We start from the raw sequence: 144,179 nt of genomic DNA, 5'->3' as shown, positions 1-144,179 counted from the left end.
CTGGATGCTTGCAGGATTTTTTCTTTTTTTTCTGATAGTTCTGTAATTTGGCCACAACATTCCTTGGTGTTTTCACTTTAGGATCTCTTTCTAGAGGGGATCGATGTATTCTTTCAATAACTACTTTGCCCTCTGGTTCCATGATATCAGGGCAATTTTCCATCACGAGATGCTGTAATATTAAGTCCAGGCTTTTTTTTCTCTTCAATGTTTTCAGGAAGTCCAGTAATTCTCAGGCTGCCCTTCCTTGATCTATTCTCGAGGTCAGTGGTTTTGCTGATGAAGTATTTTACATTTTCTTCTATTTCTTCTATTTTTTTTTGGTTTTGTTTAACCAGCTCTTGCTGTCTCATGAAATCATTAGTTTCCTCAGACTCCATTCCTTTTTTTTAGTTAGGAGTTTTCTTCATTTACCTTTTGTAACTCCTTTTCCAATTAGTCAATTCTATTTTTTAAAGAGCTTTCCATTTGCCCAGTTGAGGATCTGAGAGAATTATTCTCATTTTTGTATTTGTTCAATTGTATTTTCCAATGATTTGTTTTCTTGTTGCAAGGTGTTAATTGATTCTCCCAAATTTTCCAATTGATTTTTAAACTCCTTCCTTATTTCTTCAAGGAAGTCTTTCTGTGCTGGAGACCAGATAATATTCTCCTCAGAGGTTCTAGGTCTCTATGAGTTAGGGTCTTTTCCTTCCAAGAATTTTTCTATGGATCCACCTTTCCGATGACCTTGCTAAGACCTTGAGTTGGGGAGGGAGGGGCTGGTTCACAGAGGTTTTGTGTTGGGATCCCTAGAGGCTTTACTCACTGCATGTAATATCTCCAGCTGGCCACCAGGGTGTGCTAGAGGATTCCCTCACTGAGTGCAATTTCTCCGGCTGGCCAGTAGGAGGTGCTGGTTGCTTTCTCTGGAGTGTCTGTGACCTTGATTGAGGCCTTCTCCCTTGTCCTGGAGGGAGTGGTTGAAGCTGTTAAATACTTTTGTCTTCAATCAATGGTGGGCTTTACCCTGGGGTGAGGTTATCACTCTCCCTATTGTCAGCTGAGTTGTGCTTCCTTCTTGAAAAGGTCCAAAATTACATCATTCTGTTAGAGTTAAGTTGCAATGTGTCTGACTGTGGTTGATCACCAATACTAGTTCAGAATACTCTACCACAGATCAAGCACAAATAGCCCATGTAAACATTTGTGGTGGATTTTCTACATTTGTTCATCTTGCATTTCTTTGAGCTTCTTTTGAGCTATTCCTGTCTCTCAAGTCACACAATCTATTCCAAAATTCTAAAGAAAGACCTTCAGAGTGTCCTTGTATCACTTCTTCTCACCATCATGTTAGCATTTTCCCTGCATGAGTGTTCCATAAAATTGTATTATTGGCAAATACACATTTGGCATTCAAACAAAATGGCCAGCACATTGGAGTTGTGCTCTCTGTTTAGTTGGCAGTTTAGTTCAAGAAAGTATACCTGAGTTCAAATGTGATCTCAGACACCTAATAATTACCTAACTTGTGTGACCTTGGGCAAGTCATTTAGCCACACTGCCTTACCCAAAAAGAAAGGATCTCAGTGTCTGAAATCTTGTCCTTCTAAGTGATCTTCAAAATCTTTCAGAGACAATTCAAATGGAAGCTATCCAGTTTCTTGACATGGTACTGGTAGACTGTCCCATTTTCACAGGCAATAACAATGAGGTCAGTGAAACAGCTCTGTAGAATTTCATTTTGGTAGTCAGTCTAACACCTTTTCTCTCCCACACTTTCTTTTGAACCATCCCAAACATTGAACTAGCTCTGGCAATCTGTGTGTTGACCTCATTATCAAGTTGTACATCCCTGGAAAGTATACTGCCAAAGTAATTGAACTTATCCACAGTATTCAAAACTTCTCCATTTGCTGTAATCAGTGGTTCCAGCTATGGATGGTATGTTACTATCGGCTGATGGAGTGCCTGTGCTTTCTTGGTGTTTTAGGTCAAATTCACACATTCAGCTGATCCATGCTTTGTTGCATATCAACTTCAGAAGGTGTACTGAATGCACAATTATCTGCAAATAAAAAATTATGTACCAACACTTCCTCCATTTTGGTCTTGGTTTTCTAGACTTTTTAAATTGAAGAATTTACCATTGGTGCAGTAACTGACCCTGAAGCCAAGTTCATTTTCATTGAAAGCTTTTGACAACATGGATGAAAAAATCATGCTAATATGCATGGGAGCAAGGACACAACCTTGTTTCACTCCACTGGTGAATGGGAAAGTGCAAGAGCATCATCCATTATCCAGAACCCAGGCAAGAATACTGTTGTGAAATTGTCAGATCTACAAAGGTCGTGTACAGATGATCTCCATTCTGTTCCTAACATCACTCCTAGATTGCTGGGCAGCAAACACCATGTTGACTGTTCCTTAGCCCTTTCTGAAGCCACCTGACTCTCAAGGGGACTGTCTTCCAGTTCTATTAAGGAGGACTCTGGCAAGAATTTGCCAGCAATGTCTAACAGAGAGAGACCCCCTTCTGTGATTGTCAAACTGTTCTTTTTACCTTTATTGAGCTAGACAATGGAGGCATCTTTGAACTCCTAGGGCAATACCCTTTTCTTGCCATATATCCTGGAAAATTTCAGTCAACGTTTGTATGAGAAATGGACCCCATCCCACCTTATAAGTTCCAATTGGAATAGAATCAGCATCAGATATTTTGCCACATAAAAGGAGCCTTAATGGCACTCAAAACCTTTTCTTATTTGGAATTTCAACTAGGGAGGAATTGACTTCAACCCAAGGTAAACAGTTAGTAGCTTCAATATTGATTGATCATGGTCTATGAAGAACATTACAGAAGTTCATCTCTCTAGGATCTTGTCCTAATCACTCATCAATATGGTTCCAACAGTACTGAGTAACTGAGATGCACTATTTATCTCTGGCCTGTAAATAGCCTTTAAAGCATCATAAAGGCACTTTGTAATGTTACTATTAGCATAAAACTGATTTTCATTTGCCTTCTTACTGAGCCTAGATTTCTGTATCTCTCTAAACTTGTACCTTACTTTTAATGGAATTAAATGCTGTCTTCTTAGAGATTGATAAACTATTCTACTGGTAAACCCTGTGGAGTTCTTCATTTTTATTTCAGTTTCTGAAGTTCAACATCATTTTTATCAAATCAGTCTTGATGTTTGCAAGTGTATTGATTCAGATAAGCAAATGCACTGCTGTACACCAAATTTCTGAAAGCTGCTCTCTCCTTTTCTGTTCTCTTGCTATCAACTGTGTGTTGCTTCAATTTTCCTTACAAGTTAGCAACAAACTGTTCCTGTTCAGAGAAGTGCTCTAATCTGTTGACATTAATTCTTCTGATAGTCATTTTGTTTTGCTTTTGTAGAATGAGAATATTTAGTTTAGCATGGATTAGTCTAGATTAGTCCAACACTCTACACTACACATTCTCTTTTTCTTATAATCACATAGTCTATTAAATACCAATGTTTGCATTGGATACATCCACAGTCTTATTTCTTTTAGGTAAATGGAAGACAGTGTTGATGATGAGATCATGAGATGCATAAGTCTTCAGTAATAAGTGAGCATGCTGTTGTTTCCAACTTCTTTCCTTCCAAGGACACCTTGCTTCATCTGGTAGTCTGAGCCTACTCCAGCATTAAAGTCACCCAAAATTACAGACTTGCCCTCTTTTAGCAAATTGATAATGAGAATCTCCAGGTCTTCATAAAATTTTTCTTTGACCTCATCAGGGTTTGTCATGTTGGGAACATAGGCACTAATGATGGTGATAGGACATTTTCCTTTAGGAGGCAATCACATTGTCATAAGCTTAATGTTCACTTATTTTGGTAGGCATAAATATTGGTGACTGAATTAGTTTTGGTTGCACCATCAGTTTCATGGAGCTTTCCTTCACTCTGTGCACTTCAGAAAAAGTGTGCATCCATCCTTGACTTCAGTAAGCTAGCCTTCATTTGCTAGGCTGTTATTTGGATATGATACCTGCTGAATTTTCTTGCAACAAGAATTGTTCATCTTCCAGGTCTACTGGATTTTGTGTGGTCTATAAGTGTGCACACATGTGTATGGTTCTGACTCCAGTTACCAATGTATCTGCACCTGCTGCTGCATCATTCGCCTATCACCACAGGTCTGAGAGATAGCTAATTGTAAACTGCTATGAGGCAGTGTAGCACTGTAGTTATTGACCACTCTCTCTTTTCCAGTGTCATCACAATCCCACAGCAGGACAGAGTCAAGACATCTGGAGGTTGGCTCAGTATGATGTATGACCTTGGTGTCTTCAATATCTAAATAAACTCTAAGTACTCCACAGCCCCTGCCTCTGTTGTCTTTGTGATTTTATAAGTCAATATGTAGCCTGTAGGAATCAGCTTCTATTTGAGTTGAATACTGCTTGTTTAAATATTTTCTGTATCATTTATTATCTCTTTTGTGTCTTACATACTCTCTATTTTTGTTTTGGGATAAAATAAAACCTGTCTTCTACCTGACATTTATTTGTTAAATTCAAGCAAGCAAGCAGCAATCATTTATCAAGTGCCTACTATTCCCTAACTAAACCAGGGATGTAAGACTTAGCTCCTCAAGCTTTCAATTTATTGGAGAAAGCAATAAGTACATAAGTAAATGTAGCTTATCTATCTATCTATCATCTATCTATCTATCTATCTATCTATCTATCTATCTATCTATCTATCTATCTGTATGTATGTATGTTGTTGTTTGTCTTTCATGCTTGAAGAAGACCTTGACCTCAGGGAGGTGATGCCATGACAAGCACAAGAATTGGATTTGAGTGGGGGGTGCTGTGCTAAGTCATCAGCCTCATTTTCATTTCCTGAGCCATCTGAGTCCAGTAGTCAGATATGGATTAAGGCAACTGGAAATGGTCCTAAATGCAAAGTAATCAGGGTTAAGTGACTTGCTCAGTGTTGCACAACTAGTAAATCTGGTCTGGATTTGATCTCGAGTCTTCTTGATGCCAGGGTAGGTGCTCTATCCATTACAACGCCTACCTGCCATATTAGTATATATATATATATATATATATATATATATATATATATATATATATATATATATATATATATACTAATATGTATGCATATGTTTGTATCAAACAAGATAATAAGATAATTTGGTGAGGGAGGGCACTAGAAGCTGAGAGGTGAAAAGAGGAGCCAGATTTTCATATGATTGGCCACCTTCTATCTCCTGCTGCTCATCTCCCCTAAGAGAAAATTACAAGGAGCTGAGCCCATTATTTAATCTCTATTCACCATTTTCTATCAGTCAATTGCTTTATTCCCATAGACATTAATCTTTCTACTCCAAAGTTCCAATTAAACACCACCTACCATTTTCACTGTGTCCTCTGAAATATCTATTCCATAGGCAACAAATTTCCTTTCATCCTAAACATTTTCCTCCCTGACTCCTTTCATCTTCAAGTTTTTCTTTCCTTACAGCCCAGTATTACCAAAGGGTTCTTGGAGAAGGGAAAGTCTTGCCTATCACATTAGCATTATGTTTTGTATGACAAAAGCTGTGACTTTCCTGCTCTTCACTCTTGTCATTTTATGCAAATATCTGATGGCTAATCTGGGAGAAGTTGCTCAGGGACTTACTTCCATTTGTGGTGTAGTAGTGATGGGAGAGTTGTGAACATAGCCCTCCAAAATGGCCCAGTGTGGACTTCAGATTCTTAGGGAAAAGATCGCTCAGTTTACCGAGGAAACACTGATCACAAGATAACAATTCCCAGAATTGTCAACAAGCATTGATTGAGTTTTTATTATGGGCCAGGGATAGTGAGGTCTCAATGAACTCCTGTGTCTCTCCTTCATCACAAAGACAACATAGGGGCAGCTGGGTGGCACAGTGGATACAGTACCGACCCAGGAGTCAGGAGGAGCTGAGTTCAAATTTGACCTCAAACACTTAACAATTGTGTAGCTGTGTGACCTGGGCAAGTCACTTAACCCTATTGCCCTGCAACCCCCTCAAAACCCCCAAACTTCCATTAAACATTCTAAGGTCTTCATAACTTAGCCTCAACCTTATCTTTTCAATTTTCTAATACCTTACACCTTTCCCTCTCTCATGAATTCTTTGATCCAGTAAGGTTGGTCCCTTTTCTTTGAAACACACACACACACACACACACACACACACACACACACACACACACTATCTCTGGCATTTTGACTGATTGTCACCATGTGTGAAAGGCCTTGGCTCCCTCCTCATCTCTACTTAACTTTTCTGACCCCCCCACAATGTCTCATCTAAAATTCCACCTTCTATAGGAAGTCTTTCAAAACCCTATTAATTCTTGTATCTTCTCTTTGGTAAATTAATGTGTGTGTGTGTGTGTGTGTGTGTGTGTGTGTGTGTGTGTGTGTGTGTGTGTATACAAGTATATGTAGATATATGTAGATATGGAAGGAGAGAGAAAACTTGTTTGTACATATGTTTGCATATTGTCTCCCCCCCCCCACCCCACCCCATTAGATTGTGAGCTCCTAGAGGGCTGGAAATGGTTTTTAACTTTCTTTATATCCCCAGGCTTGGCACATATATAACTAGTACTTAATAGGCATTTAATATTTTTGGTTGACTGGCTGACTGACCAAAGATAACCAGGAGGACAAAGACAGTGGGAGTATATGAGAGGCAGTCAACTGCCCAGGTAGGTTTATATGATATAGTATCATTTCTGAGTGAGCATGTGAAGTTTATTAAACTAGATCTTTCCTACATGGATTACTAACAAATGAGATCTTTTACATATTGCACTTTTTTCTTGATTTGATTTTTTTTACTAAAAAATTTAAATTTAAATTAATTTTAATTCTTAATATTTTATATCAACTACATTTCCAAGTTTATCTTTTTCTCCCCTGCTCCCCACTTCTGAAAGCTATTCCTGATAACTGATAATAAAAACGAAGGGGGGAGTAGTTTAGCAATAGTTTGGCAACAACTGATTTGATTTAGAAAAAAGATTGACACCTTTTGTTTTTATGCCATTTTTATTTCCTAATCTACCATTATCTTCTCCAGGATCAAATATAAAATTTTCTTCTTGATTTTCAAGCCCAGCATAACCTGTCCTTCTACCTCCAATCCCAATCCCACCCCTTTTCCAGTCTTCTTACAACTTATTCCCTTCCCCATTCTTTTGGATCCGGTGGAACTAGTCTTTTTTGCTGCTTCCTGAACATAATGCTCCATCTTTAGACACTCCCTCTCTAGACTCTGGGTAGTTTCTTTTTTTTTATTCATTAAAGATTTTATTTATTTTGAGTTTTACAGTTTTCCCCCAATCTTACTTCCCTCCCCCCACAGAAAGCAATTTGTCAGTCTTTACTTTGTTTCCACGTTGTGCATTGATCCAAATTGAGTGTGATGAGAGAGAAATCATATCCTTAAGGAAGAAACAAAAAGTATAAGAGATAAGATCAGACAAGATATCTGTTCTTTTTTTCTAAATTAAAGGAACTAGTCCTTGAACTTTGTTCAAACTCCACAGTTCTTTATCTGGATACAGATGGTATTCTCCACAGAAGATAGTCCCCCAATTATCCCTGATTGTTGCACTGATGGAATGAGCAAGTCCATCAAGGTTGAACATCACTCCCATGTTGCTGTTAGGGTGTACAGTGTTTTTCCGGTTCTGCTCATCTCACTCAGCATCAGTTCATGCAAATCCCTCCAGGCTTTCCTGAAATCCCGTCCCTCCTGGTTTCTAATAGAACAGTAGTGTTCCATGACATACATATACCACAGTTTGCTAAGCCATTCCCCAATTGAAGGACATTTACTTGATTTCCAATTCTTTGCCACCACAAACAGGGCTACTATGAATATTTTTGTACAAGTGATGTTTTTACCCTTTTTCATCATCTCTTCAGGGTACAGACCCAGTAGTGGTATTGCTGGATCAAAGGGTATACTCATTTTTGTTGCCCTTGCTCTCCAGAAAGGTTGGATGGGTTCACAGCTCCACCAACAGTGTAATAGTCCCGACTATGGGTAATTTCAAAGACTGAAATATCCCCTGCCTGAAATGCCCTCATCTCTGTTCTCTGGTTAATCTGGCTTTCTTCAAGTCCCAACTAACATCAAATCTTCTACAAGAATCCTTTTTTAGCCCTCATTAATCTTAATACCTTCCTTCTGAGACTATCTACAATTTATCCTGTATACATCTTGTTTGTCTCACCCCATTAAACAGGAAGCTGCATGAGAGCAAGAACTGTATTTTGTCATTCTTATATCCCTAGTGCTTAGCACAATCCCTCAAAAATAGTAGTTGCCTCAGAAAAGCTCAGTGACTCACTAAATAGTTTCAAAGAAAAACAGTCAAGCAACTCTATGTGATGTAACTCAGTGACTGACATAGAGAATAACATTCATATCATTTTACAATACCTTGACTTCCACTCCTTTACTGAAAAGGAGGAGGATGGGGGCAGCTAGGTAGCACAGTGGATAGAACACTAGCTCTGGAAACAGGAGGACTTGAGTTCAAATTCAACCTCAGATACCTAATAATTGCCTGGCTGTGTTACCTTGGGCAAGTCACTTAACCCCATTACCTTAAATAAATTTTAAAAAGGAAAAGAAAATCAATAACAAAAAGGAGGCGGCTGACTGAACAACAAAATCTTTCAGTGACATTTTTATTTACATTGTTATTGTTGTTGTATGTATTGTTTTTCTGTATCTACTTAGCATAGATATTCAACATGTCAACAAGAATTAATTAGATGCTTATTTTATCAGACATTGTACTAAGATCTGGGAATAAAATTACAAGCAAAATGAAAGACAGTTTTCCCTTTGCATAACTGAATTCATTATTTCTTGTGGTATTTCATTATGTAAAAGCATATAATTATATAAATAACTTGTAATTACTGTATAATTATGTTGTATTAATTATTAGTTATAATATCTATCAATTGTATCATATAACCATTACATAATTAGTATTCATTATATTCATTTATTACAATTAATTTAACCATTCCACAGTCAATGAGTATCTACTTTATTTCCAGATTTTTGCTACTTAGTGTTACTATGCATATTTTTTCATATGTGGACCTATTTTTCTTTTTTTTAACTTCCTTGTGGTATATGATTGGTTGTATGTTATTGGGTCAAAGGGTATAAGCTATTTGGAGTGATTTATCCTTTTATAATTGCAAATTGTTTTTCTAGGCCAGATAAACAAAATTACATCTCTAGCTAGCATATTAGAATCAGTGCTGGACTGGGAAACAGAAAGACCTGAATTCCAATGTGACCTCAGACAATTATGTGACTCTGAACAAATCACATGGAACCTTTCTCAGTCTCAGTTATCCTATTTCAAAGGCTGTTGTGATTTTTAAATAAAAATAATATATGCACAATGCTTTAGAAGTCTTATCAGCTATCATTTTTAATGTGACTGTTTTATGACTCTTCTGACTATATATAAGTCTTTTATCATCCTTGCCAATTTGATGTCATGGAAATTTTAATTTTAAATTGCATTGCTCTTATTAGTGATTTAAAGCATTTTAACCTGTAGTTATTGATTTTGGGTCTCTAAGGTTTAGATTTCACTTTTGTAAGTTGCTTTGTTTATATCCTAAAACCAATTTGTTTTTACTAGGGTATGGCTCTTGATCTTTAATATTAATGTGAGTTCTCCATATTTCTCTGATTTATCAATTACTTATCAATCAGTTAGCCATAGTCAGCAATTTATTAAGCAGTTACCATACCAGGCACTATGCAAAATGCTATGGATGAAAAGGAAAGCAAAATCCAGTCCCTGCTCCCAAGAAACTCAGTTTTCAACAGAAGACAACATTCAAAAAAGTCTATATTCAAAATAAATATAGTGAAAATTCAAGGTAATATCAAGGGCAATATCAGAGATATCTGTAGCAAAGTTTTCCCACTCTTTAGTTTCTCTTCTTATTCTAACAGTGCTGATTTTGCTTTTCCAAAATTTTGTTAATTTTATGTAGTTGAAGTAGATTAATTCCTCTCTTTTGATCATTTCTATTCTACTCTTGGTTAATAATTCTCTCCCCTCCCCCTGACTTCCACCTTGGCCACATTCCCTGCTTTTTATTGTCTTTCTATAAATGAGGGGATTCATTTAGACGATTTCAAATTCTAAGACTTGATTTAAGGTCTATGTGCTTCTACATTAGATAAGCCTAAATGCAATATTAAAAATACGCTTTAAATATAATCTTGCTTTATTTCCTTTTGTTGGTTTGCTTTTTTCATTTCTTGCATTAGCTATCCTGTCAACATTGTAACATTTGCAGTTGTCATAAGCATGTTTTCTTATGACTTTATCCATGCCATAATAAATTGTTGAAAAAAAAAGAGAAAAGAAATTCTACTAAAGAGCTCTCACCATATTAGTAAGACTTAATATGGGGGGGGGGGCAGAGCCAAGGTGGCAGCATGAATGTAGAAATTCCCGGAAACTCATTCCACAAAAAAAAAAAAACCTCAAAAGCCGTCAAATTGACTCTAGCCAAAATTCTAGAGGGGCAGAACCCACAGAAAGACTGAGTGATATAATTTCCCAGTCCAAGAAAAGTTTAAGATTTCTGGGACAGGTCTGTTCCACCAGGACTGGGGTTGGAAAAAGCCGCAGTGCAGCCACAGCTGCAACTCAACACAGCTGGGCTAGGAGCCTGGGTCTGTGGCACAGGGGGCAGTTTAATCATCAGGAACAGCTGGAAGGGGTGGTGAGAGAACTCTGCTGCACCAGGGTGAATGCAGCACTGGCCTCAGAGCAGCTCTGTGGTGACAATGTGCAGCGGGAGTCAGCAGAGTCCCCCAGTACATCCAGAGCTCTCAGCCTATAGATGGGAACATGGTCAAGGGAGACTGTTGAGGTCTCTCTGCTCTCCCTAGAGCAGGAATCTACTATGTGTCCACACTCAGATTCAGAGGGCAGTTTGAGCCTCCAATCACCATAACCGAGCAGGGACCATCCTCACAGCTCCAGGTCAGAGGGGAGGGTCTGTGGTTATCCACATACCAGAGATAGGCAAGAAAGGAGTCAGAGCCTCTCATAAGACATTGGAGAAATTAAGATCCTTGTGGGTTGTCCTAAAACCCCACCCCAAAGCCTTGGAAATGTGGTAAATCAGTCATAATCTGAGGAAATGAGCAAACAACAGAAAAAGAAGTTTTGACCGTGAAGACAGATCCAGAAGAGATAAATTAAAATTTTGGGGGCTACCTGAAAGTCACAACCAGGAAGAGACTAGACTTCATTTTTCAAGAAATAATGCAACAAAACTGCCCTGAGATCCTAGAAGCAGAGGGCAAAATAGAAATTGAAGATTTCTGGTCACCTCCTGAAAGAGATCCCAAAAGAAAAATTTCCAGGAATATTATAGCCAAACTCCAAAACCCCCAGGTCAAAGAGAAAATACTAAAAGCTGCCAGAAATAAGCAATTCAACTACCATGGCTACACAGTTAGGATTACACAGGATCTGGCAGCATCTACATTAAGGGCTCTTAGGGCTAGGAATATGATATTCCAGAAGGCAAAAGATCTTGGTTTACAACTAAGAATCAACTACCCAACAAAACTGAACATCCTCTTTCAGGGGAAAAGATGGACTCTCAATGAAACAGGGGGCTTTCAGACTTTCCTATTGAAACAACCAGAGCTGAACAGAAAGTTTGATCTCCAAGTACAGGACTCTGCTAAATCATGGAGGGGGGTGGATGAGAAGGACTAACTATGAGGAACTTAATGATATTGAACAGTTTGTATTCCTGCATGGGAAGAAGATAATGATAAGTCATATGAACTTTCTCATTTATAGGAGATGTTAGAAGGAGCATATATAGACAAGACACAGGAAAGAACCGAATATAATGGTATTATAGAGTAAAAAGATGGAGTCAATGGGTGATAAAGGGAAGTACTTGGAGGAAGAGAAAGGAGAGGAAGAAGGGGCTAAGATATTTTACATAAGAGTCAAGAAAAAGCTTTGACAATAGAGTGGAACAGGGGAAGGTGAGGGAGAATGAGTGAGCCTTCATTTTCATCAGAAATGGCTCAGAGAGGAAATAACATACACACTTAATAGGGTATAGAAATCTCTCTTACCCTAGAGAAAAATGAGAGGAAAGGGATGGGATAAGGGGGAACAGGGGGAGGGAAGGGGGTAGTAGGTGATAGAAGAGGAGGAAGATGATGGGAGATGGTTCTTAGATACAATACACTTCTGAACAGGGACAGGATGAAAGGAGAGAGAATGGAATGAGATTGAGAATGAATAGATGAGAGTGGGAAGGAATAGAATAGAGGGAAATACAGCTAGTGATAGCAACTGTGGGAAAAATATTGAAGAAACTTCTCTGATGGCTATGATAGGGAAGGCAACTCCCAGGGACAGAGCCATTGGAATCTGAACTCAAACTGAAGTACACTTTTTTTCTCTCATCTATTCTTGAGGTTTCTCATCTTTTTTTGGGGGGGGGTATGATTACTCTCACAACAAAATTATTGTAATAATATAAAATAAGTAAAAAACCAAAAACCAAAACAAAAAAAAAAGAGTTAACATAGCAGTTAAGCTCATATTTCACTATCTTCTCCCCATATATATTAAAGTATCAGATGCGTCACTCTGAAATAAAGGTATATTGGCATTCCTTGAATCTTCCAACCTAAGTTGTTGTTTAGTTACTTTTTGGATTTAATTTTTTTTAATTTTTTCATGATCCCATTTGAAGTTTTCTTAGCAAAAATACTGGAATGATTTCCCATTTCTTTCTGTAGCTCATTTTTACAAATGAAATTGAGGCAAACAGGGATAAGTGACTTGCCCACAGTCAAACAGCTAGGATAGCTAGGAGTTGCCCTGTATAGAGCACTGACTTTGCAATCAGGAGAACAGGAGTTTTAATCTAGTCTCAAACACTTGACACTTAACTGTGTGACCTTGAGCATGTCATTTAACCCTGATTGCCTTACATCCTAAGTCATCTCTAGTCGTCTTGATTCCTATCTGGTCACTGGACAGGAGAAAGTGAGACTGGTGACAGCACAGCACCCCCTGTGCAAATTCAATTCATGTGCTTGTCATAGCATCAGCTCCCTGAGCTAGGAAGTATCTGGGGCTAGATCAAATTCATGTCCTCCGGATTCTAGGACTGATTCTCTATACTGTACCCTCAATAACTATCCCCCTCAATCTAGTAATCCTATCCAAATATGAAATGAAATTAACTTGGCACAACTTATTCCTGGTGGATCTGTGTTGGATCCCTATGTGGTTTTCTAAATGCTTCCACACCATCTGTGTAATATTCATTTCTAGAATTTTCATGAAATGTGAGCCAAATGATAGTAGAATTAGGTAATGTGACTGGCTGATTAAGAGTACTGATTAGTGGATTGTTATAACATGGAGGGACTGTTCTAGTGGAGCATTTTAACCCTTTCCTCATCAACTTTAGCTATAGACACAAAATCATAGGTAGTTCTTTTGTTTTATTACATTTTTTACTTTAATAGTATTCTATTCCCCCCCAAATACATGTCAAGACAATTTTTGACCATTCATTTATATAAGATTTTAAGTTCTTACTTATTTTTCTCTCCCTTCTTTCCCTCTCCTTTAGGTTATATAGAATATGTTTCCATATTAGTCCCAGTTATGAAAGCAAAAAAGATCAAAAAGGGGGAAAAAACTCATGAATAAGAATAAAATAAGTAGAAAAAGTATGTTTCAATCTACATTCAAAGTCCATTTGTTCTTTAACTGGTTGTGGATAGCATTTTCCCTTGTGAGTCCTTTGTACTTTTCTTGATTACTGTATTGCTGAGAACTGAGTCATTCATGACTGATCATTATATAATGTTCCTGATATTTCTGTACAATGTTTTTCTGGTTCTTCTTATTTTATATTGTGTCACTTTGTACTAGTCTTTCCAATATTTTCTGAAATCTTCCTTTTAATCATTTTTTATTGCACAACAATATTCCATTATGTTCACACACCACAGCTTATTCAGCCATTCCTCAGTTGATGGGTATCCCTCGGTTTTCAATATCTTGTCACAACAAAAAGGGCTGCTATAAATATTTTGCACATTTAAGTCCTCTTCCCTTTTTTATAATCTTTTTGAGATATAGACCCAGAAGTGGTATTGCTGGATTAAAGGGTCTGCATAGTATTGTAGTCCTTTGGGCATTGTTTCAATTGCTTTCCAGAATGGTTGGATCAGTTCATAACTCAGTGTATCAGTGTCCCAATTTTCCCACATCCTCTTCAACATTTATCATTTTCCATTTTTGGCATATTAGACAATATGATATGTAAAAGGTAGAACTTCAGATTTGTTTTAATTTGTATTTCTCTAATCAAAAATGATTTAGAGTACTTCATATGACTATAGACAGTTTTTATTTCTTTATATGAAAAAACTGCCTTTGACCACTTATCATTTGAGGAATAGTTTCTATTCTTATAAATTTTACTCAATTCTCAGTGTATTTGAAAAATGAGAACTTTATCAGAGACACTAGCCATAAAGATTATTTCCCAGACTACTGTCTTCCTTCCAATCTTGATATTTAAGTTTATTAGGCTAAACAATTGTTTCACCTGTGTTTTTCCTGTTCCAGAATTTGTTTTCAGGCAACTGTTTTTATGGTTGCCTTATGATGATATAGGAGAGTTATGGTGATTTACTGTTTACTATCTTGGCTGCTGTACTCATGTGGCACTTTTGTTTAATGGAACCCCTTTTGACCCCAATTGTGGTGATAATATATAATGACCTACCAAAAGAATCTTTAAGGAGGTTGTCTATAATACCAGCAAGAAACGTCACAACATTTACTAAACATTCAGCAACATTTATTAAGTTTTTTCAAAACCATGTGACAGGTATTGTGCTAGGGACTAGAGAGGTAAACAAAGGTCAAACCCTATCTCTAGCAGTGACAAAGAGACTAAATATGTGAGCTCAGAATTAGTTTATGACTTTTTGAGGGATCTAATTTCTGTATAGGAATGGTAGAAGTATGATTTCTTTAATCAGTGGTGGCTGCCTTTAAGACTGAGTCACACAGCTGTGCATTACACTAACTAGACTAACTAGACATTATCTGTCCTTAGAAATGGCTACTCTCAGGAGGGCTTATTGCTTAGGATTTAGTCGATTTCTGATCAATTGTTGTTTCCAGCTTTTTATGTCTGTCTCTTCTGAGGTTTTCTTGGCAAAGATACTAGAGATCTTTTCCATCTCCTTCTCCAGGCCTTTTTACTGATGAGAAAACTGATTTCCTCCCTGAAACATGATAGTTGTTTAAAAAAACAAACAAAAAAACCCAAAGCATCCTTTTCTCACATCCTAGATCACATTTTGTGAAATCCTGGGATATTAGAAATTGTACCGAATTCCCAAGTTCTTTGGACTAAATCAATTTTAAATCACCATAGTCATTATACTCTCTCCTTAAGCAAGTTTTTCACAAGTGCTTTGAAAATGCTTGAAATTCCTTTTCTTCTTACTTCCACCTCCAAGAATCCCTAGAATCTCTTAATGTTCAGCCCATAAACCATCTCCCATAGGCAGCCTTTCCTAAACCCTCTTCCAATTTTCTTTTTTTATTCAATGAAGAAATTTTTTATTTTATTGTAAAGGTTCATTTTGTGTTTTTTATCTTTTTTTTCTTTTTAATAGTAGGTGGTATAGGTAGATGAGAGAAAATAAATGCTATTCAATCAAAAGAAAATAGAAACTGTTTCCTCTCTACATTCATTTTCTTGGTAACTTCATCACACCCCGAGGGTTTAATTAACTTCTTTGAAGTAGATTCACAGAAATACATACATATATATATATGTATTTATGTATATATGTATTTTTCTATGCAGGAATACATGCAGTTCATCATCATTAAGTCATATATATATATGTATATATATACATATATACATATATATATATGTATATATATATATATATATATATATATATATGTAGTCCTATCTTCTCCTTTGGGCTTTAGTACCAAAGTACCAATTACCAATTGCCTACTGGACATTTTAGGTTTTTTGGGTTTTTTTGCAAGGCAAATGGGGTTAAGTGGCTTGCTCAAGGCTACACAACTAGGTAATTATTAAGTGTCTGAGGCTGGATTTGAACTCAGGTACTCCTGACTCCAGGGCCAGTGCTCTATCCACTGCACCACCTAGCTGCCCACCTACTAGACATTTTAAATATGATGTTGCAGAGACATCTCAAGCTCAACATTTTAATTATTATCATTATCATTTTTTTATCTCTTCCCTCTTCAAAGTACTTAATAAATGCTTTTTGATATTTCTTTTTTTGGTTAATATGACTTTATTTATATATTAGTAAAATATTCTTGTTTAAGAGTAAACATTATGCCCCCTCCCCCACAAAAATATAGAACCACATGAGAAATAAAAGAAAGAAGAAAGAATGTGTTTCAGTCTGTGTTTTGATACCACCAGCTCTGTCTCAGGTGGATCACATTCTTTATCACAAGCCCATCATAGCTGTTACTTCCATATTTTCCACAGTTGCTGTTGCTGATTGTAATTCCCTCCATCCATTCCTCCCCACTACCATCTATTATATTTTCTCTCCCCTTTCACTCTGTCCCTCTTCTAAAATGTACTGTAAAGTAGCTGAGTAGCTCAGTGGACAGAGCAGTGGCCCTGGAGCCAAGAGGCCCCAAGCCCACATACCACCCCAGAGACATAGCAACCACCCAGCCCTGTGGTCTCGGACAGGTCACCCAATCCCAGCACCTTGCCAAAAGTAAAAAATAAAATGTGTTATATCTGACTGTTCTCTCCTATGATCTCCCCTATCCTCTATCACCCACATACCCCTCTTTCCCCCTTTCCCCCTTCTCTCCTTTTTACTCCAGATGTCTATACCCTATTGAGTGTGTATGCTGTTTCCTTTCTGAGCCATTTCTGATGAAAGTGAAGGTTCCATCATCCCCCCTCGCCTTCCACCCTCCCATATCAGCAAAAACTCATTGTAAAAAAATGTTTTATACGAAATATCTTAGCCTATTCCACCTCTCCCTTCTCTTACTCCTTGTACATTTCCCTTTTAGCCATTGACTCCATTATTTAATATATTATTTCTTCAAATTCAGCTCTCTCCTGTGCTTCAACTATAAAAGCTCCTTCTACCTGCTCTATTAAATGTGAAGGTTCATATGAGTATAATCAGTATCATTTTTCTATGCAGGAATACATGCAGTTCATCATCATTAAGTCCCTCATATTTTTCCCTTCTCCACTCTCTATGTTGCACCTGAGTCCTGTATTTGAAGATCAAACTTTTTTGTTCAGCTCTGGTCATTTTAACAGGAACATTTGAAATTCCCCTGGTTCATTGAAAGTCCATCCTTTCCCCTGGAAGTGGATATTCAGTTTTGCTAGGTAGTTGATTCATGGTTGCATTCCCAGCTCTTTTGCCTTCCAGAATATTATATTCCAAGGCCTACGGGCACTTAATGTAATTACTGCTAAGTACTGTGTTATACTGACTGTAGCTCTATGATATTGAATTGTGTCCTTCTGGCTGCTTGTAATATTTTCTCTTTGATTTGGGAGTTCTGGAACTTGGCTGTAATATTCCTGGGGGTTGTTTTTTTGGATCTCTTTCTGGGGGAGATCAGTGGATTCTCTCAATTTTTATTTTGCCCTCTGCTTCTAGGATATCAGGGCAATTTTCCTGTAGGAATTCTTTAAAAATAAGGTAAAGGCTCTTTTCCTGATCATGACTTTCAGGGATCCCAATAATTTTTAAATTATCTTTCCTGAATCTGTTTTCCAGATCAGTTGTTTTTTCAATGTTTCACATTTTCTTCTAATTTTTCATTTTTTTGGTTTTGAAGTATTGAGTCCTGGTTTCTTGTAAATTCATCCATCTCCCTGAGTTCTATTCTTTGTCTGAAGGATTTGTTTTCCTCAGAATGTTTTCTTATCTCTTTTTCCATCTGGCCAATTTTGCTTTTTAAAGCATTCTTCTCCTCAATAACTTTTTGAACTGTTTTATCCATTTGACCTAAGCTGGTTTTTAACATATTATTTTCTTCAGCATTTTTTGGATCTCTTTGACTAAGCTGCTGACTTTGTTTTCATGTTTTTCCTGAATCTCTTTCATTTCTTTTCCCAATTTTTCTTCTATCTCCCTTACTTGATTGTCAAAATCTTTTTTGAGCCTTGTCATAGCCTGAGTCCAACTTCTGTTTTTCTTGGAGTCTTTAGATGCAGAGGCTTGTATTTCCTCATCTTCAAATTGAGTATTTTGATCCTCCTTGGGATCATAGACAAAATATTTGTCAATGGTCAGGTTCCTTTTTTTCTGTTTAATCATTTCCCCAGTCTGTGCCTGGTTTTGGGGTGCTTCCTGGGACATCCCCACAAGGACCTCAGGGTGTGAGGCTCTGACTGCTCTCCTGGTCTATGAATGACCACAAGCACACCCCACTACCATGGGATTGAGGTGGGGAGGGACCCTGCTGTTCTATGGGGAAGCCTAGACTGTGATCAGGATCTGAATGTGGTCAGAGCCCCAGAGTCCTGTTCTAGGGACAGAGGACAGACATCGGAAGTCTCCTCCACTCCCTTACCTTTGGTGGGCTGAGAACTCAGGGTGAAGCTGCCTAGAGGGTCCTGCTTACTGGCTCTATGAGCCTGTTTCTGTTTCCTGGATCTGGGCATGCTGAGTGCCATGACTGTGCTGATGACCCAGGCTTTGGACTCACTCTGGCAAAGGTCTCCCATCTGATCTTCCAAGTTGTGTTTTGTGCTCCCTGGGGTGCAAGTCAGGAAATTGCTTCTGCTGCCAGGAGCCATGGCTCCCAGGCACCCTGGGGCTGTTCCTGGGAGGCTGAAGTTTCTTCACTCTGGCTGTAGGCCCCTTTAATCCTGTGGAAAAGAGTTTTCTCAGTATTTCCCAGGTTACCTTGGGCTAGAGAATTTCCTCACTGGATCTTTCTGTGGGTTCTGTCTCTCAAATATTTTGTTAGAGTCATAATTTTAAGATTTTTGAAATTTTTTGGAAAGAGCATCTAGGAGAGGCTCTTCTCCTGTGGCTAGCTTTGTTCTGCCCCTCCCCCTTCCAATTTTCAAGTACATTTTTATCTGTTTAATTTCAAATCCCTTCCTCCACTCTTGGATGCCAACCCTGAGTCTGGAACATGCTGGATGTTTCTTAACATTTGTCCTGCATGCCTGAAATTAAACTAGGGAATTAAATTCCTTTGCTCTATTTACAATACAAAAGAAAGTGTGGGTTCTAGACCACTGCAGTAAAGCAAATATCACAATAAAGCCAATCACACAAATCTCTTGGTTTCCCAGTACATATAAAAGTTATGTTATATACTTTATTGTAGTCAATTAAGTGTGCAATATATTATGTCTCAAAATGCACATACTATAATTTAAAAATATTTTATGGCTAAAAAATGCTAACCATCCATCATCTGAGCCTTCAGCAAGTCTTAAGCTTTTTACTTGTGGAGGGCCTTGACTCAATGTTGATGGCTACTGAATGATCAGGGAGGTGGTTGCTGAATGTTGGGGTGGTTGTGCCAATTTCTTAAAATAAGACAGCAATGAAGTTTGCTGTAATCAATTGTCTCTTCCTTTCATTTGAACACTTAGAGGCCAAAGTAAGGTTATTACTGGCTTAATTTCAATATTGTTGTGTCTCAGGGAATAGGGAAATCTGGAGAGAGGGAGAGAGAGACATAAAAAGGCAGAACAGTGGAGCAGTTGGAATACACCTAGCATTTATCTATTAAGTTTTTGGTCTCAAATGAGCATAATTTATGACATCCCAAAACAATTACTAGTAGTATCAAAAATCACTGATCATAAATCATCATAATAAACATAATAATAATGAAAAGTTTTGAAATATTGATCTAATTAGCAAAATTTGATACAGAGACACCAAAAAGATTTGCTCCAAACTTTCAATTTGCAAAAAACACAGTATCTGCAAAGCACAATAAAACAATGTGTGCCTGTAGATCGATACCAGGCTGTTTTGTAATTAGAAATCAGATTCCTCAGTTTCAGCTTTTTTTTTTCAATAAGGAAATAATCCTCTTGTTGATTCACATCTGATATAACAGAAGGAGGATTCCTGGGGGTTGAAGTCAAGGTTCAGAGGTCCTATGAGTGTGTTCTCCTCCAGACAGACAGTCATATAAAGAGCCCTGATCTCAGAGAGTTGAATTTGAATTGTGACTCTGCCACTTAGATGCTATGTGACCCTAGGCAAATCATTCATCTTTCTGAGTCTCAATTTCTTCATCTCTCCTTCTCCCTGAGAAACCCCTTTGAATCTTTCACATTCTCTTTGGTCTGAGAAAACAATGTTTTGTCTGTTGCTCTTTGAAATTAAGGAAGATTGGTGCTGTTTTCTATTTTCTAAGAAAATTAGAAGATTAGAGCACAGTGACAACTGCTGTAAGCCCAAGAGAAGATTTTTTAATTAAAGTCCCCCCCCCGCCAATGTTAAGACATGTTTTTTGTCATTCCTATAATGGAAGAGGAGGGAATAGGAAAAACAAAGCCAATTGCTCAGAGTTAAACAAAAATAATTTCCCATATTAGCCTGTCCCAGAAGAATATCTTATGTCCAAGTTTGAAATATTGAGAGAGCTACCAAAATGTGACACAGACATGATATGAATACACACTATTGGAAAAATGGTGCCCATAGACTTTGCTCCACAAAGGGTGGCCACAAACCTTCAACTTGTAAAATTCCAGATATCTTCGAAGTTCAATAAAGTAAAACACAAAACATGAAGAGACACAACTGTAGGTCTAACTGGACCTAAATATAAGAGGAGTCATACTTAGAGTAACATCCATGCATGGAGTACAGAACACATAATTGTGGGTTTGGAGTGAACCATTTTCCCTTTACTCTAAATGAAGCTATGGAGGGATATTGTTGTGTCTTAATAGGCCTCTTCTCCAAGCCAGAGGTCATAGGACTGGGATCATATTGAATAGAATTAGCAGAGGGGTTTAGAGTGAGTATTAGAAATTCTACACAACCAGTCTCTGAGGATTCAGGAGAATCACTGGGGAGATGATTGATAGGTTATTCTAGATTCAAAGTAAGCCTTTACACTAGCTCTAATTTCCCAATATTTTTGTTTTCTAAATATAAATAAACACTCAACCACATTCAACTATTGACAAAGAGGTGATGAACTTAAAATTTGGAAAGAGACTTAATGCTTTAAAGATATGGGATGATCAAATGGGACAATATAAAGTTCTTTGCCTGTTCTTTCCTTTCTACTTTGCTTCCTTTTCTTTCAATGATAGAATTTCCAGGGAGGCAGATTTTTTGGATCAAAATAAGGATACATTTTCTAAGAATTATTGCTATTTGAAATTTAAACATGATACATTCCCTGTCTTTGAATTCATCCACCAAACAATAGTAAAACAATAATAAAATCTAATAAAAGGTTGGTTAAAAATTACCATAATATGTAGTTGGAAAAACAAATAAATAAAATATTTAAAAAGTGGCAAAGAATTAGTCAAAGATGCTAAATGGGTACTTAAACTGGGTGGCATTTTAGTCCTTTCTGAAGAGTAGTCATATTTGGTTACTACTTTGATCAGAATTCTGAAGATCAGTGTGTTGATTTATTTGCTTGACTATTTTCTATTAGGACCCAACCAAGAGGGAAGGTTCCTTACCCAAGACGGACACAAAGTTCCTTGCCTGCCCTTGCTTTTCTCTCAAAACTCTGCTTGCCCACTCTAAGGTATTACTCAAATAGTCTCTGAGACAAATAGTACCAGCCTAGGTGACCTTAGTTTATTGCTTAAGTGGACCACAAATGGAATCCTCAAATGGGCCTGGACAAACAAGTCTGATTCTTTGGATACTCACTGAGAAGTATCATGCTGACAGCAAGCAAGAGGCAATACACTGCTCACACATTAATAAGGGACAGAGATTACAGAGGTAAACAGTACAAGGATGGCTCAGGGAATGGGGAGGGGAAGGGAAAGCAGACCCAGCAAGAAATGAAAGGGGAACAAGGGTCATATAAGAACTGAGTTGGGGCCCCCTAAGGCAAGAAGGATCTGTGACTGGTATTGGAGGGCTTGAGAATCAGTTTTGGGGTCCCACTCTGATGGTGGAGGATAGTCTAATTCTTATCTCCCCACTTTGGGGCTTGCACATTAACATATCAATATCATTTCAAAGTTATTATTGCCATTTTTTAGTGATCCTTTATCAACATAAAGTTTCTCTGGTTTATACTTATAGCAGCTCTTTTTTGTAGTGACAAAGAACTGGAAACTGAGGGGATGCCTGAATTGGGGAATGGCTGAACAAATTGTGGTATATGTATGTGATGGAACACTATTATTCCATAAAAAATCATGAAGAATAGATTTCAGAAAATTCTGGAAAGAACTACCTGAATTGATGTGAAGTGAAATGAGTAGAACCAGAAGACCATTATGCACACTAACAACATGGGGTGATAATGGACTTGTTCCTTTCAGCAGTACAATAATCAAAGACAATTTTAAAAACTTATGTTGGAAAATACCATCTATAGAGAAAGAACTGTAGAGTTTAAATGAAAATCAAAGCTTATTAACTTCAATTTTTAAAAGTTGTCTAATGTATTATGTCATTTTTTTCCTCTTTAATGTTTTCTTTCTTCCATTTGGATTTGATTCTTCTCTCACATGATCAGTATGAGTCTATTGTTTAGCAAGGATATAAATGTAGTTGGAAAAACAAATAAAATATTTTTTAAAAGTCTCTCTAAGGGTGGCTAGGTGGCACAGTGGATAAAGCACCGGCCCTGGAGTCAGGAGTACCTGGGTTCAAATCTGGTCTCAGACACTTAATAATTACCTAGCTGTGTGGCCTTGGGCAAGCCACTTAACCCCATTGCCTTGCAAAAACCTAAAAAAAAGTTTCTCTGGTTGATCTGTAGTATTTGGAATAAGGGACTTTTATTGGGACAGAGGCGCCATCATATGGGAAACTAGATCATTATTAGCACAATTTTAGAAGTTGGCCTTAATTAATTTAGGAGGCAGATTTTGCAAGTACTCTTAATTCTTATTTCCTATTTAGTATTATATTACTGGTAAACTAGTAAACTGGTTACTTATAAATATTATTATTATACTAACTAGAAGGGTGGTTTCAATTACTATATTAACTGGAGAGGAAACAATTTCAACATTACTATAAATTGCTGTTTTAAAAGAGGGACTCTATTTGGAGGAGAATGTGGTTTAGTAAATAGGGACAAATTTGAAAAAAGTATCAAAATTTTTTTCAAAGACCAAGAAAAACAGAAACAAACAAAAGGACCTAAATCAAAGAGTATGGTTATTATGTTATAATAATAATTATTATTAAGGTTATTACCTTAAAATATATAGCAGAAGTTTGTAGTTTCTAATACAATCTAATACAATCCTCTCATTTTTTGTATAGTGAAATTTTTGTTTATTAATAATTGTTATTGTGAATTTTCTATTCAAAGAGAAAAAAACATAAAAATGAATTATTCAGGTCACTTTTCCTGATCCTATCCTATCTCAGAATGAGGTTTCAAGATCTTTACCTGCTTGGGATAATCTTGAATAGAAGTCTTTTAATTGATAACAGGAGAAATTAGGCTAACAACACTTATTAAATGATTGTTATAGTACTAGCACTGTGCTAAGAGCTGGAATATGAAGACAGACAAAAATAACACTCTCTTCTCTCAAGGAACTCAGAGTTTAATGGGGCAACAACATGCAAACAACTGTTTACAAAACACATATAGGATAAATGTGGCAGATAGTGGAGATGGGGAGGATCTCAGAGGAAGGCATTAGGATCATGAAGAACCAGGAAAGTCTTTTTTGCAAAAGGTAGGACATTAACTGATACCTGAAGGAAGCCAGGTGAGTTAAGAGGAAGAGAGGGGAAGAACATTTCAGGAATGGAGTCAACTAGTGAAAATGTTCTGAATTGGGAGATGAGATTCATTCAAGAAAAAGTAAGGGGGATGGAATCACTGAATCATCAAGTACATGAAAATGAATAAGGTATAATAATACTTGAAAGGTATGAAGGGGTCAGGTTATAATGGACTATAAACATTAAATGGAGGTTTGATCTTGGAGGTGATAAACTGGAATATATTGCTAGGATATGAAATGATCAGACTTGTGCTTTAGGAAGATCACTAGAATATCATATTTTCCATGTATAAGACTCACCCTTTTTTGAAAAATTTGGGGTCTAAAAACTGGGAGCATCCTATACAGGAGTTATTGCATTAAAACAGGGGTTAATGCAAAGGCTTTACTTGCATTTCCTGCTTTTTTTACACTTGTCTTTGAGCTCATTGTTTCACATTTGTTACTGGTATATTAAGTCACATTTTGCCATGTACTGCCCACAAATGGCTCAGAAAAGATTTTCGTCCAGAGCTGAATTCAAGTTCAAAGTGATCCAGTTTGCGGAAGTGAATGGAAATCATACTACTGAACATCAGCTTGGTCCTCCTCCAACTGAGAAAACAGTCCAAACCTGGCCACAGGAAGAAGAAACCCTCCTGAAAACTCCCCAGCAGAAGAGGGCTATGAGAGGCAAGGCAGCCAAATGACCTGAGTTAGAAAGGTAATTGAAGATGTGGATTGAAGAGCAAAGGGCCAGTGGAATTCCTGTGTCCACAAAATGGTTCAGCATCAGGCAAGATGAATTCTGATGAAAAAGAAGTGATTGGTTTCTAAGGGAGACACAAGTGGTATTTCAGGTTCATGAAACAGAATGGACTAAGCATGTGTCCAAGCACTATACTTGCCCAGGCAGAGCTTGGGGTCAACCCCAGACCAGAGCCAGGCAGGAGAGCAAGCAGAGTCTCTCCTGAGACAGTGATTCATCATCAAACACAAATGAGGACAAGCTAATGGATGGTAGTTTTGACAGTGATGAGGAGTTGTATGAATTTTATGCTGAATAAAATTTGAATTCAATAACTTTGTGCAATGCATTTTTTTCAAGTTTTGGGCCCCCAAATTAAGGTGTATCTGATACAAGGGAGTGTCTTATACATGGGGAAATATGGCAGCTGAGTGGAGGAAGAGGAGTGGGGAAAGGCATGAAGCAGGGAAGCAACAGTTCAGGAGTAGATGCTAAGGTCCCATAAAAGGTGAGTAGCAATGTCAGTGTAGAGAAGGGTCATATGTGAGAGATGTTATAATGGTAAAATTGCCAGACCTTCGTAACAGATTGGCTATAAGGGATGGGAGAGAGAGAGAGAGAGTAGTTGAGATTGATGCTTAGTTTGAAAGTCTGAATAATTGGGAATAAGGTGCCTAAAACTCTATCTTAGAAAACAGGGAAGCTAGGAAGAGGGGAGAACTTGGGGTGGAAAAGATATTGGAGTAATTAATAATAAAAATAAGTATTTTTCTGAAACTTTAAGATTTGCAAAGAACTTTACAAATATTCAATTCATTTTATTCTTACAACAATTCTGGGATCTCAATTCTACAAATGAGGAAACTGAGCCTGTAAGAAATTAAATGACTTGCCCAGGTTAAGGCTACTGGATCATTCATTCATTCATTCAGCATTTAAGATACTACTAGGCTAATAATTGGACCAGTTGGTTTAGTGGCGGGGTGCTGGATGTAGGGTCAGGAAGAACTGAGTTCAAATCTGGCTTCAAGCTCTGTGAGCCTGGACAAGATTTTCAACCTCTCTCAGTCTGAGAATTCCCTTTTGTAAAATGAGGGTACTGGATTTGATGATCTGTAACATCTCATCTGACTTTAAATCTCTGATAGTTATTTATCAAAAGTCAATTGAATCTACTGGTTAAAGACATTTTTTTGTGAATCAGAAAGAATTGGAAAGGGAAGGCTATTCACTCCCTGTTGCTTCTGACAGCTCTAATTCTGTAGTCACAATGCTTATGGAAACCAGGAGCTTTTTCCAGAACTACTGAGACATCCAAAGCACTCTGAACCAATTGTCTTTAATCTGAATCAATGGAAGCTGTGTCCCTATTGATGCCTTTGAGGAACATCAATTAATCCCTTCCCTTCCCTTCCCTTCCCTTCCCTTCCCTTCCCTTCCCTTCCCTTCCCTTCCCTTCCCTTCCCTTCCCTTCCCTTCCCTTCCCTTCCCTTCCCTTCCCTTCCCTTCCCTTCCCTTCCCTTCCCTTCCCTTCCTTCCCTTCCCTTCCCTTCCCTTCCCTTCCCCTTCCCTTCCCTTCCCTTCCCTTCCCTTCCCTTCCCTTCCCTTCCCTTCCCTTCCCTTCCCTTCCCTTCCCTTCCCTTCCCCTTCCCTTCCCTTCCCTTCCCTTCCCTTCCCTTCCCTTCCCTCCCTTCCCTTCCCTTCCCTTCCCTTCCCTTCCCCTTCCCTTCCCTTCCCTTCCCTTCCCTTCCCTTCCCTTCCCTTCCCTTCCCTTCCCTTCCCTTCCCCTTCCCTTCCCTTCCCTTCCCTTCCCTTCCCTTCCCTTCCCTTCCCTTCCCTTCCCTTCCCTTCCCTTCCCTTCCCTTCCCTTCCCTTCCCTTCCCTTCCCTTCCCTTCCCTTCCCTTCCCTTCCCTTCCCTTCCCTTCCCTTCCCTTCCCTTCCCTTCCCTTCCCTTCCCTTCCCTTCCCTTCCCTTCCCTTCCCTTCCCTTCCCTTCCCTTCCCTTCCCTTCCCTTCCCTTCCCTTCCCTTCCCTTCCCTTCCCTTCCCTTCCCTTCCCTTCCCTTCCCTTCCCTTCCCTTCCCTTCCCTTCCCTTCCCTTCCCTTCCCTTCCCTTCCCTTCCCTTCCCTTCCCTTCCCTTCCCTTCCCTTCCCTTCCCCTTCCCTTCCCTTCCCTTCCCTTCCCTTCCCTTTCCTTTCTGATAGAAGGGCCACCTAACCATTTGTAGACCTTCCTTACTTGCTCCTGATATTGGGAGTGGACTGCTCAAAAATGAATTCTTATTCTTGCCAACTAGCCAATCTCATCAGTGAACTTTTATTTCTGTTCTCCTTTGGAATTCCTCTTTTCATTAGTTTTGAATTTGAATTTTGTATCCTTTTTATGTATACCATGCATTTCTCCATTGCCCAGTGTGGTACTTATTCTTAATTCTTTGGAGACAGTTGGAACACATGAGTTAAAGTAGACAAACTAAATGTTGGCATTTTTAAAATGTTAAACCCCAGGGCAAAGTCCCCCAAAACCCAGTTTAGTTATGAGTCTGACTGTGAGCAGTCATATTTTTTCCTTGATTTACAGATGAAGTAGAAAGTATTAATAGAGAAGTAGATTCTGTTGGTATTTGCTTTATCCATTTTTTTTTTGGTTCTGGGGTTAGAAAGGGAGGTTAGGGCAATTCTCTAAGATTATATTAGTGGTAGATTGTCAATCAGAATTATTGGAGGGAGTTTCCATACACCAAGTTCCCCATATTGATGTACAGGTCCAGACAAACCCTTCCTTTCCTATTTTTATTAATCCTATAGGTTATTAATATGTTGATCTTTTTACATTACTTATGGACAAAATCCCCTGCAGTAAAAATGTGCTACCTCTGGAAATTCAGTGTACAGTCCTTAAGTTTTATTACTGCAGCCAGTGAAATCTGGATTCATATCTAACTTCAGACACTTACCCTGGGCAAATCACTAAACTTTTATCTACTTCAGTTTTCTCATTTGTAAATGGGGATAATAACAGGGTTGTGGTGAGGATTATATCACATAATTGCAAAGCACTTTGCAAACCACTTTAAGGCATTGTAGAAATGCTTTTTATAATCATGTCAAGATTTCTTTTTTTTAGAGACAGGTTTTTCCTCCCATTTTGCTTTTAGAAAGGTGTTACTAATGCTCCCATTTACCTTCTTCCCACTTAGAATGCAGTATGGGGCTACAGATTCACTTTCTTCTCTGGAGAAGAAATTGGGAAGATATTGGTGTAGGAGGCTTTCCTCTACCCAGTTACTAAGTGGTTTATCACTATAAGAACAAAACCCCCTTGAGCTAGGAACTGCATCTGTCAAATATGCTTCTGATCAGCACTCAAGAAGAAAAATGCAGAAATTTCTTATTGAATCTCTTGCCTCCTACTTTCAGACAAACAGTATTGGTTTATTCCATTGCCCATAGTGGGCATGGTGGTATAGTCTATGATCTTGAACCTTGGTCACCTATGGGTTGTGTTCTTTAAAGCAGACTCACTGGAATAATATATTTTAATTGGCAAGTGATGCTCCCTTATTTTTCAATACACTAGCATTCTAGGAAATAATACTCACTTCCTGCCTTCTCCAATTTGTAATATGAATCAACTGACCTACATGATGACCTTTAAAAATAAATCCTTTGTTCTCTTGAATAGGTAGCTCAAGTCATGGGTTCATTGAAGTAATATTGTAAGACGAAGAACTGTGAATAACTTAGCTATTCTCAGCAACAAAATGATCTAAGACAATCCCAAAGCCTACCATCCACTTCCAGAGAAAGAGTTGATATTGTTTGAATATAGACTAAAGTACATCTTTTACATTCTTTTATTCAAGTCTTCTTATACAAAATAATTAGGTGTGGAAAATGTTTTAAATGATTGCATAGGTATTATCTATATCTGTTTGATTACTGCCTCAGGGAGAGGGGAGGGAGAAAAGAAGGAGAAAACAGATTTTTGAATTCAAAATTTTAAAAAATGGTAAAAATTATTTTAACATGCTATTGAGGAAAAAATAAAAAATATTAAAAAAAAAAACAAGTCAAGGGTCATTGGGTCTCCAGTCTGTTACTTTGCTGGGACACAATAAATTTCAGAATACTTCCTAGTTATTTTTTAGTTCTTTTCTATAGGGTTCTATTCCTTATTTATAAGCTGAGAAATAATGGAAAACAGTGCATTTTATCTAGACATGCTCCATTTATCACCTGGTTCCTTACCTGTCTTTTCTGCAGTATTCCAGGTCCCTAGTCTTGCTAGGGAGACACTCCTAGGAGACAACTCATCAAATGTTTTTGTTGTTATGGCGGTAGTGGTGGTGATGATGATGATGGTGTACAGTTATGTCTGACTCTTCATGATCCCCTATGGGGTTTTCTTGGCAAAGATTCTAGTGTAACTTGTCATCTTCTCCATCTCATTTTATAGTTGAGGAACTAAGGCAAACAGGGTTAAGGGATTTGTTCAAAGTCTGAGGCTGGATTTAAGCCTATGAAGATGAGTCTTTCTGATTCCTGGCCCAGCATTCTATCTACTGTGTCACTTAGCTATTCCTTTCTATGTATCTAGAGTTGGTAAAAAAATTATCTGTGTTTCCACAGCTCAGGATTGATTTATTTTTTTGTGGGGGTTAGTTAGTAAAGAATGCTTTCAAAAATGTGTTACTTTACAAATAAATCAACTCCCCTGTAAGTAAGAAATCCCTAAGGTATTTTTAAATTCACAAACTAATATTACACATGCAGGAATCAATTTGTGGGCAAATCTCTTTTTTCAGCCCATGACTCTCATCTGAATTGTTTAGTTGTATTTACAATACAATCCCCCCCAAAAAATCACTCAGTTGTAACTTAAGTACAATCTCATTAATAAATAGTACCTTCAGCAAAACAGTTTATTTTTCTATCTCCTTTTAAAAAAATCATGCTCTCTCTGAATTATCCCTGCACTTCACCCAAGTAAATGAAGCTTCACCAGAACAGAGACCTTCACTGTATTGCTGCAAGGCACTAGGTGCAATGCCTGAATGATATGAATGTTTGCATAGACTGTGACAGTTTATAAAGTACTTTGCCTCTCACAATAACCTTGTAAGCTACAAAGAAAAATATGGTATTAACCTCATTTGATGTTATTCAATCATTTCTTTTGGATCCAACTCTATGTAACCCCATTTGGTGATTTCTTGGGAGAGATACTAGAATGGTTTAACATTTCCTTTTCCAGATAGGGAAACTGAGGCAGAAAAAATTAAGTGACTTGTGCAGGGTCACAAAAATCTTCCTGACTCCAGGCCTAGAACTTTTTCCAGTGAGCCAGACATGTCTTTTTGTGTGTCTTTCTCACCTTAGGGATTCTTATAACTAGTAAATAGGATTGACCAAATACCTGTGGCTTCCATTTCTTTGGCATAATGATAAAGTGGCAAAGCACCAGCTAGTTGGGATCCCTAGAAGGTGTGATCAAATCTGGGTGCAGAATGCACAACCCATAGAAAATGACCTCCCTTCTGTTAAGTTTATTGGCTCTAGAGGCTTCCCAAGTTTGTTTGATGCTTGATGTGTAAACTTCCTCTGCAGGAATTTATATGCCACAATAACAGACATTTACATAGACCTTAGAGATTTACAAAGTGCTGTGCATAACAGGATATCATATGATTTTTCAGAACAACCCTTTGAGGTAAGCACTATAGATATTATCTGCATCTTACTGAGCCATAAAGACAAAGGCTCATAGATTTGGAACTAGAAGGACCTTTGAGTCCAAACCCCTTATTTTATGGATGAGAAACTAAGACTTAATGAAATTAAATTACCTGCCCAGGATCACACAACTAGTTAGTGTCATGACCCTTGCTTGCCCTCAAGAAGTTTGATATTATTTAATTAGGTCCTGAGCTCTTGTGGCGTGACTTTTATTTCTGTGGGCATTAATGAGGAACAAAATAATCAAGCAAGTCTTTGTGGTGGAATTGAGACTAAGCTGGATAAAATGCGATCCTGGACTTCTAAAACCTCAACTGCTTATGCCTAGGGTTGGGGGGAGGGATGGAGGGATATAAACATAAAAATCTCATATTTCAGATTCTTATAAAGAAATAAAAATTTAATAACACAACCACATTTTGAAGGCTACTATAAAATAAGAAATGCCAAAAGGCATTTGAACTCAGATTATAAACAATATAATGCATATTACCAATTATATATACTATACCTATATATAAATTATGTGCATATACTATATACAATTAATATTAATGCAATTTTAATAATATAATAATTATATTTCATGTGCATCTGTGATTATATCTACATGTACACATATCTACATTAATATATACACATACATACATGTACACATGTGTAGATATGCACACATACATAGTCATACACAATTATATCACCAATATTTGTCTGGGACCAGATTGTGAGACTTTTTTTCAATAGAAGGATAAAGAGGGAACTATGGGTGTAATCAGTTTTAAGTCTCATGACTCTACTTCTTAATCCCACTACAGCACTGAATATAGATATTTACATACCATTTAATGACTGACCACATGCTATAGAAGACAATTCATGGTTCCTTTCTCTTTCTTCTTTTCCATGGTCCTTTTTTAAAATTTACAAACCAGTTCAAATCTAGCCTCAGTCACTTACCACTGACTAGTTGTGTGACTTTGGAAAAGTCACTTAGCCCTGATTGCCTCTTATCCAGGGCCATCTCCAGTCTCCTGATTCATATCTGACCGCTGGACCCAGATGACCCTGGAGAAGAAAGCAAGGCTGGTGACTTAGCACAATATCCCCCATCAAATACAATTCATGAGCTTGCCATGGCATCATCTCCTCTAATGACAAGGTCTTCTTTGAAAACGAGGGACAAACATCACCCAGGTCTGATGGCTGGCTTGTCTCTCAGACTGATCTGCCTCCTCTTGGCCATATTACTCTTATTTAACAGTTTCTTCCCAATGAACTTATTTAATCTGCTTGTTAGTCTGATATTACTGATCTTGATTAGTTTCATGACAACAGAAATAATGTCTGAGATAGAATTTTAACTTGGATGTGACTGTTTTCAAATCTAGCCCTCTATTTACTATTCCATTCTGCCTCATGTATTTTGCTAGTATGTGGCTTACAAGCCTTTGTCTTGTAGCTATTATTTCTTCTGATGCATCTCTATTTGCCTGAGGCCTAAATATATGTTTCTCCTCTGATTTCCCAACTATACTTCTCTGTTCTAGGATATGAAGCCAGAACGAAACCAAACTGAGTGTAACTGTGAATGCAAGACCTGGTGGGAAAAAGATTTTCCTCTGTAAGTGTAGAACAGAAAATTAAAAGCTCAGTGCTATTAGTGATGATGGCTTACTTCTTTTTAAAATAAGAATAATTATTTTAATGATGAGAAAGTAGAATAAATGGCTATATTTTCCACACTTTCCTGAAGTTACAGATGAAAGAGGGGAACTCTTGTTCTACTAGATGAAGTTATAGCAAAAAGACCTAGAAAGAATGTTGTTATTCTTGCATTTATATTTATTATTATTATATTTGTATTTATTATATTTTGTATAAAGCATATAATTATATGCTGTATTGTATTTATATATAGTATTTATTATAACACAACATACATAGAAACCCATAGCACTAAGATCTTCATTAAAATGAAGATTTTTTTTTCCTTTCCAGAGAAAAACAGCTGGGTGGTTCAAGGGATAGTGCTGAATGTGGAATTTGGAAGACTCAAACTCAAGTCAGGTTTCAGACATTCACCAGCTCTAAGACCTTGGGCAGTTATGTAATTGGACTTTCTCAGTTTCTTTATCTGAAAAATAAGAATGATCATAGCATCTACTTGGAAAGGTTCTTGTGAGGATCATTCAGTTATTCATGAATGAACAATTTAGCAAAATGCCAGGCACATGAGAGGTGCTTTATGAATGCTTCCTCCCCTCCTTTCTTCCTTCGCTCCCTCCCTTCCCCTCCCCTTTCCCTCCCTCCCTCCCTCCTTCCCTCCTTTTCTTCTCTCCCTCTCTCCTTCCCTCTCTTCCCTCCCTCCCTTCCTTCCTCCCTCCCTCCCTCCCTCCCTCCTTCCTTCCTTCCCTTCCTTGCTTCTTGATCCATCAGCAATAACACATAGCTGTCCATGGTCCTACCCATCCATAAGGCCTTTCTCTCATCCCATTAATTTTTAATAATCCTGATCCCAACAGGAGGTGAGGTTTCATTCTAGTCAATCAATTCTCTGATCATGAGGATCTGTTCTGGAATCAGATAGTTTTTTTAGAGAATTTCTAGCTCTCATCTTTCCACATAAATAAAATTAAGTGATGAAATCAAAAAAGAAAGTAGATATCAGAGTGGGGAAACCTAGATATGATGGTAATTCAAAGCACTAAAAGAATGAAGGTGGAAAAGGGAGCAGATGGGCCAAGGGGAGAAAAGTAATCAGGAAAGGTAGAGAGAGAGCATGGTAGAGGAAGGCTCAGTCATGGGTAAGTGAGACTGGAAACAGTAGATATACACAGGGCCTCAATTTCTTTTATTGACTTTTCCTTTGAGTAGCATTGCCAAGATAGAGAAACATTAAATATATACAAAGAAAATCAGAAATCAATGAAGTATTTGACTTAAACACAGTGTCATATCTTTTGTCATTTCATTCCTAATCCTCCCACAATTAGGCAAAGCTTAGAGGCATACCATTCTTTAGTGAGGGAGAGTGAGGCAAATGCTTTATATGATTATCTTTTCTACATAGCAACTTTACCACTGTGGATCTGAGGTTTCAGTATATCGGGGCAATGGGAATCTCTTTGCAAAAGCCACAGATGACATGTAAATGGCAGCAGATTACAGAGCCTATTACCAAATACTTAACGCAAATTTTATAATAAAGTACTATAAACACCCCTTAAAAGAAAATGAAAAAATTCAGACTTCTTCTCAAATATAAGGAGAGGGCCAAATTTTGCATGGATTTTCCAGATCATGGGGGCGCTGCATCCCAAACCCCAATAATTTGGAATGGATAACTGTATTCCTTCACTACCATCGAGGCTGTCTTTTATAGGAATACTTTAGAGAGAAAATGTCCCAGGCAAGGAAGAAGGTTCAGAGTGTAATGTAGTGGAGACTGCAAAGGAGCAGATATTAAAAGTATGAAGTTATTGTTTTGCAGGGTCCAAAATATAAAACTCAACAGGAAAAGTGAATGAAAAGAAGTCAATGATGGCAATATATAAAACTATTTATTGGGAACAGATGACTCTGTGAAGAGAAAACATGCAAAACCCTACTTCTTGGGGAGTTCAAAAAATAAGATGAATTTTTACCTTGATTTTTTAGAGGTTTCATTTCCTCCTCAGTCATAGCCCAAATCAATATATCTTAACAACAACCATAAAGGTTTTCATTTGCTAGAGACATGAGAAATGGGATTTTCCATGACTTTAAAACAAATGGATACAGATCTAGTGAAACAGAAGGCTAAGCACTATGACTTGTAGAAAAGGTACAAAAGATGGTTCTGGGATTTAGGAGGTCATATCCATTTTAGGGAAAACTGAAATGAATTTAGAAAAACTGGAATTTTAAGACTCCTGGCTTTTTTGTGGCCTCATCCACAGATATGACTCTCTGGAAATATGCCTCTGGGATTTTGTTCTGGGAATGAGTGCTGTAGATAATAAAAGCTTTGAGCACCTTCCAGTGGATCAAAACAGGGTTAAAAAAAACAAACTATGTACTGAACACAGGTGTACTTCCCAAATTAAAATTGATCATCAGATTATTTTGAGGCTTGAAAAATATTGTTAGAATTCATAAATGTTAGACTAGTGTGTTAGTTTAAATGGGTATCTAAAATATCTCAGAAAAAGAAATTTTTCATATTGAAAAAACTACCACACAATATAAGCATTGACCTCTATATGCATAGGTCTAAAAACATTAATGCTTTAAATGAAAAAATACTGTTGTCACTGAAAATCTCTAAAAGACTTTCCAATTCTCTAACCCCACTCATTTTGTGTGAAATATTGTTTTAGAAATGCAAATCTATAAGTGGAAAATTCTAATTTTTGAATCTATGTAGTTTTCTTCTATTAAAAAAGATAGGCATAGATTGCTTATATTTTGTTGTTTTTTTGGTCATTTCAGTCATGTCAAATTCTTCATGACTTCATTTGGATTTTTCTTGGGAAAGATACTGGTTAATGATTTGCTATTTCCTTTTCCAGGTTTTTTTTACAGATGAGAGACTGAGGTAAACAGGGTTAAGTGACTTGCCCAGGATCACACAGTTAGTAAATGTATAAGGTTAGATTTGAATTCAGGTCTTCCTGAAGGTAGGGTAGCAGAACCCAATAAAGGAAAAAGTCAGGTGAAGCAGGGCAAGTGAGAAGAGCCAGATGAAGGAAAATGTAGAATGAGAAAAGTCCCAGAAAAGTGAGATGGAGATGGAAAGTCAGACATCTATTGGTTCTTCCCCATTGCTAACCCCTTCTTCAGCCTTAGATCAAAGAGATTCCTGAATGGCACCAACTCTTTTCCCAGCTACCTTGGCGCCTTCTTCTAATCCCACCAAATCTTGTCTATTCTTCTATTATTCATCTCTCATCCTCTCCTTAGCTCTTCCCCTGACTTCTTACAGGTTCATCTTTACATATTTCCCTTCACTCTGATTTCTCCAGATCACCCCACTTTCAGATGTCAACTCCCTCCCAGTTTTCAGAGCATTAGATAATAGTAAGATCCACAATATAATTTCAATACTCCTATACATCGATACTTCAATACTCCCTTCTGGCTGCTCTCACTCCTTGAATTGTATCTATAAGTGGTTCATTTTGTTCCACCCTTTAATCTGATTGGCTGAAGTTGACACTGAATCTATAGTTTGTATAGACTTTGCCTTTGAGAATGAAGAACCAAAACAACAGCAACAAGATTTTGTCAATATGTAAATGATTATACAAATACATATAGAATCATAAATTTAGAACAGAAGTCATTTCAACATTTCTCTTTTTATTGTCACAGATGAATAAAAGGAAGCTCAAAATGATAAAATCCCTGTCCAAAAATCCCACAGATTGAAATGGCAAGCTTTGAACCCATATTCTCTGATTCCCAAGTCTGTACAATTATTGTATTTGTGGCAGCTAACTGGTACAGTGGATAGAGTGTCAGGCCTGAAGCCAGAAAGACTGATTTTCCTGAGTTTGAATCTGGCCTCAGACACTTAGTCACTAATATAACTCAAAGCAAATCACTTAGATCTGTTTGTCTCAGTTTCCTCATCCACAGTTGGAGAAGGAAATGACAAATCACTCCAGTATCTTTGCTAAGAAAATTTCAAATCCCAAATGGACATGACTGAACAACAGATTTCTAATTTGGCTTTAATTGTATGCTACTTTGTGGTACTATAAATCTTTGCCTCCTAATTTTATTGCAAACCCTTATGGACAACTTATATTTATAATTCCTTACATTATGCAGTTCATTGAAAATATTCCAGTTTCTTAACTGTTAATCACCAAGTAATGATACAGCAAATGTCTTGTTTATAATGATTTTAGACAGCTAATTGACCTATCATGTCCCTTTCAATTCCAAAATTCATTGATACTATAATAGTCCTGTAAGTTGGAATAGTAGATAACTTCTGGTCTTATTTTCAATGAGGAGAAAGAGAGGCTAAATGGATTATTAACAACCACCTAGATAGTTTCTAATAATTTTGGCTTTGCAACTAGAACTCAAACAAATAAGTTCTTTCATGATTTATGCATTTCACACCTTATTGTTGTTACAAAATAAGTTATTTGGATCAGAGCTAAAATCAGATGAAAATTCTAGATCCCATTTTTGAAGGACTAAAAATGATAAGTCAAGATGATTAAGGATAGTGAAGAGAGTACTACAAGTCCCTTATTATAATGCTACACTCTATTATACTTTCACAAGTATATATTCTAATGCTACACTCTATTATACTTTCACAAAGCCTGGATTCCCTAAATAATGATACAGATCTCCAGTTTCAAGAACTGAAACATGTCTTGAGTCTTAAGTAGCAAAAGTTTTTTTTTCTTTCTTAGTATCCTGAGCAATTTAGTGTAGTACCTGATAAAAAGTAGGCTCTAAGTACTAATTGATTAAATTCAATTTGCTTTCTTCAGCCAGGTGAGAGGGCTCCAGATCCCATTGAAGGTTAAGGTGATTTTCAAGTGTGATATATCCTCACGTGGAAGTTAACAAGAATTTTGACATGTACCTTTTATGTAGTGTCCCAGTGTGCCAGGCACTTTACCAATCAACATTTGATCCACCATAACCCTAGGAGGAAGGTACTATTATTACAGTTGAGGAAACTGAGTCAAAAAGAGGTTAAGTGACCTGCCCAGGATGTCTTCCTGACTTCTAGGGCAGTTAAACTGTCTCAAATAAAGTAGAATGTGATTATCATCTTTGCTCAGTAGCAATGGGATATATCTCAGAAAAATAATCGTGAAGTGATCCTTGACTGAAGTATGAGGTGAGTGAATGATTTGAATAGGAGTTGAGGGAAGCAGTTACATAAGACAGCCCTGTGGGTATAAAGAACCCTTAAGAGGACAACATTCTTTCAAAGTATATGTCCAGATCCAAATGACCTTGCCCATAGGCCTTGTTACCTCTCCTTTTTCTTAGTCTCTAGCGACTTCTACCTCCATCTCAATCTGTCAGTGAGAACTCATGGGGGTCATCTCCAGTTGTCCTGACTCATTGTACTCCAGAGGAGGGAGAATTCTGCTGGTGACTTTACACAGCTCTCCCTTTCTTAAATCCAACTCACCAGCCAGTTCTCGCATCACCTTTCAGATGTCACGGCCCTCTTTGAGAATGAAAGACAAACAAGAGTAAGAACAAGTTTATAGTTTCCGAAATGAGTAAGGTTAAAGAGAAATAAATGAACCTCACCCATCTCCTTTTCGCAATCAAGGATACACCTGAGAGACGCCCTGGCTCTGTCTTGAAGCAAGCCACCTCACTTCTGAATATTTTTCTTCACCTGAAAATAAATGATCTCTTAATCCTACGGTCTACTTTTTGTTTTGGTGGTGATGGGAGTAGGGCGCGTAATTTTCGGGATGTAGATAAAAATAGAAAATGAAAGAAGCATTTGTAAACTACTCTGGGGAGTGGAAATTTTAAGGCGGAATTTGAAAGGAATCGCCACAGTCCCTTTGGGACGTTCCTGTTGGGGGGGGGGGGGTGTCAAGAAAAGATAGGATTGTGGAAAGGGGGAGGTGCACACAGGGGGCCTAGAGAATGGGGAGGGGCAGAGTCCCCCGACGTTTTCAAGGCGAAGGCCAAAGAGGTACGGACTGGACCGAGTCCAGAGACAACATTGTGGAGAACAGCAAGGAGGGCCTTGTCAGCCAAGTTTGGGCGGGGTAGGGGAGGATCACGAGTGTCAAAGGGGGTGGCACCCAGAAGTTGTTCCCGGGGCTATTTGAGTGACTGCAGAGGGTACTCTTGGACTCAGGAGCGGGCAGTCCGGGTGGGAACAGGAAAGCTGCCGGGGGGGCGAAGCCAGGGGGCTAGCCGGGACCCCAGCGGGAGCCAAAAGAGACGAGGGAAGAGCGGCAGAGATCAGGCTGAGAAGCCGGCTCCGGGCCGGCTCCGGGCCGAGTGGCCGGCTGAACTAGCGAGCTGCTCTCGGAGTGGAGCGCCAAGCTCCTGTTGCTCTCTGTTTTGGGGGCCGGGGCGGCCCTGGAAGCGCCGGGTCTTCCTCACCACAAAGGATCGCTGGGAGAGCGGGAGGCAGGGTGTGGGGGTGCACCTGAAGAGGGGGGAGGGAGGGATTAAAGGGGGCGCACTGTGCAGACATGGTGAGCGTGGCTCCCACCCCTGCCGAAGGGCAGTCCCAGTCAACCGACAAGGAATCGGCTACGGACATCCCGGAGGCTGTCACCGGAGAAGGCGTCCGGATCGAAGTCTCCTGGCTCCGCTGGGTGGTCGTCCTGCTGTTCAGCTCCTATTCCTTGTGCAATGCCTTCCAGTGGATCCAGTATGGGGCCGTTAACAACGTCTTTGTGCGCTTCTATGGGGTCAGCACCTTCTCCATCGACTGGTTGTCCATGTGCTTCATGGTGACCTATATCCCGTTGCTCTTCCCTGTGGCTTTTCTTCTGGAGAAATATGGATTACGTACAATCGCCCTCTTGGGGTCAGCCCTCAACTGCTTGGGGGCATGGGTGAAATTGGGTAGCTTGAAGCCAAATCTCTTTCCAGTCACCATGCTGGGGCAGTGTATCTGCGCTGTTGCCCAGGTCTTCATCCTTGGCATGCCCTCCCGCATTGCTGCCGTTTGGTTTAGTGAACGGGAAGTTTCAACAGCCTGCTCCCTGGCTGTCTTTGGAAACCAGGTAGGTGCAGGGATGAGTGTCTGGACAACTCTTGGCTTAGAATGTGTGTGTGTGTGTGTGTGTGTGTGTGTGTGTGTGTGTGTGTGTGTGTGTGTGTAAACTGTGGGGAGAATTGGGACCCTTCTCTATTTCACCTAAAGAGCAACATTGCTCTTGGACAGACAAAGTCTCTGGAGTGCTGTCCTGAATTTTGCTGGGTAAAGGCACGTCATTCTTTCTACCTTCTCTCTTCTTTCTACCTCCTTCCTAGTAAGTTCTAGCACCCTGTCACTCCTAGGCTTTTGACAGTATAGTAAAACTATATTATAAGATTTATACCTATATGCATGTATTATTAGTATTATGCACATATATTTGTTCTTATTTCTAATATATTCATCAATATGTTTATATTGATTCTCTATATATGTACGTGTATCTATATATAAATATCTATCTACCCATCTATACTATATATATCTATATATATATACTATATATCTATATATAGTATATATATCTATATATAAGCATATATATCTATATCTATAATATATATATATATATATATATATAAAGCTAAATAAAAAAGGACTTCTGATTTTTTCTGACCTAAAAAAATAGGTCAATTGTTCGCCTTAAGAGTTCTTAGCAATTAGTTTTAGAGTACTATATCTCATTAACTGGGGGGACATGGAGGATCGTGGATTGTAAAGGCTGAATTTTAAAATCTCTATACTGGTAATGATGATACTTTGTTCACAATTCACCTTTATACCAAGTTTTAAACAGTTTTTGACAGAATTAGTTCACATCTCACCTTTCTTACTACTATGGTTTTGTATAAATGACTACCAATTTCTTTACAATTCCAGGATGTATAGATGGATCTGCAGAAATGACATGGAGAATTGAAATGCTTATTCAGGTCCAAAAATTAAAAAAAAAAAAACAATAACAGAATAAAATGTTTGACTGACTTCTCCAGTTAGCTGAGGGGGAAAATTTCATTGATATTTTTAAGGTGGATCACTGCCTCAATACATCATTTCAACATGTTTAATAAGCCAGCCAGTAACACCCTGTTCTTGTAGGCTTTTCTCTTGCTGGAGATTGTCAGTATAAAATTATCATTTTGTTGGAAAATTTTCACACATTTTTACTGTCCAAAGGTGAATTCTCATTCTGACCAGTTCTACTGTAAGGTGGAAATTTTGAGCTAAATTTGAATCTTTGACTTTTTATAATTGAAAGAGACCTTTGAGATATTTTTATCCACTTTCCTCATTTTATAGTTGAGTAAACATGCTTGCTGTCACATAGTCGATTAGTAGTAGAACCAGAAGTAGTACTCGAAGGGATCTTCTGGATCCAAGTCTGCCCTTATCTACATCCAAGTTACTAATTCAGAAGTGTACTAGATCAAATCATTAAAGAAAACCGGAACTACTTTTATTATAAAAACAAAAATCATCCTGCACAATTTTTTCTTTATAACCCATGTTCTTGAAAAATTAAATTGAGGGTTTGTTATAAAGTCAATGGATTTTATATTAGAGATAATTTTAAAACAATTGGAGGTGTTGTGTTTATTCTTCATCTCCTCTTCCCCTACCCCTAAATTATATGAGTTAATTTTAATGACCCTAAAGCATGCTACATATTTTTTACCTGTTTTATATAGGAAGTGGATCTTTAAAGCTTCCAAATTGAATATGGGATAGGATAGATGGGGAACTTAGATTAGATTTAATCAATCAACAAGCATTTAGCAATAACCAACTCTTTGTCAAACACTGCACTAGAAGATGAGGATATTAATAAAAAAAATAAACTTACACTATTTAAAATTCAAGTCATTTTTTTTAGTTCTTGAAATTCAGAAACCATTACATAATTAGGGGTGTGAAGATATAGAAAGCTCAGTTTATGCCAACATGACTAGTAGTCATGATTCAAACATAATTAAGTCTATACCTGTTTTAGAAAGGTTGAAGGAATATCCAGATTTGGCCTTCTCAGTTGGCATAAGGAGAAGAGGGAGAATCTTGAATTTGTTTTTCTTTTATCAATAAAAGTCAGACTAACAGTTTGTTTTCTTAAAATCTATTAGGGGATGTAAATTTAAAAACATGTCTTTGAAACTTAAAATCATAGTGTTTATTCATGAAAGTCCTCAGAGTTAGGAAATGCCAAGATTCATATAAAAACAAACTTATTCATGCTCTGAACTTTTGGTATTTTTGCAGCCTAATGAAGTCTGTTTAGTGTTGTCTTTGGGAGTACATAATGTGCTGAGTTAAACATTATTAGGTATTTGAAGTTTTCCCTTAAGGTTTCTACTTCCATGTTTTCACCTTTTCTGAGAGTGTCCTAACTGAACAGGTGAGTGATACCTTGAGTTATATTTGAAAGAAAGATATTTGGGAGAGTTGTGCAGCCTTAAAAAATAAATCCCACAAAGCATTTGGATTAAAAGAAATTAATCTGGTTTGCAAAATTTTAGTGATCCTGCCCACATTCAACTGTGCAAATTTCTCTGCTCTCTACAATTCTTGCCTCTTTGCTGTTCTCTACCTGTTTATATTAAAATATTCAACACTGATCCTTGGAAGGTACTCAGAAAAATATGAAATGTCTCCTCACCTCTCTGCTTGATTTTCATTGTTTGATTATTTCTTTGTGTGTTTTTGATTTTTTTTTTTGCCCAAGGCAGTGGGGTTAAGAGTGACTTGCCCAAGGTCACACAGGTAGGTAATTATCAAGTATCTGAGGTCAAATTTGAACTTAGGTCCTCCTGACTCCAGGGCCAGTGCTCTATCAATTGCACCCCCTGATTATTTCTTAACCTTTAATTATGTTTACATAAAGTGTCTTACTAAACTTACTAAAGTTTTTGATAAACATTAATTATTATTATTATTATTGTATATAATTATTGTAATTGTATAATTGGGCCAATTTTTTCATGGCATGTAGATTACCCTCAAAAACTATGCCTGACAAGCCCAATAGGTTCTAAAAATTGGTAGAATCATAGATTTAGAAAAGAAAGACATTCCAGAAGGAAAGAGTTCCTTCCTTTTTAGCTTTACCTCCTCATATTATAGATAAAGAAGTTGAGTTTCAGAGAACTGGATGGACTTGTCTAAGGTCATTCAGGTAATAAGTGGCAGATATGGGATTTGATTTCATGTATTTTTTTTCCCCAAGGCACTGGGGTTAAGTGATTTGCTCAAGATCACAGAGCTAGGTATTTATTAAGTGTCTGAGGTGGTATTTGAACTTAGTTCCTCTTGACTCCAGGGTCAGTGCTTTATCCTCTTCCTCATCTAGCTGCCCTGATTTCATGTATTCTTGATTCCAGACTCACAAATTCTTTCCACTCAATCGCACTCCCTCTAAGATTCGGTTCTGTTCATTTAATATTTATTAAAGTGTTTTCTCTGTTCAAGAAGGACATCATACTGAAATAGTCCTTATCCTTAGGGAGTTTACATTAAAGATAAAATCTGCACACAGAGATGTCAATACAAAGTACAGAGAAGAATAGTGTGATAATAATATTTCTATATTTTTGCTGCTGCTCAGTCATTTCTGACCCTTTGTTTTGGGTTATTCTTTGGAAAGTTACAAGAGTGGTTTGCCATTTCCTTCTCCAGCTCCTTTTACAGATGAGGAGATCGAGGCAAACAGGATTAAGTTACTTGCCCAGCCTCACACAGCTCATAAGTATCTTAGACCAAATTTGAAGTCAGGAAGACAAGTCTTCCTAACTCCAGACTCTGTCCTCTTCCCATTGCACCACCTAGCTGCCCAATTCCTGTATCAGAGGTCTTGAAAAGTCACAGTTGCATATGAGAAAAGCACATGAATAGTTATAGTCTGATCATCATTGCAGTTCATATAATACAGTAATTTTGGAGGATCCCAAATTTGGGGTTTGGAATAACAATGAAAAAACTTGAAAGGATATTCATTGTCAATATTATCACCAGACAAATCAAGTGAGATACTGTATTTGTATATATATTATATATATGTATATATATATAATATACATATATATGTATATTTGTAAATAAAATGTTGCATGACTTAAAGCACTATGCAATTTTCATCTATTATTATTATTATTATTATCTTAAAATAACATTGTACTAAGTGGAGTGGTAGTGGAGGGGATCTAGAGTCCACAATTAAATAGTCCATGTGTTCATGGGTCTTATATGCTATCAGAGGAAATAATATACTTATAGAAATATAAATTAAAATAAGTAGAAGGTGTTTTCAGGGTATTGAGATGGGAAGGCAATATAATTGGGGAATCAGGAATAGTCTTGTGTGGGAATTGGTACAGAATCTGAACTTTAAAGGAAGCTGAAAATTCTAAAAAATGAGGTGAGAAGAGAGTACATTACAGGAGTAGGTCTGAGGCCAGTTCAGATAAGGTGCAATGTCATATTTGAGGAATACAAAAAGAACAGTTTGGATTGTTGAATGAATAAATCAGTATCATATCTTAACAAGCCTGGAAAGTTCACCTGTGAATGTCTTTAAGGACCATTGCTGGCTCAATGGTATGTATGGTCAGACCTGTGCTTTAGGAAAATCAGTTCTGCAACTATGTGAGAACTTTTCTGTACCCCAGTTAATAATTTGAGTGCTGACTATATGCTAGTTATTGTGCCACAAATACAAAAGGAAATGTCTGTCTTTTAAGGAGTTTTTATGTTCTATTAGAGGAGATATGTACAAATACATACAAAATTAAAATAAATATGAATTATTTGTGGAAAAAATATATATCACTATCCACATATTCAGACATGAAATGTGAAAAAAATATTAAATATTTCACTGAATAAATATCAATAAATATTAAAAGAACATATAAACATAGGGATGATGGGAATAGTGAAATGCAGCATGTAGAAGATGGTACTTAAATTGCTTTTTGAGAAGCGAGAACTATGAGGTAGAGCTGAGAGATAGGGATGGAGGCAGGAGATGCAATATTAAGGAATCTAGACTGGATCACAGATAAGGTTTAATGAGGCTGGAAAGATAGGTTTGGGAGTCAGGTGATAAGGGGGTTTACCAACTCAGCAGCATAGATTACATCATATTGCCTTAGAGGCAATGCATAATGACTACAGTATGTTGAGTATAGTGTAATAACATTGTATATTGAGTATTAGGATATGAGCTATGATTTAAGAAAATCTCTTTGGCAGCTCTGTGAAGGATGGATTAGAGTAGAACTAAGCTGGTCATTCCTTATCCTTGGGCTCTTTTGCCTATTTCCTCAAAGTGGAATAACACGGTTTTTGAGAACACTTGTTTCATATTTTCAACAATAAGTCTATATTTGATTTTAAGAGATGTTCATAAATAATTCTACATGTTATCCTCACACAAGAACATCTTGCAGTTGCAGAGTCATTGACAGTTCAAAATCGTAGAATGTTAGAGCTAAAAGGGATCCTAGAGGTAGTTTTAATTCAGTCAATTCATTTTCCTAACACAAAATCTGGGAACTCCAAGAGTCAGTTCAACAAGCATTTATTAAGCCTTTGCTATGCTCAAGACACTAACAGATCAGCTTAGCCAGACTGTGCTAAATGTTGAAAATGCAATTATAAGCACAAAGTAAAATGGTCCTTGGCCTCCAGGAGTTGATATTCTGTGTGTGTGTGTGTGTGTGTGTGTGTGTGTGTGTGTGTGTGTGTGTGTGTACATGTACACACACATACACACACAAGAGAAAGCTAAAAATTGGGGAGGGCAAGGGAAGGAGAGGGAGAAGACATTTATCTTGAGGCATAGTGAAGAAAGTAGAGAGATTCTGGACTGGAACTCCAAGAGAACACCACTGATACTTTTCTTAAAATGGAGGAAATATGAATTAGAGGAAGGAACCACAGGATAGGTGGGAAGAGTGAATTTCCTAGGTGAGAAGGTTTTGTGTCATGGTGAAGAAAGTCCAGAGAGACAGAAAGGGAAGAAGACATGGCTGGGCCAGGGAATTTTCCTTAAAATACATTCATCATTTTTTATCTTCTATTTGAGATAATTCCCTTTTGCATAATACAGGATTCTGATAATATGATGTCCATATAGAGACTAAAACTAATTTAATGTTAAATATATTATCATAATGCTTGGTTGTTATCAGTCATGTCTAACTCTTTGTGACCCTATTTGGAGTTTTCTTGACAGAGATACTAAAGTGGTTTGCCATTTCTTTCTTCACTTTATTTTACAGATGAGGAAACCGAGGCAAACAAGATTAAGTGACTTGTCTAGGTTCACATAGCTAATATCTGAGGCCAGATTTGAATTCAGGAAAATGAGTCTTCCTGACTTGAGGTACCACTTAGCTTCCTTATGAGAAATGATTCCTTGGCTGAACATAGATTATAGTTTTGGTACATGTACCAAAAGTTAAAAACTGGTTCTTGTGGACAAAGAAAGTCACTAGAAAGACATATGTGAAGTCCTTGGTCTTCTTAATGGACTCACTGATCATACAAGAAAATCAAGAGCTTCTGAGAGAATTTAATTGGCAAGGACTACTGTTTGAGGAGCCTAGTCTGAGGCTAACAAAAATGTCAACAAACATTTAAGTGCCTCCCATGTCCTAGGAACTAGGAATACAAAGAAAGGCAAAATACAGAACCCGAATCCAAGGATATCACAGTCTAATGGGAGAGACAACATACCAACTATTATATATAAACAAGATACACACACACACACACACACACACACACACACACACATATACACACACACCCCTTAAATTAGAGATAATTTCAGAAGGAAAGCACTAAGATTAAGGAGGAATGGGAAAGGCTCCTTGCCAAAGGTGAGAATTTAGCTAAAACTGTAAGTTAAAGAAATCAGAAACTTGTGATTGTTTTCCATTTCTTATCCAAGATTTTGTCATCTTTGGCAATGCTATCCCATACCTTTCCAATCCCACTGTTCTCTCATTTAGGACTTTACTCCTTCCTTAAGAAAATTGAAGCCATTTGTTGTGAATTCACTCTTCTCCCTTTCTCTTCAGTTCAAAACCCCTTAATAACATTCCTCACTTCCTGTTCTGTTCCCCTAGTCTCTGGAAAATAAGGTGACCCTCATCCTCAACTCTTTCAGAAGATCAACCTATGTACATATTCCCTTGATTCCCAATTCTTTCTGCTTTCTCCAGAGTTAACCCCTCAACAATCATCTCTCTCTCTCTCTCTCTCTCTCTCTCTCTCTCTGCCTCTTTTTCCCCTCCCCTTTCTCTAATTCTTCCCTACTTTTTTCAAATATGTTCCCCCCAACTTTTAAAAATCTTTAGATCCAACCATCCCTTAAGTTATCATTCTCTGTTTCTCCTGCCTTTCTCAGCCTAATTCTTAGATGAAACTGCATCGACTTATTTTCCTCTTGCATTTCAGCCCTTTGGTTTCTGACCTCATAACTTAAGTGATATTGCTTTATCTCAGTCCTCATCCTTCTCAGTCCCTATACTGCACTTGAGAGTATTGACTACTCTTGTCTTGAATATTCTTCCTCTATGGATTTTTGATATTCTCTTATGTCCTGGTTCTATTTGTACCATCTCCTTATCATTTGTAGGATACCTCTAGAGTGTTCCCTAAGAACAGATGTTCTCTAAGACCTTGTCATATACCTCTTCTCTTTCCATATTCTCTCTCTTTTTGAAGACCTCATCATCTATCCTGGGTTTACTTTATCTAAACAGGTGATTGACTCCCACATCTTTTCAGCCCTAGACTCTCTCTTGAGCTTCAGTGTCACATTACCAATTTCCTCTTGGACATTTCAAACTGGATGTACCAGAGGCATCTCAAACACATTTTCAGAACAGAACTCATTATCTTCTCCCACCCCTGAATTCACTCATCTTCTAAACTTCCTGTGGAAGGCAGGTATCACCATTCTTTCAGGTTCAAAGTCTTAGTGTGATTCTCAAATCCTTACTCTCCCACCCCACCCCACAACATGTCCATAAAGTTGCCAAATCTTGGCATTTCTTCCCCCCATGACTCCTTCTTTATGTTCCCACAGCCCCCACCATTATTCAGACCTTCATCACCTCTCACTTAGATAATTACAACAACCCTTTAACAGGACTTTCTGCCTCATGAGTCCATTCTTGACATTGTTATCAAATGATTTTCCTTAAGTAACTTCCGACCCCTACTCAATAACCTTCAGCATTTCCCTTTTGCCTGTAAGAAAAAATATAAATTTTTCTATTTTTCTTTTAATGTCCTTTATAAAATGATCCCAAACCAGGAAACTCTCTCCCTTTCTTGCAGTTGCTATGTATCCAAATGTCATTTTCACATGTGATACTCCACATTCACATCTTAATGTTGTTGCAGTGTTATTCCTTTGTGCCTCTCTATTCAGCTCTGCCTCACAGAATCCCTTCTATTTTCAATTACCTTCTTCTTTTTTGTTTTGTTTTTTGGCAAGGTAATGGGGATAAGTGACTTGCCCAAGGTCACACAGCTGGTATCAAGTGTGTGAGGTTGAACTTGAACTCAGGGAGGTTGAACTTGAACTCAGGTCCTCTTGATCCCAGGGCTAGTGCTTTAACCACAATGCCACTTAGCTGCCCCTTCAAACATTACCTACTAAATGAAGCCTTTCCTAAACCTTCCAACAGCTGATGCCTTTCTTCCCCATCTATCTAGTAATTAATGACTGTGCAATTTTTGTTATTATTTTTATATTTACATATAAACTTGTCAGCTGTTAGAATGTAAACTTATGCAACCAAGGTTTTCTGAAATTTGTTTATCCAGTACCCAGTCCAGTGCCAGACACATAGTAGACATTTTATAAATTCTTATAGACTAATCGAACCTGTTACTTCAGGTGTATATATACAAATGTCCTCAGTTTAAAAAGCAAAGAAGTGGTAGAGATTTTATTGTAAGGTCAATTTTACCTTATAGGTATCATTAATAGGTACAATAGGTTTAATTTGGTTGGATGGAATCTATGACTAGAATATGATTCTGAATGGATATTCCTAATTTAAAAGAAAAAGAATGAGTAAAAGAGTTTGGTGTTGAATTGCATTGTATATTGAGAAGGTACATTTATTTGAGGAAATTCAGAAACTAGTGGAGAAAAACTGAGAGAAAACCACAGGAGAGAATAAAATGATTTTGTCACTGAACTATACTACAATCCACCTAGTTTGAATGAGGACATAGATGAGTTTGACTGTTATTATAAGTCTGGCACAGAAACATGATTTAATCGTGATGGGGATTTAAGTTATCTAGTTATCATTCTGAGACCTCTCTCTCTCTCTCTCTCTCTCTCTATCTATCTATCTATCTCTCTGTCTCTTGTCTGTCTTTCTTTGCTTAGAGTGCCTAATAACTTCTTGATATGCCTAAAAGATTATTTCATTCTTATGTTTAATATGGTTATACATGGATGACCTAGATTAGATTACTCACTGTTAAGGGGAGGAAGGAGAGAAGGATGAGAGTGAGAAAAATGTGGAACTCAAAACCTTACAAAAAAGTGTTGAAAACTAAAAAAAAAATGATAATTTCATTCTTAAAAAGTAGAGGAACAAACAAAAGGCAATACTGAAAAGAATATCAAGAAGTTGGAAAAATGATGGTTATCAGAAGAAAGCAGTGTGGGTTATCAGAAAACGTACCATACAGATTTGTTTTTAAAAAGAAAAGAAGATGGAAGCAAGGACATTTAACAGAAATAAATATAAAAGCTTGGTGTCATCCTATAAGAGTATTTTTAGAAATCTTAAAACTCAGAATGAGATTAATTAAAAAATAGTACTGAAGAAGGGCTTGGACTGATTGTTACTTGGGGGCAGATAGAACACTGATAAATGACAACAAAGATAAGATGGTACTATTTAATTCCTTTTTCTTCTATTTTTTGTGGGGAGGGTAGTGAAGGAGATTGACTTTTGTACGGGATATAATAAAATAAAAGTGACTAATAGAATTGATGCCTGAGATAAATAAGGAAGTTATACTAATTATCCTTGATAATGTCTAAGTCATCTGGCTCAGCTAAAAAACTGAGGATATTGAATGAAGTGAAAGATATGACTTTGAATCCCGTATCAGAGACTTTTGCAAGATCATAGAAAATGAAAATGTGAAGAAATATGACACATGATTGAAGAAGGGCAAATGTTCACATGGTTTTCAAAAAGGAAGAAAACTACAGCAGTTACTTTGACCGATTCCTGGGACAATTCTAGAACAGATAATTAAAGAGATGATTAGTGAATATCTAGTAAAAGATCAGCATGACTTCAAAGTAGAAAAATCATGCTAATTCTTTCTTTTTTTGGGATAGGGGTAGTATAATTGAACTAGTAGATCAGAAGAATGCTGTAGACTTTAGCAAAACATTTGTTGGAGGATCTTATACCCTTCTTGTAGAGTATTTCAAGAGATACAGAATAGATTAATACAATTAAAAAGATTTGAAAATGATTAAGGGGAAAGATTAAAGGAGTAGTTTAGATAATATATTCATAAAATTTCCACATTGGATGACAGTATCAAGATCCAAAAGTCAGGGATTGTGCTGAATCTATAAGTTAAAAAAATCAGTTTCACAAGCACAAAAGATAGTTTGAAATCGATCTAGGAATTTTTATATTCAGTATTAATTTTCAGTATATTAGGGAAGTCAAAGAAACTGATATGCTCTCAAACTGCAATGAGTTGCAACTTTCAGGAATAATGAGATAATAGTTCTTTAAATTCTGCCCTGATCAGACCACATCTGGAGTACTGTGTTCTCTTGGGGATTCTCAAGTTCAATTTAAGCAAAACATTGATTAAACTACAGAGCAAGCAGGAAATGACATCTAGGATAGTTGAGTTTTGAGTGTATGTCATATGAAGATCATTTAAAAGAATTGGGTATATATGCAATATGGAGAAGAGAGAACTCAGGGAATAGGCAGCCATTTTAGAATTTGAGGAGTTTTCCTATTGTGTACATTTTATATTTATTCTCTCTGACTCTAGAAATAAGAGAAGAACCATGTTAGAGGCAGAAAAGGGATCAATTTAATCTTGTGAGCAGGAATCTTGTTTTTTTGTTTGTTTGTTTTGTTTTTTTAGTTTTTGCAAGGCAAATGGGGTTAAGTGGCTTGCCCAAGGCCACACAGCTAGGTAATTATTAAGTGTCTGAGACCGGATTTGAACTCAGGTACTCCTGACTCCAGGGCTGGTGCTCTATCCACTGTGCCACCTAGCTGCCCCATTAACAGGAATCTTAACAGTTAGAACTGTCCAAAAATGAAGGGGATTGCTTCAGGAGCTGGGGAGTGCCCTTCAGTGGAGGTCTTTAAGCTAAGGCTGAATAGTTACTACTTAGAGATATTATAGTAAGAATTTCTCTTGAGATGTACGTTATATTGATGTCTGCAGCAGACCTTTTTGACCCCCAAATTTTGTGATTCTATGGGTAATGGGGCAATAGATTTAAAAATCTACTAGAAACATATACTATATACTATGTGATTTTGACACATCTTGATGGAAACAATTTTATTCATCATTCAACTATATTTAAGCCATTTCTAGCTTTTAGTGAGAAACATCAAACCTGGAGGAATTCCCTATGCCCTCCAATAGGTTTGATGCTCCAAGATTTCAGGTGACATCTATTTTGTTGTTGTTTAATTGTTTCTCAGTCTTGTCCAACATTTTGTGATCCTTTTGGGAGTTTTCTTGACAAAAATACTGGAGTGGTTTGAATTTCCTTCTCCAGTTTATTATACTGATGAGGAAATTGTGGCAAGCAGGATTAAATGAATTGCCAAGGGTCACACAGACAATAAGTAATTGAGGCTGAATTTTAGCTCAGATGTTCCTGGAACCAGACCCAGCACTCTAACCATTGCACCATCTAGCTGCCCAAACTGTCATTTGTAGAAATCTTTAACAAAATAAAAATGAAGTCTGCATTAACATTCCATTCTTCCTAGAACACTCCCCTCAAGGAATCAATTGAGTAAATATCTAGATCAAGAATCTAAATGATTATGTAGTCATGTTCTTTGAGTTGGTCCTAGACCCAGTTGCTTCAGGAGTGGGAAAGGCAATGATCTTATCTTCTTAATTTTGGTTATTGCTATTTTGCTAAGAAAGACTTAAATTTTTTTTTTTGCAGGGGAATAGGGTTAAGTGACTTGCCCAAGGTCACACAGCTAGGTAATTATTAAGTGTCTGAGGTCGGATGTGAACTCAGGACCTCTTAACTCCAGGGGTGTGCTCTATCCACTATGTCACCTAGCTGCCCTGAAAGACTTTTTTGTTTAAACTTGATTTATCATCCACTTTCCCAGGGGATGTATCCATTGGAGTCTAGAATGAACTTTAAAAGAAAATATGGGTGGGAGGGAGGAAAAATATAGATCTCAAAATCTTAGAAAAAAAATGAATGTTGAAAACTATCTTTGCAAGTAGTTGGAATAATAAATAAATAAATAAATTTAAATCTTAAAAAATAAAATTGAATTAAAATCAAGTCAAAAATAGGAATTCTTAATTTTTTAGAGAAACTAAAAAGGAAGTTTTAGCTATGCTCCCATAATTCCATTTTTGTGCTGTTTCTACAACTTCCCAAATAAAGGTTATGAGGTTATAGGAATGGCAATCTAGCTATTCTCTTCTTATCTCCATAAACTTTAAAAAGCTTCTTTAAATTTTCTTGCTATTTTCTAAAAATAATAGTATTTTATTCTAAATTGGTAAGTTTTTAATCTAAGTTGATCTTTGCTGGAGATTCTGATACTTGACAAAGATGAGAATCATGTATGGTACTTATTTAAGTTAAAAAAAATACTCATTTTGTTTTCCTGCTATTAGAAAAACCAGAAATTGAAACCACTCAGGTAGGCTCTAGATGAGTTAATACTAATGTATGAAGTTGCATTTTTAGAATTTTTTACTTTTAAGAACACATTGATATTCTTATTCTCAATTCTACACTGTAACAAGATAGTGTAAATTGTCTTTGGATAATCAGACTTGAATGATTCTTCGGGACACCAGCTGGGATTTTCTTGTCAAAACAATGGAGTGGCTTATTATTTACTTCTGCAGCTCATTTTATATATGAAGAAAGTGTGACAAACAGGATTAAATGATTTGCTGAGGCTAACCCAGATATTATGTGTCTAAGACTAGATTTGAACTTAGTTCTACTGATTCAGGATACTGCTCTTTATCAGTTTTCCCTTTGGCCTGGGATTCAGGTCTCAGACTGAACTGGAAGTTGAAATCATGCTCTACCCATTCCTGGGGTCAGAGCCACATGGCTGTTGTTGATTTTTACACTTTTTCCTTTCCCAACACATAGACTAGGACCCACAACTACTTCTTACCCTAGAATGCCACCCTTAGGCAAGAGCTTCACCTAAGTTCACTGGATATGTGTCCTGGAACTTAATGATAAATGGAGTTGTCATTGACACCTGTTACTATGTCCTATACTAATTTGGGTCCCCACATTCTCCTCTTGTCCTGGTGCACAGCCACTTCCTATACTGGTATGCCTGCTGTGAACTCCTGGACAGATCCTATCAGAAGACTTTGCCATCTGTCTCCCTCTGCTGACCTGGACTTGAAAAATGACTCCCTTGGATCTTTTCCCCTCTTGGATTTCCTGATCAGAGTTTAGCTTGGTGTGTCTTCTAGATCTCTTTAGAGGACTTAAGAAAGGGTGTGGGGGAGTGTCAGGGCAGAAGAACTTGCTACCCTTCTAATTTCTCCACCATTTTGACTCTACCTCCCCAGAACACTACAAAACTTTTAATTTCATGTAACTGATCAGTCATTCATAGAATTTCCATGGAATAACTACCCTTCCTATAATGATATTTCTTTTAATGTTTTAGAAGAACTGTCTAATATTGTAACGTCTGTGCTTTGAATTCCTTCTAGAATTTGTGCAGGTTTAATCTATATTACTATGCAATTTATTTTAATTCTGGTTCTTTTCATGTGTGTGATTTATTCTCTCACTCCCTCACCCCCTGTAGTTAATAAGTTTTTCGGTAAAGGGAATTCTTCTTCTGATTCTTTTTAAATATATATATATATACATACATACATACATATTATGTCTATCAATATCACTCTATCTCTATCTATCTCATAGTGTCTAGCATACATGTTTTCACAGTAAGCCCTCAATGAATGCTTTTACTTGAATGTTGAAGTACCTCCAAGAAATTTAAAAGGATTTGGTGGGAGAAAAATTGGACAGATTTTGGCACTAAATTCTTTTTCTCAATTTGTTACAGAAACTTTAATGCTTAGAACTTCTAGGAGGGAGAGGAGGTAATATGACCATCTTTAGTGAGACTTTTTTTGAAGTTCTTTATGTTCCCAGGGTAACCTAGATATAGGTATCCTGCTGGTCAGGTCTTCACTCTCAAAAACATAAAGTCCTGCTGAAGGAAGTGGGGCAGTCCAGATCTATCAGGTAGGTATACACAGCTGTTTCCTCAATTGTCTTTCAGCAATGATGCAACAGGATGCCCTTCCCTCAGTCCCAATCCTTTGCCCATAGAATCAACATTTTCTGGCAGAAAGAATAAATACTGAATCCTAGTTTTGGCATTAGGCTTCTCTTTCTCTTTATACTCTTTTGTAATGTTTACATTTCCCCTATTTCTCTTTACTCTTAATATCTTAACACCTAGTAGCTTCCCTAAGTTCTTTTTGGTTCATAGTCAAATACTTTCTCTTTGACAACAGCAGTCCTGAGGTTCTTTTCTCTTTTTCTTTCATATATTAAGGGATAAGAAATCTACAACTTTCTAGCTCTGAATGCTTCATTGACTTTTTGTTTTAAATATTATTTTGGATCCTTTTTATGCAGAGTAAAATACAGTTCAAACATCATTTTCTTTCTTTATAGGTTTTTAATGATGTCTTGGTTTTTTTTACATCATCATAGTTATCCAAAGCATCCCCTTTTCTCTCCCTTCTAGAGAGTCATCCCCATATTAAAAATATATATTTTTAGAAAAGACTAGTAAATACAACGAAAAACTCAGAAACCATTTTCAATGTGATACCCATGTACCTCCCACCTCCACTAAAGAGTGGGTTGAGGGCTATCTTTTCATATTTCATTTAAGTTCTGGTTGAACTTTATAATTTTGTTACATTCATTTTTTTTGGTGTTTCCTTTTTCTTTCCATTTACATCATTATGGTTACTGTGCATATTGTTTGCTCTGCCTCAGTTCCATACAGTTCTCTCAGTGCTTCTCTATATTCATCACACATGTCATTTCTTACAATACAGTAATATTCCATTACATTCATGGGACATAATTGGGTTAGCCATTCCCCAAATGATGGGCATCTACTTTGCTTCCAGTTCTTTGCTATCACAAAAATTCAAGCATCATTTTCAACCCCAAAATATACTCTCATTAGGCAACTCAAGTTAGGCAGTCATCATACTTATGATATGAATTTCATAAGATCCTTTCCCCTGTAGATTTTGGAGGAGAAAGAAGCAGCTTTCAATCATTTTGTTAATTAATCAATCAAATCATTATAAAATATTAATGAGTTAATACTAAAGAGTTAATTAATCAACAATTATTTGCTATAAACACCCAAGATGTCTCAAACATTGCACTGGGTACTAGAAAGATAAAGACTAAAATAAAACAGTCTCTTCCTTCAAGGAGTTTATATTCTATTGAGGGAGAATAAATGTACAAATATGCAAAATAAATTCATGGTAATAGGAGAAACAATAGCAGCTGGACAATCAGGAAAACTTTCATGTAGGTTGAGACTTTGAAAGAAATTAGAGATACTAAGTGGCAGAGATAAGGAGGGTGGGCCTTCCAGTCATATTGGATGGCATATACAAGAACAAGATGATGAAAGATCAATTATTGTGTGTGAAAAGCAACAGATGACTGTTTTATCTAGTCCATAGGGTCCTTAAGGGGAGTAATATATAATTGTTTTGGAAAAATTAGTTGAAGTCAGATGTGATGGACTTTAAATGCCACATAGAGGAGCTTATGTTTCACCCTGGAGATAACAGACACTGAGTTTGTATACAGGAATGACATAGTTAGACCTGTGCTTTAGGAAAATCACTTTGGTAGTAGCAAAGAGGATGGATTAGAATGGGGAAGTGCTTGATCTGGGGAAACTAATTAGGAGTTGAATTGTATTAATTCAGGTGAGGAGTGATAAGGACCTGAACTAGGGAGATGGCTCTGAGCTAAAGAGAAGGGATTGAATGAAAGAAATATTGTGGAGGGAGAATAAACAGATCCTGGCACCTGATTAGTCTGGGAGAAGAAAGGAGCCAGAGGTCTTCTACAAGAAAGAGGAATGATTAGAAATAATGTGAAGAGAGGAAAAACAAGGTAGCCCTATTTGACCTGATTTTCCTCCTGCAGATGTATTTTTAAGATATTGGTGGAGATTATGAAAAAACATTTGTTTTTATGAAAAACAACATTGGTTCCTGTTCCAATACTCTGGAGAGGATAATGTCCTTTTGAATGTACAGAACACCTAGGAGGGAATGAGAGAAGGGAAGAGGATGCTAGAAACAGTGAGAATATGTGTCTATGTGACTATGTGGTAGTCTGTTTTTCTTCCCCTCAGTCTTCTCTTCTCCTTCTAAGAGAATCCCTGATTTCTACCTGAAATGACCCAGATTGACAATGCTATCTGGAATAGTTATTTTTTCATTGCTAGCTGGTGATTGCCACATACATGTATTATAGGTCTTCTGCTCTTAAGAAACTGAAAGTGGTGAGTGATTCAGACCAGTTGAACCACAGTCTATAGTCTTTCTTTTTTTCTTTTTTTAAATTTTTATTAAAGATATTATTTGAGTTTTACAGTTTTCCCCCAATCTTGCTTCCCTCCCCCCACCCCCACCCCACAGATAGCACTCCATCAATCTTTACTTTGTTTCCATGTTGTACCTCGATCCAAATTGGGTGTGATGAGAGAGAAATCATATCCTTAAAGAGAACAGAATTCTCAGAGGTAACCAGATCAAACCATAAGACATCTGGGTTTTTTTTTCTGAATTAAAGGGAATAGTCCTTGTACTTTGTTCAAACTCCACAGCTCCTTATCTGGATACAGATGGTACTCTCCTTTGCAGACAGCCAAAAATTGTTCCCAATTGTTGCGCTTATGGAAGTCTATAGTCTTTCTAGGCAGCAGTTCTTCCCTTAAAGAGAACTCTTCCCTTAGCCTAATGTGGTGTGGAAAACATATTTGCAAATATCCCTAAAGTAATGAGTTACCATAGGGAATTAGCCTATCTAGGAAGACACTTAGGGTCTTTTCAAAGGAAGCAAACTCACTCTGTTGAATGTTCTCTTCCTTTTCCAGTTAATTCTGGGCTTCATTTATTTACATTCAGCAAGTATCTGTGTAGTATCTGGTCTCTCTCTCTCTCTCTCTCTCTCTCTCTCTGTGTGTGTGTGTGTGTGTGTGTGTGTGTGTGTGTGTGTGTGTGTTAGGAGAAAAGTACTGGTACTGGGTACTGGACTTGGGTTTTCACTGGTATGTAGAACTCTCACTTGAGGAAATTCCATCTGCTAATGCAGATTGGCACCCATCTTTGCAATTTATAGTTTTAGGAAGTTGCTTAGAACATTATGACTAGGGTCACTCAAGACAGGTGTCAGAATTAAGATTTTACCTAAGTCCTGTGTTTGAGACCTGTACTCTATCAATTAGATCTTCTCAAATGCTAGGGATACAAAATCAAATAAAAGTTTTTGCCCTTAAGGAATGTAGCATTTAAAAAAATATTGTTTATTTTTTAAAATTTTTAAAAATTTTCTTTATTTAGATTTTTTTTAGATAATAATTTTTATTTCATATTTCATTTTCCCTAGTTTTGTATAAAATAATTAGGGATACAGGATTTAAAAAAATAAATTTTATTGCTTTCTTTTGTTAATGTGGCAACTCAATTTCTCTCTATATATTGTTGTCCCTCCCAGAGAGTCAGAAATTAAGCCTATCCAATATAAACTTGGAACTTTTCAAGGATAATATCATCTTTATGGCCTGTGTCTTCCCAGAATTTCAGTGATTGTCATCTTAGTGTTTTCATTTCTGTTCTGGAATTCTTGAGAATGAATTTCAGACAACCACTGAGGTAAGTAAGGAGAAATACATTTCAGTCAGTGATTGTCAGTCTTACGTTGAATGAGAATGACGGAAATTTTGACTGAAGAAACTGCATTTCGAAATTCTCTGGACTGAAAGGTGAAGAGTTTCAGGCTGAATCATTGGCAAGGACCTTCTTCAAGTTTATGCATGTCAAAAGAGGCAGTAGTAGGCTAATAAATGAGGTACTTTGGCTGTTTAAATTGTTTCTCCGTATCTTTTACCTTTGATAATTTGAGCAGCATTTCCCAGGCTAATTTGCCTTTAGAACTTTTGGGGACATAATATAAAAGCTAATTCAGGGAATCTAGGGACATGAAATGGCTCCAGAATTTTTAAAAATAAGGAAATTTGGGGCAAATAGAAAAAATTAAGCCTATTTGCATGCTGAAAATAGATGCACAAATGCCTTCATTAACATTTTAGAAAGTGAATTCACTAGTATCAAAATTTTTCCACAGAAATTCTATACAGATATCAGATTTCCAAGAGACAGTCTGAGAATTCTTACTATCAGAAAACCATCCTATTCCTTTTGGACTTTAACTTCATTTTCACCCTTATACGGATGGATTGTGGGGGTGGGGGAGGTGGAGAGGGTTTGTTTTTAGTAAAAAAAAATTATAAGAAATGTTCTATGATAATTATCTTGCAGAAAATCCAATTCTGGTTGTGTGAAGGCAGCCTAGAGGGTAGCCCTGGAGGGTGTTATCTTTTCAAAGGTACAAAGTTCCTTTCTAAGAAACATTCTCAAATGTTCCCTTACTAATCTGGACCTTGTAGGAGTGTCTCTTCACTCTCAATTCCATTCCACAAACATTTATTAAATGCCTACCATCTCAAGGACAAAGGACAAATTCCACTTCTGACGCTAACCTTGTGATCTTGGGCAAATTACGTTGCCTCTCTCTTTTTGTATAAAAGGATTTATTCTTCCCTACATAATTCATAACTGAGTAAGGGAATTTCCCTTATCTGGTCTTTCCCCACCCGAATTTCTTTACCATCATCATGATATTGGTGGCATCAGATTTGGATTCAGAGTCAAAAGACTTAAGTTTATACCAGGTTTTTCTACTTGATATGTAAAACAAGAACAAATAACCTTGTTTCCATGAGCCTATATCACTATTTTGATAAAATAAAGGCATTTGACTAGGTGATCTCAATTGTCAAGTTCTAGATCTGACAGTCCTATGTGCAAGGTGGCATTGCTTTAAGTTCTGAGGATAAAAAGACAAAACTAAAGGGTTATCATTCAGGAGCTCATATTATCCTTGAGTAGGGGGAGGATATGAAGTATCAGAACTAGGTAGAGTGTGAATAGAATGAAAGAGGACAGATGTAGTAATGAAGGAAAAATAGATTAAGAACTGAAGGCATCTCGGAAGGCTCCATAAAGAAGATCTCTCATCTGAGTTAAGCCTAAAAGGAAGAAGATTCTTTGAAGGGGGAAGAGGGAGTACTTTATAGTTTTTGTGATTTCATGAGGACCAGAGATGCTATGTTGAGTTCAGGGTAGAGCTAGTCCAACTTGATTGAAGTAAAAAAGACTACTTTTAGTAAAAACAAACCAAAGACTCTAATGAGACCAGTATAAATACTAGTTTCTCTTTCTTGTATTAAAAGTAATTCTTGCACTAAATTGCAACTTTCATATTTAGTTAGGTCTCTGAGAAGACTACAGTACCCTTCTATCTTTTAAAGCTAAATCCTCTTCCAGATTCTTGGATTAGCTCAGTTGCCTGGGTTAAGTCTGGTGGGCAGAACACAATCCCCAGAATCAAAAGCCTTGGCTTGTTTCCCTCAATTTGCTTCTGGCTCACTGTTTGATGTCCAACAGGACATTTCAGGAATCTCTCTTTCACATTCTCTACTTATAAAATAATGAAAGTCATTCATGTCATGTTAGCTATTCTCAAATTTATAAGGATAAATTAAAATATTCTTAGTCTCTAGGTCATTGCTGGGTTATAAGCAAGATTTGTATGGAGGTGTGTATATATATAAATATATATAATATATATTCTGGTTCATCATTGCTAAAATATGAATAAAATATGCAGAATAAATATGCTAATGTTTGCTATGCAATTGGTGGTGATAGCAATCTAATCTACTGAGATAACAGAGCAGCAAACTATATTTTTGTATATAAATCTATAAAGTTTAAGTCCAATAAAACTCCTTTATACTGTACTTTGCTATCTACCACACAATCTTAGATACAACAATCACATTTCCCTGAGTAGTCATTCTTCCTTCTTTCTATAGGAGGTCAGTACCTGGCTCATTATCTTATCCTTTTGCTGATAAATAGGAGATCTTAACATCTATAATGATGTTCTTTCAGGCTCTTGAATCTCCCATTTCCTGGTCTGTTTAAATTCCATGACCTTTCCATTTCAGATACACATAGGAGTAGTCACATCCCATATTTCCACAAGCGTGTAGTAGTTAGAACTCTCCTGGAGTCAGGAAGACCTGACTAGGTTATTTATTTAGCTGTGTGAGCCTGGGCAAGTTACTTAACTGCTGTTTGCCTCAGTTTCATCTACAGTAAAAGGATAATATCACCTACCTTCCAGGAGTTTTGTGAAGATCAAATGAGATATTTTTAAAGTACTTTGCAAACTTTAAAGCACTATGTCAGCTGTTGCCATAACTATTAATAAGTCTTGGTTTTTTTTTTTTTAAAAACCCTATCATTTCTCTATCTGACTAAAACCTTCTATTATTCCATCTATCTCTATGCCTCACCCCTACTAAACCTAATTTTTGGTCCTCTTTGCCAAATTCAGTCCTTCTCCTCAGCATTTTCTCATGGCATTATCCCGTCACTTACTTTTCCTTCTTTTCTAATCTCTACACTATATTTAGCCAGCTCTATTCTACAGTACCCTCTATTATTAAATCATTTTCTCCCCTGCCCTCTCTATCCCTTCTCTGACTTAATTTTCCTTTTTAAAAATAATTCAGCTCAACGTTGTCCTCTCTTTTTGAATCTCTGTGCCCTCTGTCCTATTGCTGATCATCCCTTGTCAAACTTCAGTTCCAGATTGTTCCACTATTTCTTTCCTATATTTCTACTCATGCAGTACTGAACTGAATTAGAGAAAATCATATAAAAATGAGGAGCACATTATAAATTCACATATCCAACTTTACTTGGACCCTCCCAGAAGCAAAGCAGTCCTTTTATTCTTAAATTGATTATCTTATTAATTATCTTCAAAAGCTATTCCAGGGGTGGCTAGGTGGCGCTGTGGATAGAGCACCAGCCCTGGAGTCAGGAGTACCTGGGTTCAAATCCAGCCTCAGACACTTAATAATTGCCTAGCTGTGTGGCCTTGGGCAAGCCACTTAACCCCATTTGCTTTGCAAAAACCTATTTAAAAAAAAAAAGCTATTCCAAACCTTCTCTTCTCTCCTCAAGTCTTACAAAACTTCCCCTTCAAATACATATGAAGGCCTAAGACATGTATAACCTGACTGAGATAGCAGTCAGGTAGAAGGAAAAGTGAGAATAATCAACTTTAGAAAAACTTTGAAGAGAGAATCAGTATCTAGAAGGGGTATGGGAATGAAGGAAAAAATATTACATATTTCAGGAGATGTGAGGTAAGAGGTCACTAAATGGGGCAATTAATTTTTGCTAATTTTAGAGAGAACAGGATCAGTGATAAGGTCATTCCTCATAAACAGAATGAAAGGAGAAAAGATAGAAGCAAAATGAGTAGACACTTTTCTAGGAGTTTGGCTGAAAAAGATGAACTATAGAATGTAAGTTTGCAGTGACCATAAGATTTCATGAGAGTTTTATAAAGTTGGGGGATAGTTGGGAATATTTATAATCATTGGGGAAGGAATTAGTATATTGAGCCAAAAGTTCAGAGGAAAAAGAAGGAATGATCAAAGGTAATCTTCTGAAGTTTAAGAAAGAAATGAAATCAAGGATACATGAAGAGGGCCTTGGTCAGGAAGACCTTTCTTCAAAGAGCAAAGAAAAGGATGGGGTAATATAAAGGAGTTGTAAGATACGAGAAAGTACTTAAATAAATATCCTCAGATTTTCTCAGTGAAGTACAAGGATAAGAGGGATGAGCAAGAGGGAGGCTTGAGAGAAGATTTTGGAACATAACTGTGGGAAATGGCCTAGAAAATTAAGAGTCAAAGGATTCCCTTGCTCTGTGTATTGAGAGCCCAGTTGAGATTAGATAACAAATTAGTAGTGGACCCAGTCAGCATGGTTAATGACTTTCTCTTGTACTGCTTATTTAGCAATATGTGAGTAGGAGCAGAGAAGATAAACAATGGGAGTAACCTAAATTGGGCTTTGCCAAGCCATGTCATAGGACAAGGGAACAAGTGATTTGAGAGTTGAGGATAGTTTCAAATTGAACTGGTTCAGTCAAGGGTCAAGAATGGGACCAAAGAAAAGTATAGTCAAAGCTCAGGGTGATAGCCTGGGAAGGTATTGAGAAGAAGGGACTGGAAGTCACAGTGAGAACAAAGATAGAAGAGTAAAGCATAAATTGAGAAGAAATATTAGATTTTTATCAGATAAGGAAATTTCTGGAAATGGAGTATATGTGGACAAGGCTAAAGCAAAATATGACCATATCTATGTGTAAATGAGTTAGAGTGGAGATTCATGATAGCTAAATAATTGAAAAATTAGGACCTTTGATGTCAGTATCTATGTTGAGGTCTCTAAGTAGGAGGATAGGCTTTTGGGATGGAGAAGGATACTATGAGCCAGGCATTGAACTGGCTTAGAAAGGAGGGAGGATATCTTAGGATCCATCAGAATCCGGATTGTATGATCAATTTGTATAGACTGAACCTTAAAGGAGGAAAGATTGCCTAGTGATAATGGTAGAGAGATTGAAGTTAGCAAATGGTAGTGGGAAGCAAGGAGTATTTTGACTCTCCCTCTGGGACCAGAGGATTAGGAGGTATGCAAGAAGATGCAGCCAGTGCAATAAAAGATGTCCAGATACATTTTAATTTTTGGTATAAGGGGAGAGCCAGTTCTCTGAAAGTCAGAAGCATAAAGAGAGGGGGTCTAAAATGAAGGAGAGTTTTATTAATTATGGAGGAGTTACAGAGAAGATGGGGAAGAGGTGGGCAGATTCTAGACTGCAACACTGGAGAGGCAGAGTTGAGGTGAGTAGAGATGAAAGAATGAGTCACAGGGGTTGAAATGTGAATTATTAATTCTTAGGTAATTGGGGATTCTCTATCACTAGGACTGGGAGAGTAAGGAAGGATAGGAGTTGCTAACCTTAGAGGGAATGAGTCTAAGAAGAATTTCATTATGTAACAGCTATACTGATAATGACAGATGAGTAGAAAGTTTCAAGTTATGACTCTTTTGACATCTTAGTAGGGTTAAAGTCTCAGCAAATACATATTAAGGAAGTTTATCTAAGGAAAAGAAAAGACTAAAAAGAATACAAGGAAGCAGAAGGAAATCTGCACAAAAAGAATGTGTCAGAAATTTGGAGAGCAGAAAAATACTCAAAAGAAAGAGGATAAGAAGAAATATGGATTTTTTGAAGCCTTGTAAAACTGGAGACTTTTTCCATACTTTCTCCCTAGAGCTGAATTCTCTGAGAAGGAACCAGTCAGCACAACAGCTTAGGTTCTTTTTCACCTTTTTTGATTTATAGAGGATACATCAGAATGCAGCACAGTGGAGATGGGTTGAAGGTAGAGAGCCATATATATATATGGCTCTCTACCTATGTGCATATATATATATATATATATATATGCACATAATCTCTACCATACCCAAGAATTGCTGCCATATCCAGGAGGACATGGAAGTTGCATGGGTTCACTCATGAGGCTAGAGGACAGAGTTACTGAGTGAACTTTTCTAGATCAAGAAATGAAAACAGCTATGGTAATTGTGGAGGATTAAGAGTTACTATTGAAGCATAAAGATGCTTTGTGGCACAGGCTGTCATACTCTCACCCATGTGACCTGAGAGGGAGGTTCATTGGCAATCTGATTACCTAAATTCTACTTAGAGGAAAGGAGATTTACCAGCCAAGTGATGCTAGAATTTAGATTTTTGACCAGAAAAGGGAGATATTTTTTAGTGGTTCTAATGTTGACAGTTGCCTTTTAGATAATTTTGAATGTTCTTTCTGATCGTTAGAGAGAAAAGGAATTCCTTAGTAGTATTCATCTTAAGAAAAAAATAGCCACATCTTTCCTCAGTCCCATCATATCTCCAAGACAGAAGTTCATTAAGGGACTAAAGTCACAACAAGGAGGGGGAGCAAGGGATCTGGAACTTGCCTTCTCTACATTAATTGCTTATGAGTTACTTTGAGTGATTTATATGTTTTCTATAAACTCATTTATTTTTTTTTGTTGGAGAACTAGTCTTGGATTCAGGAGGAAGGCAGGTCAAATCTGACCTCAGACACTTGCCACTTACTAGCCATGTGACCTTGAGCAAGTCACTTAACCCTGATTGTCTTGCATCCAAGGGCCATCTCTAGTCATTCTAATTCCTGTCTCGCCACTAGACCCAGATGACTGGAGGAGAAAGTGAGACTGGTGACTTAGCACAGCTTCCTCACTCAAATCCAGTTCATGTGCTTGTCATGGCATCACCTTCGTGATGTCAAGGTCTTCAAAAATGAAGGACAGACATGTTTTCTATATATTTAAGATCTCTTTGTGAGTCTTATGTACTTACTATATTTTGTTTGGGATGAAACAAATATCTGATATTTATTTGTTTTGTTCAATAAAGCAATCAGCAAGTATTCATTAAGTACAATGTCTCAGATACTGTGCTAAACACTAGGGATACAGGAACTAGCATGAAATAACACCTGTCCTCAAGGAGCTTTCATTCTGTCACTGGAGACAATGTATAGGTAAGTCTATCATACATGCATACATACATATATAATATATACATATTCACATATATTCTCACACACTTAATAATTACTTAGCTGTGTGGTCTTGGGCAAGCCACTTAACCCCATTTGCTTTGCAAAAAAAAACCCTAAAAAAACCCACATATATTTATGTAGAATACATAAATATATGTGTTTTTTTTTGTTTTTAGGTTTTTTATGTAGAATACATAAATATATGCATAAAATAAACAAGATACTTTTGGGAAATAGGACACTAAGAACTGAGGGGATGAAAAAAGTCTTCAATATAAAAATTCCAAAATTTCTCCCCTAGAATTCCCAATTTGGGAACATTGATGTCTGTGCTCTGTGGTTTCTTGTCTGTCAAGAGAAATGTATTCAGTTTTCATTTTTTACCCTGCTGAGTCATTAAGAAATCTAGTTAGGCTTGCTTCATCCCTGGCCTGTGATAGTTTAAATCAATGGGACCTTTGAATATGGAAACCAACAATGAATTGGACTCTGTGAAGAGGGAAAATGATGAGGCTCTTGCTGGCTTCACTTATATTCTTGGCTTTGGAAAAATCTGCTAGACTTCTGGGAAGCTGTAGGAGGGCAATTTCTTGTGTTGGGGAGTATCCTCAGGGAATCTGAGGCAATTGACAGAAGCAGAGTGAACCTTATTTAGATTTGATTCGGGGAGAGTTTTTTGGGGTTTTTTTTTGCTAATACCACTTTTTCCTAGCTTATCACAATAAACTACTAAGATTCAGATTGCTTTTCCTAAACTTCTTATAGACATGTTTTTAACCAAGGGCATCTCTGTTTTGCTACCTGGCATTCCCCAAAGATGAATGTTAGCATCAAAGCTGATGTATGCCAATGTTAAGATACACTGGATAATTTCCTCAATTGAGGGCTAGAAGTATGTTGCTTGATCTTTTTTCCTTAGGAAGGAAAAAAGTATTTAAGTGCTTTTTAAGAAATATTTTCTCATTTGAGTCTCACAACAACCCTGGGATGTAGGTGCTGTTATTTAACCCCATTTTATAACTGAAGAAACAGAGGCAAATAGGTTAAGTGACTTGTTCAGGGTCACATACTTAGTGAGTGTCTGAGGCTGGATTTGAACTTAGATTTTCTAGACTTTAGGTCTACCTCTATATAAACTGAGTGATTTAACTACTGTCTGGAAATATCAGGAGTTTGGAATCAGAAGAGCTGGGCTTCACTTGCAGTTCTGTGATTTGCTATTTGATTTTCACTTAACTTTTCTGAGCCACAATTTCTTAAGTCTCATTTTATACTATGTATTTTATACTATTTATCTTATACTATTTGCCACATACATAACCTGTGTTAAATACTTTGTGGCCATAAAAATTTCTGAAATATGAGTTGTCTTAATGTTGACTGACTTGTTTGTGAGATATACCCCAACTAACATTCCTGTCAGGGACAGCCCACAGCCTTGGCATGATTTACAAGGACTTACGCCGTGGATGAAGGTTCTTTTTGTTGCTCAAACTTAGCTTCTGTCTGTTTTTGGTAGTTGGAGCCACATAATTTGTGTGGTTGGGTGACACTTACAAAATAGGAATCTACTGGTTATGTTTAAACTAGAAATTCTTTAGATTTAGTGTCCAATCAAAAAGGGACAGTGATACAGCATACCACAGTGACCAGATTTGTATGGCTGAATACAGCTGATAGTCAAGCAGCAATAGAAATTTTCACATTCCTAGCACTTTGCTATGGGGAATATAAAATATAAGAGAATAGTTCCTATATTTTTAAAGGAGGCCCCCTTTTAACAACACCAATAAGATCAACAAACTTCTATGTGATAATAGTTTTTCTATTAGTATATATTGTTTGGCAAAAATGCACAATCAGTAAATGCTTATGTAGCACCTAAGTGAATAATGAAATAAAGATTTCTTTTACTAAGATTTTAAATGAATTTGCATTTTATTAATTGGGAAATTTTATAGTATTTTGTTTGTTTATTTATTTATTTTTAGATTTTTCAAGGCAATGGGGTTAAGTGGCTTGCCCAAGGCCACACAGCTAGGTAATTATTAAGTGTCTGAGCTCAGATTTGAAGCCAAGTACTCCTGACTCCAAGGCTGGTGCTCTATTCACTGTGCCACCTAGCCGCCCAAAATTTTATAGTATTTTGAATGTCCTAAGCTGCTTCCTGATGCAAACATAATGTTCTTTCAGTGATGCTGTGTGGGTTTAGATCTTGGAACACTAAAATTTCAAAGTAAAATTTCAGTTAACTCAAATAATATTAGAGAACTGTGAGAGGCACAAGCAGGCTAGAGCATATTTTCCTAATAAATGGCAATACGTCATTTCTGTAAGGTAGATGTTATTATTAGCTCTATTTTATAGATGAGGAAACTGAAACTGAGAAAGTTGAGTAACTTGCCCAGAGTCACATAGTCAATAAGTGTCTGAGGCAAGATTTGTACTCAGATAAGGCTAATACTCTGTCCTCTGTGCCACCTAACTACCTACATTGACTTAAGTTCAAGAGGTGGTCTAAGGAATGTTATTGGGGAAATGTATATTTTGAAAAGGCAATGGGATGAGTTTGTGGCAGCAGTGAGCAATAACTATTAGATGATGTTAGAGTGCTCCCCTGATTGTCATAAAAAAGTTAGAAGGAAAGCCTTTGGCACAGTGGAAGAGTTATAGAAGCACATGGACAAGATTGGCACAGGATGAGAAGATGGAATACAATTGTGATTTACACCAATGGAAGGAGACACACTTTCTTTTGAAGTATATGTCATTAAACACAAGAGCACACACATATGTGTTTATATATGTATAATGGAGTTATAAGTATATTTACAAAGCACCTTATTTATTCAACCTGTAGAAAACATAAATATTCATATACATCATTTAAGTTTAAAATAGCACTGAGATATTTGAGATACCCTTTTTTGAGTCATTTAATGAAACAAACCCTTTGAAATAGATCCACCTCTCCAGTATTTAGCCAACAGAGTATTTAGCCAACAGAACAGGAACAACAAGTATAAGACTATATAAAATTATTAAAGAATATAGTCTGAGGGGCAGCTAGATGGCAGTGAATAGAACACTGACCCTGGAGTCAGGAGAACATGAGTTCAAATCCAGTCTCATATACTTAATAATTACCTAGCTGTGAGACTTTGGACAAGTCACTTAACCCCATCACCTTGCAAAAATAATAAGAAGAATAAGAATATAGTCTGATTATAGTCTAAGTGCCTAATCTAGCAGGGGAAACAAAATGCAAAGTTGAAAAGTTCCATGCAACAAAAGATGCCATTAGGCAGTATATTATTTTATATTTATTTCTTTATATAAAGTATATTATTTTGTGCATATTATTTTTGATATGCAGTATATTATTTTATATTTATTTATTTATATATCTTTACTTTAGTACAGCATGAGTGGTATAGGCAATGGGTTCTGTCTTGCAGCAACATCTCGCCTGTCTGAGAGTTAGGCTAAAGGAAGAGAAAAATTACAAAGCAAGGAAGCTTTGGGGAGAACAGAATGACCTTTCTCTGGTTTTCAACCTATGTTTCCTAGCATTCTTAAAGTTTAGGCTGAATCAGAGTCAAGGACTGGGATTCCCCACTGACTTCCTGAGCAGTCTTGGCTTCAGCACAACCACTGCCACTGCCACTGTTGGGCACTGTCCCAGATGGATCAGGAAGAACTTGGCAGTAGAGTAATGGAAACCAGCACTGTATTCCCAGAATTTGCCAAAAGACCCAGTGATTTGGGCCCATGCAATTGGACAAATGACAACTTTTTTCCTTTTGTTTTTAGAAATTTAACTAAGTTTCTGAACCTGTGCCTTGATTGAGTTCCATCAAATCCTAGGAATTTCATGAGGTCCCCTAGATTTGCTGCCACGCTGTTAGCACTGAACTAGCATTCGAGGAGGAACCTTAGTGTATAAATAGAATGATTTCAAAACCTAAGCCTAGGGGAATAGAATCAGAAAGCTCCATTATTGTATACCATGAGGTTTTTTGCAAGGTACTGCTCAGCATTCTGGATGACTTTGGCCCTCAAGTTCATGATCACACTGATACATTATATTTTGAACTCTTGATTGTTTCCACTAATGGTTAAATGGCTCTATTGTGACTTCGTTCTTTGATTCTTTTGTTACTTAGTTCTAGGGATTCCCACCACTGAGCAACTTTCAAATAGTTCAAAGTTATTTTTGTCATTCAGAATAGATCCTCACTGGGCTAGATCCTTTTTTTAGGTCTTATTAAAATTATTCATCAGTGTCATTGGAGCTTTGTCCCAAGACACTAAAAGGAAGAAAGCACTAATATTTAGCACTTCCTCTTCTAGCTGCATGTATCTACTAGAGTGATTAATTTTATACTCAGAAGAAGATTCATTGCAGCTCTGTTATTTGTTAATTGTCATTTAATCTCTTGAGACTCAGATTCCTTATATATTATTCGCTTTTTAGACAAATAGTGCATTGCCATATACAAAAATGCTTTTAGTAGTTTCATATGAATATGAGTTGTCTTGTCATTGAATAATTTGTTTGTGAGCAAGACCATAACCAATACAGACTTGTCAGAGCCAGCCCACAGTTCTAGTCTGATTATAAAGTCTTAGTATATGAATGAAGGTTCTTTTACTTTTCTCATTCAACCAGATTTGCTTTCATTAATTGTATAATTTTCACAAGAAGAATTAAAAAGTTGTTTGGAAAGACATTTTGTGCTACTTGCTCCAGAGCAATTTGAGTTAATTGCCTGAGGAGTCAAAATTGCTAGTTACAAGTCTGTATATGATAGATAACATACATTTTGTTTGCATATATACACATATCCACATACATATATTTACATAAATATGTATATATTTAGATTAATATATGTTTATATAAATACATATGTATACACATTTATATTAAATGGCTTAAATAATGGTACTACTAAATGAGTGTTTTTAAAATGTCCAAATCATATAAGAAGTAAATACTGAAGTAACCTTTTAAGGGACATCAGTATTCACTAGGTTTAGCCTTAAAATAAAGGGAGCTTTATTCTCTCTAATGGGAGCAGATGTATTTGCAAACTTAGAGTGAAAATAATAACTATAACAATTCAGAAAGGCTCCAAAACACTTTGAATTTTCATACATAATCTTCTGTGTGTGTGTGTAAGAGAGAGAACAAGCATTTAGCATTTATCAAGGCCTACTGTATACTAAGCACTGTACTGAGAGCTGGGAATACAAAGAGGCAAAAGGCCATTCCTCCTTTCATATTTACATTCTATCTGTGTGTTATTTGTAGAATAGGAACTTGTTTTGTTTTGCTTTTAACCCATGTCAATATGAATTTTCTTTGATAATAGCTGACCTACAGTGTTCTTGATAGAGTACTGGCTTCAGAGAAAGAAAAAGCAGGGTCCAGCTCTGCTTCTGACAGAAAATTCTGTTATTGGGAATTCCCCACATAGGTAAAATCACAGAACTAATTCCTTTCCCTATAAACAGATAATAGAATGTTCTATTATAGGATTTACCTAGCTACATCAAGAAGCGCTCCTTGATGTGTTTTTTAGGTATGAATATGTCATTATCTGGTTACCCTAGTTAACTACACAAAACTTTCTGATTTTAATTCAGTTCAACAGATGGTTGAATCATTGAATAAATGAGGCATCCCATACCTGTTAATTGCTTTGTTCTTAGGTGAACTGTAAGTACACATACATACACACCTCATCCTAGTGGTGCTTTTTTTTCCAAAACACATATTGTATATTTGTTATGTATTTGACATTTTTCTATTTTTTTTTATAATTCAACTTTGCTTTTGAAGCAAGCCTGTCATATGAAAACTGAATGAATCGACCTCCAGGATTTTTCCCCATCATTTGGAATGTGGTAAAATTGAATAGATGGCTCAATTAAAAAAACAGAATTTTTGAGTTCCAAGATTATGTGAAAACTTGGATGCATCTCACAATTTAACTTGGGCCCCATCTGTTTTTATTTCAATTTGTTTGTGAGGACAACTGGATGTTACTGCGGTATAAAGGAGCACATAGTAGGTGTCTAATATAGTATAACACTTGGCACATGAGACAAGATGCAACAAAAAGATCAGTCTAGAAAGTCAAATGAGAGGGAATGTGATTCAGTAGAAAAAAGAAATGGGATTCAGTAATCTTGAGTTACAATCTTTCTCTGCTAAGGTAGAATGTACCCTCTCTGGCCTCATTAACTCAGCGGTAAAATGAGAGGTTGAGAGGCTAAAACAAAGTGCTCCTAATTGCACTGATCTCTACACTGATCAGATCTGGCTTCATTAACTCATCTGTAAAATGAGAGGTTGAGAGGCTAAAACAAAGTGCTCCAAATTCCACTGATCTCTACACTGATCAGATCTGACTTCATTAACTCATCTGTAAAATGAGGGGTTGAGAAGCTAAAACAAAGTGCTCCTAATTCCACCGATCCCTACACTGATCAGATCACATCTGTGTTAAATTATAGACAGCATCATAGTTTTTGTTTTTTGCCTGAAGCAAGAATCTCAAATTGTATCCTCCTATCACTCCAGGTAGTGCAGTGCCTGGAGTCAGAAAGATTTGAGTTCATATCTGACCTCAAGACTCTTGCTGGTTAAGTGGCCCTGGGCAAGTCACTTCCCTTCTGCTGAACTTTCTTCAACTGTAAAATGGGGATAATAATAACTCCAAGCTCTAGAGTTGTTGGGAAAATCAAATGAGATAGTATCTGTAAAGCACTATATAAATATTAGCTAGCATTATGAAAAGGGGCAGCTCAGTGGTACAGTGGATAGAATGCTGGGCCTTCAGTCAGGAAGACTGCAATGAGTTCAAATCCAGATTCAGACACTTATTACCATCCATTATGCCACAATCTTGAAAGACTGGTCAAAGAAAATCAGAATATTAGAAAAGCACCAGAAATCTCTCCAAGCCAGAGCAGCTGCCCTGAAGAATAGAAGAGAGTGAGATAATGTCAAGATTATTATTCTCCCAGAAGAACATGATGAAATAATTAAAAATATATATACATTTCTGGACATCCAGGATAGATCACAGGGAAAAAAGTGAGGGGAAATTTCAAGGAAAGAATTGACCTTCAAAGTCAAATTTCATATTACATTTCAGATTAAGAGAATGGTAAAGAAGAGAAATGGGTCAAAAATCTGAGTTTGGAGGTCAGATAAGAAAGGGAAATTGTTGCTAGATGGAGGGTGGACCTAAAGTTGGTGAGATCTGAGTTCAACTCCAGCCTCAGACACTTACTGTATAACCCTGGACAAGTCTTTTAATCTCCACCTGCCTCACTTTTTTCTTCTCTAAAATGAGGTTAATAACTGAACCTATTTCCCCAGGATTGTTGGGAGGATAAACTGAGATAATGTTTGTGAAGCACTTTGGAAACTTTAAATTGCTATATAAATGTGCTAGGTGTTGTTTGAATGGAAATTAAGGCTGAGGGAAGGGTTAAAAACATTTTTCCCCCAGGAAAAGGGAAATAATATAATTTTAAAATTGAGTAGAGGGGTCCCTAGGGAAGGAAAAATTTAAGTTGCAAAAAATTTAAGAAAAAATATATATGTAACATGATCCTAAAGGAGGTAAAAGGAAATAATAACACATTTATACAACACATCATATGTATGAATTTGATCAAATGAGACCAAGGCTCTAGGTCACATGGTTAAATTTTAGGGCCTCTTCCTCTGACACAGTAGAAAAGGAGGAAGTTGAGTAAATATTTGGGCAAATTTTTAAGTGTAGAAATGTAATGGGAACTCATTTGAAGAGGTTCAGTCAATCAATGAAGTCAGAGGCAGGTTCCTCTAATAAGAGGTCAGTAGAAATTGGCTTTGAAAACAAGTTTAGAAAAGGCATTCCAGAGCTATTATAAAGTGTTTATAGAGATTCAATAAAAGAAAATAATAGAAAGACTAGCAACATTGAGTATCCAACTAGAGCAGGGTGGGGAACCTCCAGCCTGTTACCAATACAATCACAAGAGAGACCTGAAATCAATAAATCTAGGAGCTTTTTAGGAACGAATTAATTAAATATTTGACTAAATATAGCCCAAGAATGTAAATATTCAAATGGTCCTTAGCAAAAAAAGAAAAAGATTACCATCCCTCAACTGCAGGGAAGTCTAGTTTTGGAACAGTGGCTAAATTCCAGAGCTCCAGTATTTCAAAATTTCAAGGTCTTGAATTGAATCAGTACATCCAGAGTTCTACTGCTATGAAACTCAAACTCAGGGACCTGACAGCTTAAGCAATCGCATGTGGACTCCTATATAATGGGAAAAACTGTTGCTTTGTAAGACAAGAGACCCAGAGTACTTATTCTGGTAAATCATTTCAGGTCTCTGAGTCTTTGGTAAAATTTTAAAAAAGAGTTAGACTTTCTTTTTTTAAATTGTTTTTATATTTTAAAGATTTTGTTTATTTTGAGTTTTACAATTTTTCCCCTAATCTTACTTCCCCCCCACAGAAGGCAATTTACCATTCTTTACATTGTTTCCATGGTATACATTGATCCAAATTGAATGTGATGAGAGAGAAATCATATCCTTAAGGAAGAAAAAGTAAAAGAGAAAAGAAAATTACAAAATAAGATAGTTTTTTTCCTAAATTAAAGGTAATAGTCCTTGATCTTTGTTCAAACTCCACAATTCTTTCTCTGGATACAGATGCTATTCTCCATAGCAGATAGTCCCCCAATTGTACCCGATAGTTGCAGTGATGGAATGAGCATGTCCATCAGGGTTGATCATCACCCCCATGTTGATGTTAGGGTGTACAGTGTTTTTCTGGTTCTGCTCATCTCACTCAGCATCCGTTCATGCAAATCCCTCCAGGCTTCCCTGAATTTCCATCCCTCCTGGTTTCTAATAGAACAATAGTATTCCATGACATACATATACCACAGCTTGCTAAGCCATTCCCCAATTGAAGGACATTTAGTTGATTTCCAATTCTTTGCCACCACAAACAGGGCTGCTATGAATATTTTTGTACAAGTGATGTTTTTTATAATTTTTCATCATCTCTTCAGGGTATAGACCCAGTAGTGGTATTGCTGGTTCAAAGGGTATGCACATTTTTGTGGCCCTTTGGATGTAGTTCCAAATTATTCTCCAGAAAGGTAGGATGAGTTCACAGCTCCACCAACAATGTATTAGTGTCCCAGATTTCCCACATTCCTTCCAATATTGATCATTATCCTTTCTGGTCATATTGGCCTAAGAGGTATGATGCTTTAATTTGAATTTATCTAATAAGTAATGATTCAGAGCAATTTTTCATACAATTATGTAAATTGCCTTTATGTATCCTTTGACCATTTGTCAATTGGGCAATGGCTTGATTTTTAAAAATTTGACTTGGTTCTCTTTATATTTTTAGAAATGAGTCTTTTGTCAGAAACATTAGTTGTAAAAATTCTTTCCCAGTTTACTATATTTCTTTTAATCTTGGTTACAGTGGTTTTGTCTATTCAAAAGCTTTTTAATTTAATGTAATCAAAATTATCTAGTTTATTTTTAGCGATGTTCTCCATCTCTTCCTTGGTCATAAACTGCTTCCCTTTCCATAGATCTAGCAGGTAAACTAAGGAGTTAGACTTCCAAAGTTCTTTTTCAGTTGCAAACATCAGATTCCACTGTGATCTTTGAAGCATCTCTTGTGTGATCATTATTAACTTTGTCATTTTATTTTCAGGGAAATAGCAATTTAAATATCAGAATGTTTGAGAGTTTATTTTACATTCCATGTTTTGACCTTCATCTTAAAATAGAAAACAAAACCTTGTCCTTGTTTCAAAAGTAATTCTAACCACAGAATAATATAATTAGCTTCTTTTGTGGAAGGGATCTTAGGAACTATATTTGCATCTTTGCCAAGAAACCTCCAAATGGGGTCGTGGAGTTAGACAAGATTAAAATGACTAGAATATCAATAGCCAAAAAAGTAGAATTTTAGAGTTTAAAGGAACCCAGAGTAATGAAGTGATTTACCTAAGGTTACTGAACCAGCTAGAAGCAGAGCTGGAACAAAAACCCAGGTATTCTGATTCCTCCTGTATGTGAATACAGACTACATGTAGTCTCTCTGCCAAGTCTAGAGTGTCCTACATGGTCCATGGTTCTCAGTCACTTAAAAGGAGACAGAATCAAGAAGGAACTGAAAGTTGAAAACCTAGGAGACTAGAAGGATCTTGATATCTTTAATGGAACTAGAGGAATTGGGAAGATGGATGAGTTTGGGGTGAAAATAATTTAATTTCAGCCCAGTCATGCCTATTCAGTTTGTGCTGCTCATACTTTAATACTAAAAAATGAAAAAAAAATGTGTGTTTCTTGGGAAGCAGTGGGAGGGAAATGTTGCTTACTTATGGACCATAACCCTAGAGCACAGAGTTTTTCCTTGGGGATTTCTACAGTAGCCAAGAGATAGAAGGGGCAGGATATAGGGATCCTATGGAGAGTGGGAAGAGAACAGAAGAATTTTGTCTATGTAGCTTCTGTTAGTTGCCTGAGTTCAGTTAGGTTAAAACTATCCTATAGGAGGGTGGAAGTGGGAGGGGTTGGAATAGAAAACTGGTACAATTTTGTTAGAGTTAAGCCCTCTATGGATTGGTTGAGTCTACTATGTACCAGGTACTCAGGATGAGATATGGAAAAAAACAGTTCCTGCCCTCAAGGAGCTTGCAGCCTTATGGGGGAAGACAGCAAACAAAAAAGGGGGAAGTCATGATGGAGAAGTCAGAGAAGCCTACAAGAAAAGCAGCTAAGTGGGAAATGAGGAGAGAGTGAGGGTGGGGTGCTACTAATATTGCCACCCTCTGCCCAGTTTATCAACATCCCTTAGGATCACGCCAAGGTTTTTCATTAGGATTGGAGACTATTCTCCTGGAGAATAGGATCATCTCCTGAATACACTAATTTTAATCTTTTTTGCCATCCATATGGATGGGACTTGGATATCAGGGGATGCATTTTGTTTTATTGCTTTTGTTTTTTGTTTTTGTTTTTTAGGTTTTTTGCAAGGCAAATGGGGTTAAGTGGCTTACCCAAGGCCACACAGCTAGGTAATTATTAAGTGTCTGAGACCAGATTTGAACCCAGGTACTCCTGACTCCAAGGCCGGTGCTTTATCCACTACACCACCTAGCCACCCCTCAAGGCATGCATTTTACAAATGTTGCTTCTGTTCATAACTTCCTGTTGTGAACCCAGGTACTTAACAGAATTTGTAGAAAAATATCAGAAGTCATGAAATTTATTTGGAGACACATATGGACTTTGACATTTAAGTCTTGTGCCTCTCCTTTTTTATAATTTATAGCAAATGCAAACATTAAGTGGAAAATTGAAAGCAAAAGAATAATCAAAGCTGTATTTATCTCATTTTGCAAATAAAAAAGCCATTCTCCCTTTCCCCACTAAAAAGATTTAAATTCTTAGACAGTGGGGACTGTTTGGTGCTTTATTAATTTGTTAATTTGATGACTGAGGAAGGGGTGAAATTAGTGTGTTAAAACAGGTCAAATATGACTTTCAGTAATTGGTACCTGTGTCCCAAGAACTTCCCCTTTTTCTTTTAGCTCAGGAACAGGTGACAGTTCAATTCAAAGAGGATTTTCCACTTCTTACTTGTGCTTATTTGAATTCCCAAATCTTTACTTTCATCTTACCTAGTGACCCCCAGTTTTAGTGACCATATGAAAGCTGAATCAATCAATTAATCAAATACTCAACAAGTATTTATCACGTATTATGGATCAGACACTGTCCTAGGTATTGGGGTTACAAATTCAATGTCTGAAACTATTCCTAAAAGCAGAATTTATTCTCCAGATTTTGAAAACTATTTTGAGACAATCACATAGTTGGAAGCAGAGATGTGCTAGTTAATATTTAAAAACCAGCTCCCGATTCACATTAAACACACACACATATGTATATTTGTGTATATGAGTGTGTGTGTGTGTGTATGTGTGTGTGTGTGTGTGTGTGTATGTGTGCCCACAGCAGACTTTTCAGGTTAATCTGTATTATTAACATTTTCTTTATAATGTTCTTAAATGTAAACAATCAACAAAAACAAAAATCCTGTTTTGTAGCATTGTTAATTTCCAAAGTGTAAATGCTTATTCTGAAACATTTAACCATCAGTTCTCCATGATAGAAACTGGTTCCAGGATGCTCTTTATTGAAAGTGATTACAGAGGTCAGAAAGAACTGATAGGTTAAAAAAAATTGTCTAATGTTTTACTAAAATCTAGATAAGTGATATCTATAGTGTTCTCCTGATTTACATCTAGTAATGATAACTGGAATTTTTTATTTTTATGGAAGCCTGAGTCATAGTGGTCTTTCACACACAGCAATGAAGAGATTGTTGTTGCTATTTTGGGGGATAGGGGTGGGGAGAAAAAGAACTGAACTGTGATTTCATTCCAATAAAGAAACTCTTTTTACCAATGCAAATTGGTATGTGCTTTGCAATTTATAGACTACAGAGAATTACCTTGGGCACATTGCCCAGGGTCCTGATTCTTCTTCCATTTCTTTTTTTTTAAATTATGCCAACCTGCCTCCCATCAGTACATGAGAACTGAAAACTGTTTCCGAAATATATCACAGGTTCCATCATGTCACATAATCTCACACTGTCAAATGTTAATGTAATCGGCCAAAAAGGAAAAATAGAAATCAAGGTCAGCATGCCCTTTAAGAGTTCATCCTATCTCTTAATTCTCTAGAGGTCCTTAAAATGGATTGCAAGGACAAATGAATCTATTATGTATCTCCACTGTTGAAATTTGAAAACCTGCTTAGGCTTACTTCCTGATTTCTGCCCTAAAGTCATCAACAACTTTCAAATATCTTTTTAGAAAGGAGCTGTGAGATTAGTTTCTCTTTTGGTCTTGTGTGTCTAACTCTGAATTAAGATGATTATGACTGCATGAAATACTCGTAGTCATATGAAAGCCATACTAGAGGCCTGTACCATTAAGAAGAGAAGCATATTCTCAGATTTAGTTTCTTGCAAACATATGTTTGCAAGTACACATTGTGCATTTGTAAATGTGAGCTATTTGTGGATTACAGTTGATAGCAGCCTTGGGAAACCTTGGAAAGAATGATGAATTGGATGTCAGGTGACTTGGAATTTGAATCCTTGTTCTGTCATTTACTTCTTGTGTGAGTTCAATCTCTCTGAGTCTCAGTTTTCTCACCTATGAAATGAGGGGTTTGAGTTGTTGACCTATCTGTTACTTTCAAATTCAAATTTATAATCCTAAAATTGTTTGCTATTTAAGTACCCACCAGGTTCTTCCTGGGTTTTTTTTGTTTTGTTTTGTTTAGTCACTGGAATTAAGTTTCACTAGTTTAGATTTTAACTTGTATTCATTAAAGTTCTTGAATTTAGATAAAAGCTTTATTCTTCCCTGTAGCTCCCTCAGTTCCAGTTTTATGATCAATCCTTAGGTTGCTTCAAGGAACCAGGGTGAACTCTCTCTTGGTAGAAAAAGATGGCGATATCTCTGCAGTTTTGAATCAATGGTTTTTGAAAGTCACTGTGCCTCTGGTGATAAGATGATTCAAACTTAGCAAGGCTGACCATTGAAAGACAGTCATATCCAGGGCAGCTAAGTGGTGCAGTGGATAGGGCACTGACCCTGGAGTCAGGAGGACCTGAGTTCAAATCCAGTCTCAGATACTTAATAATTACCTAGCTGTGTGACCTTGGGAAAATCACTTAACCCTATTGCCTTAAATAAAAATTTTTTTAAAAAAGACAGTCATATCTGTTCCATATTCTGAACCCATACTCAAACCTTTTCCAGATTGGTTGGACCTGCTAAAGTTTGTGCTCTGCTGTAACATCTTCTGATAAACATTGCCACATTGAAGTCTATACTTATTTACAATAAGTCACTTTTATAGAGTACTTTAAGGAATAAGTTGTCTAATTATAATAAATAAAATACAATAATAATATCAATTATTGTTTAAAATGTTTTATTCTTCTTTCTAACATGATATCTGTCCCTTTTCTCTTCTTGCAGGTCGGTATTGCCTTAGGATTCTTGATTCCTCCTATTTTGGTACCCAACATCAATGATCAGGATGAACTGGCCCACCACATTAGCATTCTGTTCTACATAACAGCAGGTGTGGCTTCCCTGCTCTTCATCCTTGTCTTCTTCAGTAAGTATATAAAGCTTAATCTAGTAAGACCTCCCCATTTGAGATGTGAAACTGTTGGTAGAGAGACTTGTGAATTTAGCTGCCAAAGTATTACAACCTGGACCTAACATCCTCTGGAAAGAGAGTACTCAATTTACTAAGGAAGTATTGATAGCCAGATGACAACATACCTGAATAATCAAATAAATACCTGCTATTTTCATGGAATAGTGTGGACTCAGCTTCAAAACTCTGTGTGATTGATAATGCCAAATACTGGAATGGTTTGATAGAGGTTAGTTTCTATCTTCTCACTTCAGTTTTATTCTCAGTTTCCTTTTGGAACAGAATATAGTCCTCCCTTCCTTGTTATCACTAAACTTGGATTTAGTGGTTTGGCTTGGCATATTATTAAGCTTTTAATAAATGCTTATGGCTACAGACTTCTTTTGAAGTCTTTGTAGTCATCTTTTAAAAGATGAAGTCTCATTTATATTCTATTCTTAAACATGTATCTCTGTCTCTTGATTGTCAGCAAGTCTTTGGCAGTGAGACAGATTAAATGAATTCTAACATCAAGGGAAAGTTGTTTCATGGTATCATAGATAAATCATTGGAAGGGAGTTGAGAGATTATCCAGAAGAGTGATGTTGCTTGATGGACACCTGGGAGGAGGGAAGGTAGAGCAGGAGGAAGAGATCTTTTTGAGGTGGTGAGCCCCAGGAGTTCTTCTGTTCACAAATTGGTGACTATATATATATTTTCATTTGATGAGTGGAAAGTAAAACTTGAGTAAAAAAGCAAGTGCCAGATTTTTTTTTTGGTTTTTTCAAGGCAATGGAATTAAGTGACTTGTCCAAGGTCACACAGCTAAGTATTTAGTATCTGTAGTCATATATTGTAGTTATGTTGAGTCAGGTCCTCCTGACTCCAGGACTGATGCTCTATCCACTGCTCCACCTAACTTCCCCTAAGTGCCATATTTTCAATGTCTAATTTTCACGCAGTTAGAAGATTCTGACATTTTCAGTAGACAGTCATCATCAATCACTGATTTTTCTGGGTGATTGTTTGTTTTTACCAAGCACTGATGAAAATGATTGAGTAAAGAGTTTAGAAATCTAGACAGAATTCTAAGTTGTAATCTTATAAACTTGTCCTTGCAGAGAGATGTTGACTTGCCCTGTATTCATTTTTATTTTTAAAGGAGAAATGAATAGGATCATGCAATGGTTGGTTGGGTGGAAAGTTAGCTGAGACTTTTCCTGAAGAGTGAACAGACTGAACTTTGAAGTCAAGGTTTCTGAGCACTTTCTGGGTGAAAGGTCTGTTCTGGTCTTCTAAAAGAAAGTATATTCTTGATTTCCAGGGTTTCCTTTTACTCCAGATAAACTTGAGAGATAATTCAGAGCTATATTTGGGTGTTGATTTTGGTAGGGAAGGATCAAATTATTTTTTTAATACAAAGCTAATCCTTTTCATTGAAATTCATAAGTCAAACAACAGCTGACTAAAAAGGTAAATTATATTAGTTACTTGACTGGGTTGGATGGCTAGACCTGATTAATGAATTCAGTTAGTGCTCTACTGTTTTGATTATTGGAGGAAAGGAAGGGGGTGGAGATTAGATAGATAAAACAGATCAATTATTAAAGGTAAGCAGTGGGTCATACAGATAGGATAGTTTCTACCCTCAAGGAGCTCACCCTCAAATGAGGGGAGATTACACATCTGGAGTGCTGGGAAGGAGGTTGGAGAGTATGAAGGGTATCTTGGTTAGAGTAAGGCAAGAGAGCTGCAAGAAGAATAGGGCTGAAGAAGAAAGAAAGATATGGTGAATTATTTTGCATTTACTCCAACATTTTGTATCAGAAGATAAGCACTTAAGAATTCTTTATTAAAATTCCTTTTAGATTTTTTGTGACACAAATATTGCACCCTGTTTATGAGCAACTTCTCCAAAGGACCAATGCCATGCACTCTTGCTTTTGCTTTCCCTGCTTCTTTCATGAATAATTGAGTAGCACAATAGAGTGATGAGCCTTGAGTCAGGAAAACCTGAGTTCAAGTCTTGTCATGGATTCTTACTAGTAATATGATCCCAGGTAAAGACATTTAACCTTAGCCTGCCTCAGTTTTCTAATCTGGAAAATAATAACATCTATTATTGTGGGGATAAAATAATATTTGTGGAGCACTTTGCTAACTTTAGAATGCTAGCCATCATTATTATTATACATTTTAGTTTCATAACTATGCATTTTCCTCATGATTTTCTGGTGTGTTATCTTGTTATTTATTACTGGGATTCTCAGTTCTCCAGACTGTTGATTCTGTATCTTAGGGATCCTGCCCCTCTGTAAACTATGATAAATAATTAACCATGGACAGCATTCTTTAAACCGGAAACTGTGAGGAGCTACAGGAGTAGGCTGTTGGGAACTCTTCCAGAACTAAATCCTTCCAGGGCTATGCTCATTCTGTTCCTTGGATGAGGCTATTCTTGTTAGTGTGCCAATTTCAGCTTTCATTCAATATTGTGGTTTTAAGGAATTGGTTCAATCAATTTACGAAGTGACTATATATAAATGAATAAATTTATTAGATAAATAAGACATTAAATGATTATTACATGCAACACACTGTGATGGTCTCTTGAGGATACAAAAATTAAAAATTATGTAGTTCCTGCCCTCTGGGAATTTCTAATCTTCTAGGGAAAGCATGACATTCATATAAACATCATACAATGTAGAAGGGTAGAATAGAGAGCCAAAGTCTTACAAGAATATTTGATGAGTGATATCATCAAGGATAGTTTCAAGAAAGTGGTGGTACATGAATTTTAAAAGAAAGAACGAATTTTAATAGGCATAGATATGAAAGGAATTTAGGTAATGACTATGAATAGAAAGAGGTGAGAAATTTTAGGGCATGATTAAGTGTAACTAATGGTCCTTGATGACTAGAATGTGTATAAAGTGTGAAAGGGAGTAGACTACTATCAGACGAAAGAGATAGTCTAGAGAATAGACTGTGGAGGGCTTTAAATATTAAGTAAGGAGTTTGTCTTTCATTATGTGAACATTATGTGTGGGTTACTGACTTGTTCATTCCTTTCTTCTTTTTTAAAAGTATTCAAGGAGAAGCCCAAATATCCCCCAAGTCATGCTCAGTACTTGAGCTATAGTATGGAAAAACAAAAATCTGCTTGTTTGGACACCATTGGCCGGCTGATGAAGAACTCAAATTTTGTGCTACTCCTCATCAGCTATGGTAAGGTTTAAAGGCAATCTTGTAATCTACGTCATCCACCCAATCAAAATCCTACTACTTGTTGTCAGTAAACCTATAGGCCACATTCCATTCTTCCTCAAGGAATGTAAAATGTGGTTCATGATATTTCTCTCATGACCATTTAATCACTTCATTCCTCAACTCTCACCTCCCCCAAATGAACAACACCTTCTTCTTTTCCTCAACTGAACTAGTACCATTCTGTCTTCTTTAGAGTCCCTTGCCCCTTTATCAAATTGCCGCTTGCACAATTGCCAACTGACAAGCTTCATTCCTAAGGCACTCCTGTGAATCACTACCTTCCCTTCTACACACTTGTTGCAAAATGAAGGTGGAAAAAAATCATGCAGACATTTTGACTGACTTCACAGATTTGTGTTACATAACCTCAACTGGGCTTTCACTGCTGCAAGGTAACCCTTCTACCTCTCTAATTAACTCACTCTCTAACTCACAAAAGAAGCACTTGCAAACTTTTAATTCCTCCTCAAATGTCTCATGATTCCCTCTCCCTCTCACTTTTCAACTTAAAACTTTCCCTCATATTTTATTAAAGCAATTGAGACTTCTTTCTGAGAGCTCCCTCTTCTCTCTTCCTAATTATTCAACTGCCTTCTGTCATTATATCCTTCATCCCATCTCACATGAAGAGGTAGTCCTACTGCTTACCAAGACAAACTTCTTTTTTTTTTTTTTGCAAGGCAATGGGGTTAAGTGGCTTGTCCAAGGCCACACAGCTAGGTAATTATTAAGTATCTGAGGCTGGATTTGAACTCAAGTACTCCTGACTCCAGGGCCAGTGCTCTATCCACTGTGTCACCTAACTGCCCCCCCCCCCCGACAAACTTCTTTAACTGTACAAGTGATCCATCCTTTGTCAACAGATTGCCTTGTCTATCCACTCTCTCACTTATATTCATTCTCCCTCTCTCTACTGGCTACTTCTTTAATGTCTACAAGCATGCCCATGTCTTTCTCATTCTCAAAAAAATCCTTATTTGACCTTTTCCCCCTAACTCTTGTGGCTAAACTTCTTAGGACCAATTCTAATAGGTACGTTCTCTTTCCTCTAACTCTCTATTTTACTCTCTAATGTCTAGCTTTCTGCTTTATCATCCAACCAAAATTGTCAATGATTCTTAATTGCCATTTCCAAAAGTTTTTCTTTAATTCTCATCCTTCTTGAGCTCTCTGGGAATTTTGACACTATTGATCATCCTTTCCTTGACATTATTTCCTTTCTAGGTTTTTGTGATACTGCAGTCTCTTATTTCTTCTAAGCTTCTGATCTGTCCTCAGTCTCCTTTGCTAGATCTTCATCCAGATCATGCCCATGGGATACCTGGGCCCTCTTCTCCTCTCCCTCTGTACTGTTTACTTGGTGATTTCTTCAGCTCCCATAAATTGAATTACTAGAATGATGATTCTCAAATTTACTTATCCAGGCCTAACTTCTCTACTGATTGACAATCTTAAATCTCCAATTTAAACATTTCCAAAACTGAACTCATTATCTTTTCCCCAAAACCCTTCACCCCTTCAAACTTTCCTATTATTGTCTAGCGCCCACCTTTCTTCCAGTACCTCAGGCTCAAAACCTATATATCATCCTCTTCACTATCTCTCACCCCATATCCAAGCTGCTACTAAAGTTTGTCAGCGTTATCTTCACAAATATCTTCCACATATCCCCTTTTTCTCCTCTGGAACTTGCTGCCTGAAGCCTTTCCTCTTAAATCTTAGTGCCTTCTTTCTGAGAAAGCCTCAGATTATTTTGTTTGTAGTTATCTGCATGCCTCCCAAATTACACTATGTAAGCTTCTCTAAGTACTGAGAACTAGAGATACAAGAAGAGGCAAAGACGGTTTCTGCCCCCAGGGAGCCTACAGTTCAATGGAGAGAGGAGCCCATAGTCTAATGGAGAGAGGAACTTGTCTTTTGCTTTTCTTTTCCAGTGCTTGGCAAAGAGTTGTCACTTAATAGATTTGAATTTACTGACTGAATTGTAGCAAAGAAAAACGATTAAGTGATACCAGGTTACATAAGGTGATACCTGACATTGAGTATAATAATAATCCATACCTTCTTCTCACTCTTGGATGGAATTCTACTTCTCTACTCAAAAGGAGAAAATATTATCTATCATTTGTGTTCTTAGATTCTAACTGATCATTATAATTAATCAGAATTTGTGTTTTTAATGTCTTAATTTGCACAATGCTGGTCACTACATGTGTATTGTGTTGCCAGTTCTACTTGCTTTACACTGAATCAAGTCAAATGGATAATCAACAAGTTGACAAGAACTTTTTAAGAGCTTACTCTATGCCAACTCCAGAACCAAGAAGACAAAATACAAGCAAAAAAGAAAGTCTTCTCTATGTTTCTTTGAATTCTTATATTGTTACTTATGGCGTATTATTATTATTTCACTATATTAATTATCATAATTTGTTTAGCTATTCTTTAGCTCATGAGAACTTGATTTTCAGGTATTTCCAGATTTTGCTATCACATACAGTATTTTTGTCTATGTGGATCCTCCTTGGGGTATATTGTAGTATTATTGAGTCAAAGGGAATAAATAGATTATAGTGATTGTTCTTATATAATTGCAAATCGATTTAATAGAGTATTGAACTTGGGGTCAGGAAGCCCTAAATTAAAATCCTACCTCAGACATTTACCCTGGGCCAGTCTCTTAACCTCTCTCAATCTTAATGACCTCATCTGTAAAATGGAAAGAGTCATAGCACCTTTCTTAAGACTGAATCGAATAATATTATACAGATGTGCATGCATATTCATATAATATAAAAGTATGCATACATATATGCACACATACATAGATAATATATATATAGAGAGAGAGAGAGTGAGAGAGAATGCTTTACAATCTTTAAAGTTCTATGTGTTAGCTATTATTTTTAGCATGCCCATCTTCTAACTGCTTTTCCAACTTAGATTATTTTATTATCATTGCTAATTTGATATGTGTGAGGAAAAAAAATCTCAGATTTAATTTGCATTTCTCTTAATTGGGATCAGTGTACATAAGGTTTTTACATTGTTTACAGTTGTTTGCTAATTGCTTTGACCACTTATTTACCTGATGATAGGTCTATGTCTTAAATATTTTTGTGAATTCTCTATATGTCTTAGACTTTTATCAACCAGTCAGCCAACAGTCAAAAGAATTTAAGTACTTAACTATGTGTAAGACCTTGTGCTAAGTATTATGGATACAAAAATTTTAAAAGGTCAGAACACAGTCCTTGTCCTCAAAAAACTGGAATGTTAATGGAGAAAAATCATACAAAAATTGTATATTTAAATACATACAATGTAAATGTAAGGTACTTTCAATGACAAATCAGAGTTTTGATGGCAAAGCTTTTCCTACTCTATAATTTCTCTTTTATTCTAACTGCATTGATTTTGTAGCTTTTGTGTGGTTATGATCATTTATTTCTTCTCTTTTGATAATTTCTATTCCTTTTTTTTGGATTAATAATTCTATCCCATACTTCTTAGATGCTTTATCTGTAAATGTGGGGATTAATCCGGATGATCTCATAATCTCTTGACTAATTTATGACCTGTGTGCTCTTATAATGTTTTTCCCTTAAAGCCTAAATGCAAGCTTAAGAAAATACACTTTGAAAATACACTTTTGAATTCCTTTGTTTATTTCAGCCTAACCTGTCAAGATCATCACTATCTTGCTTCTATAATCTCTAGCATTAGCTATCCCTTCAGTACTGTATTATCTGCATTTTTGATAAGTATGTTTTCTATGGTCCTATCCAAGTCATTAATAAAACTTTTGGAAAAAATAGGGATAAGGCATTCCACTACAGAGTTCTCCCTGTGTTAGCAAGAATTAACAAATCAACAGTTAAGTTCATATTTCACTCTCTTCTCCACAAGAGCATAATATTGGAGTATCAGATGCTTTACTCTGAATAGAGTACAAAGTACAGAGTACAGAGGTATACTGTGACATCCCTCCAATTCCTCCAACTCAACAACTCTGACAGAATTTGAAATGAAATTATTTTGTCAAAACTTATTCCCAGTGGATCCATGATGGTTGACAGTACATTATTTTCTAAATGCTCACAAACCATCTGTTCAATGTTTATTTCTACAATTGGGGTGAAGTGTGAACTAGATGACATCACAGCAGGTGGATATACAACCAGCTGAATAACTTTCCCCAAAGAATGTTGATTAATGAATTGCTGTTAAGACAGAGGGACTACTCTAGTGCTCCTCATCATCTTCTGCTGTCAGCACAAACTATAAGTTCTTTTGTTGATGCAATGCTTTTTGATCCCAATGAGATGATAATAAATACAGATATAACAGAGGGTCTTGTTAGGAGGTAGTCTATATAATCTTACCATAAAACTTTATGATATTTACCATATATCTACAACATTCAGTCAGTAAGCCAGCCACTGTGCTAAATCCTAGAGATGCAAAGACAAAAAATACATTCTTTATTCTTCAGGAGTTCACATTTTACTGGGTTTAGATAGCAAAGTGTTGCTATCTATGCCATCCCTCTGAGCCAAATTTTCCTCAGAAGAGATTTGAAAGGAATCAAAGGACTCTCAGCTATGGAGGTGGTATTTACTAAACTTCCTAATTGCTAGTATAATTGTTCTCTAGTTTGCAGGTTGGCATTCTGTTGGCATTCCTCCATCTACTTTCCATTCCTGAGTATAGAAAATGTCTTTTTGTTTGTTTTGGAATGCTTGGTGCCTATCTCTTGTGCCTTGCACACAGTAGATATTTAATTAATGCTTTTATTGGACTGGATGATCAAGAATGATTTGGTCAAGGCTCTCTCTCCAGGATTGAGTGTGAAATACTTCTGGAGCCTGCTTAGTTGCTTATTACAGCACTTAACCTAAAAAATGAAAGAGAATAAAAGTGTAGCCTTCTTGGCAATTAAATACCTTTGGTGCATTGAACTTAGAGAATGACAGCCTTTTTCTAACCCTGACATGAAAGCTAGGCTGAAGTCCACATTGGAATTATAGATTGTCATGTGCAGATGAGCACTTAATAAGTACTTTATTTAAGAAATGATGATATAATGGTGACAGGGTACAAGTCTCATTCTATAGGTGATAATCTTCAAGGATGGAGCAGTAGTAGTAGTAGTAGTAGTAGTAGTAGTAGCAGTATGAAGTAGCAGGAGGAGGAGAAAGAAGAGGAGGAGGAGATCCAGGGTACTGAGATATAGAAGCAAAAAAAAAAACAAACCAAAAAAGTCATGATGTTTTAGTAGAAAGGTTTCTAGAGATCACAGAGTAACCCATCTCTGGGAGGCAAAGAAACCTCCTTTATTTTTTTTTATTTTTTTTGCAAGGCAAATGGGGCTAAATGGCTTGCCCAAGGCCATGTAACTAGGCAATTTTTAAGTGAGGCTGGATTTGAACTCAGGAGCTCCTGACTCCAGGGTCAGTGCTCTATCCATTGCACCACCTAGCCACCCTGCAGCCTCCTTTATTTTTGAATTTGCTGACATTATTTCAACATCTGGCAGAAGGTCTTCTACTTATCTTCAATCCTGTACCTTGGATTCCTGTACCCCATTCATCTGCTTAACTTGGTAAGCAGGAAGTAAATATGAGCTTAAAGAGGTTATATTAAGATAATAATAACAGATCTTTTTAAGACATCATTTAGTCTAAAGGTTACCTGACAAGTGAACTCCCTCTACAAAATCTCTACCAAAGAATCATCTTATGTTTAAGTAGCATAGTGGATAGAGCAATGAGCCAGGGGGCAGGAAGACCTAATTTGACTTTATAGAAGTTGTGACCCAGACAAGTCTCTTAACTTCTGTCTGCCTCAATTTCTTCAACTGTAAAATGGAAATCCTAATAGCACTCACCTTATAACTTAGTCCAGTGCCCAGCACATTTTCCTATTCAGTTATTTTCAATCATGTCTGACTGTAGTCTCATTTGAGATTTTCCTGGAGAAGATACTGTAGTGGTTTGCCCTTTTCTTCTCTAGTTCAGTTTACAGATGAGGAAACTAAGGCTAAGAAGGTGAGGTGATTTGCCTAGGATCTGAGCTCACATCTGAATTCAAGAAGATGTCTTCCTGATTCCAAGCCCAATTCACCCTATCCACTGTGTCACTTACCTATCCCTTAGCATTTATTAAACATCTATTATTTTCCAAGCACTGTGATACAAAGAAAGATAAAAAAGAAGTTCCTGCTCTCAGGAAGCTCACGGTCCTATGTAAAGACAGCTTGCAAACAATAATGGACAAATTATATATATATATATGATAATTTAAGGAGTGGTCTCAGAGGAATGCACTAAAATTAAGGAGGACAGACTTTGAGATCAAGATGGGACTTGAATTGAAACTTATAGCAAGCCAGGAAGAGAGCATATCAAGCAGGGGAGACTGCAGGAAAAAGTCTGAGCAGGAGTGTCATATGCAAAAAAAAGCAAAGGAGCCAGTCACTAAATATGTGAAAGGGAGCAAAGTATAAGAAGACTGGAAAAGTGTCAGGTTAGAAAGGACTTTGAAAGTTAAACAGAAAATTTTATATGGTGGGAGCCAGTGGAATTTATTGATTAGTAAGACCTGTGTAGCATGACAGCTGAACAGAAAATGGATTGAAGTAGGAAGAGATTAGACACAGGGAGATCGACCAGCAGGGTACTACAACAATCCTGGTGTGAAGTGATGAGTCTTTACACCAACATGGTGGCAGTTTTGTGGACAGAAGGAGGTCTTACTTGAAAGATGTTTTGAAGATCAAATCAACAAGTTTCTTAACAATTTAGATATGAGGGATGGGAGAGAATAAGAAGTTGAAGATAACACCTAGGTTGAAAGCCCGGGTGACTGGGAATATGGTGGTACCCTAGACTTAAGAGAGCAGTTAGGGAAGTTAGAAAGAGGGGGAGATCATGGGAGGGGTCAGTAAATTGTAGAATAATAATAATTAGGGGCATCTAAGTGGTGCAGTCGATAGAGCACTTGCCCTGGAGTTAGAAGGACCTGAGTTCAAATGTGACCTCAGACACTTAATAATTGGCTAGCTGTGTGACCTATTGCCTTAAATAAATAAAAAAAATTTTTAAAAATATAAAAAAAGAAGCATAATTAGCATCTATATAGCACTTTTAAGGGCATCTAGATGATGCAGTGGATAAAGTACATGACCTGGAGTCAGAAAGACCTGAGTTCAAAGTCAGTCTCAGATTCTAATTAGATGTGTGACCCTGGGCAAGTAACTGAAACCTGTATGCCTCAGTTTCCTTATCTGTAAAATGATTTGGAGAAGAAAATGGCAAACCACTCCAATTTGCCAAGAAAATCCCAAATGGGGTCATGAAGAATGATTGAATAACAAATAGCACTTTAAGATTTGCAAAGTATTTTACAGATATTATCTCCTTTGAGCTTCACAACTACTCTGGGATATAAATGCTATTATTCATAAAATATAATATATTTGTGTAATAGGTATTTAAAGCCCTACTATGCACTGGAAACACAAAGAGAAAAATAAAACTATCCTTGCTCTCACCAAGTTAACACTGTTAGGAGAAAACCACAACTACAAAGAGAAATATATATTTTTTTTACTTTGTGTACATTTTGCAATTTGAGAGGCTTTAATGCTTTGGGTAGTTAGAATAGATTCCTGAAGGAGGGGGTATTTGCCTGAGTCTTAAAGGAAGCTGGGGTCTAGGAAGTGGAAGTGAGAAGGGATCCTATTCTAAGCCAAGGCAACAGCTTGTGCAAATGTATAGGGATGGGACATGGAACACGGCAATGAGACCTTCAAGAAGATTGGTACAGATGAAATATAGAGAGCTTGAAGAATGCAGTGAGTCTGAAATGGCTAAATGGAGCCAAGTTAGGAGGAATTTGGGTTCTATCTATCTTAGGGGCAATAGGAAGCACAAGAGCTTCTAGATCAGGGTAGCGACATGATCAGATATGTGATTTAAGAAAACCTGAGTGTAGCAGCTGGATGAAAGAATTGAAGAAGGGAAAGAATGCCTACAAGGAGACCAGTGAGGAGGTTATTCCTATAATCCAGATGAGAAGTGATAAAAGACTGGACTGGGATGGCAGAGGTGAGTGGAATGGCCTTTTGAATATGGAAAATGAGGAAAAATGAATTCAAGCATGAATTTGAGATTGCAAATCTGGTGCCTGGTAAGATAGTTGTGCCCTTAATAGAAATAAGAAAAGAAGTGGGTATGATTTCTGTAGAATCTGTAGATCTTTTGCACTTCTGAATTGCATATTTTGGGGGATGTATATTGAAATAATAGGGTCAAAGAATGTGCTTAATACAGGGTATCTAGGAAAAATGAAATTCTTGAGTTCCTTTAAACATTTTCAAACTTGTATGTAGGAAAAATCAGCAGTAAGTTCCTCTCCCATTGATGTAAATGGTACTGTGTCTTTTTCTTCACCTGACAAGGCTCAGAGAAAGTTTCTTTGACTTTCTCCTCTATTACATATTAGGGTTGGGTTGGTAACATGAATAGGTTTCAGGAGTCTCAGTGCTGAGGAATTGAATGTTATCTTTGGAAGAAGGAACTTAATCATCCAATGCTTAGTTCAGTTTTGGCCAAGTCAGCCCTTAATATATGCTTGTTGACTGATTTGACTAAATCCAATTCCCTTGTTTTACAGATAGAAGACCAGAGATACTAAAATTGTCCCAAAGTCTTCTATCTCATTAATACCAGAACTGGGACTAGGGTCAGTCTCTTGACTCCTAGTCCAATACTCTTCCTAGTATATTGGCCAGTTGCTTTCTTATTTGTAATTTGTCCCAGATGGAATCAGGTTTGGGGAATGGGCTAAAAGTTGAGCTAAGAGGGAAGACGTGCTTTCTGAATAACTGAAGGCAGTGAAATTGCAGTTTCTCAATCAAATTGATAGCTTTGGATATTAGATTCCCAGTAAAACCAATTAGCTAGCTGCACCCAGAGATTTCTTTAGTCCCTAATAACTCTTAAAGTTATGCAGAAATCATAAGATAATAAATTTGAAGCTAGAAGGGACCTTAGAAATCATCTAATTCCTTCATTTTATGAATGAAGATACTGAAGACAAGAGATATTAAGTGATTTACTTCTGATCACTGATGACAGAATTTATGTTGCCTCTTCTAAAGAAGGTGTTGTTGCAGGTTTTGTCCTTCATTCTTTTTTTAAGGAACGATTTTATTTATTCTGAGTTTTACAATTTTTTCCCTTTATTCTTGCCTCTCTCCTCCCACCCACCCCCCCACAGAAGGCAGTCTGTTAGTCTTTACATTGTTTCCATGGTATATATACATTGATCTAGGTTGAATGTGGTGAGAAAGAAGTCATATCATTAAGGAAGAAAAATAAAGGATAAGAGATAGCAAAATTACATAATAAGATAATGGTTTTTTTTCTAAATTGAAGGTAATAGTCTTTGGTCTTTCTTCAAGGTCCACAATTCTTTCTCTGGATATATATGGTATTGTCCATCCCAGATAGCCCCAAATTGTCCCTGATTGATGCACTGTTGGTATGAGCAATTCCATCAGGGTTGATCATCACCCCCATGTTGCTGTTAGGGTGTACAATGTTTTTCTGGTTCTGCTCATCTTGCTCAGCAGTTCATGCAGATCCTTCCAGACTTCCCTCCTTGTCCTTCATTCTTGAAGAAGACCATGACATCAGGGAGATGATGCCTTGACAAGCACATGAAGTGGATTTGAGTGAGGGGGTTGTGCTAAGTCACCAGTCTCACTTTCTCCTCTGTGGTCATTTGGATCCAATGGCCAGAAATGAAACAGGATGATTGGAGATGCTATGGATGTGAAGTAATCAGAGTCAAGTGACTTGCCCAAAGTCACATAGGTAGTAAGTGGCAAGTGTCTGAGGCTGGATTCAAACTCCCATCCTCCTGACTTCAAGGACAGTGCTCTATCAACAGAGAGGAAAAGTGTACCTACCAAAAGCACTTGTGCAGCAGTCTGAAGAACCCTAGAAAGAATGTGACTAATTTAAGGACTGGGGTTGGTGAATGAATAGACAAAAGCAAAGAGTGGAATGTTATTAGTTCCATCTTGGAGAAATGTAATTTTAAAACAGCATAGCACAATAGCTAGAGTACCAGGTCTGAAATCAGGAGGATATTAGTTCAAATTGGACACTTATTAGCTATGTGACCTTGGGCAAATCACTTCACCCTGATTGCCTCACATCCAGGGCTATCTCTTTTCATCCTGATTCATTTCTGGCCCCTAGACCCAGATGGCTCTGGAGGAGAAAGTAAGACTGGTGACTTAGCACAGCATCCTCTCACTCAAATCCAATTCATGTGCATGTCATGGTATCACCTCCCCGTTGTCATGGTCTTCTTTGAAAATAAAGGACAAATAACATATTCTCTGCTTAGTATTAAGTAAATTAAAATCAATAACCATATAAATGTTTCTTTGGGAAATCCAATGGAGGTCAAAATAGATGCAATATATTAGTTCACATTTCTAAAGCACTGCTCCTTTTATAGAGGCTTCTTTCATAACCCCTCATGTGAGATAGGTAGAATATTATTAACCCTATTTTATACATGAGGATATTGAGGCTCATATGAGCTTAATGATTTTTCCTCTGATCATGCAACTAATAAGTGTCAAGAATCTAGATTCCAAACTAGATTCCTGAACTCCCAGTCCAGTGCTCTAGCGTGTGACCTAATACTTCCACCCTCTTCTACAGGTTTGAATGTCGGTGCTTTCTATGCCCTATCAACGTTACTGAATCGCATGGTGACCCTCAACTACCCAGTAAGATATTTGCTCAAGGATATGTGTGGGTAGTTCATGGACAACTTAGCATCTTCTCTAAGTTTTTCTGAGATTTAGTTTCTCCATAATTAGGGTAGATCCAGTGAATTCTGGGAATGGGGGTGTCTAATTGTTAGCATACTGGAAACATCTATTCTGTGATATAGCCACTGTTCCTGCTGCTTTGCAACTTAGGCTGCTGGAACATGAAAATAGAGAAATCTGTCTCTTATCTCTGCTTGGCAGCTTCTCTGGGCAATTGGCTTTGTAGTCAAGAGTACTTATTTCTGTGTCTTTAGCTTTACAATCCTATGACTTATATCTTGCTCCTGGTCACTCCCAGTTCTGAGCATCCATATGTGTTGTGTGTGTGTGTGTCTGTGTGTGTGTCTGTGTGTCCATGTGTCCATCCCAGGGTGAAGAATTGAATGCTGGCAGAATTGGCTTGACCATCGTCATCACAGGAATGGCTGGGGCTATGATCTCAGGCATCTGGCTGGATAAAACTAAAACATACAAGTAAGTTTCTTTTATGGATACTCTGTCTTAGGGGTAATGATAAGGAGTGGGATATAAGCAGTGAAGGAAAAAATCAGAGTGAGGCTTCCCTTCCTGACCCCTGAGGCAGCTGTTTAAGGGGAAGAGTAGAATTAAAGAAATGGGGGAAATGCCAATAACTGAAATTTATTTCACATAGGAACATAGATTTAAATCTGGAAAGGACCTTAGAGACTCAGAGAGGTTAAGCAAGGTTCTACAGGTCAGAGACTCAGAGAGGTTATGCAAGATTACATAGGTCTGGCAACAGGAGGCTAACAGTAAGTACCCAAGCCAGAATTTGAAGCCATGACTTCTGACTTGAAAGGTTTTTAACTACTTTTATAACACGGACTGTTTTGGTTTCTGGTGAAGTCTATGGGATCACTTTTCAGAATAATTTTTTTTAGAAAGATTTTATTTATTTTGAGTTTTACAATTTTTCCTCCATTCTTGTTTTAAAAATTCATAATAAAAGAATTACAAAAGAAATCAACTTTTCAGAATAATTAAAAAATTTCTTAATATAGAGTTACAGAGAAAATCAACTATAGCTATCATATTATAGAAATGTATATAATACATATATAATATAGATAAATAATTAATATTTACACATTTATAATTTAAATATATTGCTAATACATATATACACACATATTTAGGGCAGCTAGATGGTACAGTGGGTAGAGGACTGACTCTAAGTTCAAATCCGATTTTAAGGCACTAGTTGTGTGACCTTAGGCAGGTCACATCACCCTGATTACCTCACATCCAAGCCCCATTCATCCTGATTCAAATCTGACCACTGGACCCAGATGGCTCCAGAAGAAAGAGGCTGGTGACTTTGCACAGCCCCCTCATTCAAATCAAATTCACATGCATGTTGTGGCATCACCTCCTTGATGTCATGGTCTTCTTCGAAAACAAATGACAAACATCATATACACCTTTATAATATATATATAGCTATTAATGTATATTTTAATGTTCATTTAAAAATATTTTATTTGTTTTTCCAACTACACGTGACAGTAGTTTTTACCAATTTTTTTGCAAGGTTTTGAATTTTACATTTTTCCTCCCTCCATCCCCTGCCCACCCCCACCCCCTAACAGAAATCAATAAGTTATATTTTTTAAAAGATCATGTACTCCAGGTTTTAACCTTGAACCCTAGAAGAAGAGATAAAGATGTTATGCTGCACATTGACTAACAGATCTACCTATAATTTGAAAACTTCCTAGGGAACTGGTAGGATTCTCCTCCTTCAAAGGGATGCAAGCAGCAGCCTGGGGCCTCTAACAATTCCTGCTCTCTGTAGATTATGAACAGTGGCAGACTCAGAAATTAGCTTCTGTGTGTGCTAGTTAGATCAGGTACTTTGGTGGTCAAGTAGATGGGCTCAGAAAGACCCAAATTCAGATCTGGTTTCAAACATTGGGCAAGTTTCTTAATCTGTGTCTGATTTAGTTGTAAAATAGGAATAATAATAGCACCCACCTCTCAAGAATGTTGTGAAAATAAAATATTTATAAAAAATTAGCTCAGTGCCTAGCATTTTCCCATTTCTCATTTCCCCCTTCCTTTTATGCTCTTAACGGAGGAAGCGACTGATGAAACTGAATTGCTTGTGATGAAGCTTGGCAGCAGTCCCTGACTTCTCCTGCTTGCTTACATCATTGGAGAGGAGGAGGCAGTGGACTCTAGCTATTCGCTAAGCAGACTATTGCAGCTTCCTCTTTCCAGGGTTCTCTGTGGTTTAAACTGGGGAGAGAATGAAATGCTTACATCATTGGAGAGGAGGAGGCAGTGGACTCTAGCTATTCCCTAAGCAGACTATTGCAGCTTCCTCTTTCCAGGGTTCTCTGTGGTTTAAACTGGGGAGAGAATGAAATCAGTACTCCCCCCCCCCCCCAGCAATCTGTCTTGACTACCAGATGATTAGTACTAATTATACACATATACATACTTAAATATACACATATATGTATGCATGTGATTTGGATTGCATCTGTGATTTCATTAATTAGTCAGACTCTTAACAAAATATTTTTAAGGGCTTAATATGGCAGACATGCTAGCTGCTAAATAAGAAATTTTACAAGAAATTTCTCTATAAGAAAAAAAGCAAAACAATGCATACTAGCACCTGATTTCTAATTTAGAATTGTCTGGGATGCTGGGAGTCACTTGCAAGAAGGGCAACCTAATGATATGAAGTGTTTATTAATACTCTGGTATGGTCAGGTCTATTTTTGCACCAGGGGTTCCCCTCAGAGAAAGTTTGGCTTTGAATTTTGAGAACCATATTTTGCTAGTTTGTCTTAATTCAATTTAGATGTGATCATCCCCATACTCTAATCCACTTGTGAAACTAGCTCCCAGAATTTATAAATGATATCACTGTATCCTCACACTGTCACCCTCTCTCCTACTTCCCATTGTAGATCAAACCCTTACTACCTCTTACCTAGACTGTTGTAGTAACATTTTAATTGGTCTCTTTGCTTCAATCTTTCCACAGTAGATTGAGTAGCCTATGGTACCATAATCTCTTGGCTCTTCTCTCATCATTTCCTTTATTGGATTTTCATCCCAGTCACACCCACTAATCATGATTGTCTTTGTCCTATGTTCTCTTCTCTTTTTTCCCTATACTCTCACTTGGTGTTATCATCACCTTCAAAAAGGAACAATTATGATCTTGGTGCACATGATTTTCAGCAGTTAGTAGAGGGATTATTATATAGAGTCTAAAAATGCTTTTTGACTGATTGCCTGCTGGATTTGTGGGAGTGTGAGAATAGTGGTCCCACTGTATTAGTTATGCATACACAGTTATTTTTTTAAATGGAAAGATTAGTGGGTGGAGATGAAAAAAAAATGGAGGAGAAAAAAGGCTGTTTTTTCACCATTTGCTTTTGACTGCTCTATTTCTGGGGTCACAATGCTGATGACAACCATAAACTTCTTTCAGAATTGCTGAGCTATTTGAATCAACTGTCACTTTAATCTGAAGCAATATAAACCATGTCTGTATTGATTCCCCTGAGTATTTCTGCACTTCTGGATAAATGTTCTAGAGTTCCAGGTAACTCAGACAAGAAAACTGATGGGGGACTGGGAGTGTGCTGGGAAAGAGAAGAGAATTTTCAGAGGAGAATTGGGGCTTGTAATGGCACCAGGAAAGTTTGTCCTCTTATCATAGGGAGAATAATCTTAGAGAAAGAAGGACAAGAAGCAGGTAGGAGCAGAATCATAACCTAGAACTGTGGCACCTTGGAAAAGCGTTATTAAATGTGCCCTCAAATCAATTTTATTCATTTGTAATGTGAAAATATGCTTTAAACTAAATTAAATGGAGGGAGAAAAATAATTACCATAGGAGTCTAATGGGTACAGTATCAGAGTGGGAAGTGATCCAGGACGTGTGCATCCAATGAGATATTTATGAAGAGTTTGGCACATAGAGACAATATAAGTGAGTGCTGTGTTTTTATACAGCCCAATCCACAGTATTTGGGAATCTGTGTTCTTTCTATTTTATCCTAGAGGTCTTGGTCAAGCAGGGAAAAGGGAGAGTGACCCCAAGGAATTTTGAAGCAATGAAGATGTTGGTTATCCTAGAGAGGAGGGAAGGAAGGAACTGACTAAAGGTGGGGTCACATTATTAAATCAAGTTTTTCTTTAATAATGTTTGGCCTTCTTTCTCAAAGAAGACCATGGCATCAGAAAGATGCCATGACAAGCAATGAATTAGATTTAAGTGAGGGGGGTGCTGGGCTAAGTCACCAGCCCCAATTTCTCCTCCAGAGTCATCTGGATCTAGTGGCCTGATTCATGATCAGGTATGAATGCTATAGATGCAAGGCAATCAGGATTGAGTGACTTGCCCAAAGTCACACAACTAAGAAGAGTCAAGTATCTGAGGCTAGATTCAAAATCCCATCCTCCTGACTCCAGGGTCAGTTAGTGCTCTATCCACTAGGTTTTTCTTTAAGGGAGAAAGAGAATGAATAGGTTATACTTTGCTTTCCCTGAAACCATGTCAGAATCTGAACCTTTTCCTTTTGCCTCATCAGTTTGAGATCTCATTCCCTTCATCTCAGGCTAATTAGGCTAAAGGAATAGTTAAATCAAGTCAAATAAATTAGCATTTCTTAAGTACTATGTGCTAGACACCATTTTAGAACTATAGATAACAACAAAAAGAAAGATGGCCCCTGTTCTCAGGGAGCTCACATTCTAATTAATGGGAAAGAAAACCTTTAATTGTGGGGTGGAGGGAAGGGAAGCAGGTAAAACCCTGGTGAAGAAATAAAGTCCAGAGAGTCAGAAAAAGAGCCTAGAGAGGAAGAAAGGAGCAAAGATGATTGACCTGGCCACTATCCTTAAAAATGGAGGTTTGAGGAGGAGCTGACCAATGAGAGGAAGAAGTGTTCATTGACTTTTGAATATTCGAATGGAGCTGTGATCTCATGAATTCAGACATGTTAAAGACAACTGGGTGATCAGTGGATAGAGAATTAGATCTGGATTCAGGAAAACCTGAGTTCAACTTTGACATCAGATACTAGTTGTGTGATCTTGAGCAAATCACTTAAAGAGCTGTTTGCCTCAGTTTTCTCACCTATAAAATAATGCCTATCTCCCAGGGTTACTATGAAGATAAATGAGATTATAATTGTCAGGTGTTTAGCATATAGAAAGTTCTAATTAAGTATAGTTGCTATTATTCTCATTATTATATAGCTATATAATAATAGCTATCATTCTGATTCCATTTAGTTTTCTTATTTTCACAATAGGAGATCTACTGAACCTGTTTGAAGGCCTTTACTTCTTCCTGAGCTTGTAATTGGAGTTTTCACAAATAAGTCCTTATTTTTGCCACATAACCAGCTCCTCTTCTTATGCTATGATTAATGTATCTTCTAGTCTGTTTTGGAAGCCTACACAACTCACAATGCAGTTCTCCTTTGCCCTTATAGGAGTTTAAAGAATAAACAAATTTAATGTTTGCTCTATCTAAATTTGACAATCTAGACCAAAGACCCAATGGCATGGGTCTGGGTATGAGTCTGTGATATTTTTTTCCCTTCAGATGGATGAAAGAGAAAAGGTTGTAGAGGAGAAGAGCAGGAGGGATTGTATCTTGTTTCTTTGGTTTGGGGAGTTAGAAGAGTAGCTGACTGGATTGTCTGAAAGAGGAAAACCAGATCAAGTTAAACAAATTGTGATTTGCTGAGACTATGCAAAGCTATAACAGGAAGTGGCCTCAGATGATGGAAGAGGAACCAAAACCAACATCATCGCCCAGTATTTGCACATGATTTCTGGTCAAAATCAAGAAAATAGAGGCAAGATCACCATAATCATAGGATTTGTCACTGAAAGAGACCTTAGAGAAAATCATTCAGTTCAACTCTCTGATTTTTTCCAATCAGGAAATTGATGCTCACAGAAGTTATTTATTTGTGCCATATCACATAATAAGTTGCAAAACTGAGATATGAACCTGGGTCCTCTGTCCAGAGGATCATTCTATTTTCTACTTTGCCAGTCACCAATGACTTCATTGTTTTTGTTATAAGTCATTCATGTTGCTGTCATTTAACTAAAGCATTGGAATTGGTTATACTGGGATATGGAATTTGGTTGTGGAATTGGAAAAGTCTTTGTTACTTTTGGGTAGTACAGGGTAAGGGGAGACAGTCTTGTATGCAATATTGGACTGGAATAGATTTGTGGAATAGAAATTGGAACAGTTTCCCCACTTGCAAAATAGGGACAATGGTATCTGCCTTTTATATTTAATAGGATTGTTGTGAGGTTCAGATGAGAAAATTTACATGAAAGCATTTTGTAAATTGTTATGCATGGTTAACATATTAAATATTAATGATTTTGAGAAGCATTATAGTATAGCAAATAAGATACTAGTTTTGAAATCAAGAAGATCTGAATTCAAGTCCCATCTTTGACAAGTCGAGTGAAATCAATGGAATTGATTTCTTTTTTTTTTAGGTTTTTTTTCTTTTTGCAAGGCAAATGGGGTTAAGTGGCTTGCCCAAGGCCACACAGCTAGGTAATTATTAAGTGTCTGAGACAGGATTTGAACCCAGGTACTCCTGACTCCAAGGCCGGTGCTTTATCCACTGCGCCACCTAGCTGCCCCTGGAGTTGATTTTTAGTAAAACTCATTTCTAATGAAATGTTATACTAGTGGAGTGAAGTCAATTATCCCTAGGCAATTTTCTAAGGCTGTTAAGATTATGATAGATTGTCAATCAGAATTAGTGGTGAGATTTTTCCATGCTACAAGCTCCTCCTACCTCTTCTTCTCCTGATTTTTTTGTTGTTGTTAAATCATTTTCACTCATGTCCAACTCTTTATTTTATTTTTTTAAGGCAATGGCATTAAGTGATTTGCCCAAGGTCACACAACTCAGCAATTATTAAGTGCCTGAGGTTGGATTTGAACTCAGGTCTTCCTGACTCCAGGGCTGGTACTCTATCCATTGCGCCACCTAACTGCCCCTCATGTCCAACTCTTGATGGACTATTTCAGCAAAGATACTGGAGTGATTTGTCATTTCATTTTATAATTCATTTTTAAAAATGAGAAAACTGAGGCAAACAGAATTAAGTTAATTTAACTTGTTCAGGGTCACACAGTTAATAAGTATCTAAAACCAGATTAGAACTCAAGGAAATTATTCTTCTTGACTTTAGGTCTGGCACTCTACCTACTATGCTGCCCCTACCTCCTCTTTTCCTGACTAATTAGTAATAATAGATAAAATCCCAGTAGTGAAAGTGAGCTGCCTATGGAAATCTGGAGTTAAGTCCCTTAGTCTTTTTCTGCAGTCAGGGAAATTGAGACCTGGAGTCAGATGCTATGTGACCCTGGGTAAGTCTCTAAACTTTTATCTATTTCAATTTTCTCATCTGTGAAATGAGGATAATAGTACCTACCTTCTGGGATTGTGATGAGGATCATATGAGATAATAATTGTAAATCAGTCTGCAAACCACCTTAAAGCACTATAGAAATTCTAGTTATAATTAAGCCAAGAACTTTTTTTTGAGACTTCTTCCTCCCACTTGTCTTTTTAGAAAAATGTTATTGATACTCCCATTTACTTTCGGGGTTTTTTTTAGGTGTTTTTTTTTTTTGCAAGGCAAATGGGGTTAAGTGGCTTGCCCAAGGCCACACAGCTAGGTAATTATTAAGTGTCTGAGACCAGATTTGAACCCAGGTACTCCTGACTCCAAGGCCGGTGCTTTATCCACTTCGCCACCTAGCTGCTCCCTGTGCCACCTAGCCGCCCCCTCCCATTTACTTTCTATCCACTTAGAATACAATATACAGATTCATTTTCTTCTCTGGAGAAGAAAATAGAGGAAAAAGGAGAGGAAAGGAATGGGAGAGGAGGGACAAGGGGAAATAAAGTAGGGGAGTAGTTGATAGAAGAGAGGGATGATCAGGGGAGAGGGTAGTCAGATAGAATACACTTTTGAGGAGGGACAGGATGAAAGGAGAGAGAGAGAGAGAGAGAGAGAGAGAGAGAGAGAGAGAGAGAGAGAGAGAGAGAGAGAGAGAGAATAGACTAAATGGGAGTGGGGAGGAATAGAAGGAAGGGAAATAAGAGTTAACAATAGCAACAGTATTGAAGCAACTTCTCTGATGGATTTATGATAAAGAATATAATTCATTCCAGAGACAGAGTCAATGGCATTTAAACACAGACTGAAGTACACTTTTTTTTTCTCTCTTTACTTTGTTTATCTTGAGGTTTCTTTATCTTTGGGGGGGGTATGTTTACTTTCACACAAGATTATTGTAAAAATGTGAAAATCATTTTTAAAAATCTTGGTGTATGGAGGCTTTCCTCTTCCTAGTTCCTAAGTGACTTGCCCCTATGAGGACAGAACCCCCTTGAGCTAGGAACTATACCTGTCAAATATGCTTCACAAGGTACAAATCTGATCAGCACTCAACAAGAAAAATATGGGGACTTCCTATTGACTCTTGCCTCCTAATTCCAGACAGACAACAGTGGTGGTTTATTTCATGGCGCTGGTGGGCATGGTGGTATATTCTACAACCTTGAGCCTTGGATACCTATGGGTTGTGTTCCTCACAGCAGGATTATTGGGGTAAGTTACATCTAATATATTTTAATTGGCAGGTGATGTTCTCTTAGCATCCTTGAAAGTAATACCTGCTCCTTCCTGCATTCTCCAATTTGTAATATGACCAAATGACATACATACACCATGTCCTTTACAAATAAGACCTTTGTTTGTTCTGCTGGAAAGGGTAGCACAAGTCAAGGGTCCTTGGGTCTACTTTGCTGAAGAGGAGAAAATACCAGTATATTTCTTTTTCAGAGCTCCTCTTGGTGTCTTAGGAGTATTTAGATGCTTTTCTAGGGTTCTATTCCAGGTTTATATGCTATATTTAGAAATTTCTCAGAATTATTTTATTAAAAAATCACTGGTGAGGGATAATAGAAAACATTATTTTGTCTGATCTCTGCTCATTGCAGGGAATTTTGCTTTTGCCTTACCATTCCTTCCCTGGTCTGTTCTGTAAACTGTAAATGTTCAGTTGATTGACTTTCAAAGTACTTAATCCAGCCCATTTTATTTATAGATGAGAAAGTTAAGGTGAAAGGGGGTCATGTGACTTTCTGGGTTATACTGGTGTCAGAATTTTGGTTCAACCTCACTTTCTGTAGGGCTTCCTTCCCTCAGTCTAAGGTTATCTTGCATTGTTGACTTTGTATGTATCTCCTAGATACTGTTACCTCATATATTTCTTTGTATGTACCTTGTTTATCTGTGGATATGTTCAGGGAGGTTTAGCTCCTCTTGTATGAGGGTTTGTTGAGTTCATTTCAGGGCTGCTCATCCATCTGCCTTTGGTATCCACCTGCTTTCTCTTGGCTCCAAGAAGCTGTAGCATGTGCAGAGGTCATAACCCTGGTAAAACCATTTGGGCAAATGGGCTTAACAAGGGTAATTGATAGGTATACAATTTATCAGTGATTTAGAGGGATCTGTACCCCATGCATGTGAAGATTTCTTCTTCTGGATGAGAATAATTTGTTCCAAAGGCCATGAATCAGGTGGCTGAAGTAGGTAGTGTGGAGTGCTTAGAGTATGGTCAAAGATGCCAAGATTATCCACTGCACCCTGGAGTTTTCTAGTTGTCTCAACCTTTTTTTTTTGTCAGTGAACTCTGATGAAACTGGAAGAGATTGAGGCTGATGACTTTGTGCAACTCTTCCTCATTTAAATCCAATTTACATTTAGGTCATTACATGGTGATATCACTGGTCCTCTTCAAAAATGAAGTATGAACAACAACAGTGTTCCAAGCACCCAGTCTTGCTAGGGAGCCATTCCTGGAGGAGACAGCATTACAGTAGGGTTTGAAAATAAGAAACAGTAATCCTGAGATTCTGGTCTAGAGTTACTGGTCTGAATTTAGTCACCTTGCTGTGTCAGAGATGTTCCTCTAGAGTTCAGGCATCATAATGTGCTTTCCAGGTCCTGCCTTTTCCCCCCATAACCAAGATGTATTATACTGACAAGTTGATCAACCCTGTTAAATAACATCTCTCAGTTAAGGAATTAAGTCAAGGTTTCTCAATATTTTTGTATCACAGATCCCTTTACATTTTGATAAAGCCCATGGAGCCTTCACAGAGGAATGTTTTAAAAATTGAAAGGATTGCTCTTCTTCAGTTAGTTTGCTGAAAATAAGTAATTTTTTCTGATCCAAATTCCTTTACCCTTCAAAATCTCTGGACACAGCTTCAGCTAGATATACTACGCTTTCTGGTATCATCCATAAACTTTGACTTCATCCTTGATGGTCTCTACATCTGAATTTCTTCCTGAATTGTGAGGGTGAGCTGACTATCTGAAGCTTGTTTGCTTGTGTTATTCCCTTTCTTTGTTATGATGAGGGGATTTGACCTTCTACATTTTATAGGGATGATTTGATTTCAGCAAGAACCTGGCTACTGGAATAAGGAAGATGACATAGAGAAAATGATGTGGTTTTTTTGGGGGCAAGAAGTTTAAAAAAAGGGAATGAGAAGGGCAAGGGAGAGGACAGAATTCTTTGTACTTGCTGCTCCCACTTCGTCCTCTTGTCTCAGTTATTCCTGTGATATTGTCTATAGATTTTTCATGACTGGATATCTCCCACTGGGGTTTGAGTTTGCTGTGGAACTGACATACCCAGAATCAGAAGGAATGTCTTCAGGTCTCCTTAATGTGTCTGCTCAGGTATGTCCTAAACACCATTCTTATTGGTTAGCTGTGATTGAAACCCTCCATAAACAACTGGATTTTTTTCTGGTGTGATAAAGTTGGTTGGATGACTGGATTTTATTGTTTGTTTTGTGATTTGTTTTTTTTCTCCATCAATCTTCTTTCTTTCCACATATCCAGATATTTGGGATCATTTTTACCATCAGTCAGGGCAAGATCATTGACCATTTTGGAACACTAGCTGGAAATGTCTTTCTGTGTGCCTTCCTTGCCTTAGGGACTCTCTTAACAAGTAAGTTGTTGCTGTTGTACAATCATTTTCCAGTTGTGTCTGACTCTTATTGATACCATTTGGGGCTTTATTGTCAAAGAAGCTAGAATGGTTTTGCTAATTCCTTCTCTAGCTCATTTTTACAGATGAGGAGACTGAGTCAAACAGAGCTAAATGACATGTCCAGGATCACATAGCTAGTAAAAGTCTGAAGCTGGATTTGAACTTAGATTTTTCTGAGTCCAAGCCAGGTACTCTATCCATTGTTCCACCTAGCTGTCCTAATTAATAAGTAGGATTCACCAAATACTTAGGGCTTCCAGTTCTTTGGCATGATGATAGAAGTTTAGGCTGTCAGCTAAGACAGCTAACAATTTACGTCCAAGTCAAGACATCACTTGGTGATGTCACTGGTCCTCTTCAAAAAGAAAATATGAACAACAGTATTCCAGGCACCCAGTCTTCCTAGAGAGCCATTCCTGGGGGAGACAGCAGTAGGTAGGGTTTGAAAATAAGAAACAGTAATCCTCAGATTCTAGTCTAGAGTTCCTGGTCTGAGGATCATCAGAAGGTGTATATGCATTTAATCAGTTTACAGAAAATGACCTCCTTTTTATCAAGTGTATTGGCTCTCAAGGCTCACCAAGAATGCTACTGATGGCTAAACTTCCTCTGCAGGAGTTTGGGGACCATGATAACAGACATTTATATAGCTCCTAGAAATTTATAAAGTGCTACAGCACTTTTGTTACAGAATAATAGAATTTCATATGAACCTCACAATAACCCTGGGAGGTAGATGCTATTATTATTATTATTCCCATTTTACAGATGAGAAAACTGAGGCTTAGAGAGGTTAAATAATTTTACAAGAGTCACACAAAGCTAGTAAGTGTCTGAAGCAGGATTTGAACTATCGTCTTTCTGACTTGAGAGTTCAGAGTCTAAATGACTTCTCCATGGCCAAAAAACAAGTGTCATGGATGAAGTAGACCTACAACATCTTTTGGCTCAAGTCCAGTACTCCTTCCACTGTCAAACTGCCTTTATTAGTAGAGAAAATATCTTCTGTACTTGTCCATATAGTAATATACTATTTAATGATTTTATATATCTCTTCTTTTCCACTATACTCAGTTTTCATTAAGGCAGATCTTCGGAGGCAAAATGCAAATATGGTACCAAAGAATGTGAGTATATGTATCTTTATATTATATCATGGTTAGTTTTAATCCTTGAGTTCTTACCTAGAGGCTAGGTAGAATAGAGGCAATCAGAAAATCAGGGCATTTTGGATTATTAGAATAAATGATTTTGCTTGTGTTTTGAAAAAGAATGAATTTAGAGGTTAGAGGCAGGAAAGTCCAGACATTATCAATTGACAGATACTTAAATGAAAAAAGATTGTTCTTCTCCAGATGCTCTCACCTGGGCCTTTCCTTAAGTTTCTTCCTCCATAGGAATAAATGAGAAAATTCTTCCTTTTCTTAGATTCTGATCTCACTCACTACCAAATGGCATGTAACTATTATTACAGAAGACCCCAGTCCCATGACCTTCTCATTAGCTGGCATGTAAAGGCAAGAACTTAGTTTGTATTATCATCAAGGAAGCCCTGAAACCCAGGACTCTCATATCATTTGGCAGCATTTCAGGCTATCCTGCTTGAAGGGATGGATGATTGATATGGGAAAAGACTGGCTATAGATAAGGTAGGATTCGAACTGTCAGGGATCTATTAAATCTTTAAAGGGAGAGATTAGTGAAGCAAGAAACAGATTGGAGATAAGGGTGTTAATAAACTGATTAACTTTACCTAGAGTAGCAAATTATGCCCAATTTTTGTAATCAGTTGAAACCAGCTTAAGGAAAAAGTCCAATAAGGTGTGAAGGACATTAAAAATGGGGCTGTTTCTCAGTGTTCTGAAGATAAGTATTAGAATGAGTAAGTTCTTCTTGGCCTTCAGTGATGCAGTGAATAGATCATTGGACCTAAAATCAGGATGATCTAAATTCAAATTAACCTGCATATTTTTGCTATCTGTTTGGCCTTGGACTTGTCACTTCACCTGTCTGCCTCAGTTTCCTCATCTCTAAAATAGGGATAATCATAACATCTACATCCTTAGGTTGTTGTAAGGATCAAATGAGATGCCATCTGTAAAGTGCTTTGCAAAACTTAAAACAATATATAAATATTATCTTTATCATGATGGTTATTATTTTACCTTCAGCTATTCGAGGGGAGCAGGTGGCAGCAGAAAGGGAAGAGGAGAGCTAGTTAGTGTCCTTGGATGTCATTACCAGTCTAACCTGATGACTTAGTTAATTGACAAACATTTCTTAAGTGTGTATCATGTGCCAGTGCCACTACATTGACATTGGGAAAGCACATTTTTTTTTAAATTGAGCTCATGTTTGGCAGAGGACAACATGGAGCTCATTCCAGAAGAAGGCATTTGCCTCAAGTCCAAGGTAATCATTGCTTTGAACTGAAAGCACAGTACCTCCAACTTAGGAATTGTTTGATTGACTTTTGAGGTTCTTAGTCCAGACCATTTTATTTATAGATGAAGAAGCTAAGGTGGAGAAGGGTCATGTGAACTGCAGGGTAACTTGTTGCCAGGGTTACACTGAACTGAGATTTAACCTCACTTTCTGTAGACCTTCCTTCCTTCAGTCTAAGGTTACCTTTTATTGTTGATGACTTTGTATATATCTTATAGAAACTATTCCTTTGTATGTATTTTTGTATTTATCTTGTTTATCTATGTTTATGTTCAGAGAAGACTAGCACCTCTGGTGTGAGAGCTGGCTGAGCTCTTTTCAGAGCTGCTCATTCATCCACCTTTGGTACCCATATGATTTATTGTGGTTCCAAGAAACTGTAGCATGTGCAAAGGCCAAATGCTGGTAAAAACCATGGGCTAAAACAGATTGAGGGCAACTGACAGGCCAAACCTGTCAATGAGATAGGGGAATGCTTACCCAAGCATGTGAAGACTTCCTCCCCCGCTCCATGGAATGGGTGGATGAGAACAATTAGTTCTAATGACTATAAAGGTGGATGAAACGATAGTGTGGAGTGCTTAGAGCAAGGTAATCCTTTACATTCTAGAAAATTGCTAGTTATCTTGACTTTTCACTTCTAACTGATAACTGTGGAAGACAGAATATGACTGACTTTGTGCAACTCTGCCTCACTTAAATCCAATTCACACATAAGTCAAGATAACACTGTGATGTCATTGGCTCTCTTCAAAAATGAAGAAAAAACAATATATTATATATAATATAAATTATAAATTTAATATATATATACACATACATACATATATATATATATATATATATATGTATATATATATATATATATATATATGCACTGTATCCCAAAAATCTTAAGACAGCTTCAACATTTAATAGATTAAATTTTATTCAGTTGTTTCAGATTTTTCATGGCACCATTTGGAATTTTCTTGGCAATGATGCTGGAGTGGTTTGCCATTTCCTTCTCTAGTTTATTTTACAGACAAGGAAACTGAGGCAAACAATTAAATGACTTGCCTAGGGTCACATAACTAGTAAGTGTCTAAGGGCAGATTTGAATTCAGGGAGATGAGTCTTCTTAATTCAAGGCCCAGTACAATACCTAGTTACCCCCTAGGCCAATATATCAGAATATCTAAGGTCTCATGAGTACCTAAGATTTAGGAGATTAGTTGATGGAATGTATCAGGTTAAATGTAAATGTATTGTGTAATGGAAACTTTTGAGTTCTCAAGCAATGCACTGAGTTCTAGTGACCTCTATGGTTCACCTGGAGCATGGTTTGCTGCCAGGGGAATCAGGAAAGAGTAGAGGCAGGAGAGACAATTAATTGGTGGAATGTGACAAGGGGCAGCTAGGTTGCACAGTGGATAGAGCATTGACCTTGAAGTCAGAAGAATAAGAATTTGAATTTGACCTCAGACACTTGGCTCTTACTATCTGTCTGACCTTGGGCAAGTCACTTAAATCTGATTGTCTAGCATCCAGGGTCATTTCCAGTCATCCTGATTCCTAACTGGCCACTGGATTCAAATGGTTCTGGAGGAAGAAGTGAGACTGGTGACTTAGCACAGCCCCTGCTCATTCAAATCTAATTCTCATGCTTGTTATGGCATCACTTCCTTGATGTTGTGATCTTTGAAAATAAAGGACAAAAATTATTATTAATATTATTATAATGTGAAACAAAAGAGTTAATTTTAAATCTTTGTCACAGCTATATATATGTATATATATATATGTATATTAGAACTATATATATTCTTTTTTTTAGGGTTTTTTTTTGCAAGGCAGTGGGGTTAAGTGGCTTGCCCAAGGCCACACAGCTAGGTAATTATTAAGTGTCTGACACCAGATTTGAACTCAGATACTCCTGACTCCAGGGCTGGTGCTTTATCTGCTGCACCACCTAGCCACCCCAGAACTATATATATTCTTATCCTCTGGGTCCAGAACCTCCAAATGGTGTTTTGGAACAGTTGCACAGAATAACTATGGAGGCCTAAAGGGTTTGAACTGGAACTGCTCTAGTTTGAGGGTAAACTGTTGCCAGTACATCAGTACAAAAGACTCCTCCCACTAGCTAATTAGTGATGGTCATTGTATCATAATGAACCTCAGTGTTTGTTTGTGTGTGTGTGTGTGTGTGTGTGTGTGTGTGTGTGTGTGAGAGAGAGAGAGAGAGAGAGACAGACAGACAGACAGACACACAGACAGACAGACAGACATTATGCTCTTCTGGTTCTCTTGCTCCTTCTCTTTTCAGCATCCAATGATCATTAATCATCCATGTCACACCTTGCAACGGTGGGGTACTATATATTCACTACTGTACAGCATTTCCCAATGAGCTCTTGATAGCATGGCCATCTTCCGTGACATGCTTGTTTTTGTTTTTACAGAAAATCCTAGATGAGCAGCCCCAGCAGGACAGAGACCCAAATCAGTCACTTGATGACTGCCTCTGAGAGGAGGAAGTGTGAGAACCTGTGGGAAGCTGAGATGACCAGGCCTACCCCCCACCACTTTGGTTGCCAGCAAGAGGTTCCTCATTGTGGACATATGAGAGAACCATCTAGGATCTAATGACCATGACAACAGGATCTCCTTCTTCTAGGTGTGCCCTTCTAGGGAGTTGAGATGATTTGGTCAAAATTACACTTTCTCCCACTCTTGCCATCTCTTGAATTAGTGGAGACTATGCTGATAAAAGCCAGCAGAGCAAGGTGGAGCCCAAGTTCTGACTTTGGATCCCTGCCTCTTCCCTTTTAACCCTGTTCTTCCATGGAAAAAAGCCTATAGAATCACTATGGGAAGGAAGTTCCTACAGAAACTAACTTACCAATTGTGACTTTTTGAACTTTAGATGAAGCACTTTGAGAGGACTAGCTGTTACTTAGATGAAAACAACCAAACCCAGTAATTCCTGGAATGACCAGAGCTGGCTCTTGCAAACATTGGAAGAAAAGAGTAATTGGATGGAATAGGTAAAAATATTTGAGACTAGGCTCAAACTGTTTAATGTTGGAATCTCTCCAAGTTGCCTTTCTTCAGTTGATCAGATCAAATACTCTTATTTCAGATACTTCCTTTTGTCCTTCAAGGAAAAATTATTGGTAGGGCTAAGTTGTATGACTGCTAAATTGGAAACTTCAGCTATTTTGAGTTTTTAAAGGAAAAAAAGATTTTACACAGAAGTGTCTGTGTAATAATTTATGATCAGTTCTAGCTGTATATGCAGAAATAGGTCTTCACCTGTAGCTTAATCCTGAGTCAAAGGGTCCCTAACTGAAGGTGGTAACAGTAATCCTTTTTTTTTCCTGCACATTGCCATGGTTTCAACTATTCTAAGAAATTCAGACATATTCTGAGGAGTAGGTAGAAGAAAGCAGGGGTAAAGGTGTAGGGGTAATAGGTTTTTGATCTGGGCAAGTCTCTTTTCTGGCATCCAACCTTTAGTATCTATGCAAAGAAATTATACATGCAATCCCCACTACCCTTTTTTTAGCAATAATATCCATCAAACATTCCCAATATAATGCTTCTCCCTTTGAATTACCTTATACCAGACTCTCATCAAACCTTCTACTTAGTTTCCCCTCTTGTGCTATGGGGACTTCTCCTGAGAATAATGAAAAGTGAAGGATTTGGCAAAATCTTTGTTATTGCCAAGTTCCTTGATCTCAGCCTGCTAAAAGCAGGATATCCTTGAACTAATGACCTGGAGGAGTCAACTTTTGGGTATGTCTGTGGCATACCCTAGGGAAACACTCTGTGAAGATGCAATCGGGGGATTTTTGAGAAGTGAATAGGTGTTGATGAAGGCATGAGGGGAAAATAATGTTAAAGTATATCAGGGAAAGCTATATCTATCTATCTATCTATCTATCTATCTATCTATCTATCTATCTATCTATCTGTCTATCTATCTATCATTGATCGATAGATATAAAAAGCCTAACTTTGGAGAGGGGGAAGGGCTTAAAATTCCTTATGCCCATCAGTTTAATAAAATGTTTATTGAATACTGCCATAATTTATGATGAAATAATATGTATTTAACAATTGTGATAAAATATTATAAGAAAATATGATTTCCCAAGTAAACTGCCTTGACTATGGGGAGGAATGTTTTACTCAGAACTCTTCATGATGAATGGGTGAAGCCTGTTTTTTTCACTGTTTTGTTAATGCACTGTAAAACCTAGTAGGTCTTTCCAATTTGTCATAGCCTCCTTTGATATTGGAATATATATATATATATATATATATATATATATGTATATATAAAATGTATTGTCTGGAGTCCAGCTTAACTAAGTTTATAGAGTTACAGCTCCAGTAGTTTGCTTGCCAGGTGGATTTTTAAACTGTCAACTCATGAAAAATAGAGGAGTTTCCATGTGCAGTGGTAGGTTACATCATTATTGTCAATGAAATCAAAAGTCTCTCAAAAGTCCCTCATATGGAGGATGATATTATTTGATAAAGGGTTCTATTCATTAAAAATTAAAATTAAAAAATTGATTAAATGAGCACAATCATAATCCTTAGAATTGGAAGGCCTTTTTAGATCCAATGCCTTCATTTTATTGATGAGGAAATGGCAGGCTAGATAAAGACCTATATCTGAGAACAATAATCAAGGTGAAATGGTGGAGTAGATTTGAAGGTAGAAAGGCCAAGAGAAATAGTCAATAAATATTTATTAAGCAACTACTTTAAACCAGACACTGTGCTAGCTGTTATGGAACAAAGAAAAACAAGTGACAATTCTTGCTTTCCAGGAGCTCAGCCTAATAGGGTAGAGAACAGGTAAATAGTTAAGCTAAAAATAGGATAAACTGGAGATAATTCAAAAGAGGGAAGTCTGTTTGCATTTAGGCAGGAATAGGATACCTATTATTCAGAAGAGAACCCTGTTAGAGGTAGGTCTAACACCAGCACTCATATTGGGGCACAATGGCAAGTTCTAAACGATTAACAGAATTTGTCCTAATACAGACAGGATATGCACCAAGGATACAACAACACTTAGATTCTCTGTTGCCCTTCTCATCTCCATGGGGAATTGCATCTGGTCAGCAGATAAGGGTATGGTGATTCAAGCTCTTCAAAAATCCACTGACTTTGGAGGAGCCCCAACTTGCCACTTGGCAGGAATGCTTTATGACAAGTTATATCAATGAAAACAGGGTCCAATAAAGTCCCAAGACCTTGTTGCATTTTAGAGAAGCCAGGGAACCATTGGCATCATCACAGACTCCTGTCCCTATTTACAGAAAGAGCTGTGCTTCATTTTCCAGACAATGCTGGTTCATGAATAAAATCCATTTATAACAAGGAGCAGCTGTTTGCAAAGCCATTGCTTTTTTGAGTTCTGCCTCAAAAAGGGTATGGAGTATTTTCACTAAGCACAGTATTGCTGAATGCCAAGGTGGTCAGGCCATCATTGCTATTTGCTAACATTTTAAAACTTTATTTATTTATTTATTTTTCCAATTACATGCATAGACAGTTTTTAACAATCATTTTTTTAAGGTTTTGAGTTTTACATTTTTTCTCGCTCCCTCCTTTCCCTCCCCCTTCCCCCAACAGAAATATTTGCAAACATTTCAAAGCCCCTATTATTTGAATATTACATCATGGAAGTTTTCTTCTATCTTGCTTGCTGTCTCTTCATTCCAGGTCATCTTAAAGAAAATATTTAGATTATCCTGCTGTTGCTAGTTCTCTGCATGTTTTTTTTTTCTGGCAAAGTGTTCTAAAAAGCATCATTTCTGTGATGACAGGATGTTTAAGCATCTAATCAATATTGATCTTATCCTTATTTGGAAATATTGAATTGAAATACTGCTTTTCCTCATTCCCACACCTGGATACCTGGATTAGGGAGGATGCCAAGATTATAAGGCAGGGGCAGGAAACCTCCCCCACCAGTCATATTAGTGTGGTGTTGCTAAGGCAACTGCCGGCAGGACTTGAAATTCAATAAATCTAGCAGCTCTTTAAGGGTGAATTAATTAAATGCTTGATCAAATATAGCCTGAGAATGATGTTATAAATATCCAAATGGTTCTTGGCAAAAAAAAAAAGTTCCCCAGCCCTGCTGAAAGGAAATGTTTCAAGGCCTCAATTATCTGAAGTGACAATCACTTAACACAAGGGCTCAAACATCATGATACCTCTCTGGAAATGACTTTTATTAACTCACTAGTTAAAGAGTACTGGATAGAATCAGGAGACAAAGGATTAAATCCTGCTTTTATCAATTTTCCTGTTGTGTGACCATAGGCAAGTGTCAGGTTTTTTAATTAGTAATAATGGGGACAACAGCTAAAGCATTCTTATAAGGCTATCTGACACTCCAAGCAGACAAGCTACATAAAACATGATATGCTATTTATAAGTTTTGATGTCTTTTATTTTTTCTACCTGCCACATTCTAATATATCTTCTCACAATTAAAACAAAGAGAAACAAAATTTGACTCTACCCATAGTCCCCTCTCTCCTTTTCTACTAAGAAAAGTTTTGCAATGTGGTCTAGGGCTAAGAATAGTCACTGTGTTATATTTTATTTTAACTTCAATTCAGTTGCCTTTTAGCATTTGTTATTATATTGCAGCCATCATTATAATGTAGTTGTGTTATTAATGTCTTTATGAAAATCTAAGAGATTTTTATGTAGACCTTTCTCCATACAATTACATTTCAATTCCAACTTTTGTCTTAACCCTATCACAAAAAACTTGCCTGATGACTTTGCTCATTAATTTCTGAATACTCAACAACAATTTGAGTCAAGCCACAGAGCTCAGGATCTAATTGTATGATATCAAACTTCTTGACCAAAGGCAAGTGCTGGATCTTTATTTTTGTATGCTACTATAGTCTTGAACACATCCAATACTGTTGAATGATCAAACAAATACTAGAAAGAACAATTCATGATTTTTTTTTCCTACCCTTACTTTGCCCTTTTTTGCCATTCAGGTCTAATAGTCATTCTTCCGTTGTCTCCAGGTCCTATGCACTTAGCCCCTTGGCTACCCTGTGATCCTCCTTAATCTGCTCATTGGTTATCCTGGTCATGTTCATTTTTACTGATCTTGGTTAGCAACATGACAATACAGGTTGTACCAGAGGTATGATCTGAACCTGGGTGTTCCTGATTTCACATCTAGCCTTCTTATTACTATCTATGCTACCTTACGGGTTTGCTCTATTTGGTTTACAAGATTTTACCCTGAAGTATCTGTTGACTCTTTACTTGTGTAGGGCCTAAACACATCTTTTCAATTATTCATCTCTTTTTGAGGTTATAAAGAAAAACCAAATAGGGTCAAACCTTGGGGAAGGAGTTTCCTGAGTGCATGGGAAATGAATGGCAGACAGGAAATTAAAAGCTCATTGTTATTACAGATGAAGGCTAGGATTCCTTAGAATATATAGATCTTGGGCTACTTTAATAATAAGCAGAGTGGTTATTTTAATGATGAGGAAGCAGAATAAATGGCTATATTTTCTTTCCTTCCCTTAGGATGCAAGTGAGGCAGGGGAACTCTTGCTCTATTGGGTGAAATTAGAGCAAAAAGACCCAAGGAAGCACGTGTTTGTTTACCATTTATTACAAAACGACCTACATAGACATCAATTTTCATAAATTCTACAATAAGACATAGATCTTTCCTCTCCAAAGGCAGAAATAACACATAGCTTTCTATGGGTTTACTGATTCACAGGGTCATTGTCTTAGGAATTTTGAAGAATCCTGGATCCAGTGGGAAAGGACCCCATTCTAACCAATATGGTCCCTAGTACCAAAGTTTTATTAGAGATGCTGCAAAAAGATGACAACTTAAGAATATCCAGCTCTCATTTTCCCTCCACACAAGTAAAATTAATGGACGAAACCAAAAATAAAGGTAGAGCTCAGGATAGAGAAACCTAGTTGTGGCAGCAATTCAAAACACTGAGACAATGGGGGTAGAAAAGGGGGCTGAAGGCTGAGGAGAGAAAAGACATCAGGATAGGTGGGGAGAAAAGGCTCAGCTATAGGTAAGTGATGCTGGCAAACAGTAGATGTACACAGGGTTTCATTTTCTCTTCTTGTGCCGGGACACTCGCTCTACCTCCAGGTACTGCAGTCCAAGCAGCATCCCAAAGACAGAGAAACCTTAAACACACAGGAAAAGGTCACCAATCAATCAAGTATTCAGTATGAACATGTTAACTCTTGTACCTTTTGTCATTTCGTTCCTACCCTCCCAAATTCAGGCCCAGGTTCCCTCAGAGTGATATGAACCATTCTTTAGTGAAGGGGACTAAGGCAGCTGCTTTATACTCACTTGCCACCATCAATGGGGCCAGGACTCCAACCGTTGGAGCAGCTGTCTCGAATACAAACACCTCAGTGAGAAAGTGCCCCAAAGCAAGGAAGAAGGTCCAGAGTGTAATGTGGTAGAGGCTGCAGAGGAGCAGATAGTAAGAGTGTGAAGTTACTGTTCTGTGGGGTGCAGAATACATAACTCAGCAGGAAAGAATCCAATGGTCACAACATATAAAAACATTCAATGGGAATAGATTCTGGTGAGAGAAAATACATATTCCCCTAGTTCTTGGGGGTATTTTATAAATAAGTTGAATTCTGCCTTAGCTTTTTGGAGGCACCATCTCCCCTCAGGCATAATACAATCAAAGAACCACAATGAAGGTTTCATTTGCTAGATACGTGGGATATTCAGGAAGGGGTAACTTTCCATGTATCATCAGCAAATTGACACAGATCCAATGCAATAGATGACTAAGACCCTATGACTTGTAGAAGAGGTACAGACACACTGTGAGGGTTCACTTCAGAGAAAACATGATGAAGTTTGTTTAGATAGGCCTTGAGAGCTAACTAGAACATGCCCTGGTAAAGAGGGAGGTATAACTTGACTTTTGTATGAAACTTTTAGTTTTGCAAGCCATCACCACCCTCAGGGATCCAACCTTTACGTACATTTTCTCATGTGATCCCCACAACACATCATATGAGGTAAATTAAGAAATGGGTTAGAGGATGTGACTTTCTCAGGATTACTCAACTAATCAGTATTTGAAGTGACTTCAAATCTAATACTCCAACAATGAGTGGATGGATAATAATTTGGGGATGAAAGAAGGCTAAAAGAAGAAGGGACCCTGGTGTTAGATCATTTGTGATGGCAAAGAAACTGCTGTGGGGAGAAGGGTTAGTAAAACAAAAGAAACAGCTAAAGGTTCAGTGTGTTCATTCTAAGAGCAAAATCTGCCTTATATAATAGGAATATTTCACCTGGTATAGCATTTTTTTTTGCAAGGTAATGGGATTAAGTGGCTTGCCCAAGGTCATACAGCTAGGTAATTATTAAGTGTCTGAGGTCGGATTTGAACTCAGGTACTCCTGACTCCAGGGCTCGTACTCTATCCACCCCACCATCACCTAGCTGCCCCACTGTATAGCATTTTAAATATTCTTTTTTTATTTTCAATTTAACAAAAATCATTCTGATAACTATGTTTAAGTATTATTTTTATAGATGAGAAACTGAGACAGGCATGGCCAATCACTAGCTTAACAACTTGCATCCTAGTTGGTGGGAGAGCTAGGACTGGAATGAACACTATTTATTAGTAGAGTCCCAGGCTCTAGCCACTGAACCAAGTTGCCTTCAAAGTTTTATATCAGTTATCTGATCACCGCATAACCAACGAACAGATGAAACACACATTTAGGAAACCATCCATTCTTGCCTTGGCAAAAGCTGATTCTTTGGCAGGAGTCACGTTTAAGTTTACAGAGATAAAATGGCACCATTTCAGGTTCAAAATATTACAATGAGGCTATGGAATTCATAGTGAGAATAGCCTTGTTCCAAATCCCTCAGAACCAACTTCTCTCAGTTCAGTTCTCTTTTGGTGTACTGGCTGCGAGCCCCAGGGACCAGGAATGAAATTCTGAAATGATTAGAGAGAAGCTGGAGTTTGAAGAAACCTGGCTTTTGAAGGACCCTGATCCACACATGTGGCTCTCCAAAAAACGTCTGGTATTTTGTTTGGGGGAAAGACTGCTGCAGAGAAGAAAGCTTTGAGCGCCCTCCAGTGGTTCAAAACAGGGCAAAACTATGATGGTAAATAGGAGTGCTTTCCAAATTAAAATCTGATCATCAGACACTTTGAAATTTGAAATGTATTGATGGAAACCTTACATACTAGTCCAGTGAATTAGGATAAATGGAAATCAGGGAAATTTCAGAGAATCATAAGCGTATTTTCATTCTGAAAGAAATGCCGCACAACATAAAACCTGTTCTCTCTGCATATATCTGGGGAAACTGGGTAATGCTGTGGATAGAGCATTAGGCCGTATTCAGGAAGATTGATTTCAAATATGGTCTCAGATTAGTCATCCTGGACATGTCACTGTTCCCCTATTTGCCTCAGTTCCTCCTTTGTAAAATGGGAACATACTGGAGAGGCAATGGCTCACCACTCTAGTATTTTTGCCAAGAAAACTCCATGAACAAAAGTCCATGGGGTCACATAGAGCAAGACACAACTAAATGACTGAAAAACAGTATGCAGAGAAATAATTCCCATATACTGCCATCACTGAAATCCTTTCAAAGCCTCAATCCCTCAACCCATTCATATTATGTGAAATATTGTTTTTGAAATGCTGATGTACAAGATTAAATTACTCTATGATTTCAACCATGTAATGAAGGGGATGAAGTTTTCTTCTGTAAAAATGGAGTTAGTCCTAGATTTATTCTAAGTCCTAGAATTACTAAACATAAACCAATCTCCTAATATACCATCGAGGTATTAGATAGAAAAGTTCAGCCCTCCTGTTTTATTCCTGAAAGCCATTGCATAATTTTGAGTATGGCTTCTTTGGCTTTAAGAAGATTGTGAGGCCTGATTTCTTCTGCTTTCTAAGGGTAGAGTTAATACATATATAAGGGATCTTATCTAGGATATCTAGGATATATGGGATAGGATTTATACTGTTGGCTCAAAAGGATCTTTAAGACCTTAGGGACCACTTTAGAGACCCTATGGGAGCAGAAGTGATGAACACTGTTAACAATATAAACTGAATAGAATTAGGATTAAGCAACTGGCTGGGAATGGGGTTGCCTGACTCTCTGGTGTCTGAAGCTCAAAAGAAGGACATTGAAGTTACCTCTTCCTTTACTTACGTCTTGTTGTGGATGTCAATGGCACAGAAGCAGCGAATCACTGATGAGAGCAGTGTCCAGATGCCAAAGGTCCGGGCTTGGAGGCCATTCACTATGTGGTAGAGAAATGGAAGAAAGAAGCTTAGAAGAAGAATGTTAATAGTGTGTATTTCTACCAGGCTCCAAAAAGTCTGATCTATGACCAAAGGGAACTCATGGGAGAGAGGGAACTGGACTTGAAATTACTCTGGTTGGGCAGAGGAGATACGTTTGACGTGTATAACATGGGGATTGTGAAGGACTTCTCTTTTTTGGGGAAATGTAGAAAATTAGTCAGGTCTCTTGAAAGTGAGAGTTGCTGAGCTATATAACATTTTCCATTAATGGGAAAATAGGGCACCTGTCACAGAACTTCAACCACAGAAATTATTTATTAATTATCTGTTAGGAGATAATCATGTCATGTACTAGATAGCATGGGAGGGAAAAAAATTACCCTCATAGGGTTCACAAGTCTAGAAGATAGGTTAGAATAACCTATGTATGGAATATATATGTACGGAAGACTCCAACATATTTTATACAAAGTTTATGATAGTAGGAGATAGATAAGTAGGAAGGGAATAGAAGGCTAATACCATCTAGGACAGGGCTGTCCAACTTTACTTTTAAAAGTTTTTATTGAAACAATAGACAATATATTTTGATTTGCCATTTTAGTGAGAGCTCTGTGGTAGCCCAGTTTCATTTACTGAAGCTTTTAGTAAATCCACAGACTGGCTGCATTAAATCCACAGACCCGCTGAATAAAATCATCCTGCAGGTTGCAAGTCTATAGCATTTTGGACAGCCCTAGTCTAGGGTGTATTAGAGGGTAATCAAAGAACATCATGAAAGAAATAGCTGGGCAAGGCAAGATTTCAGCTGATAGAGATAAGAGGGTAGATACACAGGCAGGACAACAAAGGATATATAGAAGAGATATCCATTTTGGCTTAAGCAAAGTGAATTGATTGAAAAGATAGGGTTGATGACAGATCTTAAGAATTTAAATAGAGAGATGTCACAATTAGGTACATAAGGAGAACTAATTCCATGCACAATAAAGGAGGGATTAGAGAAGAGAGTAGAAGTAGGGAGACTGGTTAAGAGACTTGAAATAGTCCACAAATAAAAGAAATCTGAATAAAATAACTGATAACAGTTTAATATCCAAGATAAATAGAAAAAGAGGACCAAAAGCTAATCCCTAAGAGAAATGGTTAGAACATATGAATAGATAGTTCTCAAAGGAACAAGTGCAAACTATTAACAATGCTTAATCAAAGAAATTTCCCCAAATCACTAATAATTACAGAAATGGAAATAGAAACCTCCCAAGGAGATACCTCACTCCTAGTAAATTGTCAAAGATGATACAATATGAAAATAGTCAATGTTGGAGATATTTGGGAAGACAGGCAGAATAATGGATTCTTGGTCAAGCTGTGAGTTCTGTAAAGCAATTTGGAATTATGCAACTAAGTGGCTAAAATGCTCATAAATTTGACTGAGAGATTCCACAGGTAGATATATATCCCAAAAAGTCACTGACAAAAGAAAGGTTTCATTTACACTAGACTTTTTATGATAGAAAATAACCAGAAACTAATTGTTTTTGCGTGAATTTAAGAAAATATTTCTGTGCTAGTAAGAAATGATAAGATGAATATAAAGAAACATGGAAAAACTTGTAAAAATGATGCAAAGTAAATAACCAGAAAAGTAACAAGTAATGATTATATCAATGTAAACAGAAAAAACAAAAACTACTTATGAAGATGAATGGTAGAAAATTATAAAGAATACACTAGGGGCAGCTAGATGGCACAGTGGATAAAGCACCGGCCCTGGAGTCAGGAGTACCTGGGTTCAAATCCGGCCTCAGACACTTAATAATTACCTAGCTGTGTGGCCTTGGGCAAGCCACTTAACCCCATTTGCCTTGCAAAAAAAAAAAACCCTAAAAAAAAAGAATACACTTGATTCCAAAGAAACATCTCTCCCCTACTTCTCTATAGAGGCAGGGGGACTTATGGTTATGGGACATTGCATGTAATGTCAGATTTTTAAAAAATGTATTGATTTGCTTTGTTAATTTTTTTCCTTCTCCCCTCCCCAAATTCTTTGTTATAGGGGATGGTTCTTTATGAGGAAGGTGGTCATAAAGGAAAATCTAGTTTATATTTTAAAAAAAAGATATTAAGCCTATACTGGTGGATTAGAGACACAGAGATTTAATTAGATATGGGAGATAAGGAAGGGAAAAACAAAGAAACCCTCTAGGTTCAAGATTTTGAATAATCTAGATTAAAAAAAAGAGGCTTCTCACCAAAAGGTGGACACTGACACCAAAATCAAACTATTAAGGAAACTATAATTATCTAGTTCAATTTTTTCATATCCTCTTGCTTTCACATTCCTTTTCACTTGTACTCTTCCAAACACTAATGTAGATATTTAACCCACCATTCACCAACAGAAAAGGCTGTTCCTACTCAAAAACTGTTGAAAGATGTTGTAGGAGGGCAACTAGGTGGTGCAGTGGATAGAGCACTAGCCGTGGAGTCAGGAGGACCAGAGTTCAAATCTGGCTTCAGAAACTTAATAATTGCCTAGCTCTGTGACCGTGGGTAAGTCATTTAACCCCTTGCCTTAAATAAATATAAAAAATGCTCCTGGAAGTTCTACAAATTTGTCATCTAATCTCTACTGGCTTTTCACTGCTATAAGGCAATCCTTGTGCTCTTTCTCCACTGACTGCCTTTCATTCTTTGTAGCCCATCTTCTAAACCTTATTTCCTAAAGTCACTTATACTGTAACCAATTCTATACTGCCATCTGAAAGAGGTTTTGCCTGTTTCCTTCTCTCTCCCCCTTCCCTTCCTAGATACTAAAGCTTTCTCTTCTTAGATTACTTTCCATCAAAATCTGGGATACTAATGCATTGTTGGTGGAGCTGTGAACTCATCCAACCTTTATGGAGAGCAATCTGGAATTAGCCCAAAGGGCAATAAAAATGTACATACCCTTTGATCCAGCAATATTATTACTGGGTCTATAATCTGAAGAGATCATGAAAAAGGGGAAAAACATTACTTGAACAAAAATATTCATAGCAGCCCTGCTTGTGGCAGCAAATAATTGGAAGTTGAATGAATGTCCATCAATTGGGGAATGGCTGAACAAACTGTGGTATATGTATATCATGGAACACTATTATTCTATTAGAAATCAGGAGGGATGGGAATTCAGAGAAGCCTGGAAGGATTTTTCATGAATTGATGCTGAGTGAGATGAGCAGAACCAGAAAAATATTGTATACCCTAACAGCAACATGGGGTTGATGATCAATCTTGATGGGACTTGCTCATTCCATCAGTTCAACAATCAGGGACAATTTGGGGGTATCTTGCAATGGAGAATATCATCTGTATACAAAGAGGGAATTGTGGAGTTTGAACAAAGATCTTTAATTAAAAAAAAAGGTATCTTATGTAATTTTGCTCTTATTTATTTTTATTTTTTCTTTAAGGATATGATTTCTCTCTCAACACATTCAATTTTGATCAATGTATAGCATTGAAACAATGTAAAGACTATCAGACTGCCTTCTGTGGGGGGTAGGGGGAGGGAAGCAAGATTAGGGGAAAAATTGTAAAAGTCAAGAAAACAATAAAAAAAATTACTTTCTACCTACTCTAGCTGTATCTGGCTTGTACCTACTTGTTCACATATTATTTCCCTCAGCAGAACTAAAACTCTTTGAAGACAGGTTTTATTTTTATCTCCAGCATTTACTATGAGTTAGGCACTATAATGCTAGGGACACAAATTCAAGAAAACAAGATGGTCCCTGTGTGGGAAGGAGATCTATAAAGGGAAAGAGCTATTAGTGAGAAATTTGGAGAATGAGCTTGAATAGGGAATGAAAGTGAGAATGGCTGAGTTTCCTCAGGAACTTTCCTAGGCTTTCTCTAGCATAGAATCTAGCAAATAATAAGTGATTAATATATGTCCCTTGACAGCTGACTGATTATTTTGAGTTTAGTGATGATTTAGTTTCATACTCTATTGAGAAAATTGAAGCCATTTATTGTCTGATCCCTCTTCTTCCCAACTTTATACCCAACACTCTTCAGCATCACCCTCTTTTCCTTTGATTCTCTTTGCCAAAGTCAACCCTTCTAGCTGTGTCCTTGATCCTATCCCTCAACTGGGATGTTTACCTTAATCTACCCTCTCTTCTTTTAATCTCATTTTCTCTTTGGTAATCACTACTTCTTCCTTGCATCCTACTTATTACTAAATTTTCCATTCTTAAAAAACCTTCAGCAGGACCTGGAAAACAGATCCAGAAGAGATCATTTAAAAATTATTGGATTACCTGAAAGTCATGACCAAAAAAAAAAGGGCCTATATGTCATTTTTCAAGAAACTATTAAGGAAGGTGGCATAGTGGATAAAGCACTGGCCTTGGAGTCAGGAGTACCTGGGTTCAAATCCAGTCTCAAACACTTAATAATTACCTAGCTGTGTGGCCTTGGGCAAGCCACTTAATCCCATTTGCCTTGCAAAAACCTAAAAACAAACAAAACAACAACAACAAAAAGAACCTATTAAGGAAAACTATTCTGATATTCTAGAAACAGAAGGTAAAATAGAAATTTAAAGAATTTGCTGATCAATTCCTAAAAAACTTCCAGGAATATTATAGCCAATATTATAGCCAATTTCAGAACTCTCAAGTCAAGGAGAAAATACTGCAAGTAGCCAGAAAGAAACAATTCAAATGTTATGGAGCCACAGTCAGGATAACATAAGATTTAGCAGCTTCCAAATTAAGGGATCATAGAGTTTGGAATATGATATTCCTTAAGACAAAAGAGCTTGGATTACAACCAAGAATCAATCACCCAGAAAAACTGAACATACTCTTTCAGAGGAAAAAATGGACATTCAATGAAATAGGGAGCTTTCAAACTTTCTTATGAAATGACCAGAGTTGAACAGAAAATTTGATCTTCAAAAAAAGACTCAAGTGAAGTATAAAAAAGGTAAACAGGAAAGGCAAACAAATCATAAAGGTCTTAATGAAGTTGAATTGCTTATATTCCTGCATGGCAAGATGGTACTGATAACTCATATGAACTTTTATTAAAGTAGTTAGAAAAAGTATATAGAGAAAAAGCACAGGTGGGAGTTGAGTGTACTGGGAGAAAGGGAAAGTAGAGATAGAATGGGTTAAGTTCTTTCATATAAAAGAGGCAAGAGGGTGGCTAGGTGGCATAGTGGATAATGCACCGGCCCTGGAGTCAGGAGTACCTGGGTTCAAATCTAGTCTCAGACACTTAATAATTACCTAGCTGTGTGGCCTTGGGCAAGTCACTTAACCCCATTTGCCTTGCAAAAACCTAAAAAAAAAAATTAAAAAAATAAAAGAGGCAAGAAAAAGTTTTTGCAGTGATGTGAAAAAGGAAGGGGGGGGGGGGAATGAGTAAGCCTTACTCTCATTAGAACTGACTCAAAGAGGGAATAACATATATACTCTATTTTACCATAGAGGAAAGTAGAAGAAAGACTGGAGGGGAGTTAAGTGAAAGAAGGGAAGATTACGGGAAGGGGAAATCAGAGGCAAAACACTTTTGAGAAGGAACAGGGTGAAGGGAGAGAGAATAGAATAAATGGGGTAGGGGGGGAATAGGATGGAAGGAAATTGAGATATAACTGCACTTTGGAGGAATTGTGAAATGATTCAACAATTGTATAGAGTAACTTGGAACTATGCCCAAAGGGCTATAAAGGCCATGCCTACTCTTTGGTCTAGTGGTGCCACTGCTAGGTCTATATTCCAGAAGGGATGAAATATGGGCAGAAAAAAACCTATATGTACAGGGATATTTATAGCTACTCTTTTCTATGGTGAGGAGCTGTGATTGAGGATGCCCATCAGTTGGGGAATGGCTAAACAAATTGTGGTAAATGACTGAGTTGAAATGGTGCGGTGTTTTGAGAAATGATCAGGATTTGCTCAGTTAAAAAAAAAACAACCAAACAAACAAAAAAGACCCAACTTAAATGGGCAGATGCAATGGAAAATGTATTGTATACAAAGTAGCAGCAATATTGTAGGATGATCAGCTGCAAATGACTCACCTTTCTCAGCAAAGCTGTGACCCAAGAGAACTCTAAAGGACATATGAAAGAATACTACTATCCCTTCCAAAGACAGAGCAAATGGTGATTGAAGCATACTTTTTTTTGCACTTTATTTTTCTAGAGGTTTCTCTTTTTTGGAGGGAGGGTTATGTTTACTTTTACAACATGACTATTGTGGTAATGTTTTTCATGACTTCACATTTTTAACCTATACCAAGTAACTTGCTTTCTCAAAGAGGAGTGGGGTGGAGGAAGGCAGTGAATTTGGAACTCAAGGTTTTAGAAGTGAACAACCTTCAGGTGATCCAGCTAAAATCCAGGCTAATAACCAATAGCTAGCTTTCCTTCCTCTTTGTTGTTTAAAGACCAAAAAGAAAACTATATGACCAGGGACTACTAATATATTACTAATAAAGAATACTTTATATATTTTAAGATCTTGAAGATATAATAGAACTACTCTCAGGCCTTCTTAATTATCCTCTATTATCCTGATGATGAATAGAGAGTTCACAAGGAGTATATATATATATATATATATATAGTAAAGCTTCAACATTCTTGGAGGTAAAATGGGCTTAGAAAATAGAGAGGAGAGTAAAAGACTCGAATGCTGATATACTGAATTGATAGGAAATAACATTGTTGGGTTGACTGTAGTCTTCAGCTAGAGACTGCTGAAAACAAACTTTTTGCATAAAATTCTTTATGACAAAATCTTAATTCTGATAATAAGCATGAAATAAGATGTGGTACACAAAATAAAACTAGTTGATTTTGTGTTTTATATTTGATTCCTGTCTGTAGTTGATGCTATTCAGTAACTCTGTTTTTATAACAAGCCAAACCCTGTTTTTTTCTGTCTTGGAGCAAAAAAGTTCATGAGTTTAATTGTTCAGTCTTCTTATCTCAATTTAAATGCAAAAGTTTAGTTTTCACCTTTGATCACTTTTAAAGAAAAATTATGAGTTAAGTTTGGGGGTTCAATGTTCTCATAAAACTTTAATTCAAAGGATATTATTATCTCAACTCTGCCTGCAATACACTTTATGCCAGGGACACTTGTTATTCCTCATAATTTCAGCTTTTGAAAAACTCTATTACATTTGTTTGCTATTTGAGGGTCTAACAAGCCTACCGGGTTCCATCTTTGACTATTCTTGCCCAATTACAAAGGAGTCTTTTCTCACTCCCAGGGGTCAATGAGTTTGCTTTCTCTAGTCCATTACCAATAGCTTCAAAATGCAAATGGGTCCCATAACATCAATCAAGCATTCCTCTAAGGAAGAGAGGAGTTGTCACCGACCCTAGTGAAGGTTGACCCGCTTTTCTTAAGGTAAACAATCATGTTGTCCTCATCATAATGCTGACAACCACGTAACCAATTGTATTATTTCCTTACCTACCTTGTTCTGTTCTTTTTTTTTTTGGTTTCTAAAAAAGTGCTGTGCCTTCTCCTCAAGCACTGAGGAAGCCATCTGACCCACTTTGTCAATAAGTTCATGCCCTGAAAATAAATTGTTTTCTTGTTTGAAGAAAATGTTTATTTTTGTTGAATTTTACTCAACAATGCAAAACATTTTTTCCACCAGTAGTTCCCTAGAACTGTGACCTTTTTTGCTAACATTTTAATAATAAACAACTATTTCAGACAATATTCAGTTTTCATAATACAAGAAATCCATGGTATCATAAATTTTGTGATTGTTGTTTAGTCGTTTTTTCAGTCACATCCAACTCTATGACTCCATTTGAAGTTTTCTTGGGAAAGACACTTGAGTGGTTTGCTATTTCCTTTTCCAGTTCATACTATAAAGCACATGAAATTCTCAAAAATAAAACATTTTTAAACCTGAATTTTGCCTTCCATTGCTTCAGATAGCTGTGTTAGGACCTTGTAATGTAAACTATCCTGCTATAGATCTATCTTAGCTGTCCTCTGAAAACCAAGGGAGAGATTGTGGAGACTTTAGTTACTGTTGTTGTAGAACACCAAGACTGAGACTAGCAAGCTCTTGACATCCATCATGGCTGGTTGATGGTGTTGGAGAACATGAAAGTTGCACCAGCTTGAAATAATCCATCAGCATCATCTGCTTTGTGTGCTGATTGAGAGGTCTCATAGTTTGGGAGAATAGCCAAAATGAATTAATATTTAACCTTGAGGCTCCAATGGATAATAGGATTGGTAGCTTTGCTATTTTTAGCTAGCTGGTTGATTAGGCCAGTAGCTGCACCACAAGGGTTAAGACCCAAAGGACTGGCACTATGCTTTGGGGATATAATTGCAACATAAAACTTGAGTTTTAAAGGCAAACAGTGAAAATATGCAATGAATGCACAGGGAGCTTTTTACAACAGTAAGATAAACATATTGCCCACATAGAGCTCTCATTTTTTTCTCTACTGTGCATAGCTTGCCAATGCAATTAATTCTATGCCAAAGTTAAACATGCAAATGTTGAGCATTGAATGTATGTATTATATTCTCATATTACAGTTCATTCTTGTTTAATTCCTTGGATTATTCATTCATGCTCATCACTTTATGTTCCTCAATTCCTGTATTTTGTTTTGTTTTTGAAAGTTTCTACTCAGGTCTCTTCACCAGGAAGTTCAGAAGTCCTTTTTCAATTAGGGCCCATTTTTTTTTTCCCTGGAGGGGTGGTTAGATTCAGTTTTACTGGTTGTTGTTTTGGGGGTTTTTTTGGATGTAAAGCTCTGAATTTTCATCTTTTGGAATTTGGTATTTTAAAGTCTCTGCTCCTTTTAATGGTGGTTGCTAAATCTTCCTGACTGGGTCTCTGGTATATGAACTCTTTGGTTGCTTGTACTATTTTATTCTTTAACCAGGGAATTTTGAATTTTAGCTATGCTATTCTTTGAGGTTTTCATTTGGGGGTTTCAGGAGATGATTTTTTTCTATTTCTACTTTATCATCTGATTCTTTTTTTTTACATTTGATTTTTATCTTCTTATTTTCACAATTACATGTGAACACATTTTTTTAAGATTTTAAAAAAAATATGTTGAGTTCCATATTCTCTTCTTCCTTCCTTCCCCTCCTCCCTTCTTGAGAAGGCAAAGAATTTGATATAATTTACATGTGCTTTCATGCTAAACATTTCCATATTAACCATGTTGTAAAAGAAAATGAGGGAAGGCTAAGTGGCACAGTGGATAGAGCACTTGCCTTGGAGTCAGGAGTGCCTCAAATACTTAATAAATACCTAGCTATGTGGCTTTGGGCAAGCCACTTAACCCCACTGCCTTGCAAAAAAAAAAACTAAAAAAAAAACAGAAAATGAAGACCAACCTCCTCCTCACCCCAATAATAAAGTAAGAAATAAAGGTATGCTTCAATCTGCATTCAGACTCCATCTGTTCTTTCTTTAAAAGTAGACAGCATTTTTCATCAAAAATCCTTTGGAAATGTCATGGATCATTTTATTGCTGAGACTAGCTAGGTCATTCATAGATGATTGTTCAATATTGCTTGTTACTATGCACAAGATTCTCCTGAATGTGCTCATTTTACTTTGTATCAGTTCAAATGACCCTTTCCAGGTTTTTCTGAAAGCATTCCATTCATCATTTCTTATAACACAATGGTATTACACCACAATCATAAGTCACAACTTTTTCAGTCATGCCCTCAATTTCCAAATCTTTGCAACCTCAAAAAAAGAAATGCTATAAATATTTGTTTTCTTTGATTTCTCTGTAATACCGATCTAGTAGGAGTATTTTGCTGGGTTAAAGGATACGTAGTTTTTATAGTCCTTTGAGCTGTTTCAAATTGCTCTCCAGAATGACAGGATCAGTCCACAATTCCAGTAACAATGCTGAAATCTGGCTTGGCTAAGCCACCTTCCTTCATATTTTTTTCATTGATTCACTTGACATTCTTGACTTTCTGTTCAAGTGAATTTTATTTTTTTAAACTTTAAAAAATAATACTTTTGGTAGTGTGACTTATGTAGCACTGAATAAATTACATAGAACCATCAATTTTATTATGTTGGATCAGTCTGCCCATGAATGATTAACCTTTCTCTACTTTAGAGTTGACACTATGAGTGAAAAAGAGTTTGTAATCGTATTCATATAATTCCTGGGTTTGTCTGGACAAGAGATTCATATTTTATTCTGTTTGCAATTATTTTAAAAGGAATTTCTCTATCTCTTCCTGCTGGGCTTTGTTTTACCCTCTAGTTCTAAGAAATCTAGGCAGTTAGCTTTTATGATTTCTTGAAGTATGGTGTTTAGAATCTTTTTTCTTTTTTGGTCACTGTTTTAAGGTATGCTGGTGATTATTAAATTATCTTTATCTATTTTTCAGGTCAGTTGTTTTTCTTTCTTTTTTTTTTTGCAAGGCAAATGGGGTTAAGTGGCTTGCCCAAGGCCACACAGCTCAGTAATTATTAAGTGTCTGAAACTAGATTTGAACCCAGGTACTCCTGACTCCAGGGCCGGTGCTTTATGCACTGCACCACTTAGCTGCCCATCAGTTGTTTTTCTATGAGATATTTTGCATTTTCTTTCATTTCCCTCCTCCTTACCCCCCCCCCCCCCCCCCCCAGTTTTTTACTTTAACATTCGCTTCTATTTGGTAAATTTTTATATTCAGGGAGCATTTTTCTTGGTTAAACTTTTGTGCCTTATGTATCAAGTTGTTAATTCTCTTTCTAAATCATCCTTTCATAGCTCTCATTTCTTTTTCCATTTTCCTCTAAAGTGCACTATTTTTTTTTTTAATCTTTTTTAATTCTTAAAAAATACTTGTTTCATCCATCAAGGATTCTGTTTGGCTCTGTCAATGTTTTCTTTGAGGCTTTGTTGTAAATGTCTTGGAGGCATTTATCTCTTGATTGTTTCTGTCACCATAACAACTCTTTATGATGATGATTGCTCATTCTTCCACAATACTTTCTGATTTCACTCTTTAAGTGAGGACAAAGTTCTACACACTTCTGGAGAAAATGTCTGGGCTGTGCTTTTGTCCTTATGAGTCCTCCTGCTGCTTTCTTGGGGTATTGAGTGTTATCTTATTCTGGAATGACAGGAGTAGCTCAGGTGAAAGATCTGAAAGTTCTCAAGTACTTTCAAAGTGATGTGATCTAGGGGAAAAGTCTGATTGCTCTTAAGTTTTCCTTATTGCCCAAAGCTCTGCAAGTTCCAGACTTGGGCTTGGATATTGGCCCTGGTCAAAATTGCAGTAGATTGCTTTAGACTTAGACATTATTAGTTAGCTAGAAAGCTCTGAAGGAGCACAGTAGAACTGCAGAGTCCCCTTTGGTCTAAAATTCCTTCTTTGATTACTTGCTGTAGGTTTCAGCTTAGACTGGAGGTTGAAACTGACAGTCTTTCTACTACATTGGGAATCAGTCATCCTGTTGTTTGCTTCTGGACTTGCTCCTTGATCAATATATAGCTTAGGGTTCACAACCATGCCTTATCCTGGAACATACCTAGCTAGGCAGATACCCTCCTCAGTTCATCCTGGATCTGTGACCAGAGCTTCTAACTGGCATCTGTTCCATCACCCTCCATAAAGTTTGGGTTCTCCAGTATAGTTATGGGACCTCTTTTTGTCGTATTCCACAGCCTTGGGTTTCAATTCCTTTGTACTGGAATGCTGTATACCCTGCCCCTGGCCAGACCTGTCCCCAGTGTTCACAAATCTCTTTGTCTCCCTAAGCTAGCTTGGACTTGAAATAGGACTCACTGTGATTTTTTTCCTCCTGATTTTCCAATCAAGATTTGGTCTCCTACCTTATACCTATCAGAAATGATTAATGATAGAGGGGATATGGGGAAAAATTGGTACACTAATGCTTTGCAGATGGAGTTGTGAGCCACTAATGCTTTGCAGATGGAGTAGTGAGCTGGTCCAACCATCCTGGAAAACAATATGGAACTATGCCCAAAGTTTTAAAACCCTGATCCAGAAATACTCCTACTAGGTCTGTATCCCAAAGAGATCAAAGAAAAAAGAAAAGGTCCTATATGTACAAAAATATTTTTGGCAGTTCTTTTTATGATGGCAAAGACCTGGAAATTGAAGGAATGCCCATGAATTGATGAATGGCTGAACAAGCTGTGGCATATGATTATGCTGGAATACTGTTGTGCTAGAGGAAATGACCCAGATGCTTTCAGAAAAACCTAGGAAGACCTACTTGAACTGACTGCAAGTGAAATCAGCAGAAACAGAACACTGGAACATAATAACAACAAGTTTGTACAATGAACAACTATGAAAGACTTGGTTACTTGGATTGGTACAATGATCCAAGACAATTTGGAAGAACTGATGAAAAATGCAATATACCACCTCCAGGGAGAGGGAACTAATGAATTCTGAGTGCAAACTGAAGTATAATTATTTTCACTTTATTTTTTCTTTCTCCCCCCTCCCTTTATTTGTAACATGGTTAATATGGAATATGCTTTGCATGATGTCACATGTATAATTGATATATTTCTTGCTTTCTCAGTGGAGGAAGGAGAATTCAAAATTTTAAATAATGCTAAAAATAAAAAAAATAAAATTTTTCAAAGTTTGGTCTGGTGTATTTCTAGATATTTGTGGAGGAGTTGTGCTGAAGGAAGTTTGGTTATACTTCTTTTTGCTACTCTACCTTGCCAACAGTGTAATATCATTTATGTTAATTTCCTAGATACTTTGGATATCAGACTTTTAACATCCCTTTATCATTATCCTTTAAGAATTCTACCCAATAATTCAAAGAAAACAATGGTGATAGAAAGAACAAAAAAGCCAGAGACTTAATACTGTATAATTAAAATGACCAAGTTTTGCTACAAAGAAAAAAATCTGAAAATATACTTTATACCTTTCTTTGCAGAGGTGTGACATTTTGTGTTAGGTATTGCATAGATTGTCAGACCTGTTGGATACGTTGGTTAGTTTTACTGAATTATTTTTCTCTCTCTTTTTAAATCTTTGTTACAAGGAATGTCTGTTTGTGAAGGAGACGGGGGAGAAGCATATTGGGAAATGAAGACAAAGTAAAAACCCAAAAGGTATCCATAAACATTCTTAAAATATCTTACAGTATTCAGAAAAACAGTAATTTAATTCAAGTATATCTTGTATCTACCTATTTGAACACAAGCTTCCTGAAGACAGTGAGTTATTTCACATTTTATTTTGGTCTTTCCTTCTTCTAGGCCCTTGTCCAGTATCTTGCAAGTAGTAGATGCTTATAATTAGTATTTGTTAAATTGAAGGAGAAAAAACTCCTACCATTCTTCTCTTAATCATATCTGTGAAGAGTACTGAATGCTCTTATGCTCTTCTAATTCTTTATACACTGAATCTTTTATATTTGGGTATGATATAAAATTATAGTTTTTATATCTAAACTATCAATTTAACTTGATATTTTAAATATGAGATCTTTGTCCAATATAAATTTAATACTGGAAAAAAAGAAACACATTTATATCAACAGTCATACCCTAAGTGAAACCAGATGACAAATATGTTGAAGCTAGGTGAAAGACAGCTCACAGTACTCTTTGGAAAGGAAAAACAAAGGAGTGGAGCAAAAGTCTACTTTTGGATATGTTGAATTTGAAATGTAAGTGGGATTTCTGAGTAGAACTATCCTTTAGGTGTCTGGGATGCATATCTGAAAACAGAGAGAAAGGTTGAATGAAAGATACATATTAGGAAGTCATCTTCATAGAGTTTATTCTTTTCTTTTAAAGAGAAAAGAGTCTGGGGAAACTAGGTGGTGCAGTGCATAGAGCACTGACCCTGGAGTTAGAAGGACCCAAGTTCAAATCCTATTTCAGACACTTAATAATTGCCTAGCTGTGGGACCTTGGGCAAGTCACCTAACCCTATTGCCTTGAAATTAAAAAAAGAAAAGAGTCTCCTGGACAGAACCTTTGGGAATTCAACAATAAGGAAGTAGAGATAGGAGCTTACAGAAAGGATCAGGATAAAGAACAGAAAAGTAGTAAAACCTACAGGGCACCCTGTTCACAGTAATCATACTTTATGTTTTCTGATCCTGGAGTTCATTCTTGGTCTGGTATCATCATAAAGATTATGATCAGAGTAGGTTTAGGAATATTGCTAAAGTCTGGAGCTGTTCCTAGAGATCTGTCTAATGACTAAGAAGTAAGACCAGGCCTGTTCCAAGATTGACTCAAGAGGGTTTAGAAATTCTAGAATGAAGCAAATGTTCATAGCTGGCCTTTATAAGAGATAAATTCATGAATTCCTTACTGAATCTATCCTTATATCCTCTACATACCTATATTAGGTCTAAATGAAATCAGTTTTGAACAAAGTTCTGTTTATTCATGTATCTGTATGGATCTGATCTACTTATGTTGTACTCCAACACTACACTTTGAGTAAAGTAACTGATAATTCTAGTAGGAATCAAAAACACATTTTGTGCTCCCTCATAAATTGCTGCATAAGTTGGTTGACTTTTCTGTCACACTTTTAGCATTGCCTCCATAATAGATGCATAAGTCGATTTTATTTGCTATAATAGTAATATAGAAAAAGGTAATATTTTCTAGCTGGTATAAATATTAAATTAATATATATCACTAATTCTAATCAGATTGTGTATCAGCTAACATTTGTAAGGGATTTTCCAAAGCATTCCTAAGGATGGAAAATTAATGTAATCTAGATGAGAGATGACAGCAGTTAGCAAGAATAAAATTTGCTTAGAAATCTCACAATATCTATTTCAGTTGAACTTTCCTTTCTCATTTATTTTTTTTTATTTTTATTTTTTTACTAAAGGAAGACTAACCTTTATGTATTTAAGGCAATAGGGTTAAGTGACTTTACTTAAGGTCACACAACTAGGCTATTATTAAGTGTCTGAGGTCAAATTTGAACTCAGGCCCTTCTGACTCTAAGGCCAGTGCTCTATCCACTGTGCCACCTAGCTGCCCCTCTCATTTACTATTAAGAGCTAACAGGGACTACCTTACCATCTTTGATCAATCTGAGGCTTCTTGTGACTTATTGCCCCTGACAACAGCTAAGAGGCTCCTTTTTCTCTCTCTGACTTGTGGTCCAATTAATTGTTATTACTAATAAGAGCTACCATTTATTGAGCACTTTCAAATATTATTTTATTTCATCCTCACAACAATACTGTGATATAAATGTACTGATTATCCTTATTTTACACATGAGGAGACTGGGGTATACAGTAGTCAAGTAATTTGCCCATTTTCATAAAGCTAGAATGTTCCAGATAAGGTCTTTTTGACTCCAAATGAATTTTTCCCCCCTGTAGGGCTACCCTTGATTTATTCACCATGTGCCACTTCATTTTCTAATGTTAAGAGATGATGGGGATTTTTCCATCTGTGGAAAAACTACAGATGCTTATACTTTGTTGAAGATATACTGCCCCTGGCAACTGTTAGAGGTTTCTTCTCCTTTCTATTCTAAATACCTAAGCCTAGATCCCTTCTAGCTTCTCTTAATCACTCTTAAATAGGAATTATTGGAATAGCTGGGGGCAGGGAAATGATCAGGAAATTAAATGCCTAGAGCAATGGTCAAGGTCTTCTAAAGACAGAAAAACCAGGGTTGGGGGGAGATTGACTGATAATTGAGGGATAATATACATTTAGGATTATAAACTCTTTTGGTAAAAAATTTTTAAAATGCCAATCCCACTCATTTCTCCAAATACTTTTCTCCTGTGAATTTTTTAATGGTTTTGTTTAAATTCAGGCATAGCCTATACTAGCTCATTCTCCTCCCGGATGTTGCTGATAATAGGATGGAATTTCTATCTAGGTTAGCTATAAATGTGACACAGAACTGTCAGCTGCTGGGAGATTTCTGCTGAAGCCAAAGCCATCTTAATTCTCTAAGCTGGTTTGATACAGTACATATCACAATGGAGAAATGAAAAATCTTACAGCATTTATAGCAGAGAGACTCTGGAAAACTGAATGACTATCTATAACATCCCCCTGAGGAAACAGATTCTTTTAGGGGATCCAATCATAGCAAGGGAGTTTGAATTTTTTCCCCTGTGGAGCTGCCATAACTTTTTTTGTGACCATAGGTAAGTCATTCTCCATCTCCATAAGATATAAGTGGCAATGAGCCATTGACTTTTTATTTCATAAAAAGTTATAAGAAAGCTACTGGGTCAGGCACTCTACTCAGAGCGTCACCTAACTGCCCAAAGAGATGCCAATCTGCTACTATGGTCACATTTTCTCCTATTCAGCTTTCTATCTAGGGTTTTCTTTGGAGAAAGAGATCTCTTTGTCACACAATTTTGGTCACAGTCAATGTGTAGATTTATTTTGTTTGACTATATTTATTGATTATGAGGAAAGTTTTTGTTTTTTAATCTCTTGGAAGGTGAATATGAGGAGGGCTATAATAATAGTGAGGCAGAAAAAAAAAAGAATAAGAGCATCATTAAAGGATTTGAAAAACATTCAGAGGGAAACATAGACAAGCAGAACACCTAAGGAGTCAATGTACTAGACCCAAGTTATATGTAATGAAGGTTTCTTTTCTTCTTCTTCTTTAACTATGAAACTGCTCATATTTATTGGTATTTGTCAAATTCAAAATGACCAAAAAAATGAAAAACTTTTTTAAAAAAACCCAGAACTTCTTGAACACTGGACCATCATCATTCCCCCTTCCTGGATAGAATGTGATGACCAGGACACTTACCAAGGTCTGGCTTGCCAGTGTACAGCTTTTCATAGAGGAAGGTGTGGTCTCGGAAGCTCTGCAGCGTGTTTCCCATGGCTATAATGGATACTATAACCAACCAGCTGCGCAACACATTCAAGAAGCGGCTCATTTCTCACTTCAGCACTACGGGGGGTTTCTCTGTCAGGAGCTATACTAGGGAAAAAGATTACAGTAGCAGGATGACAAGACAACATGGAACCAGTTATTGGGGACTGAAGTCATCCCTAGCCAATTAGTCACTTTCTTGTTTTTTCCAGTAGGAGGGTGTTTTTGTATTTGAGTTTTTTATTTGGGAGTTTAGGTGGCCTACCAATGTTATTGAGAGTCTTTAGAAGGCTTTTATTATTCACTTTTGGAGTACTGAAGAAAAAATACATAAAAAGTTATGCACAGCTTGTCTTGACTCCTGGTTATTCCAGGATTTTCTACATAGAAGCTACTAATTTTTCTATTTCCCCTTGAGAACTACACATGGAAGTGGCTAGATAGAAGCTATTATACTTCTCAGCAATGAAGCAACACCACCTGGAAATTTATTCCAAAATAGATGCTTTACATCTGCCATTTGTTAGGTTAGGTTATTATGAAGCAGCTCAAGATATGAAGTCCAAACCAAGTCTACAAGACATGAAAAAGAGGCACATTGGAAATTCTACCACTCAGCTGCATTTTTCCTTTAAGGATGACAAAAGTCCTAAGCTTTTAGGGAAGGCATAGTTACTGAAGAGATGAGAGATTAGCTGACCATTGGAAATGGAAGAGGGTAAAGGCTTTTGTTCTCCTGGATCCTGATATGAATTCTGATATAATCATTGATAGACCCTTATAGTTCATTGATTCTAACCGTGCAACCCAGATATCTCTATAATAATCATTATAAACTGTTGGTGACATGCTAGAGAAAAGGGCTTTGAGATCATCAATCTAGAGCTGAAAGGGTTCTTGCCCAACCTCCTCCTTTCATACAATGAGCAAAGTGAGGTTCAGTGATTTGCCCAAGGTCAAGCAAGTAGTGAGAGGTAGAGTTTAGACTAGAACTCATGTCCTCTGATCTAAGTCATTCTTTTCACAGCAGGCCTCAAGTCTTTGCTAAGCATTACCCAATAGTTTCTGTGATCACAGGTATCTATGACAGAACTAACTTTAGGGAGCACAGGATGGATGGACTAACAACACTAGGGACAATCCTTCCAGTTTTAGAGAAGTGAAGTTTTCAAACGATATTCACACATTCCAGATTAAGGTTTCTTCTCCAGTATTCTTTTACATACTTAACTGCTCTCACCCATAGAAAGTCTTTAATCTTTATGGCTGTTTTCATAGAACCAGCAGACTCCTTAATGTTGATCCTAAAAATTAGGGTTCAATAATTCCTTATGTCCTTACTGCCAATGTTCAAAAGTACATATACTATCGATAGTTTTAAAGCAAGGAAAAATGGAGATGAGAAAAGTATGTTATGGAAACTGTTCTCATTTCAGTCATACCACTATGCTGATCATTGAGAATAACACAGCTTTTATGTACACACACAAACACACAGGCAGGCAGGCAGGCACGCACGCACGCACGCGCGCGCGCACACACACACACACACACACACACACACACACACACACAGTGTTACTTTAATTCTTTCATTTTCTAAATGTCGAGTCCACTACAAATTCATGTTATATAACCTCAGTTGGAGCCGCACTGTTGGAACAGCATTTTTTTAGTCTTTGTGGATTACATTTATTGTAGTTGATAGTCTAAAACTTACTCTTTCTCCTCAAGTTCTCAACATTACCCCTCAATCTTTGTTAAGCAGACAAACTTTGTTGAAAAAAATTAAGTGGGGGCCACCATGAGGTCATTTTTCTTCCCTGGTATATAATTCTTTTATATCTTCACATACCCTTTTTATCACAGTCAGGATGAGGTAACTTTTCTACTTGCCAGGCTAACTGTTTTCTTTATGCCCTTGATCACATCCATCTAGGAGGATAACTTCAATTATTCCCCCCATCTCTTGTTCATATTTAATTTCTTCCCATTTAGTGCTATTTTTCCTGTTGTTCACTTCTTTCATTCTTTAAAAAACTTTTACCTGATTTTATTGTCTCCACAATCTATTGCACTATTCTCTTCTTGTTATATAATTTATAAAATACACATTGATTAACTCCTAGTAAGAGAACACTAATTGCTCCTACTTCTTCACTGTCCATTCACTTTTTTTGTGCCTTGAAATCTATAGGCCTTTTTTTTTTTTTTTTTTAAAGCAGACCCCCTCCTTTTGACATTCTTTCCTCCCCAGGCTTTCATGATACCTACTGTTCCCTAATTCTCTTTCCATCTGTCTGACTGCTATTTTCAGTTTCCTTTGCTGGATCACCATCCATCTCCAATTCCTTAGTATGAGTAGCCCCAAGGCTCCCTGCTTCTCTATATTCTCTCTTTTATGACCTTCACCTACTACCATAGTATCTATCTATCATCTCTAAGCAGGTGACTCAAACATATATCTCCAGTCCTAATGTCTCTCCTAGACTGTCAAGTCATCTCAAACTCAGCATGTCCAAAACAGAATTCATTTTTTCACATACCCCTCTCCATGAACCCTCCACTTCTATAAACTTTCCTATTTCTGTGGAGGATACCACCATCCTGCCTGTCATCAAAGTTTTCAATTTCAATTAACCACCCCCCATACATACACACACACACACACACAGACAAATACACATATTTTATTTTAGTATTTCCTTAAATATTTCCAAATTACATGTAAAAAAAATTTTGAATTCCTAATTTCCCTCTCGAACTCCTTAATAAGGCAAGTAAAATGACATCACTTGCATATGCTTCATAGTCATTTTCAACTCTGATCTCTTATTCACCCTCAGTTGCCAAGACTTCAATTCTACCTGCACCACCTTTCCTTCTTTTTGCTGTCATATTATTTCAGAATCTCATCTCTTTCCTAAACTATTGCAAAGGTCTATTCATTGATCTTTCCACCTCTAGTTTTTCCTTTCTCTACTCTTGACTTTCATACAGATGCCAACATAATCTTACCAAGTTAAAGGTCTGACCATGACATTCCTAATGCTCAAAAAGTTTCCATGAGTCTCTGATGCCTTTGGGATCAAACACATACTTTAGCCTGGCATTGAAGGTCCTCTAAAATTTGGTTCTCATCTATCTTTTCATCTTTATTTCTTCCACTTACTCAAATTACATTCCAACCAAACTAGTTGAATTTAGGAAGTTATTCATTTCCCATCTCTATGCATTCACACAAGTCATCTGCCATGCCTCAAAAGAACTCTCTTCATTTCCAACTTTCTAAATTTTTCTTTTTTCAAGATTTAGCAGTTTTATGAAGTATTTCCTGGTCTTGATTACATCTGTGACTACTTTCTCCCTCCAATTTTTTTAGAAAATCTTTCCTTTCCCCCTTCACTCCTTAATTTGCATTATTCTTATCTGTGTACAAGTACTTATCTACCTCCCTAGTAGAATGTAAGTTCCTTGAGGGCGGGAACTATTTGTTATTTTCTTTGTATTTCTATCTACATTTAACATTGTAGATGTTTGACGTATGCTTGCTGAATTGCATTATATAAGTTCTATAAGTCAGCAGAACATTCTGTAAGTCTTAAATACTAAGCAAATACTTAGGGGTTATCATAGCATTTTGAGCTAGAAAGAACCTAAGAGAGCAAGTAACCCAGTAGTTATTAAAAAGATGTGCTGTGAAATTCATGGCACCTGTTTCTAGGTACAATTTTTTGCTGCTTGCTTTTACTAGTATGGTATGGGAAGATCACCATACTAGTTCTAATCCTGGGAGGATTAAAAAAGTTGCCCTCTAACAAGTAACTCCTGGAGAACTAAAGAAGAGGATAAAGGGAGTAGGGGTGGAAGGGAAGGAGAGGCAGAAGAACCCAAAGTCAATTGCTCTGGAAACCCTGCTGCTCAGGAACCCTTCTATGTTGCCAATATGTCAAGTAACAATGTGATGTGATCAAAAAGAGTTTGAGAACTACTGATTTAATACCAAATACACATTTTATAGGTGTATGAGAATTGAGGTGAGGGAAATTAGAGGCTTCTCTAAAGTCACAGTCTCTAAAAGCATTAGTTAAACAGCTAGAAAACAATTATAACATTGGAAGAGACCTTTTCCATCAACAATTTAAGGTCCTGTTATTTCATGGTGTGGGTACTTCCTTCAAAGAATGAAAATGATATCCCTTGTAAAACCCAGGATACAGTCCTTGAAAGTTGTTGTGGCTGAAAAATCCAACACCCAGTGGTCAACCTAGTATTTAGTGTCTTTAGCTAAACTGATTGTTAGATGAAAGATATATCATGTCTATCACCTGGTCCATACCTGAAGCTTTTCCAGCTTGGTAGGACCTGTCAGAGATGCAATCTGTTGGCATAGACTTCAAGAACACAAGATGTCCTTCACATCACAATGAGGCATCTGAAGAAAACTGAAGTGGAATGACCCTGTTTGGTAATATTTTACTGAAGTTTCTCTACCTGTGAAATAGACATCAATACTCAAGTTGAAGAATCTAGGATTATATCTTATAAGACTATACTTAAAAAAAAGAAACAAAACCAAAACAGTCACCAAGCTTCAATCGAGTGGTTCTGAGTAACAATTTAAATCAAATCAACCTGATTTAACTAAAATGCAATCCTGGGAAGACTCTATTATGATATTTGGATGTGGAGTTCTCCAGTTGGAGTCTCAGATTGAAAATCCTTATGCTAGTGACCCAAGGTGAAAACAGAATACAAAATCCCTAAGAGTCCAGGGAGGTACCCCAAATAATGTGAATCTCTAAAGGAAAAGGAAGGAGGAGATGGTTCTCAAATGCTACCTCCTGTACGAGGACTATCTTATTCCCTTTTTTCCTCAAACTATCTTACATTTATTATATCCTTACTTATGTTTCCATGTACGTGCATACATGTCTCATTGAGGAAAGGGGCTGCTTCTCTTGTGTCTTTAGATCCTCATTGATGTCCTTTCCTGCTCTCTATCTAGGATTCGGTTTGGAGCACCCTGCTCTATCAGGAGTTAAACTGTAAAGGAAGATCCTGTTAGTGGAAAAACAATTTAGCAAGCTGGGAAGGTGGGCAAACAGAACCCAGTGAAGGAAAGTCGGGTGAAGGAGGGTGGTGAAGCGAGGGGAGTGGGATGAAAGGAAACCAGGAGCTTGAGCAGCAAGGTTGGAAGGGAGCGTGCGGAGCAAGATGGGGGTGGGGAGCAAAAGGAGCCAGGTGAAGGAGAGAGCAGAGCCCACAAAAGGGGAGGGGGGCACACAAGGGTGGGCAAGGTGGGGATGGAAACCCAGACATCTATCTATTCTTCTTTCCCACCGCCGATCTCTTCCCTCCATCCTCAGACCGGAGACCCTCCCGGGGGGAACAACATCCTCATCCAGACACGGTGCTGACCCCCTTCTTCAAAACCCCTCCCCCGTCTCCCCAACCCTTCCCTCCCTCGTCGCTCATCCTCTCCTTAGCCTTTCCTCTTGACCTTCTCTGGCAGCCTCCCCATCACAAGCGTCCCTGTCAGATTCCCCCCTCACCTGGGAACGCTTCCTCCCGCCCAGACCCCGCGCTCCCCATACCTGGCAAAGCGAGCCTGGAGCACCAGCGCAACCCTCAATTTCACATCAATACCCGTGTACACCTGAGACCCTTGCGTGGACCCGCCCACCTCTTGAACCAGATCCCGGATTGGTTCGCTTTGTATCAACCCTTAGTTTGATTGGTTAAAAATGACATTCCTCCGCGCAGGAGATGGGGAGTGAACGCCTTCAAAGCCAATCAACGGCGAGCGTTGGCTAAGCCGCTCCCCTGACGCGAGTTCACGTGCTCAGCCCTCCTTCGGGGAGTGGCGGAAGAATAGAAGGTTGGGCCCCGCCCCTTCAGACTGCGGCAGAGGCTCTGGCCGCGCTCTGGGGCCGACGCGGGCAGACGCGTAGGCGCGAAGGCAATGACGCCATTGTCTTGCGACGGAGGCAAGGGGCTGCGCGATGCCTCGTAGCGGGAGCTCCTGCGCTTGCGCAGTGGCTTGGGACGGGCGGTTGCTTGTTGGTTGTTGTAGTAACGGGGGAAGCAGCCGTCTGTGGCGGTGGTGAGCCCGCAAAGGGGGAAGGAGGCGGGAAGAATTGCCCGGCGCGGTCCCTGCCCGACCCGAACTATGGGAAGATGAGACAGGTACTGGCGGCCGCCGGGCCTCTTGGCTCCCTGGGGGAGGCGGGTCCGGGGCGCCGGCTGGGTGGTTGTCGCCGCCCGGGGCTGGAGCGTGGGGCGCCTCCGGCAGCGGCGCCGCTCGCTCTTCTGGCGAGGCGGTTGCAGAGCCCCTGGATCTGGAGGGCTTGGGGGGCGTTTGTGAGCCGGGTCCGGCCGGAGTCTGCGGCGGGGGCCGGGAGCCGCCCGGCCAGGGCTCCCCCCGGGGGCGGGCGCGGCCGCGCTGGCCCCCTCACCGCCACGTGCCCCGCCTGCCCACCCCCGCCCCCTCTTCCGACCCGGCAGCCCCCTTCGGCCCGGTTCTCCGGGTTCCCGCGGTACGGGTGTGCCCCGCGGCTCGGGCCGCCAGACTGTCCGGCCTCCTCCGCCGGTCCAGCAGACCAAGGTGGCCCCCAGTCACCTCCAGGATCAAGTGTGCGATCCTCAGCTCGGCTTTTAAAGCCTCAGAACTGACTCTTTTCTATCTTTCTAGTCTAATTACAGTTTTACTCCCCCCCCCCCCCTTAGATTATCCGGTACCAGCGTCCCCCCCCCCCCCCGTTCTGTTAATCGGGGCATCTTCTCTGATTCCCCCTTCGTCTTCCCTAATACCTGAAATTCTCTCCCTTCTCATTTCTTCCCACTATCTTCCTTCAAGGCTTAACCGTAGCCCCGTCTTTTGGTCTTTTGCCCCATCTTTTGCAAGAAGCCTTTCTCAGTCTTTTTTTTGGCAAGGCAGTGGGGTTAGGTGGCTTGCCCAAGGCCACACAGCTAGGTAATTATTATTATTAAGTGTCATGTCCAATTTGAACTCAGGTCCTCCTGTCTCCAGGGCCGGTGCTTTATTGTTTTGGGTTTTTTTTTTCTTGCAAGGCAATGGGATTAAGAGGCTTGCTAGCTGTCTGAGGCCGTATTTGAACCCGGGTCCTCCTGACTCCAGGGCCGGTGTTCTAGCCACTGCCCCACCTAGCCGCTCCCCCCCCCCCCCGCCCGTTTTCTTTATTGTTAATGTTTTCCCTCTGAAACCACTTATAATTTATCTTGTATCTATCTCACTGGCACGAAGTTCTTTGCGTGTTGTCTTCCGCATCGGACTGCACCAAGCTTGGTGAAGGGGAGGATTTTCTTTTGCCTTTCTTTATATCCCCAACACTTAACAGCGGTGCTTTAACACATAAAAGACATATAAATTTGAGTTGACTTTATTAGTAAGTAACAGAGCTTGAACTACATTCTAGCTAGTTGGCATAGTGGATAGAGTGCTGGAATTAGGCAAGAAGACAATTCAAATTCAGCTTCAGATACTTAGTAGCTCTCACTTTGGGGAAATCACTTATCTTCTGTTTGCCTCAGTTACCTGTAAAAGGGAGCTAATAATAGCACCTACCTAACTGGGTGGTTGCAAGGATCAAAAGAGAATTGTCCTCAGTGCAATCTTATATTATTATTATTGTTATTATTGTTAGTCCAAGTTTTCTTATTTCTATTCCAACACTATTAAACTAGGTTCAACCTTCAACATAGTTCATTTGAAAAAGCTGGATATGTATTTTCTAGTCTCTGTTTACCACAAACTTGCTAGATGATTCTGAGTAAATTACTTCATTGGACTTCATTTTCCACGACTTGGAAATGAGAAACTTTAGATAATCTCTAAAGTCTCCTTCATCTCTAATATTCTTTGATTCTGCATATCCTTTTCTGGGAGATTCTATAAGGATCTAAAACCCGGTATTAAGAATTTCATTTTAGGGGTGACCAGGTGGCACAGTGGATAGGCCACTGGCCTTGGAGTCAAGAGGACCTGAGTTCAAATTCGTCGTCAGATACTTAATAATTACCTAGCTGTGTGGCCTTGGGCAAGCCACTTAACCCCATTGCCTTGAAAAAAAACCAAAAAGAAAAAAAATCATTTTAGTTTTTGGGAAAAGATTATATTAATGAATGACAAGTTCTTATATGGAATTTCCAAAATTAACTTTAGGCTTTGAAAATTATTCTTTGGGTCAGACTGCAATATTTGTGCTATATCATATAACTATCTTTCTAGTCTCATTAAAATCTTGTGGGAAAATCTGATTTTGAAATAAGTAGACAAGGTAAAATTTCTACGCATTTCAGTAGTTTTTAAATATATTTGATATGACAGCATGGAGAACAGAAAGCGCTCTACATTTGGAATCAGAGTAATTGTATTTGAATTCTGACTTTTTTTTTTCAAAAGTGACTTTCTGGCTTCAGTTTCCTCATCTGTAAAAATGGAGTAATTAAATTATTTATTAAGACACTTTTCAAGTTGAAATATAATGTACTGATTTTTCAGCATTATATTTAAGGTTTCATCTTGGATTTTTCCCCCCAATACTATAACATGTTGAATTTATTTTATTGACATCATGGGGGTAATTCTGTTTGAGAGCTTGCCACAAAATATTCCAGAGGAATAATGCTGGAAATGTCAAAGAAATAGCTTTACATGTCTATTTGAGTTCAGATTTGTTTTTGCAGGTAGGTTAGGTCCTTCCTGCTGTAATTCTGTTTGGTTTAGATAGTTAGTACTCTGTATACCCATATTCTTTCTGTAGTATATGTTGATTCTGTTATAGAATTAAAGAAAGAGAAACCCAAACTAGCTGTTTGAGAGTATTTATTTTTCTTGTTAATTATTTCAGGAAACTGTGCCACCCAGATTGTTTGATCCAGTGAGCCTGCAAAGAAAGGTCTCTGAGGCCCCCGTCTGCTGACTGCATGAAAAACCCTAAAGGAAATGCCAGTCGTGATGGCCCGGGACCTGGAGGAAACAGCATCATCCTCAGAAGATGAGGAGGTGGCAAGCCAAGAGTGAGTACTAGCAAGCAGCTATATATATTTTTAACCTATGGATAAATAGAGATTATGGAGTCTGCTAAGCTTATTATTTTCATCTCTTTCATCTTACCCATCTTCAGTTTTAATTTCTGTGATCCTCTAGGTAAAAGTCTTATTCTTAGACTCCTTTCAAATTCCAGAAGTGGGTTAAGGATATGTCCTTTCTAAGAACTCTGAACTTTCATTGATAAATTTTCTCTAATATATAGAATATGTACCTTGGAGTTTTTGATCAGAGTTAGGAGTCCATGAGACCAGGGAATCATTTTGAGAAGTAGACCTCTAAACTGTATGTGATCATTTTATGCTTCATCTTTTCAAAGGTTTATAATTACGGAGAAATTAAAACATGAAAGACAACGTGCTTTTTTCCTAGTCAGGTGGGCCATATTAATTTGTAGAGTTCTTTTTTGGAAGAGTTGGATTATTTAATTAGTGGATCATTGGATAATTTGATCCATGTC

General features: G+C 37.3%; 2 protein-coding genes across 6 annotated transcripts; one reads left to right on the top strand and one right to left on the bottom strand.

The window, feature by feature from the left end:
* Window positions 1-38,724: 38,724 nt before the first annotated feature.
* FLVCR2 (FLVCR choline and putative heme transporter 2) lies at window positions 38,725-110,483 on the top strand. Its single transcript, XM_074235684.1, has 10 exons — window positions 38,725-39,283; window positions 78,539-78,680; window positions 81,795-81,935; window positions 92,726-92,793; window positions 93,209-93,312; window positions 101,386-101,496; window positions 103,536-103,641; window positions 103,807-103,918; window positions 105,035-105,087; window positions 108,850-110,483. Exons 1-10 carry the CDS (start codon window positions 38,744-38,746, stop codon window positions 108,913-108,915), a joined length of 1,443 nt encoding a protein of 480 aa, XP_074091785.1. The 5' UTR covers window positions 38,725-38,743; the 3' UTR covers window positions 108,916-110,483.
* Window positions 110,484-111,096: 613 nt separating this feature from the next.
* Window positions 111,097-140,401, bottom strand: ERG28 (ergosterol biosynthesis 28 homolog). 5 transcript variants are annotated; one of them, XM_074235685.1, is made up of 7 exons: window positions 140,244-140,401; window positions 139,554-139,692; window positions 138,986-139,140; window positions 134,578-134,754; window positions 117,678-117,768; window positions 114,798-114,916; window positions 111,097-114,625 (listed from the first exon to the last, which is right to left on the bottom strand). In XM_074235685.1, exons 4-7 carry the CDS (start codon window positions 134,708-134,710, stop codon window positions 114,546-114,548), a joined length of 423 nt encoding a protein of 140 aa, XP_074091786.1. In that variant the 5' UTR covers window positions 134,711-134,754; window positions 138,986-139,140; window positions 139,554-139,692; window positions 140,244-140,401; the 3' UTR covers window positions 111,097-114,545. The 5 variants fall into 5 exon arrangements, with proteins under 5 accessions (XP_074091786.1, XP_074091790.1, XP_074091788.1 ...); XM_074235689.1 differs by having other exon boundaries at window positions 134,578-134,749; XM_074235687.1 differs by lacking the exon at window positions 139,554-139,692.
* Window positions 140,402-144,179: the final 3,778 nt, after the last annotated feature.

The sequence above is a fragment of the Macrotis lagotis genome, chromosome 4, assembly GCF_037893015.1.
Source record: "Macrotis lagotis isolate mMagLag1 chromosome 4, bilby.v1.9.chrom.fasta, whole genome shotgun sequence".
In the NCBI taxonomy this organism is placed as follows: Eukaryota; Metazoa; Chordata; class Mammalia; order Peramelemorphia; family Peramelidae; genus Macrotis; species Macrotis lagotis.
Note: the sequence above shows the minus strand (reverse complement) of the source record. Positions and strands in the feature narration are given on the sequence as shown.

Coding starts and splice junctions, on each gene's coding strand:
- FLVCR2 (XM_074235684.1), top strand. CDS start 38,744: ATGGTGAGCGTGGCTCCCACCCCTGCCGAAGGGCAGTCCCAGTCAACC. Junction 78,681..81,794: donor CTTCATCCTTGTCTTCTTCA/GTAAGTATATAA, acceptor CTTTTTTAAAAG/TATTCAAGGAGAAGCCCAAA. Junction 101,497..103,535: donor CTCACAGCAGGATTATTGGG/GTAAGTTACATC, acceptor TATTGTCTATAG/ATTTTTCATGACTGGATATC.
- ERG28 (XM_074235685.1), bottom strand. CDS start 134,710: ATGAGCCGCTTCTTGAATGTGTTGCGCAGCTGGTTGGTTATAGTATCC. Junction 117,769..134,577: donor CACTGGCAAGCCAGACCTTG/GTAAGTGTCCTG, acceptor TCTACCACATAG/TGAATGGCCTCCAAGCCCGG. Junction 114,917..117,677: donor ATTGACATCCACAACAAGAC/GTAAGTAAAGGA, acceptor GCTCCTCTGCAG/CCTCTACCACATTACACTCT.